The following is a 142541-nucleotide window of genomic DNA, read 5'->3' as shown; positions in this document are numbered from 1 at the left end:
GATGGCCGAACTAACGAAGACCCTGGTAGGGGAGCTACGCCTAGGGCCGGGTAGGAAAGAAGAAGGGCCCGCCCCCCGGGAACGAATGTACTCCGATCGAGGCCGAGGTAGGATGGGGCAACCCTGGCAGACTAGTCGGCCTAGGTTCGAGTGGGACGAGCAAGGGAGACCCATTTGCAATCGGTGTGGGACCGCAGGGCATGTGAGTAGGCAGTGCGGACCACGAAGAGCCTCCGAGGGGGGTTTTTAAGGCGACCGGCCACAGTGGGTCATGTGGTCGGCGCCCCCCAAAGTGACCCCTATAGAAGAATGGAGCCCAGGGACGAGATGATCGGGCTTAGCCCAACAGTGGAGGCCCAGGTATGTGGCACCATGGTACGCTGTCTCGTCGACACTGGTTCCCAGGTCACCTTATTTTCAGAAAGCCTGTCCCAGGAACTATTTGGAGCCTACCCCGCGCACAAGGCTGAAGCGCCCTGGCTGACCTTGAAGGGAGCCAATGGTTTGGAGATCCCCTATATCGGCTACCGACTCACAGATTTCGAATTGTATGGGGTACGAGTCCCGCAGAAGGGGGTCATCATCGTCCAGGACCACTGCCTTGGCCGTCATCGAGCCCTTTTAGGTATGAATGTTCTCTCGGAGTGCTGGGAGGAGCTATTTCGGGCTAGGCCCGTTCAGACAATACCGAGGGCCGAACGGCCAGGCTGGGAGCGAGTAGTGGCCGACTGCAGGCTCGCTGACAAGTCTGACCAAGTCTGCATGGTATTCCACCTTAGATTTGGCCAGCGGGTACTGGCAGGTACCGGTGGAGGAACGAGATCGGGAAAAGACCGCCTTTACCACGCCCTTTGGTCTTTTTGAATGGGACCGGATGCCCTTCGGTCTCTGCAATGCTCCCGCCACCTTCCAGAGACTGATGCAACGATGTTTAGGAGGTCAGTTAATGGAATCCGTACTAGTATACCTTGACGATGTGATTGTGTATTCTCCAGACTTCGAGACTCATCTGCAACACCTGGAAAAGGTGTTCCAAGAGATGGAAAGGTACGGGCTGAAGTTACAGCCAGAGAAGTTCCACCTGCTGCGCCGTAAGGTGCAGTTCCTGGGACACGTGGTGAGTGCAGCTGGCGTGGCCGTTGATCCCGGGAAAGTATCGGCAGTTCGGGACTGGGAGGCCCCCAGGACTGTAAGGCAAGTGAGGTCCTTTCTAGGCTTTGTGGGTTACTACCGACGATTCATCAAAGGGTTCTCTAAGATCGCCAGACCCTTGAACCAGCTGCTGGTCGGGACTGGGCGACCACGGGGACGGGGATCCCCCATGGTGGAGTGGACCCCAGAGTGTGAGACAGCCTTTAGGGTCTTGAAACAGGAACTTTTACAAGCCCCGATTCTAGCGTATGCTGATTTTTCCCAACCTTTCTTACTCTATACCGATGCCAGCAACCTGGGCCTAGGAGCGGTGCTCGCACAGAAACAAGATGGAGTGGAACGGGTGATCGCCTATGCCAGCCGGAGCCTCCACCCCGCTGAAAGAAACGACGCGAACTACAGTTCTTTCAAGCTCGAACTACTGGCGTTAAAGTGGGCCCTGAGCGAGAAATTTAAGGATTATCTCTGGGGAGCCAAGGTAACTGTGATCACTGATAATAACCCTCTGGTACACTTGCAGACGGCCCGGTTGGGAGCAGTGGAGCAGCGATGGGTGGCCCAGCTTGCCAATTACGACTATCAGCTGCAGTACCGTCCGGGGCGGGAGCACACCAACGCAGATGCCCTTTCCCGGCTGCCAGCAAGGGCAGACTCGAAGAGCCCGGCCCCACTCAGAGAAGGACACGAAGAGGAAGGACTGATGATTGGAATAGTGGAGGCGCCTGGGAGCCGACAGGAGGCAGCGCCCGCGAGCTGGGGATGGGACCCCCAGCGTTGGAAGGCTAGGCAGCAGGAGGACCAGGAGCTGCGGAATCTGGGCGAGTGGCTTCAGCAGGCCCGGCGACCGACCCCCGCCGAGAGACAAGCACAGACAGAGGTGGGTCGTAAAATACTGGGACAGTGGGAGAGATTGACATTGCGAGAAGGTGTGTTGTGCAGGACTATCCGGGACCCGGGGACGGATGAAGAGGTCAGACAGCAGTGTTGCCAATTCCGCTTATTATAAGCGACTTTGGGCTTGCTTTTCTGTAAAGTCGCTTACAAATATTGGTAGTCGCCGGGTCGCGTTATTTTGGGCTTGTTTCTAAAGTGTAGTTGCTTATTTGGGCTTGATCCCAGCTCCATAATAAGTTGTCAATCAGATATTTTCTATATGTTATTTAAACGTAGGACTTTGTCTAGCCTGTTCTCTCCGTCTCTCCCATTTCCCCATACACACAGGAGACACCAGTTTTTCCCACCCACACCTGTTTCTAATTGGCTCTGACCCAGATGGCAACGAGTACTAGCCAATCAGAGGCAGAGCAGGGCAACCTGTTTTTAGGATAACGTAGTCAGTATGAGTGATGTAAACTTTAAATGAATGCGCGCGAGATGCGACTGATGTTGACTGACTGGACTGTAGGAGAGTTTTTTGGAGGAACAAATGCCTGGGACAAAGTGGGAAAAGACTGGGAGAAAGAGAAAGGAGTAAAAGAATGGATTCAACCTCTGCTGGACGACTCAAAGCACTGTGCAGAATATCAGTTAAGTGTGAAATACGTGCACACCATGCGGACCTCGTACAACATGATGATAGCACATAGAAACATAAAAAATGCAGCCCCGTTTTCCTCAATGGTCTCGAACACACTGCAAACTTTCGAGAATGACAACCGCATTTAAATGCAGGAGTGAATCCCCTAAATGTTCATTTCATGTCTGTATGGAACAAGACTCACTCCCGAAAATGTGATGATTGACACAGAAATTACCATAGCAACGTTCTGCCGTCTCGCGTGCTTATCACTCACAGCTTTAACCAAATATATCAGCTTTGTGTTTTTTTAGGCTTACGGACGGGGGGGGGGTGTTGGTGTAGAAAAGTCGCTTGTTTTGGGCTTGTTTTCACAGGCCTGGTTGCTTATTTGTCTCGCGAGATCTGGCAACACTGTCAGACAGATTGTGGTGCCGACCAGCCTAGTCCGGACACTCCTGGAGGCCTACCATGACCAGATGGGGCATCAGGGGCAGGAGCGTACCACGTCACTACTACGCCGACACTTTTATTGGCCAGGGATGGAGGATTCGGTGAGTACGTTCATTAAAGCATGTCCCCGATGTACTCTGTTTAAATCTCGGCAGGAACCACGAGCACCGATAGTACCCATCCACGCAAAGGCCCCCCTCCATATTGTAGCGATGGATTATCTGACCCTGAGTCGTCCGAAGGACCGATATCAGAACATCTTGGTCGTGACGGACTTGTTCACCAAGTACGCCTGGGCCATCCCTACCCTCGACCAGACCGCAAGTACTACGGCCACCGCACTGTGGAGGGCGGTCTTTCAGCCGTTTGGGTGCCCTGAGTTCCTGCACTCAGACCAGGGCCCAAACTTCGAGTCCCGTATAATACGAGAACTGTGCCAGTTATATGGGTGTGTGAAGACCCACACGACCTCGTACCATCCCCAAGGGAATGGGAGATGTGAGCGGTTTAACCAGACGTTGTTGAACCTGTTGGGAACGCTGGATCAGAGACGCCAGGACGATTGGGTGAGTGCCTTACCGAACTTATTACAAGCTTACAACAATAGCATCCACAGCACGACGGGGTATGCCCCCACGTATTTAATGTTCGGTAGACACATTCGCCTGCCCACAGATCTCCTATTGGGTACATCGGGAGAAGAGCAAGAAGGGAACGTGACCGAGTGGGTAGGACGACACCACCACCGTCTCCACTTCGCATATGAACAGGTCAATAAGAAGATCCAGGCGGCGGGGGACAAGAACAAGAGGTTATACGACAGGACGGCACGGGACGCCCCCTTGCTTCCTGGGGAAAGGGTACTGGTCCGAGATAATCGGCGGCTAGGCGGAGGCAAGCTGAGTGATCGGTGGGAGGCGAGACCATATATTGTGCAACAGCAGCAGAGACCGAGGCAGCCGGTATATACGATCCGACCAGAAGGGAAGCCCGGACCAGATCGGGTGGTCCATCGGAACATGATTCGCCCCTGTCCAAACTATCCCCCGCTAGTCACAGAGGTGGCTCCTAAGGAGCCAGAGACTGCTGCCCCCTGGTACGGAGGGTGGGTCATCTTTCCAAGAGGCCCGGCGGAGGGGCCGGCCCGAGTGGCCCCAAGGGAGCCTGAGAACTTACCTGTCGTAGTGGATCCAGCGAACGACGTAGCCCCAGAGGCTCCAGGAGAGCCGGACAACTTACCTGCCGAAGGAGCCCCAGAGGCTCCAGGAGAGCCGGATGATTTACCTGCGGAAGAAGCCCCAGAGCCCCTACCACAGCGCCCCCAGCGGGAAACCCGGGGGCGGCCGCCCATCAGATATGGAGAGTGGGTCACAGGAAGCGGTTCTAGGGACTAGAACCATTTCGGCGGGGGAGGATGTCACAGGTGACGTTTTGAATGAACGACGGGCGGAACCCGGCTTCCACATTTTGAATGAACGACGGGCGGAACCCGGCTTCCACATTTCATTTCCGGGGTTTCCCCGAAGTCAAATTAAGCCTGATTGCGCGCAGGTGGGGATAATTTGCACAGCGGTCGCTGGTAGGCTGACGAGGAGAAGAGTCAGCGTATAAAAAGACCTTTGTAGACATCAAACGGGGTGCTTGTGGTGTACTTGTCTACGCTGTGTTGCTGCTTTGCAGACGGACCAGGCTGGTTGGATCGTGCTATTGGGGAAGAGAGAAGAAAAGGGACAGTCAGTTGACGAAGGAATATTGAGGAGTTTCATCAGAGAAGGAGTGAACACAGAGCCACCAAGAGTGTAGCGAATAACAGTTGTGGACAACTAAGCGTGAGTAACAGTTGCGGTACTTATCTGAGCCATACTTGTACGAAGAGTTGTTTTGGTGTGTTCCTTTGTGTTTTTGAGGTCCCTGGCCCCACTGGAGAGGACAGCGTGGGTGAGCCGCGGGTTGACCGGAAGTACGGACGAAGGACCTGATGGGAAGCACCGTTCGCTAGTAGAACAGTGGCCCTGTGGGGAAACAGAAACACAGGTGAGCCAGGGGAGAGAAATCAACACGCCGGGCCTGTGAATACACACATCTTACTCTCATTGGCGGTCCAGTTACTGCCCAACCATCCTCTCGAGGTCGTCGTAGCCAGGTGGCAAGGGCGATTTAAAAACCACGTGAAGTTTATAAGAGTGCTGTGGGTGAGTTTCACTGATTGATGGTGTTTATGCTTTACTTGCTGTGTTTGTAGCGTTCAAACTGCCTAGCCTCAGACGAGTCGCGAGACGACGACATCCGTTGTGGCCTGGGTCCTAAAGAGAGCGAGAATATTTAGCCCTGTGCCCGGGGTGTGTCCACGAGAGCTTCATTTATCCCTAGAGCAGACAGTGGTGAAGCCCAGTGAGTATTACCAAGAGTGTACTGTGCGGACTGTGGGTTGTAGCAGTGTATGTACTGACCTTTCTACCAGAAGCTCGTGGTGAGCGGAGCCCCGACGAAAGTTCGCCCCAACTCGTGACCCCGGTTGGTGAAGAAGGAGGGGGAGTTCGGGAAGCGTTCGGCTCCGTGTCATCAGCCCCACTAGTCCCTACGACGCCCGGACAGTTTGAGTGGATGGGCGAAGGAATACGGTGTACCAGCACTGTAGCGAAAGCCCACTGTTTGCAAGGAAAGCTCTGTGTACGAAGATCCCCAGTCCTGTGAGTAACGTGACCTGTAAAGTAAACTTGTTTTGTGCTTATAGCAAATACCTACCCGTACAAGTGAAGCTCTGTGTGTGTACGAAGATCCCCAGTGCTGTGAGTAACGTGACCTGTAAAGTAAACCTGTTCTGTGCTTATAGCAAATATCTACCTGTACAAGTGAAGCTCTGTGTGTGTACGAAGATCCCCAGTGCTGTGAGTAACGTGACCTGTGAAGTAAACCTGTTCTGTGCTTATAGCAAATACCTACCTGTACAAGTGAAGCTCTGTGTGTACGAAGATCCCCAGTGCTGTGAGTAACGTGACCTGTAAAGTAAACCTGTTCTGTGCTTATAGCAAATATCTACCTGTACAAGTGAATCTCTGTGTGTGTACGAAGATCCCCAGTGCTGTGAGTAACGTGACCTGTGAAGTAAACCTGTTCTGTGCTTATAGCAAATACCTACCTGTACAAGTGAAGCTCTGTGTGTACGAAGATCCCCAGTGCTGTGAGTAATGTGACCTGTAAAGTAAACCTGCTCTGTGCTTATAGCAAATACCTACCTGTACAAGTGAAGCTCTGTGTGTGTACGAAGATCCCCAGTGCTGTGAGTAACGTGACCTGTAAAGTAAACCTGTTCTGTGCTTATAGCAAATACCTACCTGTACAAGTGAAGCTCTGTGTGTGTACGAAGATCCCCAGTGCTGTGAGTAACGTGACCTGTGAAGTCAGCCTGTTCTGTGCTTATAGCAAATACCTACCTGTACAAGTGAAGCTCTGTGTGTGTACGAAGATCCCCAGTGCTGTGAGTAACGTGACCTGTAAAGTAAACCTGCTCTGTGCTTATAGCAAATACCTACCTGTACAAGTGAAGCTCTGTGTGTGTACGAAGATCCCCAGTGCTGTGAGTAGCGTAACCTGTGGAGTAAACTTGACCTGTGTACAAACTCTTACTTACCTGTTCTGCCGAAGGTCCCGGGTGGACGAACAGCGTTTGACCTCGAAGTACTCTACCTTGTTTGACTTTTGTTTGATTCTGCCTCCAGGAGAAGCGGAGCGCGCCACGGATTGTTGGGCCAGAGCCCCTACGGAGCCCCTGTCCCCAGTCTTTCCCTCAAGTGGCCCTGGAGGCGAAGAAGAGACACATTAGTTTTAAATTGCCCTTCCCCCTTTCCCCCCTTTTCCTTTTAAATATTTAATAAAGTTTATTTTAATTATAGTATACTCGTCTGTCTGGTCATTGGGGTGGTCTTGGGAAACTCCTCGAGGTGGAAGAGTTGAGAGGGGTGTGACCCTTAGCATAGTTGGGTCTGCCCTCGGGGTGTGACACAACTTTTTACTTTTTACAGTCTTGTTTGTTAGAAGTAAGCGTTATCATGTCAACTTTAAGCATTTGAATTTACTGTAACAATTTTTATCAACACAAATAAACAGAAGGTTATTCAACAAGTGCGGTTCACTAACACATTGCAACAGTGCAAAAACTATTAGGCATATCCACCACAACACCACATTATATCTAAATAGTATAATTCTAAATATCATGAGGATCTAAGCATTGATAACCTTTAGCATAAAGACATCAAGACATATCCTTTTCTCTTTCTCCACCTGCTTTTTCTCTCTTTCCTCACATAAAGTCCTTTGAATCAGCGGCCAGCAAAAGCAAAGCCCCAGCCAGCATTTCTGAGATGATGTCGACGGTTGCTATTCCCATTCACTGGCCCTGTAAAATTTAATCCACAGCAGAATGAATAGAAAGAATGATGTATTTGATTATTGTTACTTTTGAGATTCCCCAGACATCAGGGTCAGGTTCCCAAAGTCTGCATCGGTAATTTATTTGTCTGAGGATAAATAACATTCCAGCTCGTCATTTCCATATGGATGTCTTTATCATTTTTCTTTCTGTTTCCCTCTAGATAAACATTTAATATTCGAACATTTCTGTAGACATTTCCTTTCCTTCAAATTTCTACTCTTCGAGTCTTGAGTGCCTGTGGGTGTGCTTGTGTGTTAAACAATGTTATGTAGTCAACTAGTTTACTAAGGTTTAAGTTATTGTTTAAGGTAACGACCATTCAACCGTGTTCACTGACCAACAGAGTCAGGTACAGTTAGCCGTCCATCTCCATAACCTAGCACGGACTGCTTTATTTCATCATGAAATTTTTATGTGCGGAAAAATAACAAGACAGTTGAAACACGAGTGCTGCACTTTTTTCTTTTTTCTTTGTTTTAAGGGAGGTATTTAAACAAAAGGCTTCTGTTGTTACTTAATCAATGTTAATTTGCGACTTGGCAAAGGTTTGGTCAGAGGAAGCTTGTGGTTAAAGAATATGTCTTTCACATAGGTATCTTATGACATTTTGTAGCCCAAATTCTACACTTACACTTAATATGACCTTGCAGATATGAGAGGAACCTGGAAAGACTGTTTGAAATGTGTGTCATGGCATGCACATCTTAAGTGGTGGGTTTTACTATATCATGTTTCAAAGCTAACAATGAAGTACAGCTACACCTTTGTCAAGAAATTATAACATCTTACCATCCTATCTGACCCTAGGTCTTGAGAAACTGCTAAAGATTACACAAGCCCTGCTGTGGAAATAGAGGGCATTCACTTATCCTAAAGACAACACAGTTTAAAGGGGCCATGACATGAAAATCTGACTTTTTCCATGTTTAAGTGCTATGATTGGGTCCCCAGTGCTTCTATCAACCTAGAAAATGTGAAAAAGATCAACCCAGTAACTTAGTTTTGGTAAACCATTCTCTACAAGCACATGAAAAAAATAGGTCGTTGAAATTTGGCTCTCCTTATGATGTCATAAGGAGCTCTTATTATAATAATAACAGACCTTAATCTGCACTATCCAACCACAGCACTGCCATTTAGTGCAGAGAAAAGCACAATTGAGTTTTAATTGCAACAAACCACCATCATTATGATCAGTGTTTGAATTTCATCAGCTCATTTGCATTTTAAAGGACACACCCAAAACGGCACTTTTTTGCACACACCTACAAAGTGGCAATTTTAACATGCTATAATAAATGATTTATATGGTATTTTGAGCTAAAACTTCACATATGTGCTCTGGGGACACCAAAGATTTATTTGACATCTTAAAAAAGTCTTGTGCCATGGCCCCTTTAACTTCAGCGCAGTCTAAAGTCAAAAAAGTATGATAAATGAAATAATTACTTTAAAAATCCTGACCACAGGCAGTTGTTGTAAGGCTTATTCATAGGCAACTTCTTATGCATTGTTAACTTGCCCGGTTTATATCAAAGTAAGACATCTCAACAAAATCAAGGGGATTTACCATGGAATTTGATCTCTAGGCTAACAGTAAGTATGAGGCATAACATGCATTTATCAGCTGGTATTGCTGGAATGGAGTAGCCTATGGTTAAATAGCTCAAAATTTGATAGTTTACTTTAGACCATGAAAGGGACATTAAAGTTTCACTTCAATTTGGTGGTCTACTTTGTCATTCTGTTGACTATAATGAATGTTGCACCTACATATCTACTAAATCTGATTGCAGCTTTAGTAGACTGTCTGCTTATCTTCATTAACAGACATATTGAGTATAAGTAACTTTGCAAGTACATGGCAACTGGTTGTTCCCTAACCCCTAAAACCCACTTTACGTTAAGTCAACCCTGCTGGAAAAACCAGCATACCAGCAAGACCAGCATATGTTGTGTTTTGGTGCTGGTATGCTGGTGACCACCAGCTAAACCAGCATAGAACAGCATAATTCCCATGCTGGTTTGATGCTGGTTTTTCAGCAGGGAACTAAAAATAGGGGACCATCAAAATAGGGAAATCAAAAACAACAAATAAATAAGCATAAATCACTTTGAAAAAAATTGTAATCTATAGATTATGTACAATATGCTTTAAAAGCTAAACATTGTGATGTTTAGCTTTGAGTTTAGGCAAAAAGACGTTTATGACTGCTTTACTAGCGTTAGCTAGCGAAGTTTTGCTATGTCCTTTCATTAACTGATGAGAAATGGATGACGTTAACTCCACTGCTTCATTCCCATTGGAATTCGCTTGGGAAAGTCACTCATCATTTGCATAAATGAGAACTTTTCTCAACTTTGTTGCGTAGCTGGAACGTACACTTCCAGTTGGCAATGCTCAATGTCGCTGATGTCGCCTGAAGTTGCCAAGCTTCCATGAAATGTGCATTGCTTTGCCATTGCTAGTTGCTGGCGGTGTGCACATGTAACGTTATTACTTGCACACGCATGAGCAGGACTTGAAATGGCGATTGGTCCCGCATGGGAGTCGGGCAATCTAGGTTAAAGGCCATGACCCTTAGCATCTGTAGCTAAGGCCTCTTGGGGTCGGGGTAGGTAATTTTTAATATTTTCTAGGTTGATAGAAGCACTGGGGACTCAATTATTGGAATGAAATGTGTTAAAAATGGAAAAGTCAGATTTTCATGATATGTCCCCTTTTAAATTTTTAAGCCATCTATGCATATCCATTAGGAGTTGTACATATAATCCGACCTGAATTCAATATACTACATTATACAATATACAATAAATGGTATACTTCACTTTTTATGCGTACGCGAGGGTCAGCGTACAGTTCCCTTGACGCAAATTTCATCAACAGAATGTGACACGCTTACTGTACGTAATCTGATGGTGAACATACAGTAAGCGTGTCCTATTCTGATGATGAGTACAAGAGCAGTGTTGGGTAAAGTTACTTTTAAAAGTAATGCATTACAATATTAAGTTACTCCCCAAAAAAGTAACTAATTGCATTACTTAGTTACTTTTTATGGAAAGTAATACTTGCGTTACTTTTAAGGTACTTTTGTGATACTTTTTCTTACTTGGCCGAAGCTTGATCTCTTCAAGTGCAAATGTTTTTATGACTGAAAAGGTCTGCATTCAGAAATTGCATATTTCCATCACAAAAATGTCAAGCTCCATTTTTGACTCAGGCAGGCACGCATATAGTGCGTTATTCTGCATGACTACATTCAGTTTATTCAGTTTTAAAAATTTTAAATTGAATTATTTAAACTGAAATGTAACTCGCATTACTTTTTTAAAAAGCAACACAAATATTAATGTGTACATTTATAAAGTAATGCGCTACTTTACTCGTTACTTCAGAAAAGTAATATTATTACGTAATGCAATGTTACTTGTTTGTCATCCAACACCTGTGTATGCATACAAGTCGCACAAAGTAAACTTTGCAAGGCTTTGCATTTGATGCTGGCGTTTGAAGCTCATAAGCATAAAAAACAAAGTATACTTGGGTTTGGGCCTCCGAAAGGTCACAAGTCATGATACTTTCCCCCAAATTTAGATTTTAGTGTTTGACACAAAATGATACAGGCACAGACCATTTTTCCAGTGATCACAATCTATTTAAAAACAGGTCATTGGCAATGGCTGCCTCACATCTGTCTCTGTCCTTATTCATGGGATTTTTCTGAGTCGTAATGTTGACGGCTGCTGATCCCATACAAATGAGTCTACTGTTTCATCACAGCAGCAAAAATCAATCATTCTTGTCAAATATAGACTCCTCAAAGCACTAGGCTTTGTGGTGTGAGAAAGAATCCTTCTTATAAATGAATGAAATAAATGATTTCACCTAGTTGATTGATGGCAGGAGCTGTATTACAGAACGCTCTGTGTTTTGAATTGGTTTAGAAGTGGTCGAGCAGTCTGTGAACATCTGGCAACACACAAGAGTTTTTCAACAGCCCTGCAACAATTACTGGTAGTAAATAATGGTGTGAGATTTTATGACGTGTCTCAGGCTGATATCCATGCTTGAGACATAAAACAGCTCCAGAAATTTCGCCATGCAAAAAGTTGATAGGCAAGCTTGTAATCAAATTGGCATAATTAAGAGCACATGAAACTGTTTGCCATCTTAAACAATAAACATCACATGATTTTGATTCGGCTTTTCAATGAATGAGTTTTATGAGTGACCACCGCTCAAACAAATGATTCTTTGTTTGCAAGAAACGTCGACCGTACAGACTATTCTCTGGCATTGTAAAACTGAAATGATTAAATGAATTTTGGCAACCTGTTGTACAGGGTTATTTCTGCAAGCGTTTAGCACAGTATGACTGCGGGCGTCTAATGAGGTAAAGGTCGCAGGAGTGTTGGATGGATATGAGCTTTTAGTATTGCTGAGGTTTTGTAAACATTTACAATGGCAAACCACCTAGCTGCTAATATGTAAGTAATATGGGATTACTTTATGGACTATTGCATTACATGGGATAAGCTGCATGTGTTAACACTTATGAAGTATAAAATGCCACTGTGTGTGTATTTATAAATTTGAGAGAACTTTGAAAAACTGAATTTATAATATGTTTATAATTTCTCTTTAATATAAGTGACATTAATATTAGCATTATTAAAAATAATGTAACAGCAGAATAATTTAAATGTGGGTCCCACACAAGTATAATATCAAGAAACAAAATTAAGTGATTAATGTATGGTATGGATGGATGTGATCTGTTTGCTTCATTGAGAGGGAATTATTATACACTGTAAAAAATTAGCTGTAATTATGTAGCTGATTGCCAGTAACTTAATGTAGAAGGTAAAGACTAAAAATATTTCATGTTCATTTAACTTTGAACAAACTATTGCCAGTAAATAGCATAAATTTAAAATCTAAGTTACTGGCAGCTAGTTGCCAGTAATACCCAGTAATACTGTAATTTCTACAGAATTTTATACAGTGTATCTAAACACTGGGTTGTTGTTTTGCACCCAGAATGGAGGGACGTGAGGGTCTCTTCTGTTAGCTAGTAACCACAGACAGAGCGAAATTCCTGTCCCTCCTATGAATGTTTTATTAGCCAAGCAAACGGGTGTTTGTCAGTTCACCCTTTACCACAAGCCACTTAACCACAGCAACTTATACGTGTATACGTGTTAGTATGCAAGCTAACATAGTTGGTGGTCTATCCTTCCATCATCCATAATGATCATGTTAGGTTTTCTCACAGAAAAAGATGTCAGAACATCAGAAAACGATGACAATTTTAAGCTTTATAAGTTTCTTGGATCAGGGCCAGGGCCTCGGTTTGTGGGGCCCAGGCAAATTCATGGGGCCCCACAAATGTTAAAACTTTCATAACATCAAAGCATGCATAGGATCCTCTAAAATAGTAACAGTAGTGTGTGGACTGTAGTACTGTAGAAACATGGCGGCGACTTCCATGTAAGGAGACCTGCAGTATATATAGATAAAACCGTTTATATAAATGCCATTACAGTTCATTATATAAGGTATTTATACACCACTAATTGTATAGGTATTTATATTATATTATGCAAAAAATATATGCTAATAATTTCAGAAAAGAAATGCCGATACCCCAAGTAAATGCAAATGGTGGGGCAGTCATAGCCTAGTGGTTAGAGTGTTGTTACCTTGCAACCTGAGAGTTGCTGGTTCGAGGCTCATGGCTGGCAGGTTGTGACTCTGGTGCCCTTGAGCGATGGCCAACATGTAGCTCTGTCCCACATTCTAAAAATCATGGTAGATGTTAGAAGGTTTACGTACTGTGTATTACAGCCACTGCACTAGCCATTATTTTTAATTGAAGGAGACGTAGACGTGTTATCCAAACATTAATGGCAAGTGTAGGCCATTATTTGGGAGCATCCACATACAAGTTGCTTTTGGGAGGTTATAGTACACGGAATAACATATCGTAGGCATGGCAAAACTTCCCTTATAATAAAACAAAGATCAATTTATCATGTTTGGTGGTGGTGACATCATTACGCAGACCAGGGAGATGACTGCACCTCCAGGCATATTGGTTGCAGTTTTAGCTGTAGATGCGAATACCATATGCGAACGCTTGGCACAATGAGAGGCTGCTCTGACGTCAGGGAGAGGAAGCTGTCTAGAAGTTCAATCCTCAGTATATTTAGCCGGCTGAAGAGGTGATGCCACAGCTGGAGTAGCATTAGAAGGGACCTCTCAACCAACTTGCGGAAAAACAACAAGCAATTTCTCAAGTTTTGAGAACCAGAAAATCTGCTGTTAATAATGGCACACTGATGTGGTTTGGCTCCTTCATGCCAATATGTCACTGTCTGGATGAGGGTTTAATGAGCATTTCGGGGCGACATGAGTGGTGAAAACCAAGATCACTACTGAATCTCTTGGTGCGGATTGGCTTACATGCCAGAACTAAAGCTGTTTAGGCTTAGACCACCAGGCAAAGAAACGATAATAAGAGCCAAATGTAAGATGTTACGACAAGAAAACTTACAGAAAGTTTTTACCTTGACTCCTAGTTCACACCTACTCTGTATCATTTTTCACATTACAGTACCTTATTTGTCATATCTTATAGTTTCCTACACACGTTTTAGTCTTTTCTCTGCTCCTTATTCTTGTTTTTAATTTCTGTTTCAACACGTCTGCTCTTTATTTTTGGTCATCTGTTAAAGAATAACACATGATGCCAATAAAAATATTAATATTAGGCATTTAAGAATTAACATCAAGCTGTTATAAGCTGTTCAGTGACATAAGGCAATTTTGTCCTAAAGTCCTTCATCTGATGATTTATTCATCATTTATTTCTTTTGGTTTGCTGACTTTACAGGAGAATGTACTTTATTGCATGTTTAACTGACTATTGAATAACTATTGAATATTAATAACACATAGTTTACACTCTTATTTTCAACCTATCATTGGGTTAGAAAGGGACAAGCTCAGCCCCTTGGGTTATAATTTAACCTATGCTGGGTCATTTCAACACAAAAACATTTTCTGTGTTAACTTACCCCATCGGCTGGGCCCGTCCCTTTCTGGCCAAATTATGGGTTGAAAATAACTCAAAATTTTTTAGAGTGTAGATCCCTTGCAACAAATAATTCTTAATTTTCAAATGAACTCTATTTTCCTTCTCACAGACATTGGTTCTGGGATGGTCCAGAAAGCATGAACCATCATCTCAGTAAGAACTATCCATCAAAGACAAAGCAGACGTTGCCATGCTGAGAAGTTGTCTAGGCAGGAGCAGGAATTTGTTCCCAATCACTCTGTCATGTTGTCACTTCCCTTTCTGGGAATCAGAAGTTAAACAATATGGCAACTGTGCTTAGCGAAGCTTCAGCAAGTGCCACTTCATGCCATAGCATACTGATCTCCATCATTGTTTTATGAGCCAAAATTAGTCATTTTAATATGCAATGTGTTGTTGGTGATGCTTGACTCATGGACACCAAACAACAGCATGGAGGCATAAGTTAATGAAAAACCCACAGGAATTAACATTACAAATGAGATGGTTTTAATATATTAACCCTCTAATACCCGTGTTTTGGTTTGTCTTTTTTTTCTAATTTCTACCAGCTATTTTGGGGTTAGGAAGAACCAATAAATATAACTACCAAATTGTTTTCTAAGAACATGAAGCAGTGTAATTGTCCATGTTTGTTCCAGTAACACAGAATTAAATGTTATGGTGCAAACATAAAAAAATCCAGGTCCACATATGTGGACATCCAGGCAGGGCTAAACATAAAGGACTGCCCGGTTGCCCGGGGCAAGCGTGAGAGACGTTCGGGCCAGTAAAAAGTATTGTCCCGATCGGGCCAGTGCTTCACCATCAGTCACTAAAATATATTTTCATCAATGTGTATTATTTAACATCTTGGAAGCAGACATTTACTTGGGTAATATACGACGAAAGAAACGATGCAATATTTTGCAGAAAAGTTGGGAATCTTTTTTCTTTGTAACATGTCTGTTGTATATGTATACATTTATACTTGACTTTTATCATTATTATTTTATTAAAAATATTATTTTTACATGTTACACTGACAGTTTTTTATTGGGGCCAGTGAAAATTTTGGCAGAGCAAGTGAAAACCTGACTTGACTTGACTTGACTCTTTGACAATCGGTCATCAGAACAAGGGCTCAAGACACAGGACAATACAAAACGATTCAGCACAGGACAAGACACACTGGGGCCTTAAATAGGAAAAACTGAACAAAATAACAAGGAAGCTCAGGTGCAGGGAGTTAACTAATAATGAATATTTAACGAGGAGACAAGGGGTGGGGACAGAGACAAGACACGGCAGCACACTACCCAAACAAAAGGCCATGTGCTGTCACACAAAACATGGGTACTGCCACGATCCTGCCACATGACCATGAACTACTATGAATAACTATAACAGACTGGCAGGATCATGACACCTAGCCTTATAATGGCATTGTGCTTCAGTCCATAAGATCCCTAAGATATAGGCCCTACATGTGAATAGTAGTCTCATTTGTGGCTTTTTTATTTGTGAAGAATCAAAGAAAAATAACTACCATTTTATGAAAGAGCAACTTGTGAGCAATAAACATTTTTTGGAAGGAAATGTGACCAGTAGCTGGGTTTCAGTCGAAACGTGAAGCAAATTTTTTCAAAGTTCGCAAAAAAAAACTCAGTTAAAAATACATTTTTGATGCAGGGGCTAGTAGCAAGGGCACTGCGATGATATCGAGCCCAATATATATGAGAAAGACAACATCAGCTGATACAGCTAGACGATCAGTCACGTGGCTTTAATGGTCTCTACATCAGAATTTATTTGGCAAGTGTGTTTCCATCTCCCATTATTTGCATCAATAAAAAACACCTCAAGTGAGGAAAAAATATTTTTTGCGAATTAAAGACATAATTTGTTGAATCCACAACTAGTGGGCACACAATCAAAACAATAACAATGATGTAGATTTATGACACTCTAAAGCGGCATGCAATTATGGGATTTGTTGTCTTTAACTTAACCTTTGATGGCCATCAATCAGATGGGAATGAAATCATGTTATGTCATCCGTCATATTAACGGATGAGATAAAGTGATCAAGTTTTATAAGTGTTACGTTTGATGACATTGTTTTTTTTTATTATGTAAGGTTTCATGTAATGTCCAATCTAAATTGTCCAATTTAATGGTGTGTTAAAACAGAATTAAGTGTTCAAATTACCAAACTTAACACAAACAAGCAGTAGCCTGATAGACGCATACTTCCACATTTTTTACGACACTGTTGTCGTGTGGTTTCTACGTTAGTAAAGGCAGTAACAAAGGGTAACGTGGATATTAACCCTCATGTGTTGTTGGGGATGTTTTCATCCACTACACAGTTTTTTTTTACTCTTAATTTGGCCGTAACTTTCTCTCTGTTTTAGCAAATTGAATGATTTTTGGTGACAAATCTTATATTTACATATATTTTAAGAAAATGCTTTGAATTTTTTTTAAAACTCAACGATATACCGTGGGCAAATTTACTACCCTTTCGTGTTGTTAGTGGATGAAAACATCCACTAAATTCAACGGCTGTAAAAATTTATCAGATTAATATTTTTTCCAATTTTTTTTTCATAAATCTGTTAATCAACCTCAGTACTGATCAAAACTACCAAATCTTCACAAAAATTCCATGATTTTAACCCTTTAATTGCCAAGTTTATAAGGTGTGTCACTGATTTGGGGAAAAAACACACACAAAATGACAGATTTTCAATATAAAAAGTGATTGTAAACTGGATTTTTGTTTACCTTTTTCAGAGTCTTGAACATGTCTAAGATTGGTAAAAACATTGGCTTTGAAACATTTTTAGTTTTTGTGTAGCATCAGTTTTAATTTTTTTCTCCCTCATTTATTGTTAGTGGCTGTTTTTGCCCCATTGACTTCCATTATAACCACATTTTTTGATTGCAGAGCTATGACACCTTTTTATCATGCATTTTTGAATGTTGGATTTTTTTCCTTTTGCTAAGAGGTCAAATTTGTAATTTTTACAGTTTATCACCATGTGGCACTATTAACCCTTTAGTAGCCCTGTGCAAAAACAAAGCTTAATTTCTGACTTGTACATTGAGTTATATGGAGTATAACTCCATAATAAAAGCATATTATTGTGTGTGTGCGTGTGTGTGTGTGTGTGTGTGTGTGTGTGTGTGTGTGTGTGTACCTGGTAATTATCACGTTGTGGGGACCAATTGTCCCCACAAAGATAGGAATACCAGTGTCTTTGTGACCTTGTGGGGACATTTTGATGTCCCCATGAGGAAACAAGTTTATAAATCAAACAAAATGATGTTTCCTGAAAATGTGAAGTAGGAGAAGGGTTTTTGTGATGGTTAGGGAAATTTTCTGTAAAAATCTTCTCTGCATCGTATTTATGAACATCATTTATTATGAACACAAAAACAACTTCAAATAAATTGAACAATGAAGCAAGAGTAGAGGATGGATGGAGAACTAAACAATCAAACTAACTTTTAGTGTGTATGTGTGCAGGTGTGTGTGTTCAGTATTTCCAGCAGGACTTGCAGCATATCACTTGGTGCTCTCTGAAAGTGTGTCCACCACAACAGATGCAAGTGCTGACATGTTTGTTCTTTGCACCAATTGCATGTTCCCCTCTTCACTCCTGACCTGCTGGTGCCTGCTGGTGTCTGTGGATTTGTGTCTGAAGAGACAGCTGCAGGAGACTGAATCTCTCTCACCAGTGCAGAAGCAACTGGTGTGCGAGGGTGATGCTCTCTCCTCAATATTGCTGCAGAGATTTTCCCAGGTCTTCTAGCAAAGACTTCTCCTAAACAGCTTTTCACCTCCCTCGTGCATGAGTTGCTGTCCCTCCAGACAAACTTGCAGAGAGCACCAAGTGATATGCTGCAAGTCCTGTTGGAATGACTAAACACTTATGTGTTCATAATAATGATGTTCATAAATCTAATGTCTAATGCAGAGAAGATTTTTACAGAATATCTTTTTTTCATGCACATACACACACATACGCACACATACGCACGCACACACACACACACACACACACACACACACACACACACACACACACACACACACACACACACACACACACACACACACACACACACACACACACACACACATGCACACACACATGCACACATACGCGCACACACACACACACACACACACACACACACACACACACACACACACACACACACACACACACACACACACACAAATATGCTTTTATTATGGAGTTATACTCCATAAAACACAATGTACAAGCCAGAAATTAAGCTTTGTTTTTGCACAGGGCTACTAAAGGGTTAATAGTGCCACATGGTGATCAACAGTAAAAATGACTAATTTGACCTCTTAGCAAAAGGAAAAAACAACAACATTCAAAAATGCATGATAAAAAGGTGTCATAGCTCTGCAATCAAAAAATGTGGTTATAATGGAAGTCAATGTGGCAAAAACAGCCAATAACAATAAATGAGGGAGAAATTTTTTTTAACTGATGCTGCACAAAAACTAAAAATGCTTCAAAGCCAATGTTTTTACCAATCTTTGGCATGCCCAAGACTGTGAAAAAGGTTTTAAAAAATCCAGTTTACAATCACATTTTATATTGAAAATCGGTCATTTTGTGTGTGTTTTTTCCCCAAATCAGTGACACCACTTATAAACTTGGCAATTAAAGAGTTAAATTCATTGAATTTTTGTGAAGATTTGGTAGTTTTGATCAGTACTGAGGTTGATTAACAGATTTATGTAAAAAAATTTGGAAAAAATATTCATCCGATACATTTTTATAGCCGTTGAATTTAGTGGATGTTTTCATCCACTAACAACACGAAAGGGTAGTAAATTTGAACAATGCACAAGGGTTAACATCACTGACAGGCGACTGCACCGCCCCATGTCACTGTTTATAATGGCAATTTTCACATTATTTATAAGTAGCTGAAAACTTTAGAGATATTGTAAGTAATCAGCTGGACAAAATATATAACACTGGCCTAGTGTTTTTTGGATATTTAACTCCAAATATTTTAGAATTTGTACCTTTAGGGGATTTTTATTGTAAATTTGGCGTTTTCATCACTCGTTTCTTATATGATACTTCAAAATGCGCATAAAATCAGTGTGATGGAAACCTAGCTAGTGATTATCAAAGATCATTCAGTATTTTGAACTGTAAAACTTTAGTCAATGGACATAAAGATAAACAGAGAAAAGACTTGTCTAATTAACATTCACCCAAAAGCAGCATGGCAGACATGTGAAAGTTGCTTTCGTTCTATGTTTTGTCTTGTAAGTCGAAGAACTGAAGTCATAAAGTTTTTCTCTTTTTGCTTTACGAGTTGCTCGTACCTCATCCGTTAAATCCAGCTCTTCTGTTTGAACTGTTCTGCTTGATCGGGCATGAACACAACAGAGCTACGGTTCCTGTGAAAGGTAGAGGTGGCTTTAGAGTCTTATCAAAGTTATAGTTTACAGACACAGTTTGCTGCCGTTCAGCCGTTAAGAGCAGATTCGGGAAATGAATGTGGTCAACCCAAAATTGTGGTGATGTTTTCCAGACTGTTTTCTGTGTGGCACCTTCGACACATTACAGTGAAAGCGTATTTTCTTTAAAAAAGTTTTTGCATTTAATTTAGTCTGATTCGGGTTCAGTTTCATAACTGCAAATCTAAGTTAAACTGTGACGTGCACTGATTTAATATAATAGAATCTCCATTGTATTATCATTGGTATCTTGTGTCCGAAGACTTCATCAAATTATTTGAATAAACCATGAGAACAATATGAAATTTTGGTATATAAGTTTGGGGATGAGAGCATTTTGGGGATAAATTATTCAATATATTGAACTGGAAAACAGGTCTGAAGTAATGCATAACAGCAATAACATGTTGTGAAACAAGATTCCGTTTCAATTCCTTCCAGCTTAGTTTGGAAAACATCCAATGCCATAACATCTGTGGAAATGTTAGAAACAAACAATAAGCTTTACTTATTTAGAAGTCCAATAATGAATAACATCTACAGTGAGCAAATGCTGGTTTTGTGCTGCTGGGTAGTTCATTCACTGTGTGAAAAACATTGCCTGAGTTTTCACAATCTGTCTGTTTGGTTGATTCAGAGCCACAAACTTCTTGAAATTAATCCAGAAATCACCACATGCCGATTATTCTTGAAAACAAGCATTTGCTTTGCCTGTTAACTTCTGCAAAATCGCAAACCAAAATGACTGTAATTGTCGAAATAGCAATGGTGATTAAATATTTTGTACGCCGGATGAAGATCATCTCAAATGATGCAATGTGTTTACAATTTTCAGAATTAATATAATGTTTTGTTACCAAGCCACCAGAGCACAGCTTTGTGGAATGAAAGTGTGTAATTGAAAGACAAAGGGTGTTTAAGAGATGTTTGTTTTTGAGGAGCAGCAGGAGTGTGTGTACAGTATGTGGGCTGGGACTTTTGCCAGAGTGGAGGCCTGTGGTTGTCCTCTTGACCACCCATACCGGGTGCCTGAAGGCCACAAAAATGTTCCCCTGATAACGCAGGCCCACCACAGAGCCTGTGTCCGAATGATGGCCCTGTGAGAAGCTGTACGTCATATTTTAATATAACTGTAAATAAGTAATCTCATATAGTATAGAAGACATTGAGGAATACTAACCGTGCTTTCACATTGCCACCGACGAAAGCGTCAAAGTGGACGGAAATCATTAATTTTCAATGAGAGCCGACGATGAGCTCCGGCGCGTCATGTACAGTGTGAGCGTCGAGGAGAGTTGAAATCAGTTTAACTTAATAAGCTATGACGCGGAAACTATCGCTTGAGGGGAGTTCAAAGAATTCATTTGAGCGTCAGAGCATCCACTACACCTTTTCTATAGCGTCGTTGGCAGGGCATCCAGAGCTTTCATTGACGCTCTTGTCGGTGGTGGTGTGAAAGCACAGTAAGAAGGTGGAAGTCTTACCTTAAAAAATGAATTACTCGAGGTATGCATTTAGTGGTTAAATGAGTCACTTATAAAGAGCAATATCATAAATGCCAGAGTGTTTATGTTTAATTTAAAGATGGCTATTATTCCCTAATTCATAAAAGACCTAAAGTAAACCTAATATTGGATTCGGACATGCCTTGATGCCTTTCTGCCTTGGAATGCTTCCGCAGAAGGCAGCAATTTAGAGTTTTCGTACGCAGCCTTTATTTGACCAAAACAGGAAAATAAAAGATGTTGAGATGTTATGGACAGCAGACTTTCTTTTGTGTCCCAGCAACTTATTTTAATGACCACAAAACAATAAATTGTAATACATTATGATATTGTTTTACCAGATCCTTGCATATGAGACAGCAGGTGCGCCAAGCAGGTTTCATCACGAGGACTTTTCATGTGTGTATTTTAATGCATTATAACTTTACTTTTAGGTAAAAGAGACGAGACAAGGATTTTCAGGAAGGAAGACATTAAAATTTTAGCAATTACAGTAAAATGAAAATGTTATACCGTCACCTGCCTATTGAGGACACCACAGTGGGTAGCATTGTTGCCTCACATCAAGAAGGTCCCCGGTTTGAGCTCTGGGACGGTCGGGTGGCCTTTCTGTATGGAAATGTTCTCCCTGTGTCAGCGTAGGTTTCCTCCAGGCAGTGTTGTGCCTGAACGAGTTCATTGAACGAAAGTTCATGAACTAGTTCATATTTTGGGCGAACGTGAACTGAACGTACTGTATTACTGCCTGATGAACGCAAGGTGAACTCGTTCATTCTGGGGCTTGTGAACGGCACGTTCTCTCATTTTACCGTCATTCAGTAGGGTGCCAGATTTCTATAGAGTCTTCCAGGCGAAAACCCGTCTAAAACACACTGTAAACAGGCCTTAATGTGTAGCGGAAAAAACACCCAATCTGGCAACACTGCCACCAGGCTGCATACGTCATCAAAACAAAACACTGACTGGACGCTGCTATCCAAATCCCTGCCGCGCCACTCGCATAGTTTAACATTAAATAACATCATATTTGTCCTAAATCGTTAATGATTAACAAAGGCTGCTTACGCATATTCTGGATCTTGAAATAGACTTTGACTAAGCTCACGCTATTTAACGTGCACGTGCGGTGTGCAATACCTGCAAGTTGTCATACACGCAACGCCTCGCAGCGTTTCTCGCCCGGAAAACCCCCTTGAAGCACCCGGCTAGCCTTTCAAGGTATGTGCAAGCAAATACAAAAATTAAAAGACAGTCAATGCTCGTAAACCCTGTTTGGATAAGGATTTAAAGTTGGATATGAAGATGAAATCTGATGCATTTAGCTTCAGTGTTAAAACTGATAAAATAATTCCTGTCTGTGGTTCTATTTGGGGTATAATGGCAATGTTTTAAAAAAAAATAATATGGGGAAAAAGAACTATAAATTCGTTCATTTTTGGAACTGTGAACTAGTTCAAAATTTGGAAATATGAACTATGAACTGAACTAGTTCATTTTAAAATTTGTGAACTGTGAACTGAACTAGTTCATGTAGAAAGTGAACTTTCCCAACACTGCCTCCAGGTACTTTGGTTCCTCCCACAAGCCAAAAACATGCAGGTTAGGTTCTTGCCGTTAATATAGCCATAGATGCTAGAATGGAATTAAGAATAAACAAACCTGCCTATCGACAGGTCGCCGTGATTTCACCAAGTAAGATGTGATCCTGGATCAACACTTTTTGTTGATCCTGGATCAACGTTTTAGTTAAAGATACCCCAACCTACCCTTAACTCAAACCCTTACCATTTTTAAACCCTCAAATTAGTGTGAAATAATAGTTTGAGGAGTATTTCTTAAAAGCCCCTAACCCAATCCTAAACCTAAATCTAACATACAGACTAATCCTGATCCTGCAATCTGATTGATTAATGAAAATGTTGATCCAGGACCAGCACTATCGGTCAGTGTTATACAATCACAACATTATTATTTTAGGATATTAATTAAGAAATCAAATCTATAGACTATCAGTTTTCCTTATTCTGAGCATAATATTTGATATAAGCACAGTTTGAGACGTGTAACAATTTTCATTGCTGTCCTCAGAGAAAAATGTAAGTGTTAAGATAATAGTTACTTCACGGCTCATTGTCATGCAAGTGAGGCATAGCCATAGGAATGCCGACAGGGAAGTGTTTTGGGATAAACAATAACTCTGGTGGGTACGCTTAGCAAAACAAGAGATGAGACCTGTCAGTATTATTAATGATCTTTGACATTCTTATTAAAAGGCCCTTAAAAAGTCATCTGCTATATTTGGATGATATTCCGTAAGACTCCTTAAGATTGCGAAATACCCGAATAAAACCATAACTTTCATCCAGAAGATACTGTTTATGGAGCAAAGGCTTCACCCAAACTGCTCAGCAGAGTAGAGGCGTGTGTGTGATTGCATTCAATAATAGCAGTTGTTATTTCAATGAGGTAATGGCAGATGCGGTTCTTGCCAGAAGAATATGTTGCGATATCCATGGCCCGCTGTTGTCATTCGGCAAGTAATGGAGAGTTTTATTAGACCAGTGACAAGACTTTCAAAGGCGAAACTTCACACAATGTTCTGAAGACAGTGAAGAGCAAGGAAATTGAATTGAATATAAGCCAAACATATTGCTATGGTTGCCATATTTGACGTTTGAAATAGTAGTAAGGATTAAAAGAAAAATGAATTTACTCGTCCTCAAAGCGTTCAAGTTTTTTTCTGCGCTGAACACAATAGGAGTAATCTGACCACGGCTGTTCATAGTTCCCATCTACTATGGTAAAGAGCAACTTGGATAACATCGCAACAAAGTCTTATGGGTTTGGACTAACTTTAATGGTGATAAATTGATGCGTGAATTGTTTTGGATGAACTATCCATTTATGATTGAAAAAAAGAAGGCGGCTGTGGTTTGTTAAGCGCCTCTCTTTCTCCAGCACGCCTTCATTCATGCTTTTATTACTGTTGTTCTTGGAACACTGGCCTCTTGAGAGAGATTAAGGCAAATCATGGTGCCAGGACAAGAATGTAATGATTTACAATGTCACTGTGCTAATTAATGTTAACTACAGCATAAATAATCTTTAATAATATACTATTTACTACAATAAATCCTGCACATCTTCTTTATGTTAGAATAATATGTCAAGCAATTACTTAAAGAGATCAGTGATTTAATATTTGTGACGGTACAGTAATTGCCATGATGTTTTCCTGGAAAACATGTAACAGCCATACTGTCTTTTCTTACATTAAGTATTCTGGCCTATCAGAGGAGCTGTTTTGCCAATTTGGGTATTACATATAACAGGATTGACTTGAGCACTCCTATTACCATGAATACAGGATAATGCACGCTCAATATGGCCGCTCTGGTGCCTTCCAGTTAAAATAACCAATCGTTAGTTAATAAAGACTGGCGATTATCTGGAGGACGGGCTCTATACAGAGTTACATGAGGCGCTTGCTAACCTGTGTGTTTGGGTAGTAGCTGAAACAACTTCGAATTAAGGTGTCTTGTGCAATTTGAACAATTATGGTATAGTTGATGTCAAGTTTAAAGGCGTTCTAAGCGAATCGGTTTGTTGATTTTTGAAATGTGTTTTCAAACAAACTGAGCGTAGTTAACTCTTCCCCCTCCCCCTCCCTTCCGTGCTTTCATGAACGCGCCCAAACCCAACCCCCAAATCCTTCTTGGCGTTTATTGGCTGGAACACTTTGTTTTGTTTTGTGGTGCAGGTTTGGCCACTGTGTTTATATTGAAGTTTGTAGAGCCTGGGCTGTCTACAGAGATCGCGTTTTTTTTACAGTTTGATCAGCGGACAGGCAGCAAGCAGATAGTGAGGAGATGTTTGCTGTCAGGAAACGGACTCAGAGTCAAGTGCAAGTTAAATAGTTTATTTAGAAAAAATAGAGAACAGGAGAGCAAAGTCACTGGTAGATCCACACACGGCGTACACCCGTTGACTCACTCTGGTGGAAACACTACTGTGGGGATGGAGCACTCCCACAGTAGGAGAGAGTGAGTCGGCGCTACACAATAATCCACTGTGTAATCCAAATGTAGAAGGACCACCCGGAAACCACTGGTCACCGCCTAAAAACGAAGCGAACCAGCGGTTCCGAGAAACAACAGTCGTTAGAGTCAATATAATCCACAAAGGTGAAATGGGTGTACTCCACTCACGGGTGATAATGCAAACCAGAGAGAGAGAGAGACAGCTGGTATACCGCCTAGAAACGAAGCGAACCAGCAGCATCGAGAGACAAACAAAGTCAATATAATCCAACACTCCACAAGCGAGCGGTCCGGGTGAAGACGTGTCCCCGAACGCCGAAACCAAACCTGGGGTAACAGAGGAGAAGACAGAGAGCGACTGACAAGACAAGGCAGGGCAGCAGGACTGTGATAAAACAATGAGCGCGCAACGAAGGACAGGACTACGTGCAATATAAAGGGAAAGGTAAACGAGACACCACCGGTGAACAATCTACTGAAACAAGGGGGCGGAGTTAGTGAACACACGAGGAACCGGCACCACAGGTAAACAACACACACACACAGATCACACAGCCATCGATCACCCAGCAGTCATGACAGTAGCCCCCCCTCCACGACCGGCACCAGACGGACCGGGAGACTCACCCTGTCGCCGACGGAGGTCCTCGATCAGCCCAGGATCCAGCAAATCCCGACCCGGAACCCAGCTCCTCTCATCAGGACCGTCTCCTTCCCAATCCACTAAATACTGAAATCCTCTGCCCCTGCGGCGGGAGTCTAGTAACCTCTTAACAGTGTAGACAGGGGCACCATCCACTAGACGAGGGGCGGGGGGATTGGGGGCAGAGACAGGGGGGTTATAGCGAGCAAACATCACAGGTTTAACCTTGGATACATGAAAAACAGGGTGAACCCGACCAAGAGAAAGGGGTAACTTAAGCTTAATCGTCACCGGATTAATGACCTTAGAAATACTGTATGGCCCAATGAATCTCGGAGCCAGCTTACGAGAAGGCTCACGGAGAGACAGATCCTTGGTAGAAAGCCATACCCTTTGACCACAAACGTAACGGGGTGGAGGTCGCCGATGACGATCAGCTGCAGCTTTGGTTCGTCTGGAATTAGATAATAACAGTGTCTTAGCTCTCCTCCAGGTGCGTCTGCACCTGCGTACGAAAGCTAACGCAGACGGAACCGCTGCCTCGGGCTCCTGTGATGGAAACAGGGGAGGTTGATAACCGATGGAAAGTTCAAACGGGGACAAATTGGTAGACGTAACGGGAAGAGAATTATGAGAATACTCAACCCACGGGAGCTGATCGCACCAGGAATTCGGATATTGTGACGACAGACAGCGGAGCGTTCTACCGAGATCCTGATTAGCCCGTTCGCATTGCCCATTGGTCTGCGGGTGATAACCAGAAGACAAGCTGGCCGTGGCGCCAATTTGTCTACAAAACTCCTGCCAAAAACGAGAGATGAACTGAGGACCCCTATCTGACACTACGTCAGTCGGAATACCATGTAACCGAAAAACGTGATTAATCAAAACCTGAGCCATCTCTTTTGCAGAAGGTAGCTTGGGCAGGGGAATGAAATGAACCGCCTTCGAAAAACGATCCACCACAGTTAGAACAACAGTGTTACCATTAGATGCCGGTAAGCCGGTGACAAAATCAAGGGCTATATGAGACCAGGGGCGGGAGGGCACGGGCAAAGATTTAAGCAGACCAGCGGGTGGTAAATTAGATGCTTTATTACGAGCACAAACCGAACAGGCTAATACAAACTGTCTGACGTCAGTGGACATAGAAGGCCACCAAAAACGCTGACGGACGGCAGCCAACGTTCTCCGAATACCTGGATGGCCGACAAATTTGGACTCGTGACCCCACCGGATGACATCGGAACGTAACCGCTCAGGAACCCATAGGCGACCCGCTGGACACCCCTCCGGAACTTCCCCCTCCCGGCCGGCCTCTCTCACCCGCTGTTCGATTCCCCATACGAGGGCGCCGACCACCCTCCCCTCCGGGAGAATGGTCTCCGTCCTCTCCGAATCTGACTTTTCAAACAGACGGGAGAGAGCATCAGGTTTGGTATTTTTCGAGCCAGGCCGGTACGAGAGGGTGAAGTTGAAACGATCAAAGAAGAGTGCCCAACGAGCCTGCCTAGATGTTAGTCTTCTGGCCGAACGGATATATTCAAGATTCTTATGATCCGTCCAGACCAGAAAGGGCTCCGAGGTTCCCTCCAACCAGTGACGCCATTCACCCAAAGCGAGTCTAACCGCCAACAGCTCCCGATTCCCTATGTCGTAATTACGTTCTGCTGGGTTTAACCGGTGAGAGAAAAAAGCACACGGATGTACTTTCCCATCAATAGACGATCGCTGTGATAAAACGGCGCCTACCCCGACATCAGATGCATCCACTTCCACTATAAATTGTTTAGCCGGATCGGGAATAGAGAGGACAGGCGCAGAGATGAACCAGGATTTTAACACATCAAAGGCTTCCTGAGCCTCTCTACTCCAACGGAAACATACATTAGGTGAAGTGAGAGCGGTGAGAGGCTTAGCGATCTGACCAAAATTTCTGATGAAACGCCGATAAAAATTGGCGAACCCCAGAAATCGCTGAAGCTCCTTCCGAGTGTCGGGTACTGGCCAATCGGCAACAGTCTTAACCTTAGCGGGATCGGGACGAATTTCTCCCTCGGCAATGACAAAACCCAGAAACGAAACCGACTTCTTGTGGAACTCGCACTTCTCCGCCTTAACGAATAGCTGATTCTCTAATAGCCGTTGTAAAACCATGCGAACGTGCTGAGTGTGTATCTGCATGGAGGGAGAAAAGATGAGAATGTCATCGAGATACACAAAGACAAATCTGTTAATCATGTCACCCAGCACTTCATTGACCATGGTCTGGAAGACAGCTGGAGCGTTACAAAGACCGAACGGCAGAACGGAATATTCCCAGTGTCCAGAAGGTGTATTAAAGGCTGTCTTCCACTCATCGCCCTCTCTAATACGTACCAAGTGATAAGCGTTGCGCAGATCTAACTTGGTAAATACGCGCGCTCCCTGTAATAACTCGAATGCTGATGACATTAAAGGCAAGGGGTACTTATTCTTAACAGTAATGTCATTCAGCCCTCGATAATCAATGCACGGACGAAGAGACCCGTCTTTCTTTTTTACAAAGAAAAATCCAGCACCAGCTGGAGACGAGGAGCGGCGAATGAGACCGGCTTTAAGAGCGTCATTAATGTATTTATCCATAGCCTCTCTTTCTGGTTTAGCTAGGGAAAATATACGACCCTTAGGCGGAGAAGTGTTGGGAAGTAGTTTGATCTCGCAATCATACGACCGATGAGGAGGCAGAGAAGTGGCCCGGGACTTACTGAAAACCTGATTCAGATCCGAGTACTCCGCCGGGACCCCTGAGAGATCGATAGCCGGGACCTGCGAGACAGAACAAGAGACAAGAGAGGGAGCAGGACCAAGACAAGAAACATAACACGAAGACTTCCACAATAACACAACATTGTTCTGCCAATCAACGTGAGGATTATGTTTGGATAGCCAGTCATGACCTAAAATGACTGGCGATTGTGAATCCTCTAAGATGAAAAATTCAATCTCCTCACGATGATTGCCAGAAACAAACAAACTCACAGGGGGTGTGCGGTGCGTGATCACAGCCATATGCTGGCCCTTCAATGTCCAGGCAGACAAAGGAGAGGAGAGAGGGATGAATGGAATACCCCAGGACTTGGCCAACCCAGCATCCAAAAGACACGCCTCCGCACCGGAATCCAGCAACGCCTGTGACGAGAAAGAGTTAATCATGACAGGTAGTGTGGTGCTGCTTACGGGAGATTTAAATGACGATGCGCCCACCGAGACTCCCAGGTTCATCGGCGGGCGTGAGCTTTTACCGGAACAGGTGGCCGCCAGATGCCCCGGTTTGCCACAATACAAACAGAGGCCATTAGACAGCCGACGATTTCTCTCTCCAGCAGAAATCCGGAACTTGCCCAGCTGCATAGGCTCCTCGGAGTGCGTCTCTGAAGCGATCTCCACTGGTTCCGACATCAGCTGGCGAAATGAGTGACGCAGATCTCTCTGCCGATGGCGAGACTCGACCCTCAGAGCCAGATCGATGGCAGCTTCCAGGGACGTGGGTGGCTCTCTCAGTGTAATCTCGTTTTGAATACCTGGCGTGAGACCCTCGAGGAACTGTGCTCTTAATGCCGCGTCATTCCAGTTGCAGCCAATAGCGAGCGTCTTAAATCGTATGGCAAAATCTGTCACAGAGTCATTACGTTGCCGTAATCTCACCAACTCAGCCGCTGCCATGGCTCCCTTGAGTGAGCGGTCAAACAATTTTAACATCTCCTCCTCGAGAGCCTCAAATGAAAAAGTAAAAGGAGCTTTAGCCCCCCAGGCAGCCATACCCCAGTCTCTTGCCCTTCCAGTGAGTAATGTCAGGACATAGACCACCTTGGAAGTGGATGAAGAAAATCGACGGGGCTGGAGCGCGAAGACGAGAGAGCACTGCTGTAAAAAGGATCTGCAGGTGTTGGGATCGCCATTGTAGGTGGGGGGTGTAGCCGTGTGTGGCTCCCGTTCGAATGAAGCGGCTCCTCCGGATGAGGTTGGGGCTTCATGGTGAGGAGTCACTTGGTCCAAGCGATTGCTGAGCTCTTTCAGTTGCTCAGACAGGATGCTGAAATCTCTGGCAGCAGCAGACAATAACGACGAATGTTGGTCAATGGCCGCCCCCTGCTGGTGAAGGGCGGTCTGCACCTCCAGACCTTCTAAACTTGCTGACTCCATTTTTGGCGCGCTCATCTGTCAGGAAACGGACTCAGAGTCAAGTGCAAGTTAAATAGTTTATTTAGAAAAAATAGAGAACAGGAGAGCAAAGTCACTGGTAGATCCACACACGGCGTACACCCGTTGACTCACTCTGGTGGAAACACTACTGTGGGGATGGAGCACTCCCACAGTAGGAGAGAGTGAGTCGGCGCTACACAATAATCCACTGTGTAATCCAAATGTAGAAGGACCACCCGGAAACCACTGGTCACCGCCTAAAAACGAAGCGAACCAGCGGTTCCGAGAAACAACAGTCGTTAGAGTCAATATAATCCACAAAGGTGAAATGGGTGTACTCCACTCACGGGTGATAATGCAAACCAGAGAGAGAGAGAGACAGCTGGTATACCGCCTAGAAACGAAGCGAACCAGCAGCATCGAGAGACAAACAAAGTCAATATAATCCAACACTCCACAAGCGAGCGGTCCGGGTGAAGACGTGTCCCCGAACGCCGAAACCAAACCTGGGGTAACAGAGGAGAAGACAGAGAGCGACTGACAAGACAAGGCAGGGCAGCAGGACTGTGATAAAACAATGAGCGCGCAACGAAGGACAGGACTACGTGCAATATAAAGGGAAAGGTAAACGAGACACCACCGGTGAACAATCTACTGAAACAAGGGGGCGGAGTTAGTGAACACACGAGGAACCGGCACCACAGGTAAACAACACACACACACAGATCACACAGCCATCGATCACCCAGCAGTCATGACAGTTTGCTGTATGTAACAAAAAATGTTTTATGGTCTAAAACGTGTCAATTCGCTTAGAGAGCCTTTAATTGTCAATTAGAAATATGGTGTTTAATTGTGTTTGATTTTAGCATGTGATTTTAGAGATATTTGCCTTTTCCTATTTAAGTACATAAGATTTGAGATTTATTTATTTATCCTTTTGGAAATTTGTTCTGCACCATAAATCACGCCTGATACATCTATACATAATGACAATTATACAAATAACAAAACAAACACAAAACAAAATATACAAAAGAGTTTCCCTCGCCCGAACAACCTTTCACTCATGTAAGGACATCAGGACAGTCTTGCATGACCAAAATTACTGCGCGTAAAGGCATTAAAGAGAATGCCTTAAAAAAAAGCATTAAAGAGAAATGCATTAAAGAGAATGCCACGTAAGGGCATTAAAGGAATATTCCATTTTCTTAAAAGAAAAATCCAGATAATTTACTCACCACAATGTCATCCAAAATGTTGATGTCTTTCTTTGTTCAGTCGAGATGAAATTATGTTTTTTGAGGAAAACATTGCAGGATTTTTCTCATTTTAATGGACTTTAATAGACACCAACAATTAACACTTAATTCAACACTTAACGGTTTTTTTCAACAGAGTTTCAAAGGACTATAAACGATCCCAAACGAGGCATAAGGGTCTTAACTAGCAAAACGATTGTCATTTTTGACAAGAAAATAACAAATATACACTTTTAAAGCACAACTTTTCGTTTAGGTCCGGTCCAGCGCGACCTAACGTAAATGCGTAGTGACGTAGGGAGGTCACGTGTTACATATATAAAACGCACATTTGCGGACCATTTTAAACAATAAACTGACACAAATACATTAATTAGTATCAGTTGACAGACAACAACGTAGGAACGGTCCTCTTTCACCACATTTGTAAACACTGGGGCGGAGTTTCGCGTTCGTCCTCTGTGACCTTTTGACGTGATGACGTATTGCGTCGGGTCACGCTAGCTCATGACGACCGGATCTAAACGAGAAGTTGTGCTTTAAAGGTGGATATTTGTTATTCTTATTTGTTATTTGTTATTGTCAAAAATGACAATCGTTTTGCTAGATAAGACCCTTATGCCTCGTTTGGGATCGTTTAGAGTCCTTTGAAACTCCGTTGAAAAAAACTGTTAAGTGTTGAGTTAAGTGTTAGGTGGTGGTGTCCATTAAAGTCCATTAAAATGAGAAAAATCCTGCAATGTTTTCCTCAAAAAACATAATTTCTCCTCGACTGATCAAAGAAAGACATCAACATTTTGGATGACATGGTGGTGAGTAAATTATCTGGATTTTTCTTTTAAGAAAATGGAATATTCCTTTAAAGAGAATTCTGTTTGAGTTAATAACAATATGGAATGTCACATGGCCCTGTATCATCCAAACTTTTCATTACATTTATGCTTTTGTTTTGACATTTTTATCCAAAGGGACATAGAGTATATATAGTGAATTCAAGGTATACATTTTTATGTATACAAGTTCAATGTGTTTCCCTGGGTATCAATGCTACAAACTTTTGCATTGCTAAATCGGTGCTCTACCAGTTGAGCTACATGAATCACAAGTTTGTAAAAGTTGACTTAACCACTATTGACTGATGAAAACTCTGTACTTCCACTTATAAACCTCCTAGTTGTTATTGTTCTCAAAATAACTCTTCATGGCCCATTTGCACCATCTGCCCATAATTTACTTGGATAATAAACGCATTTGCATTGGTTAAGCAAATAGATTTTTTGTTTGTGTGTGGGCCAGCAAAGGCCACAAACAAACACAAATTTTGTAAGCCTATACTGTACTGTAGTGGTATTATTGGGGTTTTGGGTAAAATATGTTTTTTGAATGCAATATATTTATTTATAAAATTAGGCTTCAAACAAAAATGCATTCATAGGTTAATAAAAATAAATCAATCAATCTATTCAGTTAAATTATAATGTGATGTAGTATGCCAAAAAATATAATTTTAATCTTTGTAATGAAACCATCATAAAGTATTTATTGTTATACATAATAATAAATACAGTATTAATTTGATACATGTACTTGTGGTTCTTGTTCTTCCTGTCTATCCATTAAGGGGCCCTTGGCCTAAAAAAGGTGTACATATACACCATAAACACCATATGTAAAATGCATGTACATATGTTTAGAACTTCTAGTTAGAGTAATAGATGGTGTTGCCCTTACGAAAATTAACCATGGTTTTAATACAAGTAAAAAAAAACATGGTTACTGTAGTAAAACTATGGTTTTGCTTATAGTAATCAATACACCAAAAACATGGTTACTACATGTTTACCACAAAAAAACTGGTTAATTTTTGTAATGGTGTCACCATGTGATGATGTGATGAAGTATGATCTGAATTTAATATGTGAGCTGAATTTGTGTGAGCATTTGGGAAAATATTTGTGCTTTCGCTTGTGTGTTTATAAACTGCATTTTGAATTCACAAATTGTAATTGTGAATTATGCTGTGCACTTATGAATTGTTTTGTATATGCATAATTGTTTTTTTTTTTTAAGATAATTCTGGCTCCATACTGACTTTGACACATACCAAGTTTAGTTACAGCTTAGATGCATCATTAGAGAACCATTGATCTGTCAGACGGATCATATTTAACCAATATTCATCAGCTTTGTTAACACTAGGTTCAGTCTTTAAGTGAAACACTGATCTCAAATCAGCCGCACATAGCAACTCAAGTCTGTAGTGTGACTGTATGGTTACTGACTGATAGCAGACATGTGTTCAGTCCACAGATGGTTAAGGTCAGCAACCTATTCCAGGTTAACTCTAATTAGGTTTACTTCCTCTCTATAGCCATGTCTTCCACAGACTGCTAAGGGTTTGTATTTCAGCCTCACATTACATGAAAGTATCACACAGTTTCCACACAATAAAAAGGAACATCCATATTATACGCAAGCACTGGTAGGCCACCCAAAACCCTCCCAGTGTGAAAATAATGTGAAATTTTATTGGGAGCAATAGCTGTTTTATGAAGAGCAATTGACAGATACTGCATAATGATTGATTGCTTTGGCCCACTGTCATCTCCTGTGGGAAGCATTAGAGAATATTGAGGTTTGAGGATGTAAAACATACCCGCACTGTGTCATCAACTAACTCCTATAAAACTGCATGGAACATGGCGCCTTGGTACTGTTAAACTTTATTTTTCTTATTTCGTGGCTGCTCACGTTGCTGGAAACTAACAGAATCTGTAATCTGTAGATGATGGTTGTTGGAGGTCTCAAGACTTAGAGCAAAGAATAGGGGGAGTTTGGGGACTTGTAAAGTTGTCAGTTGTATTGCAGAACCGGTTTAAACTAACAAAAATCAGACTGGAGCCTCAGATATCTGCTGTGGTTAGACAACATTAGTTAAAAAAGCTAAAACTAATTCATTCTCTTTATATGAGGACATTTTTTGTAATTCTGAAAGCTCTTCGGTTATTCTGTAATTCTTATATTATATACATAATTACATAAAGGGGTCATTACAGTAATGTGAACCATATAACGTATGCTATCTAATAAATTACAATTACAATAAAATACTAACTTCTTAACGCCACATCAGCATATATGTCTATATTCATGGCAAGAACTTCTTAATCCATACACAATTTAACCCATACACAAATTGGGGGAGGGCCTCTCCAATTTACCTAACCTGCATGTTTTTGGCCTGTGGAAGGAAACCGGAGTTGACACAGAGAGAACATTCAAACTCCACCTGACCTAGTCGGGGGTCAAAACAGGGACCATAATTGCAGTGAGGCAACATTGCAGTGAGCCACTTTGCCTCTCCAATACTGTATGTACCATTTAAATAAAGGTGTGCTTGTGAGGTACCTACATTTTAGGTACAAAGATGTTTGTTTTGAAAGAGTACTACCCTGCAGATGAAATTAGTCAACTAACATTCTATGACTCATGTCTTGTTAAGATAAATAATAAATTCTTCTGCTGGGTTATTTTTAACCCAATGCTGGGTAAATATTGGACAGATCACATGTTGGTTAAATAGATAAACCTACGCAGGGCTGTTTTAATCCAATGCTGGGTTTCAATTTATGGTTGGGTTAACAACAACAAAGCATAGGTTTACTTATTAACCCAACATGTATTCTGTACAATATTTACCCAGCATTGGGTTAAAAATAACCCACCAAAATTAGTGTAGTAAGTAAAAATTTATTATAAAACCGAGTTGATAAAACAAAAACAAAATATTTACAGTGCAGGTTTTGTATCTTTTTTTCTGAGAGAGACAGCTATACTGCTACAATTTCTGCCTATTTGTAAGAGTTGATCCTTAGCACCCTCTAGTGCATATGACAGCAACACACAAACCTGTCACAGGCATTCATGTGGATAACAACATGTGGATTACATGCTAAGGTCATATGGTGTTAATAATCCCAGGAAAAATATTTTGTCTGTTAAATCAAAATGCCTCCGTGGTCATAATACATCATGACTTACTCATCACTGAACACTAACATTCACTAAATATTTTTCAGAAATGTGTTAGGGGAAGGATGTTCAAGGAAGGGATTTACATCCAGTTATGTTATCCTACATGTGACGATATGTAGACTCAGCAGTTATTTTGGCTGTTTGCCCATTGAGCATCGAGACAGAATATAAGCAGAAAAGTTCTCCACGAGAACCCTGTAATTTCTTGGGTCCTTGGATGTATAGATAACCTAGATGCCTTATTAATCCACCAGTAGTGGACCGTCAGTACCAGCAAAACCTTATCTGCTGTCTTAAACAGTATCTGAATCACTAATTTATATTTGAATATATTTTTCCATGAATGTGTATTAAATGAATCCCATAATAGTATATTTTTTTATTTCTGTGATGAACAAGGCGCCTGCCTCGTCCTCCGATCACCACCAGAGGGAGCCATCCCCCGAGTTTTAATGCTCATTTCGGACTACACTTCCCATGATTCCACATACAGGGACTGATTACACTGCACCTGCATCCTATCATGAACCCTTTAAATACTCCACTTGAACTTAGACTTACTGCAAAGTCTTGATTTGCCACGGCAGTTTTCTCTGAGCGTTTGCCTGTCTGTTTATATTCACGGTTTGTTACTTTGATCTGTGTATTGACTATTACGATTGTTTGCTGCCTGCCCTGATTTACTGCCTGTTATACGACTATGAGTTTGCCTGTCCCTTGCATTGTGTTTGTTGGTGTATAACCTGTTCTGTTTACATTGAGAGACAATAAAGACTGTAAACGGATCCTCAGCCTCACGGTACATCATTACAGAAGACTTCGCCACAAAGCGATCCAGCGGCTGTCTCTCAACTTTCCATGGAGCTCTCTTTACAAGCTTAACAGTTAACAGGCCATCAACAACAACTAGCATGACTCACCAATCTCACAGAGGATTTAGTTGCTGCTCTTCAGGGTCTAAGAGGTATTTCTCCCACGGAAAATCCTACTGCCGCCGTTCAAGCCTCGACTCCTCTCACTTCAGTTGCCATGACCACTAGTCCCGCCTACTTCTCCCGGACAAGTTCAATGGCGATCCCGGAAAATGTAAGGGTTTTCTGATGCAACGCTCTCTCTTTGTAACCCAACAACAATCTCTCTATCCCACTGATGCCAACGATAGGATAGATTTTGTTTGCTCATTACTCACCAGAAAAGCATTAGACTGGGCTACAGCGGTTTGGAAGGAAGATGGATCTGCATTTCTCTCATTTAACCATTTCCTTGCTCAGTTTCGCAGCGTATTCTAAACCGCAGCCAGAAGGAGAGAGCGCAGAGGAGCGATTATTGAAAATATCTCAAGGAAATCGTTCTGCAGTTGACTACGCACTGGCTTTCCGCACACTTGCTGCCCAAACAGGCTGGGATGAGAAACCACTCAAACTTATTTATCGCAAAGGGACTTAATCTTGAGTCAGGGGCGAAAATCTCATCTAAATGTTGGGGGGGACAATAAACATAAAATTTTTCAAGAACAATTTTTGAAGGGGACACCAATAATACAGGCAAAATTGTACTTGCAAGGAAATGGGTACAGATAGAAAACGTTTCTCTTTCTCTATGAACGGACGCAAATTTAATTTTAATACATATGAATGCAGAGGTGAAAAGAGTAATACAATTTTCTACTTAAGTAATAGTAAAGTTACTTTAATAATATTTTACTTAAGTAAAAGTAAAGTTACTGGTCTAAAAATCTACTCAAGTAAAAAGTCATTTTAATTTTAAGAGTTACTTTTTTTACAGCGGGGAGAGGTTTCTAGTATAGTTCACAAAGGAAGGATATATACATCTCAAACTATGTTTTTAATTGTAAACATCTCTACAATTAAAGTGCAATAACAAATGTTAATAAAATAAAAAGCTTTTTATAACTAAGAAACATTTATGGAATTATTTAATGATTTTTACAGGTGAGTTATGCACTTTTGAAGCAAAAATAATATGAGGTCAGCAGCTAGTAAATACAATCATTATATGAAGGTTGTAATTGATGTATTGCTGGTAACATACATTGTTATTAAACTATATACATAAATGAACATATAATGAGATGAGTGCCATGGCTATACACTATACATCCTTTACACGTTTATTAGCTCCCAGACCTGTGTACCTGATGTCTTTCAATCTATCTCTCTCGCGCTCTCTCTCTCTCTGCAATGTCTAATGATCTGCGCATTCTCGAGGACGTTCTCAAGTTGTTTGACTTGACGCGAAGCTGCTAGACCTCGGAAGATAATGCGCATGTATTAAAAATGCATCGTGCAAATTAGCGGTTAAACACGGTCGGCAATTCTCAAACTCCGTACTCAAGAGCATGAACCCTACCTGAATGAAACAATCGCTTTGCGTCAATGGCCAGGGGTTTCTTTCGTAAGAATTGAATTGAGGGTCTGCATTAGCCTGCGCCTGTCTCGTCCCTCTCCATGGTTCTTTTTGCGCGTTCCCCCGCCCATCAATCAATCATCCGACCGTGGCGCGTCTTTATCACCTTACTTTTTTATTTATTTTTACTCAGTAACGGATATGATTTAACATGTAGCGAAGTAACCAACAATACTTTAAACATACTTAAGTAAAAGTAAAGTACAGATTTTAAAAACTACTCAAAGTAAAAGTACACAAAAAACTCAGTTACAGCAAGGTGAGTAAATGTAATTTGTTACTTTCAGCTCTGCCTCACCTCTGCATGAATGCATAAAAATGTTTTCTTGATCGTTTATCTGCTTCTGTTCTCAGAAAACGAAATATGTTCATGTTTATATGTCAAAATAGTCCAGTTTTAAAACATATGAGGATAAACTGATAAGTGATGGGAAACGTTGTATTGTATATAGCTTATTAACGCGTCGGCTCCGTACACTTCTCTACCACCGGAATGTGTGGTGGTGAGGTAAAAGGGGCGTGGGCAGTGGACCAAACCACTGTGAGGCAAGGGAGGGGGAATCCAAATATTTAAAACGTTTTTTTGTTGTTGCTCCGTTTGCATTTGTATTGTTTCACTTCTTACACAACTAGTTTAAGTATTATAAATCATTAAATTATTTTCAATACACATATTCTAATGATAATTTAGGGGGGACAACCCTCAGATAGGGGGGGTCCTGTCCCCCCCGACCCCCCCGGGATTTCCGCCCATGTCTTGAGTTAATATAAGTTGGCTTGTCGTGATGAGGGGAGAGACTTATCTGAATTGGAGTTGTCCATCCAGATGAAAATCTGCTAAGAACCTTTAATACATCAGTAAATCCTCCATTGACAGAAACCACCGAACCCATGCAAATGGGATATACCCATCTCACCCCAGAAGAGAGAACACCAATTTCACAACCAACTCTGTCTGTACTGCGGTAAACCCGGACATCTGTTATCTACCTGTCCTACCCGTCCATCCAACAAACGAAACACTATGGTGAGTTCCAACATTTTCACATCCCGATCTCAAAATAATGCAAATTAATGTACAGCTTATGACACAGGGGAGAACTATCGATGCTCTGGCACTTATTGACTCCGGTGCAGCAGGAAATTATTGTCTGAGAATAATTCGCTAAGCTCAATGATATCCCGTTAACTGAATGTCTCTCTCATTTGGCAGTGGAGGCGATAGACGGTCACCCCTTAGGAAAGGGCAGAATTCAATTCACCACAGACGATATCAGTGTAGAGACAGGTTCTGATCACCAGGAAATTTTACAATTCCACATTATCACGTCTCCTCATCATTCTATCATTTTGGGGCTGCCCTGGCTACAGCTTCACAACCCTATCATTTCTTGGAAGGATCATCAGATTATTCACTGAGATAACTCTTGCTCTCTACGCTGCCAACCCACTGAGGTATCACTCCAAATTTACTTTTTACTGAAAGCTAAAGCCACCAGTCTACCACCACACCGCCCTAGCAACTGTACAATCGAGCTCCTGCCCAACACTACACAGGCGTATTTTCCCCTTGTCACAACCCGAATCTGAGGCTATGAAGAAGTACATAGAGGAGGAACTGGAGAAGGGATTAATTCGTCACTCAGTTTCACCTGCTTCATCTGGCTTCTTCTTCGTGAAGAAAAAGGACGGAGGACTACGTATTCCAACATTGATTACCGTGCTTTGAACGAGATTACAGTTAAATTTCGTTATCCATTATCTCTTGTACCAACTGCCCTAGAACAACTCAGAAAAGCGAAGTACTGCACCAAGTTAGATCTCCGGAACGCCTACAACCTCATTCGTATCAAAGAGGGGGATGAATGGAAGGCCGCTTTCTCTACTCAGTCTGGACACTATGAATATTTGGTGATGCCCTTCGGACTATCTAACAGACCGTCAGTGTTCCAATCATTCATAAATGATGTTTTCCAGGACATGCTAGATCGGTGGGTCATTGTCTACAATGACGACATCCTCATTCATTCAGAGACCATGGAAGAACACATTCAACCTGTGAGAGCTGTTCTTAAACGTCTAATTCAATACCAACTCTACGCCAAGGCTGAAAAATGTGAATTCCATCAAACATCCACTTTGTTCCTAGGGTATATCATCTCATCAGAAGGTGTTGCCATGGACAACACAAAGGTACGAGCATTTCTTACCTGGCCACAACCTAAAACCATCAAAGAACTTCAACGCTTCCTTGGATTTGCTACCTTTTACCACCGATTCCTTAGTAACTTCAGCACCATTGTGACACCGCTAACCTCCATGGCCTGACTTGGTTTCCCACAGCCCAGATGGCTTTCCAACAACTCAAAGAATGTTTCACCTCAGCACCCATTCTCCATCATCCTGATCCTACTCAGCCTTTTACTGTGGAAGTGGACGCATCTAACACAGGAATCGGAGCAGTCCTATCTCAACGTCAAGGTCCAAGTAATAAGATGTTTCCTTGTGCCTATTTCTCAAGTAAATTGTCTCCAACAGAATGTAACTACAATGTAGGGGATCGAGAATTACTAGCTATGAAAGCAGCCTTCGAAGAATGGTGACACTGGTTAGAGGGCGCACAACACCCCTTCACAGTACTCACAGATCACAAGAATCTCGAATGTCTACATTCCGCCAAACGTATGAACACACACCAGGCAAGGTGGGCTATGTTCTTTACCCGATTCCAGTTCACCGTCACTTACAGACCAGGTTCCAAAAATATCAAAGCTGATGCTCTATATCGCCTCTACAATGAACCCAATGAACACATGGATACAGAACCCATCATCCCAGAAACCCATATCATTGCTCCAATCCAGTGGGATATCATCACAGAAATTAACCAAGCCAACACTCTTTCTCCTCCGCCTGAAAAGTGTCCACCAACCAAGACCGATGTCACCAGGTGACTATGGTAGGGCGGGAACCAAAAGTGGCGGAGAAAGGTTCCGTGAAGGTGGTTTCCGCCCAGACCCGATTTTAAAAACACCATTTCGCTTCCTGGTCTCCCAGGCAACACAGATTGGGAGAAAATGAGCAACAGGTGTGGCGAATGTAGTCGACAGACACGATTGGAGGAGGGAGTAAAGCCAAGCGAGATAAAAAGGTCCAAGGAGGCACAAAGGGGAGAGCTGTTTTCGGGCGTGAGTCCCTTTATGCCTTGGGCAAACTGAACCACACGCCCCGTCCCTGGAGGAGCCGAAAGGGCGCCGTTGATCCGCGATTCACCTATGGTGTAAGGAAAGAGTGCGGCTGCCAGAAGAGGCGAAAAAGGACGGGGCTATGAAAAATTAAAGGGACACCACACCAAGTGTGCTTGTTATGTACTTTGTGTGCGTTGTGTTGCTGCTTTGCAGACGCTTGTGCTGACTTGATCGTTCCTTCGGGGAAGTAAAGGAAGGAGAGACAACTAGCGAAGGAAGATTGGGAGAGTTTTTCACTCGTGAGTGAGCAAGATACAGAGCCAACGGGATTATAGATACAGGAGGCTATTGACAACAAAGAGTGAGTAACGGCCATTGGGTTCATCGTGTGATATTTCGAAGAGGAGTTGCTTGGTGTGTGTCTTTCTTGTGTTTGAGGTCCCTGGCCCCACCGGAGAGGGAAGAGTGGGCGAGCCGTGGGTTGACCGGAAACACGGACGAAACATTTGTATAGGAAGCGCCGTCTACGCATCGATCAGTGGCCCTGCGGGACAAGAAAGCGTGGGTGAGCCAGATAAGTAACAAACAACACATCGGGGCTGTGAGCAATATAAAGCCTACTCTCAAACGGTGACCAAAACATCGCCCAGCCATCCTCCCGAGGGAATCGAAGCCTGGTGGCTAAGTCCATATTTAATATCACGTGAAGTGTGTACAAGAGTGTCGTGGGTGAGTTTCACTTATTACTTGGTGTTGTGCCGTGCGTGCTGTGTGTATGCTGTGCTTGTAGCGACCAAACCGCCCGGCCTCGGACGAATCATGAGAGGATTACATCTGTTGTGGCCTGAGTCATACGGAGAGAGTGAAATTCAGCCTTGGCCCCGGGTGTGTTAGAGAGAGCTTCACTCTTCGATAGAGCGGGCAGTGGTGAAACCCAGTGGCGGATAGGAGTGAGTATTTGTGGAAGTGCACTGTGCGGATTGAGGGTCATAGTTGTGTGTGTGTTCGACCTATCCAACAGCAGCTCGTGGTGGCGGAGCCTCAACGAAAGTTCGCCCCAACTCGGGACCCCGGTCGTGGAAACCAGAGGGGGAGTTCGGGAAGCGTTCGACCCCCGTGCCACTGGACCCATCAGTCCCTACGACGCCCGAGAAGTTTGAGTGGACGGGTGAAGGAACACGGTGCACCGACGCTGTAGTGAAAGCCCACTGTCTGTGACAACCACTTACCTGTGTCTCAAGGAAAGCTCTGTGTGAACGAAGACCCCCAGTGTTGTGAGTAACTTACCTTTGTGAAGTATTATTGACCTGTGCTTACAGCAACCACTTACCTGTGTCTCAAGGAAAGCTCTGTGTGAACGAAGATCCCCAATGTTGTGAGTGACTTACCTCTGTGAAGTGTTATTGACCTGTGCTTACAGCAACCACTTACCTGTGTCTCAAGGAAAGCTCTGTGTGAACGAAGATCTCCAATGTTGTGAGTGACTTACCTCTGTGAAGTGTTATTGACCTGTGCTTATAGCAACCACTTACCTGTGTCACAAGGAATGCTCTGTGTGAACGAAGACCCCCAGTGTCGTGAGTAACTTACCTCTGTGAAGTGTTATTGACCTGTGCTTACAGCAACCACTTACCTGTGTCTCAAGGAATGCTCTGTGTGGACGAAGATCCCCAGTGTTGGGAGTTGTTTCCCGGCATGGTCCACTAACGATCTCTGTTTCCAGTAGCGGCTGCAGAACGACGAACCTAAGGCATAGGAGAGAGAGAGAGGACGGAGAATTAGAGCAGCAGTAAAATCGCATCAAAGCACATTGTGATAACCTTTCTGTTCTTGATTCTGCCTCCAGGAAGAAGCGGAGCGCGCCACGGGTTTTAGGACCAGCGCCTTAAGGAGCCCCTGTCCCCGGTCCTTGTCACGAGTGGCCCTGGAGGGCAGAAGAAGCCCCATTAGTTTTTAACCTTGCCCCTTTCCCTTTTTCCTTTTTAAATATTTAAATAAAGTTTATTTTAAACGTAGTATACTCGTCTGTCTGGTCATTGGGGTGGTCTTGGGAAACTCCTCGAGGTGGAAGAGTTGAGAGGGGTGTGACCTTTGGTATATTTGGATCCGCCCCTGGCCGTGACACCTATGTCCCAGAGGGTCTTCCAGCCACGTTAATGGAACAAATCCACTCTTCACCCAGCACTGGTCACCCTGGCATCACAGGTACCATCCATCTCACACAAAATACATTCTGGTGGCCTACGTTAACCAATGATGTTAGTAACTTTGTAAAGAACTGCAATGTCTGCAATATTTCCAAATCCTCCCATCAAACTCCAGCAGGACTTTTACAACCTCTTCCAATTCCGCAATGACCCTGGTCTCACATTGCCATAGACTTCATCACAGATCTTCCCAAATCCAGCAATAATACAGTAATTCTCACTGCTGTTGATCGATTCTCTTAAGCATGCAGATTAATACCTCTTCCCAAACTACATACAGCCTTCGAAACAGCCAAAACACTATGTAATCAAGTATTCCGATTCTATGGTCTACCTGAAGATATCGTGTCTGATCGAGGTCCCCAATTCACCTCTAGAGTATGGTCAGCCTTTTTCAAACAACTTAACATCAATATCAGTTTAACTTCCGGGTATCATCCACAAGCCAACGGCCAGACAGAAAGACTAAATTTAGAAATCACACGCTTCCTTTGATTAAGTACCTTATGTGGGCAGAATACGCTTAAAACTCCCTCGTCAAACCAGCCACAGGAATCTCCCCATTCATGTGCATCCTAGGTTATTTACCTCCTCTCTTTCAATGGTCCGGGAATCCTTCTGAACTACCTGCCGTTAATGACTGGGTCCAGAGATGTGAAGAAACTGGAATGAGGCTTACCATCATCTACAGAGGGCCATCCGTAAGCAAAAACTTCAAACAGATTGACGTTGTAGAGCTCATCCTGATTTCCAACCCGGTCATTGGGTCTGGCTGTCCACCCGAGATCTGTCTCCGTCTATCCTGCAAAAAACTCGGTATGTGGGTCCTTTCAAAATCATTAGACAAATTAACCCTGTTTCTTATCGATTGGATTTACCATCTACTTACCGCATTTGTCCCACTTTTCATGTTTCTCTTTTTATTTATTTTATTTATTTATTTAGTATGTTTATTTGTCCGGGACAATGTAGAAAGAACATTAATCTTTTGAACAGATGTTTTGTACCAGAGTTAGCAAAAGCTAAGTTAATTCTCGCTTGTGGTGGTAGAGAAATGGCGAGATCAGCAAGGTAACTGTACTGTTAATCCAATAAGCATATGTAATGTAGGGTGTAGTCCAAGATGATCAGCAATTTGGAGAACATTCCTCGCTAACCAGAACCTCTCCGGTGACACATAGCAATTACTTGATGAGTTCATTTAGCAGGTTGGCATCAATGCTTTTGCATAAGTACCCTGAAACACAAAAATTTTAGTCCATACATTCATCCATTCCAAACCCACTTATCCAAGGTCCGGGGAGGGTTGAACTTTGAGCGTTTCCCAGCATCTTGGGCCACAGGCAGGGTACACTCTGAAAAAATGATAGGTCCATTGTTGGGTACTTACACTTTGAGACCGCAGTGCCAACCACTGAACTACTGTGTTGCCAATCATTTTAGTCGCCATAACAAAAGGAAGAAAAATTGTTTCATTACTTTATTTTTCATTTACTACATAACCATAATGTAAACAAATACAACCGTATTATAGAGTGTTACTTCTAACTTACAATAAGCATTTTAAATAGGCATACAGACAAGGGTATGATGGCTTTGTAAAACCAAGGCACAAAAAAAATCATTCACTTTCTAATTACGACAAAGAATGTTGCAATTAAAGTAAATTGTAAAAAAAAACACATAGACAAAACAAGTCACACAATGGGTTTGCTATATTTTAAGTCTGAGTGACTTGTTTATGAGGTTGCAATGCCACCTTATGGACAACTTGCAGTGGGAAAGCTGTCTTTGCAGTAACACGAGGGTAAATAAATGATGACAGAATTTTCATTTTTGGACAACTATCCCTTTAAAAGAAGACAGCCCAGGATTAGGCATGAATTTAACAAATTTATTTTAGATTCACCTTTTGGGAATTTCTTAGCATTATTGGCATAATAAGACTCTGACATAACAGCTTCCTAAAAAAATACTCCTTTTGGGGAAATAGGGAAATCCAGCTTTACGCTGTTTTGAAATTTCCTCTGCAAAATTCATCATTCCCCATAATGCACCACAATTCCTCTTCCATAGAATAGACCTTCATTAAACACCCAGATGATATCCTTTATGGTTCAGCTACAGGTCAGTTGGCCGATTTTCTCAGATATAAGTGGTAGCGTCCCTTAAGAACAAAAACACAAGCCATCACCATTTTTCAGTAAAGATCAAAATCCAGCTTGTTAAAATCTTCAAATCAATACATATTGTATGTTTGTGTGTCAACATTTTGAATTATCTTCATACTGTACCTTTAGCAGGGCGGCAAAGCACAAGCTCTACATCTGATGGAGAGTTTTTCAATAACTGCAGCACTTGCTGTATAATCAGATTTCACCAGACAAATAATATAGTATATACGATCACATTTTACATCTGAACTAATATTGCATGTTATGATTCAAATAGATCATTACCTGATAAGACAACCCCTTTAGTGGCTCTCCATTAATGGACAGAATGACATCCCCTTGCTGAATTTTGCCACTTTCCTCTGCAGCCTGACCTGGGAACAGTGTCCTTATTCGGACAATAGTGCCACAGTCAAGGGAAGTGTTCAGTTCTGAGATGAATAAACTAAAGCCCAGACCATTCAGTCTCTTCTTTAGTGTCACCTTAAAGATGTTGTCTGGGGTTAGAAGTACAGATTGAGACATACAGTAAATGGGCAGTTTCCCGGACAGGGTTAAGATTAATCCAGGACAAGGCCTTACTCATATTAGGATATTTAAGCATTTTTCACAAACATAGCTTACAAAAAAACATTGCTGGTGTGCATATTGAGAAGGGTGCTGATATACATTAAGATATTTGTAAGGTTTTTTTATGAACTGTCTTGGACTAGGATAAGCCCTCTTCCTAAAAGCTTTTGCAATAACCTGTGTTTGCTAGCACAGCACAATGACAAAACAATTCACTGGTTCCATTGTTGTCCAACTTTCTGGAAAGTTATGCAAATTATATAAAATGGCGTACATTTAATATAATAAATCCTGATAAAATAAATGATCATTTGTAGTGATAATAAAGTATGACAGAGAGAAGCAATATGCCAGCTTTATAATGTTGTTTAACATTCAAATGTCTCATTGACATACAATAACACACTGAGAGTGATATATCACTGTCAGAAAGAAATGGTCACCGGGGCGGTACACTGTACCCTTTCAAAAACCTGTACCTAAATGGTAATAGGACCTTTATAAAGGGTACTGCCCCAGTGACAGTTTTTCATGACATTTCTGATCTGGTCATTTAAATACTATTGGTATCCGCTAAAATCTGTACAGTTCCTTTCACCACAAAAAAATTAAATTAAATAAAACATAAGAATGCCCAGCTTCATTTTTTCTGTTCATTACCGTCAGACACAAAGCTGTAGTCTTTAGGCTTGATGGTGAAGGGTGTTGTCATAGTAAAGGCAGGGCAAGTGTTTTTCATCTGTGTTGTTACAGAAGCTGGAGTGTTAACAGTAAGTCTGTTCTGTAACATCGGTCCTAAAGGCACTTCAGAGTCTCTGTTCCTTTCCAACACAAGGTTCACCACCTGTTAAGAGATGCTTTTATCTTTTGGAATGTTATTTTGGAATTTAAAACATTAATACTGCAACAGTTTTATAAAAAGCTGCTTTGAAACAACATTTATGCATTTGGCAAGATGATTTTATCCAAAGCTAATTTACAGTGCATTCACCATTCAAGGTAGGCTATACATTTTACCTATATTATACACACATACAGCATGTCATAATGGCACAATGATCTACCTCGGTATACAATTACATAATGACCATAACATTACCACGCCACAACATATTTGTTACATACAGTATTTATATTCATTTTAAATTAATCTCGTACATCTTGAAAATTCTAAATATGGCAAGAATTAAAATCCAGTTTTGTCACTAAATGGCGCTTTTCCATTGCATAGTACCCCAGAGGTCAGGTCGTGTCAGCTCACTTTACTTTGGCTTGGTTAGCTTTTTTATTGAGCAAACTTTCGATCTCTCTGATGAAGCCAATACTGAATTGACTTAAACTGCAATTCATCGACGAGCCGCTAGTGGGAGTCAATTCCTAACTTGAACTTTACAGCAGAAAGTATAGCCTGGTACAAAAAGTGTTTTTGGTCTTTATAAATAATTTTGCCCTTCATGACAACTGTGAGGGGGTTAAATTTTTTTGTAACTCATTAGTTTAAATGATATTAAGCCTTATTTTATTAAAGTTCTCCATAATTAAGGGTGTGGCCACTTGAGTGAGAGGTGAACTGCTGTCAATAGAGTTGAGCTAGGTGAGTGTTGTTTCAGCTACCAGCCACCTTAGCTTCACCCACATCCCGCCTATTTACCCATTTTTGGTTATCTGAGAGTGATGTGCGGTGCAAACTGCCAAGATGGCAGGCTGCACCAACTATTGGCTTCAAAAAAGCTCTTCACAATCTATTTTTACAGTCTATGGTTGGAATTCAGTGTTTCCAAAACATTAATTTATTTCTTAGTCTGCTACAAAATCAAAATGGCCCACCACAAATAAATGTTTGCACATCGCGTTTATCACTACCTCTGTCTCACATGACAGCTGCTGTACAAACACTCGTTGCATGATGAGGATGTGCAGCCACAGACTGCAGGCCTGAAAAACACTGATAAGGTGTTCCTGTTTCCAAGCCTTTGGATTTTTTTCACTGCTTAAAGGGAGTTTGGGAACTTACAACAAAGCACAGATGACAACAGATTTGCACACGCACAAAGGTAAAGCTAATCTTGCATTTAGCATGTAGCTAGTAGTGACGATTCTCTCAGACCAATCAATGATCTACTGTGTTTTCACCTCAGCTTGCTTGGAACCTCAACCGAGGTGGTCCTAAAAAAAAGTATTGGGTACTACATAATGTACCCAGTGGAAAAGCCCTCAAAAGTGAGCTGACCCGACCCGACACATGGGGTACCATGCAATGGAAAAGAGCCATAAGCTGCTCAGGGAAAGCAGTGAATATAGGGCTGGTTAATAAAGATGGTTTGTAGTTTGTGGCTGTTATCCATGATGTAATGGAGAGTCAGCTTACCTCCCCTGTTCTTGCCAAGCATTCGACAGCCTGCTGATCAGTAAATCCCTGCAGTCTGGTGCCATCTACTTCCAACAGCCTGTCCCCTACCCACACAAATACAAACATGCACTTACAACCATCATTTTACATCAATCTTGTCACAGTTGATTTAAATTAACCAACATTTTTTATATTTACTTTATACTTTATTACTTTTATATTTACTAATTATTTAAGGTGATGAGAACATGATGACTGAATCTCATTTCAGATTTGAGATATTTCCAGTGTTATCTGTGATAATTACGGAACTGTAACGTGTACCTGGCTGGATACGTCCATCTTGTTCTGCTACTCCACCTGGTACCAGGCTCTTGATATAAATACTTCCATAGTAATGTGTATTCACACCTCCCTGTATGTTTAAATATAATGCTTTATAGTTCATTTTATACAATTCTGTTGTCCTAATAGTAGGTTTTGTGTCATTGTTTAACTCTTTCCCTGCCATTGACGAGTAATCTCATAAAATTGCATAAAAACATGTTCCAACATGTTATGTTATGTTAATCGACAATACCGCGAGTATCCACTAGATGGCACACTTAACCAATTTAGGAAAAAACTAAAGCAAAATGTTATTTACTAATTTTAAACTCGGTGTATGTTATGATAATTGTTCTGAATCTGATCTCTAACAAAATTCCTTCACAAAAATGCAATTTTCCTGGAAGGCATTTTGTGAAACTTGGCGGGCAACTCTTAAAAAAATTAGTCATGCAGTTACTTAAAAAAATGCTGCCTTAAAATTTCAAGTTTATTTAGACTATAGTTTTGTATTAATTTTACACTACACCTATGTTTATTACACTTATGTTAACTCCTAAAAATAATATAACACAGTGCACTTACAGTAATACTGATGCCCAGACTGCCCCTAGCTTTCCGAAGCTTCAGAAAAAACTCTTCAGGTCTCAGGCATGTCAGAGATCCTGACCTAGAATAATCATCCTTTTACACCAAAAGAATACAATTATTATTATCATAGGCCTACTGAAATGGACAAAACTTCAGAAAAAACCAATATACATCACATTTGCAGTAAAAACTGTACCTGTGCATTAATAATGCGAACTTCAGGTACATGAAGCCTATTTATGGATTTAGGTGTCATCATAACACTGACCAGCTCATCTAAACAGTCATCCCCAGCCCGACTGTCAACCAGTATGGTACTCTGAGATTCATAGTTTCTCTCTGTCAGACAACCACTGACACCATTATTATTATTAAGAGCTGAAATAAATAAGTCTTTATGGATATCTCAAATGGAGCAGAATATGAAAAAGAAACTGATGGATGTATCTTGATATACCTTGTGGCTGTGATACAATAAGTTCCACCTCATTCGAGCTGTTCTGTATGATGTCAGCGGCCTCAGTAAAGGAGACACCCTCCAGACTGATCTGGTTAAGAGAGATCAGTCGACCACCTGGAGCAAATATAAGACAATAAGAATTTGTGCTCACAAGTGGATTCTAAAATGATTTGGTGGACCAAAAAATGTGTTATTCATGCTTGTGACGCCACAAGATGACTAGAAATACAGCATGGATGGTTTCAAATGCAGATAACTGATCTTAAAGGGATATTTTGGCCAAAAATGATATTAAACCCATGATTTACTCACCCTCAAGCCGTCCGAGATGCATATGTCCATCACTCTTCAGACGAAGACATTTTCAATAAATTAGAAAATGTCCTTGATCTTTCAGTTTATAAAATTTAAAGATATGGGGGTCAAGTCTAAAAAATGTGCATCCATCCTTCACAAAAGTATTCCAGGGGGATAAATAAAGGCCTTCTGAGAGTAATCCATGCGATTTTGTCGTAGAAATATCTATATTTAAAACTATAAACAAAAATCTGAAAGTTGTGTCCGCAAAGATGTTAGTTACAACCAAGATGGCGGCGTTACCATAAACTAGTTATTTTTGTTTTAAATATTGATATTTCTATGACAAAACTGCATGGATTACCCCGATAAGGCATTTGTTTTTCCCCCTGGAGCCGTTTGGATGCACATTTGTTGGACTTGAAGAAGGTGGACCCAATATCTTTATATTTTATAGACTAAAAGATCTAAAATTTTCTAAAATAACTGAAAATGTGTTTGTCAAAAAAATTATGGACACATGCATCTCGGATGGCTCAAGGGTGAGTAAATCATGGGTTTAATATCATTTTTGGCCAAACTATCCCTTTAAGGATTTACCTGGTTTGATGCGTCCATCCTGATCAGCTGGACCACCAGGCACGATGGATGCAATGAATATTCCAAAATCAAGTCTCCCAGCACCATCTTCTCCAACAATGACAATACCTAGAGCCAAAAAAGAAGTGGAGACCTATTGTGATGTAATGCAACATGTATTTATGTTATGCTAGGTATTGGTTAGTACTGCAGAAGCCACTTACCAAGGCCAATTTTGGGATCCTTTTTGAGGGAAGCATAGACTATTTCCCTCTCTGTGGATCGGGAACATGTTGGAGTATCTTTGAGAAGAGGACATTTTACAAAGTCTATGTAGCACTTTATGTTACATGATAATGTTGTATTTGCTAAATGCATTAGCTAACATGAACTAACAATGACATTGTGTTAGTTCAAATTAGCTAATGTTGACAAATACAACCTTACACTGTAAAACTTACTTAACTTTAACCAACAATTTTTTTTCCAGTGTGACCATCAGGGGTTAAATTGGGATTTGTTATGTGGGGGGGCTCTGCGGGGAGGGGTACTTCAAGGGGTAACATGTTTAATACTGATGATAGCAAAGCCACTGGTGTGTTTCAATGACATTCTGGACCTCTGATAGGATTTGATAAGTTTCAGCTTTAAAGCTGTGCCAGAGGTTGACCCAAAATATTTTAAAAAGAGCGTCTGAATTTTAAATGATGCAAATCTATGAGTTTGACACCCTATATCCATTTGTTGCACATGTCATTATGCACAACTGATCAAACTTTAAAGGAAGTTAAAAGAATCAACCTCCTTGAATAATTCTAGGCATAAGATGCCCCAAAAGACTCAATTAACAAGAAAAGGTACAACACACAGTACTGTATCATCAACATGTCTTATAAATTAGCCATAGAGATTCCCTATGCTGGTCAGCAGCTAAAACAATCATATAGTTAGGTTTGATTTGTGTAATCAAAATACATTATTTTATTAAACTATACAATAGTTATATCCAGTGTTATCCTTAACATAATGTATTTAGATGAGTGGCATACATACTTTAATCCTTTACACGTTTCTAGTCTTCTATGAAGTTTTCTCGACGTGGGCACCTCTCTCTCTCTCTCTCTCTCCCTCTCTCCCTCTCTCCCTCTCTCTCTCTCTCTCTCTCTCCAAATGATCCTGCGTGAGAGCGCGTTCTTGAAGTTCTGAGTTTATTCGCTTGAGTTGCATAACTTGCGCGAAGACGCATTTAAAGGGAAAAGCGCGTGTTTTCGCGGCAATTGCGGCGCCCAATTCGCGTCATTTTCATCGCCCGTGCGAGGACGCGTCTGATTGTTGCAACCTGATTGCGTCTTTGCATTGACTTTGTATCTAATCTGCTCGCGCAAATCGTTGAACTTGCGTTGGTGAATATGCCCCATAATGAATGAAAACGCATTATTCCCTTCGCGTCAGTGCACACACACCAGCGCAGCGAGTACACACACAAGCGCAGCGGATACACTGGCAAGAGCAGAGCGAGACCTTCAGCATATGTGCCGGGGCTTAGCCCCGGACGGCCCCGGCCCAATTTAAACCCTGGTGACCATCATATGCAATAGTAAATCATAAAATGATTTAACCCTTTACAAAAGTCTCCAGCACAGGGTTTTGTGGTACTGTATCTACCCTTTATCTTTTTAAGATATTGACTTTATAATGGGACAAGTATCAATTCATACCTTTTAGGAGGGAGCACATAGAAGGGACTTCAGAACATAGCTTCTGAGAGCTACAATAACTTGGACTGTTGATGCTAAAGGTAAAAAACAAATGTTAAAACAAGGACAGACAAACTAAAAAAGGATTGTAATGTGCCTAATGCAGTTCTGCTCACCCTGTGTGGTTTAGTAAGCGTCTCTGTTCTTTGATCTTTGCCTGGATTCGGATGGCTGTGTCCTCACAGAGCTTGCTCATGGAGTCACCAGTAGTGGCATTGATGCGACTCTCTTTGAGTTTTACCTCAGACATTCTTCTGATCGTGTTGTTTTGGGCCCTGCACATGGCGGCATACTGCACAATGTTCTCCTCTGAAAAAAAATGTGTCCGTCCTGATTAGATTTACTAACCTTTCCTCCTCCACCATGACCAAAATAAAGCCCCAAATAATGGATATCATATTGTGTTGCCAACTCCACCACATACTGTACACTCTCAGAAGAAAGGTACAAAAGCTGTCACTCAGGTCAATACCTGCAGAGTGCATCATTTAAAATGAATTTGTTTTTGCTGAACGGACACAAGAAAACCTGACCTATCTCTCGTGTGTACATCATATGTTTGCCAAGAGCGCATGCAACATCGTGGGGTTAGCGGTAGGTTAATTTTCATTGAGACAGACCTGCCAATCAATTTTAAATGCACATTTTAGCGTTTACCTTGATGTTGTCGTCAGATAACAAAGGAAAATAAATGGGGCAGCAGGCCAAATTAGATGCAAGGCCATCAGGGTTTCTTTCTGTCTGACTGGTGACGTTTATATCGGGTCCAGTCGGGTTAAAAAAAGGCGCCTTTCCACTGTACACAACATTCGGACACGACTGTCAGCATTCACTCCTAGTGGCAGTCATCAAGAAATGTCAGTTTAATTGTAAATCTGTGCATGGGAGACGTTCATTTATGTGCAAGACTGTTCAATCTACAAAAAAAATCACTATAGTGGAATAAATAAATGAATACAAATAAAAGAAATAATAAACAGCTATGCATATATTGTCACGGTAGGAAATCCACTGTTTCCTCCGTGTCATGTTTTGTGTTTGTGTTTGTACTCACGTAGTCTCCATGTGCTCGTTTAGTTGATTGTTGTCACCTGTGTGTTGATTGTCTCGCTCCAGCTGATCCTCATCATCACTCAGCTACAAATACTCACCCGTTTCTCTCCCTGTGGTCAGATCCTCATTTCATGTTGCTGCAGTCACTGGTTGGATTATTGTCTCCCGTGTTCGTGTTTTGGATTAGTGTTTCGTGTCGTCGTCTTCGTGTGAATGTTCCGGTCTGTTCCTGGTTTCACCCACTGACCGTCTTCACATTCACCACCGACTTCACCATACAACACTTCTTACGCCACCGTAGACCATCGATCACCATTGCCAACATCCTGGACTCAGTTATCATTTCTGTGTTTCATTGTATTTACCATCATCCTTAATAAACCATTTCTGATTGCCTGCACTTGCTTCCTCCTCTCTCACGAGTCGTTACAGTAGGATCTGAACCATCATGGAAGCAGCAGGCGATCGCTCCCCATCTCATCTGGAGGACTTCCTGCAGAGAGCCATTGGTCGTATGGATCGCCAAGACAAAGCGATAGATGAGATGGGTCGAGCTTTCCAAGCAATGGTGACGAAGGTGTCTGAGCTCGCCCTCCAGGCACAACAACAACAACCACCGCCACCCGCTGCGCCTCCCACGCCACCCGCACCGCCGATCGTCCCCGGGGGGATTTCCCAGTCCGAACCACGCCTCCCTATCCCTGAGAAGTATGCGGGTGAGCCTAAGTTTTGTCGATCATTTTTGTCTCATTGTTCTCTGCATTTCGCTCTGCAGCCCCGCACGTTCACCACTGAAGAGATGAAAGTGGCATTCGTATTGTCTCTGCTCACGGGGAAGGCTGCCCTCTGGGGGACGGCGGTGTGGGAGAACCAAGACAGCTGCTGTGCTTCGTTCCACACCCTTTCGGAGGAGATGAGACGGGTCTTCGATCGCTCCGTCGCCGGGAGGGAGGTGGCTAGAATGCTCACGGACCTGCGTCAGGAGGACAGGTCCGTATCCGACTACTCGATCGAGTTCCGCACCCTGGCGGCGGAGTGTAAGTGGAACGAAGAGGCGCAGTGGGATCACTTCCTGCATGGGTTGGCTGACCGCATTCAACAGGAGATCCGCGCTGTTGAACTCCCCACTTCTCTCAATGGTCTTATCGATCTCGCCATCAGAGTAGACAACCGACTCGACCAAGCCGCCAGACGGAGGGGAAGAGCCGTTCTCGCGACCAGACCGGAGGCTCAGCGTCAGCGCGCAGAGATTGCGGTCAGCCCACCTGGAGATCTTGAACCCATGCAGGTGGGGCGAGCTCGGCTCTCCCGGGAGGAGAGGATCAGGCGGAGATCCCTGGGACTATGTTTATACTGTGGCAGCCAAGAACATCACATCCAGCGCTGTCCAGTAAAAGACCAAGCCCGATAGTAAAACGGAGGCTACTATCGGGTGGGATCTCTGCCAAGAAGACCTCATCTACATCGACACTCCTTCCGGTGAGACTACGGTGGTCCACCCACGCACTTGATCTTCACGCTTTGGTGGATTCAGGGGCCGAGGGGTGCTTCATGGACTATAAGTTTGCTCGTAAGCTCAACATTCCTCTCACCTCCCTCAATCACCCCATTGCACCTTTTGCACTTAACGGACACAGACTGCCAGTCATCACACAGACCACCATACCCGTTTCCCTTGTCACATCCGGTAACCATACAGAGGAGATTTCATTTTTCATCACGGACTCACCTCAGACTCCCATTGTTCTCGGTCACACTTGGCTCCATAAACACAACCCCAGGATCGATTGGCGTCTCGGATCTGTGGTTAGCTGGAGCGAGGAGTGTCATTTGTCTTGTCTCCTGTCTGCTGTTGTTAATGTTTCTGAGTCTGTGTTTCAGGGAGAAGCAGTGGATTTGGCTAACGTGCCCGCGGAGTACCACGACCTGAAGGAGGTGTTCAGTAAGTCTCGGGCTGATTCTCTTCCTCCTCATCGTCTCTACGACTGTGCGATAGAGTTATTGCCAGGTACCTCTCCGCCTAAAGGCAAATTATATTCCTTGTCTATTCCAGAGACAGCGGCCATGGAGAAATATATATCCAGTTCTCTAGCAACGGGGTTCATCCGCCCTTCCTCTTCTCCAGCGGGGGCGGGGTTCTTTTTTGTGGGAAAGAAGGACGGATCTCTGCGACCTTGTATTGACTACCGAGGACTGAACAACATAACGGTAAAGAATACTTATCCTTTGCCGCTCATGTCTTCAGCCTTCGAGAGGTTGCAGGGAGCGTCCGTTTTCACCAAATTGGACTTACGTAACGCTTATCATTTGGTCCGCATCAGGGAGGGGGACGAATGGAAGACTGCTTTCAACACCCCTCGTGGCCATTTTGAGTACTGCGTGATGCCTTTCGGGCTCACGAACTCGCCAGCAGTCTTCCAAGCACTCGTTAATGACGTGTTGCGAGACATGGTCGATCTATTCATATATGTTTACCTGGATGACATATTGATTTTTTCTTCGTCTCTCCAGGAACACGTGCAACACGTACGACGAGTGCTTCTACGGTTGCTAGAGAATGGATTGTTTGTCAAGGCGGAGAAATGCGTTTTTCATGCACAGTCTGTTTCTTTTTTAGGACACATCATTTCGACTGAGGGTGTTCGCATGGATCCTGAGAAGGTTAAGGCTGTGGTAGATTGGCCATCCCCAGAGTCTCGCAAGGCCCTGCAGAGATTTCTGGGGTTCGCCAATTTTTACCGGCGTTTTATTCGCAATTTCAGCCAACTAGCCGCGCCTCTGACCGCTTTGACCTCCCCTAGTTTGACGTTCAGGTGGTCAGACGCAGCTGAGGCTGCGTTTGCCAAACTGAAAAGCTGCTTTGTTTCAGCTCCGATTCTCGTCACCCCTGATCGTTCACGTCAATTCATAGTGGAGGTCGACGCGTCAGAGGTGGGGGTAGGAGCAGTGTTGTCCCAGCGCACATCCTCAGACGGAAAGGTGCATCCGTGCGCGTATTATTCTCATCGTTTATCTCCTGCGGAAGTTAATTATGACATTGGCAATCGAGAGTTGTTGGCAGTCAAACTTGCACTGGAAGAATGGCGTCACTGGCTTGAAGGGTCGGGTGTACCCTTCATTGTATGGACGGACCATAAGAATCTCGAATACATTAGAACCGCCAAAAGACTTAACTCCAGGCAGGCTCGGTGGGCATTGTTTTTCGGTCGTTTCGATTTTGCACTTTCTTACCGGCCGGGTTCCAAAAACATCAAACCCGATGCTTTATCCCGTCTTTTTGAGCGTTCCGATCGTACTGCTACTCCCGAGCCCATTTTACCGGAGACCATCATTATCTCCGCGCTCAGATGGGAGGTCGAATCGAAGGTTTTGAATGCCTTAGAAGGGGTAACGCCCCCGGCTCGTTGCCCACCGAACCGATTGTTTGTGCCGGAAGAGTTACGGTCAGACGTCCTCCAGTGGGGTCATTGTTCCAGTGTTGCTTGTCACCCAGGGGTTAGTAGAACTAGGTTTCTAGTCAAGCAACGATTTTGGTGGCCTGGTATGGCTCGTGACGTCCACGACTTCGTCTAGGCTTGTTCGGTTTGTGCTGTTGGTAAGACTTCCAATCGACCTCCAGATGGGTTACTCTTACCGCTGTCTGTCCCTTCGAGACCCTGGTCCCACATTTCGCTAGATTTCATTACCGCCCTCCCACCCTCTAAGGGTAATACGGTTATTTTAACCGTAGTGGACCGGTTCTCAAAGGCGACTCATTTAATTCCCTTGCCCAAATTACCATCAGCCAAGGAAACAGCGGTAGCTGTCATTGACCACGTCTTCCGTATACATGGCCTCCCGACAGACGTGGTCTCTGACAGGGGTCCCCAATTTGTGTCCAAATTTTGGCGTGAGTTCTGTAAATTGTTAGGAGCGACTGTTAGTCTTTCATCCGGGTTCCATCCCCAGAGCAATGGTCAAACCGAACGAGCCAATCAGGATGTCAAGAGGGCATTGCGATGTTTGGCTTCCAATAATCCTTCGTCCTGGTGTCAGCAACTCTCAATTGTGGAGTACGCACACAATTCTCTGCCAGTGTCATCTACGGGCATGTCTCCATTTAAGTGTAGTTTAGGTTACCAACCACCTAATTTTGTCAGTACGGAATCTGAGGTGTCGGTCCCCTCCGCACACGCACTAGTCCAGAGGTGTCACCGCACCTGGACCAGAGCTCGCAGAGCTCTGCTCCAGGCTAGGTCGCGCACCAAGGCTAAGGCCGATCGCCACCGGTCGAAGCCTCCCCGTTACGTCGTCGGTCAAAGAGTGTGGCTTTCTACCCAGAATATTCCGATGCGTTCCGTTTCGAATAAGCTTGCTCCCAAATTTATTGGCCCGTTTTCTGTTACCAAAATTATTAACCCGGTAACAGTGCGTCTTAGCCTTCCACCGGCGTACAGGAGGATTCATCCCGTGTTCCATGTGTCCAAAATTAAACCGGTGATTTTTTCCCGTCTTAACCCGCCTGCCCCGGTTCCCCCCCCGCCTCGTATCGTTAATGGGGAAACCACATATTCGGTTAACCGTATTCTGGACTCTAGACGGAGGGGACGCGGATTTCGGTACTTGGTGGATTGGGAAGGTTACGGTCAGGAGGAGAGAAGGTGGGTTCCTGCTCGGGACATACTGGATCACCGCCTTATTGATGATTACAATCGACAGGTAAGGCAGGCTGGGAACGTCAGGTGACGTCCTAGAGGAGGGGGTACTGTCACGGTAGGAAATCCACTGTTTCCTCCGTGTCATGTTTTGTGTTTGTGTTTGTACTCACGTAGTCTCCATGTGCTCGTTTAGTTGATTGTTGTCACCTGTGTGTTGATTGTCTCGCTCCAGCTGATCCTCATCATCACTCAGCTACAAATACTCACCCGTTTCTCTCCCTGTGGTCAGATCCTCATTTCATGTTGCTGCAGTCACTGGTTGGATTATTGTCTCCCGTGTTCGTGTTTTGGATTAGTGTTTCGTGTCGTCGTCTTCGTGTGAATGTTCTGGTCTGTTCCTGGTTTCACCCACTGACCGTCTTCACATTCACCACCGACTTCACCATCCAACACTTCTCACGCCACCGTAGACCATCGATCACCATTGCCAACATCCTGGACTCAGTTATCATTTCTGTGTTTCATTGTATTTACCATCATCCTTAATAAACCATTTCTGATTGCCTGCACTTGCTTCCTCCTCTCTCACGAGTCGTTACATATATGACAAAGACCTGCAATATTTTTGGAGAGAACATGTTGAGACTGAAAATAAAAACAATAACGTGTATTAATAATTCATTACCAGTAATAAATTGTTTTTAAAAGAATTCAAATTTTACTGATGAAGTAAAAAAAAATGATGAATAATTTTCACCTCACACACAAATTTTGATTGTAATACACTGAAATGCATCACTTCCTGTCGACATATCGCATGCGGTGTATTGGTTAAAAATGGATCCAACACTTACAACGGGTCCATAAATTACGCATCCACTGATGGATGTCACCACACACAGCCCCTTTACGACTCTCCATAGAGAATGTATGATTTCCGGTTTATCTGCCATCATTTGTCATGTACAGCGGAAAGGAGACTTAATCTTCTTGTGTTTGTCTCAGGGTCTTTCTTTAAAAAGAAAAAATATTTACCCATATATGGTTCGGGTCATTTTTGGTCAGGTCCATTTCTTTAGACCCAAGAAGGTGTGTGCCCAAAGCATTCCCATAGCATTAACACAATGGAGCAGGAACCCTAATCACTTTAAAGTCAGTGCAAACTGTATGTACCAGGTTGGATATGAACTAACCTGAGGCAAGTCTGTGGGTGAGCAGGCGAGAGCTCATCTCCTTGTGAAACTTGTGCTGCGCAGAGCAGAGGTCACAGAGGTATTTGGCAACTTTTGACCTTTCAGTCAGAAAAGTGAGCTTCTTTTTACAAGTCCCGCTCTCAATAACAAATTTGCATCGCTGTGATAATGAGAAGAATGGGATTAGTAGTCATTATGCTGACTGAGATCATTAATTTAACCATAGACTTATTCTTGTTTACTTTTAATGTCTGGCTTGCATTTGTGTTGACTCACAGCTGAGGTGATACTGGTAATCTCTCTCCAGTGGAATCTGAGGCTTGCGGTAAGGGAGTTATTTATAACTTCATACACAATGACACCTTTGGCACACACTCCCAGAAGCAGCTCTCCATTGACATGCTTCTTTTCACAGGCCACACGGTGAAACAGCACTCCATACTCCGGAAGCTGTTGAATGGTCTGTGGGGAATTTAAGTCAGTGCTGTCAGGCTAACCTGACAGATTATATAATTTAAGACACCGACCCGGGGTGGGTTTCCCAAAAGCATTGTTAGTCTGGTCGCAACTTCCATGATTTCAGGATAGTTTAATGATTCTGGTGTTTCCAAAACCTTTTACAGTAGTTTCTTTTCATTTGTCAAGAGAATTAAAACTCTGCTTTGAAGAGTGTACATGTGCGTACGAAAATAAAGAGAAAGAACAGAGAACAAATATAGGAAATAAAGTAGTCATTAGATGTTTGTCATTTACAGCAATTATCTAACATTGATTCAGTCAATTAATAAGTATACATTATCACTTTACCATCTATGGGATGTCATTAACTGTGTTAATGCACAAACCTTGGATGCATTTCCCAAAAGCAACACTATGTGACCAATCAGTGATCTGCAGTGTACATAGCAATACCAAGCAGTCCTTATATAAGAACAAAGATGACAAACCTTAAGAAACTCAAGTTCTGACTCCTCAATAGCCATGTCTGCATTTTTTGCATGTAATTGTAGTAATTTCTCTTTAAGGCAAGGCATTGCCATTTTCTGTAACACACTCTTGGAAACATAATGCTCAGGCTGAAAGTATTTCTTCCCATAAACCTGCAAAAAAGAAAAAAAGAGCTTTTGATCATGTAAAAAAGCACTTACAAACAGTGTTTATCCAAACACACTCTAAAATGTTATTACATAACCATTGAGTGATTGCTCAATATAAAAATATGACATGATATGTTCTCAATGCCTTCTGCAGGTGTGACACCGTTATATTTAAGCATTTATTTATATCTTCCACTACGTCTTTATATTTTTGACACCATTTCATGTGATATCATGACACAGATGGAGACTTCAGCCTTGACAATAAACACAAACCAATGCAGAAATCAATCATATGAATCTAATACTGTATACCTCAGGTAAACTGTCCCCACACTCAGCCTGAAGAGCCAAGGCACCAAGAAACAAGCAAGTCTCTTTATTACAGGGCAACCTGTCCTCCAAAAGGTCCCGTCTCAGCTGAAGATAGTACTGGTGACGGGTCAGCTTGTGTCTGCCGCAGTGAACAAAGTTAGATCACGGTAACAAAAACACCACAATGTGAGCCAAGTGAGACTTACAGAAGAAGAGAGATGTCGTTCACAAAAAATTTGATTCGAAAATAAAGTGTAAATGTAGCAGTGGGTACTTTTTTCCAGCTGTCTGGGGCAACTTTTGAAATGTTGGTTTCATTGTTAATGAAGAGAAATTCATCACCTACAAATGAAAAATAAATAAATAAACATCAATTGTTTTTTCGTGCATTATAACAGTATAATGTGCATTAACTAACAAAATTTAAAGGGGCCATGGCACAAGACTTTTTTAAGATGTCAAATAAATCTTTGGTGTCCCCAGAGCACATATGTGAAGTTTTAGCTCAAAATACCATATAAATCATTTATTATAGCATGTTAAAATTGCCACTTTGTAGGTGTGTGCAAAAAAGTGCCGTTTTGGGTGTGTCCTTTAAAATGCAATTGAGCTGATGAAATTCAAACAGTGATCACAATGATGGTGTTTTTTTGCAATTAAAACTCAATTGTGCTTTTCTCTGCACTAAATGGCAGTGCTGTGGTTGTATACAAGGCCGCCTTAATGCACGGGCTTACCTGGGCTGAAGCCCAGGGGCCTCTCAAGTTCAGGGGCCTCCCAAGTTCACGTTCATATTGTTTTGTAACTCGTCAGGTTATCACTATGTCAATCACTCTTACTGCACGTTACATGGCTGCTGATTGGTCCGTGGCACTTACCGTGAAATAAAATATCAGACGTAACAGATTTTTCTATTCCGCGTAGTGTGCGCGTTTTCAACTTGGCATTCTTACATGTTAGACTGAGTGTGACAGAGAAACGGGAAATAATCCACCAACAAATGAAAGAGTAATTTCTGAAATTTCATAATAAGCACTAGTGAGGTGCAGGTCTCTCTCTCTTTCGCGCGCGCGCTCGCTCGCTCTCTCTGTGCTCGTGCCTTCTCTGGCATGCAGAAGTCTCTCCAACTTAATGCTGTTCGTTGTTATAAAGTAAGTTTACTCGCGTTTATATCAGTGACGCGTGCGCAGCTGTTGCGATGTAGTTTGACGCGATGTTAGCTCACAGTACACACATCTGTTGGTTTAGAAAGACGACGCAACGGTACATGTGCAAGTCAAAGCGCGACAAGACCATCTCTAATGATCATCCCCTGATCGCCCCATTCATATTTATAATGTCCTTATCTAAAGATCTTATATACGGTACATGTATGTTCCCTGTCTGTTTTGTTCATCTTCATATCGTTTTACATGCGTAGTATGCATAAATACTAAATACAATGCAGACTATATCTTCAATAGCCTACAAAATAAATAACTGATTAAAAGATTATGTCTATAAGACTTATCTTTTGTTAACATTAATGCATTTTCACTTTAAAACTAACTTCTTATATTTTTAAAACTGTGCTGAGCATTTAGTTAGATAGTGGCAATTTTATGCAAATTTGTATATTCCAAAAACTATATAGACATAAAGCTTATAAACATATATACTCTCATACATTTTGGTTTTATTTTCACCACAAGTTGCTGTGTGTGGTTGTTAAATAAACTGTCTTGTGTTAATGCTCAAGTGGGCTCAGTGATATGTTAATAATGATATTATGGTGTTTTCTGGGTCAAAGAGGGAAAACTCACTGTTGTATGTATTTTGAAAGAAACTAATGCATTTTGTGATGTAGATTACCTAGATATTACACTTTTTTTTAATGAGACTATAAATTGAGGGTTTGGGGGGCCTCCAAAACCTCTCAGCCCCAGGGCCTCACATTAGGTTAAGGCGGCCCTGGTTGTATAGTGCAGATTAAGGGCTGTTATTATTATAATAAGAGCTCCTTATGACATCATAAGGAGAGCCAAATTTCAACTACCTATTTTTTTATGTGCTTGTAGAGAATGGTTTACCAAAACTAAGTTACTGGGTTGATCTTTTTCAAATTTTCTAGGTTGAAAGAAGCACTGGGGACCCAATCAAAGCACTTAAACATGGAAAAAGTCAGATTTTCATGTCATGGCCCCTTTAATGAACTATGAATATTTTGTCAAAAATACCATAACAAACACAACAAAAATACAATACATGTAAGTTACCATCACTGTATGCGAGGCCAAAGTAAAAATGTTCCACAAGATTTGAATGAGCGATGATCATATCAAAGATGTCCCCTGCTCTCGACTTCACATCACACCTCACAAGAATGTTCAGTCCATTTGGCATTAAGACTCTTAAGTCCCTTTGGTTTGAAATGAACCTTCCTTTGTTTGACTACTCATATATATATATATATATATATATATATATATATATATATATATATATATATATATATACAGAGAGAGAGAGAGAGAGAGAGAGAGAGAGAGAGAGAGAGAGAGAGAGAGAGAGAGAGAGAGAGAGAGAGAGAGAGAGATTATGTAACAAATAATTTGCTACAGAGTCACTATATTTGCTTTTATAGAAAATAAGCTGACCACTAAAGAATTAGGCAGCTCTAAAATGACAAGAGGTTCCTCCAACATTCTGATGAATTCTGGGCCCAAATCCTGTAAGAAATTTGTAACAATTTGTCAAATGACAAAATAAGTTATAGGCTGTAAACAAAGATGACTTTTAAAAAGGAAGGTACTGTATATAAATATATATATTTACCTTTATTTTTGTTTCATTAAGTCGTCTTCTGAGATAAGGATTGTGAGTTAGCCATATGCTGTTTTTGCTTCTCTGATGTGAATTATGACAGCTTCTAGAAGAGAAAAGCTTTGAGTTTGGATGTGAAATAAAGCTTGGGTTGGGGTGTTTAAACCCATGGTTGGGTCAAATGTGGACAAGTAGAGTGCCACAGGGATGACGTATATTTGTAGGCAAAACCCAGAAGCAAGTTAGCATTTTAGCACTTACGGTTCCAACCTCCAGAGGTTTATGTGTTTTAAATGGGATTAAGTGGATTTTGCTTAAACGCTAAAAAAAGCCAACTAGAGTTTTTATTTTTTACTATAAACATTCTGTGAAGATTTTCTTGTAGGACAAATGTGTTTAACTTTGTTAAACACAGGTCTTATTTTTTGTGATAATTCCAAAGTCTATGGGGAAAATGAATGGGCTTTTTGTCGTGGGAAGCAGTGTCTCACTAACTTTGGGTTTGGCCTATAAAAAACGTCATCCATTCTGCACTTTATAAATAAACCTTTGCTTGTAATAATTATATTCACATTTAATAAATTGACACTAATACTCTGGGGGAAAAGAAGATTGAAAACAATGCAAAGCTGTAAAGAAGCCAAAGCCATAAATACACATTAAAATAAGCATGTGCCATTATATAAAAATAAAACATATGTGAAAAACCCAAATCTATCCAAGAATCCAATTGCACAATATAAGAAGATAAAAACCGTGACGCATCCAAGTATTATTGTATTATGACTCAGATATCAATATAATCAGAAAAGATACAAAAATCTTGTTTTTGTAGTACTTCAGTCACAGAAGAAAAATATATAGCAAATGTGATTAATTCAACGTTATACCTAATGTTTGCTTGTGGTGATGTTCTGCTCCCTTTAAATGGCCAAACATATTTCTGACATGAAGTACCTATAAGATAAGAAGATGGTTTGCAAATGTATTTAGTTAAACTTATATATATATTGTAAAAAAAAATGGGTTGTGGGAAACACACCTCGAAGTCTTTCTCTGACCATCTGTCTTTGGTCTGTGAGATGTGCAGCATGAACCTAGAAAATAAAAACCTTGACCAAAGAAGGCATGTGTGCTGGATGCTTGTTAAAAGACATGAAATAGCAGTTAGCTATAACCATTGGTTACAAAAAGTGAAATATTTGATATGCACAGCTCTAATAAACATTATTGCTGGAGTTTCTGTGCTATATGAGATACTAAAATTGACATGTTGACATTGTAACCAAACTGATCATGAGCCCCATTCACTTTCATAGTATTCTCTTTTCTTACTATAGAAGTGAATGGGGTTGTTTTGGTGGTTTTCAAGATCGGATTGGTTACAAACATTTCTCACAATATCTTCCTTTGTGTTAATCAGAAAAAAGAAATTGATTAAGGTTTGGAAAAACATGAAATGATGACAGAATTGTAATTTTTGGGTAAATTATCCCTATGTAATACATATTCCTATAACTCAATAGGCTTTATGCCCAACTGCACTACTTCCTGAACTTCAGCCAGCTCCTTGTTTCCTGTCTGCCATTATTGGACAAACTGATTAACCTAGGTGTGTCTGATTATTGTTGTTGTGACTACTGAGGTCAGGCACACCTGGATTAATCAATTTGTTTGTGACAACTGAGGGCAGGCACACCTGGATTAATCAGTTTGTCCAATAATGGCAGACAGGAAACAAGGAGCTGGCTGAAGTTCAGGAAGTAGTGCAGCTGGGCATAAAGCCTACTGGTAGAGCATTGTGTTAGCAGCACAAAGGTCATGGGTTCGACTTCCAAGGAACACACAAACTGATAAAAATATCCTTGTAGATAAAAGCATCTACAAAATGTTTGAATGCAGAACTCACATCTAACTGTAGTACATCTTCTGCCATCCGTTTGATGATGTTCTCTGGTCTGAATAGAAGAGCGCTCTTATGGTGTTCTTCACACATCTCTAAAACTGTCAGTAAGTTTACTCGCTTATGCGGCAAGTCTTCACACATGCTCAGTAAAAGGCTGTTCAAGTGGTCACTGAGCTGGACAGGCTAGAAATGAATTAAACGATAACATATGGTGATTGACAAGCTTTAAATGACTAGAATGCCTTATATAATATTGCGAAATGAACTAAAAATAAACGCACCTGAGTTTGTGGAAGTAGATAATCCACTGTCCAATACAACGTCATACCTAGCGAGTAAATCACCATCTAAATTTAGAGCAAACAAATGTGTTAGTAAAATCAAGTTTATTTTTATAGCGCTTTTCACAATTGTTGAATTATTTCAAAGCCGCTTTTCATTAATAAAAGCAGGAGAAATCACAGAAAAATCAATGGACAACATAAGAAGCAGAGTACAGCAGCTAAGATTATTAAATTTAAATCTAAACTTAAGACATTCTTCTTTAACAAAGCATTCACATAGAATGTCCAGTAAATGTACTTTTCCCGCAGTAGTTATTTTGTCTAGAACAAAGCACTCACATACCTCATACGGGTAATTTACTCTTGCCGCAATAGTTAGCCTGTCCGGAACCGAGCTGAATTAAACCACTATAATGTATGACACTTGCATTACATGCGAACGGCCCCTACGCTAATAGAATTCTGTTTTTGTCTCCCTGTCTCGTCCTCGACTCTGAGGACAATGAGACAAACAGACCCAGTTCCTGTTGCTGTGAAGGTCATCGCACCACTAATCAACTGGCTGTCCTTCAACGTGACGCCCAACCGATGCGCGACCAACGGCCACCGGCTGAACCAGTTTAATCCGCTTACACGCTTCCTATCCCTACCGTGTCTATATATTATAAATACTAATCTCTCCCTAGGGTTTTTTGTCCTTCTAGGATTTTTTCCCATTGGGTTTTCTCCTAGGGGGTTTTTTAGTCCCAGGGAGAGTCAGCCAACTTTGGCTTAACTTAGCACTTTACTGTATACGTTACATTATTAATATGCTCGCTTACACGGTTTTTTATCCTTAGCCGCTATATTCTACTTCTTATACTATGTATTGATTTTCAATGTTCTCCTCTACATCTACTCATGTAAAGCTGCTTTGCAACAATTAACAATTGTGAAAAGCGCTATATAAATAAAATTGAATTGAATTGAATTAAACAGTACTAGTGAGTGTAGTAGTAATGTAACATATAGAGAAAGTTCAAAGTTAAGCCAATGTCAGCTGACTCCCTAGGGGTTGAAAAAAACATCCTAGGAGAAAAAAATATTCTATATTATACAATTTTATGGGAATTAAAATGTTCACATCATCTTACTTTCTCTGTGGCCTGCATCTTGAGGTAAGCATTGTTCTGAGATATTTCCGGGGAGGTGAATGAGGCCAGATCCTCAGAACGGCTACAGGTCTTGAAGGCGATCCTGCCACTTGTAGAGAGAAGTGTGGAGCAGGGGCTGATGATACAGCACATGTTACCAGGATCTTTATAAAGGGGAAATCAACAAGATGGTAACATGATTAGGTCTTTTAAAGCTTTGGAGGGTACTAAAGAAAACATGTCAAAAGAGGAACTCTACTTTTGCTGGAGATGTCTATCAACGCTTTTGCTGAAACTTGGAGGAGAGCCCAGACTTCATCTTCCTCCAGAGATGCTCCCCGTGACTCCAGTACCTCAGCCAGGGTTACAAATATGCTCATTCTGCCAGCCGCAATACACACAAGCAGATCATACTGTAGGTAGAATGTCATGTATCTCTAAAAAAATGAAATAATGACATATTTACATTAAATGGGTCGTGGTGGGGGACACAGTGGCTCAGTGGGTAGTAAGAACAGCAAGAAGGTCTCTTGTTCGAGCCTCGACTGGGTCAATAGGCCTTTTTCTTTGGAGTTAGCATGTTCTCCCTGTATCAGCATAGGTTTGCTTTGGGTACTTTGGTTTCCTTCTACAGTCCAAAAACATGCAGGTAAGGTAAACATGAGATGCCAAAATGCCCCTCCCCCAACGTGTGGATTTACTTGTGAATATTAACCAGTTATTGACATGAATATGTAGCCATAGATGCTGGAATGTCATTAAGAATAAATAAATAAATAAAAAAGCGGTGTGCATACCGCCATCGACTAGCAATGGCAAAGCGACGTAATCTCGTTCATTGACTATCACAGGGATAATGTCTTTTTGTAGGCAAACCCCGTAAATAAGTTAACATTTTAGAACTTTCGGTTCTTTCGTCCAAAGTGAGTTTTTTAATGGGATTTTGGTTAAACTCCCTAAATTAGATGTTGGATTAACATTAGCCCATTCATTTTTTATTTTTATTTTTTTTTACGACTTTAAACACACAAGTAATACAGGGCGGTTTCTAACAAGTTGCTACATGGGACTACAGACTTTGTTAGGGACTTCAAACGTCATCATGCATGAACATCTCAAAAACAACACAAGATGGGCATGATTCCAAACAAAGATTCATCCACAGAGTATTTCCTTATCAGGGAACATGTTTTTAAATGTGTTTGATTAAGTTTTGATGAGTTGTCAGAAGCTTGGTGGTGATGACGTTGATGTTGAGAGGCCGAAGTGTAGTTCACTTGTAGCCTAAGGTTGGTTTTTCATTTTCATTCACAAACTTTGCACTCTCAGAAATAAAGGTACAAAACTGTACCTTTTCTGTCACTGGGGCTGTACCCTTTCAAAAAGTACAGCTTTGCACCTAAGGATTTCATTTTGGTACCTCAGAAGTACATTCTGGGACCAAAGAGAGCTTATTAGTACCTCAAAAATACATAATAGTATATCAAAGGTACATATTGGTACTAAATGTTTACATATCTGTACCTAATGGTCCATACAATTACCTTTTTAAAGAGTGCTGCCCCACTTACAGCTAGGGAACATATTTTGACTTTTTTCTAACAATGAACCATTTCCTAAAGGTATGGTAATCTACCCAAAATTGTATTCTGTTTTGTTTTCCTGTAAAGATATCAAACGGAAACTTAGGGTACAGCCCCAGTTACAGAAAAGGTACAGTTTTGTACCTTTATTTCTGACAGTGTAGTTAAACACAGACTTTATATTTTGTGATAATACAAAAGTCCAAAAAGTATGGGGAAATGAATGGGCTTGGTAACTTTGAACAAAACGAGTGACCATTGGAGACAGGAAGTGGGTGTGTCCAGCTACACATCAAAGTTGAGAACAGTTTAATTTCATGCAAATGACTTACTATAGCCTATATGATGTTTTTCAGTATTAGCAACGCTATTAGTGAAACAAAGACAATAGTACTAAATAATAAAATAAGCCAGTTCATGATCCTTTTAATGAGGTAGCAAACATTTGTCTATAAGACTTTGTGATTTTCATCCCTTGAAAATGTATTCAAATGAATGAAATGTATTACCGCTTATAAATTAATTATCACCATCGGACAGATATGGAAAATTATGCTGATATGATTTGCCATTTGTGCATGGCAGCTTGCATGTTTGTAAGGAATGCTATAGCCATGTCCGCTAGGGGTGTAGAGTACTAGATTGTAAGATACTGCTCGAACTGATTTTGCCAAGTGAGAGATGTTCTCAGGGCAACGTATTGTGTTGACCCAAAGACAACATTTTTCTAAATAAAACCTAAACCCACCCCAACTGTAACCATAACCAAACCCCAAAATCAGAGGGACATAATAAGTGAAAAACAATGGTCTAGAAACAGCTAATCCTGGTTGTAAGCTTAAACTTAAAACAAACTGTAAACTTATTTCTGAAATCTGATTGGTTGATTGAAATGTTGTCCCAGGGTCAACATAATGTTGCCCTGAGGACGTCAACCACTTGGCAAAATCAGGAGAGCCTATTAAAATGTATATACATCCAGCCTTTACAGAAAGATTATTACAATCATGTAAGTGTAACAGTGTGTATTATATTGCTGGATGTTTCTGGCTTAACAATGTGACAAACCTCATCTTCAACTTAACATTAATATATTGCATATATTTCTATCACAGTAAATTGTTTGTCATTACAGATGTTTATTATTTGCATGCGTTTTAGCTTAAACTCTAATGTGGACATCAGATATTTTGATGTTTGCTCCATAATACTGAATTCTGTGTAACAGGAACCTTAGAAAAATATTTGGTTAATGGTTATTATATTTATTGGTTCTTCCTAACCCCAAAATAGCTGGTAAAAATCTGAAAAAAAGACAAACCAAAGCTCGGGTGTCATAGAAGGTTAATAAATACAGACTGAGAATTGTTTAATAAATTCTGACCCTCAACCACAAAATAAGTTGGGCCATTTTTTTTTTAATGGAAATTTATAAATAAGCTTTCCATTGATGTATGGTTTGTTAGGACAGGACAATATTTGGCAGATTTACAACTGTTTGAATTTCTGGAATCTAAAAGTGCAAAAAAAAAAAAAAAACGCCTTTAAAGTTGTCCAAGTCCTTAGCAATGCATCCAATCACACAAATATTTTTTTATATTTTTACAACATATCTTCATGGAACATAATCTTTACTTAATATATTAATGAATTTGTCATAAAAGAAAAATCGATCATTTTGACCCATACAACATATTGTTGGCTGTTGTAAACCCTTGCGACTTATGACTTATGACTTATGTGTTCCATGGTCACAATTGATTTTTCTTAGTAAAAAAACCTCTGGAACTCTTATGGCTTATGCCGGTATTGGCATTGGCTAAAATTAGTTGCTAACATTATCTGCATATCGGATATTGGCAAAAATCCAATACATCTCTAATATATTACTTCTATTACATTTGCATACACAAACAAGTTATAGCCAGCAACAAAATTACAGAGTCTAGTTTACACCACTGTAATTATCACAGGAGTTAAATAGACACAGCACTTCAGACCAACAAAACACCCACTACACACATAGAGTTTTTCCTCGTGTCTTTGTCTTTCCAAGCACACTTACATACTCACACATCTGATTAATGAGGCAATAGGGTAAATTTCCTATCGTAAAAATATCACAAATTTATTATCACAGCAGCCACTTAGAGGTATGCCACTTAATATTGTAATTACCCTGAATATGGATTATAAATCACACTTTTCACATCAAAAATACCTGATCATTTACAACACAAAGTTTTTTGTCTTTACTTTTTGTATCTACTATTTGTAAAAGTTCTTAATGAAGATAAACTACCACTGAAGTCCTGTTTGGTAAAGGGTTTGTAAAGCATCTTTACCTTGCTATGTTTGATTTCCGGATATCTTCTGCTCAGTAGAAATCCTCCAAAACATTGTGCACTTTTTCCCTCACTTAAATTGACACCAACACTTCTATAGAACTGAGCTATTTTTTTTTCAAAGTTAGTGTTATTACATTTTCTCCACTTCCTGATATTGTAATGAAAAGTTGTCACCTCTGCGTTTTGGCTCAATTAGTCCTATACTTAGAATGGAGCCATAAGAATTAAATTGGATTAGAGCAAAGGTTAGACAGGTCAGTGAACGACCAATCAGTGTGGCCAAACTCCCACACTTCAAACCTTTACTAATCTGATTCAATAGAAGTAAAGTGTGTGACACTGTAGATTTCACTACTGTCTAATGACTAATATTCCTTTACCTATGTAGTTTTTTAATAGCAATCAACTGAAAAGCAAAATGATAATACAATATTCACAATCGATTTTACTATGATAATCTGACGTAACAGGTCTTTCAATGGGAAAAGAATCTAAGGTGATACTAGATTTTATCCAATTAAAAGTAGCTGTTACAGGCCAAAAGGACAGGTGGTTGGAAGGTAGGGTTTGAAAAGTAAGAGATTTAAAGAAAGTAAAAAAAAATGAAGAATGCATTTAAAAATTTTTTTATTTAAATGTACTGTCTGCTGTGTGTAAATGTAATCAGCATCTAGAAGTGAGATTGTGAATTGCAACCAACAGGGCACCCCTCAATTTCAAAAACGCATACAGGACAAACATGTCGTCTGAGACAATGTGATTGGTCAAGGCTGGTCGAGTTCTAAAAAATAAACACTGTGTAGAGCAGTTTGTCAGTTTGGGCTAGACAACATTTCCAAAAACATAAAAATACCCAGCCTTCTGATTCTATTGAAAACTCTACCAAAGGACTTTGTTTAGGGGAATGCTTAAAAATATAAGTTTATTTATCATGGTGTTTATTGAAACTTATTAAGATTTGCCAAAACGATTCCCCTTATAAAAAATTAACTTTACTATAGTTAAAAAACATGGTTATTATAGTTAAAACAACAAAATGACCATGGTTTTGCAACAAAAGCAATAGATAAACCATGGTTACTCTATGGTTTGGCCAATATAGTAATGAATACACCAAAATGGTTACTACAAAAAAAAAAAAAAAAAAAAAAACGACAGTGGCAGTACAAAAATAACTGTATAAGTGCTTTTTAAACACAATTATTTTTTCGAGAATATACAATATATTGCAGTTATGTATTATTTAATTTAATTTAATTTAATTTAATTTAATTTAATTTAATTTAATTTAATTTAATTTAATTTTATTTTATTTTATTTTATTTTATTTTATTTTATTTTATTTTATTTTATTTTATTTTATTTTATTTTATTTTAACAAGGCAAACGTAAAACCCAAACATTACAAAATAAAAAAGCGGAAATAAATGATTACTCTGTCATACTGTTTCATCTCATTTACTTAATAAGCATAAATTCTTTATTTAATTCGAAATAATATCCATTCAGTCATATCGAATTTGCAAAATAGCAGCAAACGACAACTTTACACCAAGCAACACAACGTCACCGTAAGTCAGACCTTGATGACGTTGCGTAAACAGCAGAAAACGTCCACGTCACCGCCACGCAAGGATTTCGTGACGTAGTACGCAAGTGTCCGCAGCTCGAGGCCTGCCAGTGGACGGAAGCGGAGGGAGCGCAGTGCTTGTATTTTCATTTGGAAAACAAGGCGAATGCAACATACTGCCGTGCGTTTATTAATCTACTTCTAAACCCGTCTGTCTTTTGAAGAGGGTATGTACATATTTACAGTTAGCGCCGATGTTTTGAAGGTGGCCTTTGGGGGAGGGTAATGCTGGTTTATCGTGGTTGTTCAATACATTAAATAACACCGATTAGCTGGTTAGCTAAACAATAAAAGTCTCTTTTAACGCGTTGTTAAGTTTCTACAGGCTTGTGTACCGTATTTTATATTAACTTACCCTTAATATTGCTGTGGTGCATGGGCTCATAACGTGGTTTTACCATGGTATATTGCTGCTATCATATAATATCCATAGTATGTTCATAAATGCCACGGCGCTGGATCTTACTATGTAGTTAAAGTAGTACAATAATAAGTACTGTACTGTTTCTATTGGACAAAATGCATTGTGATGGTTTAACTTAGTACTTTTTGTTATAAATCTGATAACTGACATTGGCTGTGTCTCAAATCTAGTGAGCAGCCCACCTTGACAGCATGATACCTGTAAGGTCCAAAGGTATTGTGAAAAGAGACCGTTTATGATGTTAAGATATAGAAGCTGTGTGTTCATTCCCATAGTTCTTTGAGCATGTATATTGTTTTTGGTTGGCTTTATAACAAGTTTAAATGTTTCTAACGCTAATGTGTTCAATGGAGGTGTGGGAAATAAGATCAGAGAAATTGAAGTCATTGGATATGGATGGTGGTGTGAGATGTTGAATTCAGATCATACCGTTCAGGGCTGTCAGAGGGGTATGACAGTTGCTGGCATTTGTTGGGGTGCGGTTCTCTCTCAATATTATTTTAGGAGATGATTGACGGTTTTCATTCGCAGTCATATAAAAGAATGCAGTGTTTGCTAAAGTGTCTGAATAGGAACGGAAATTAGGCAATTACAATGTCCTGATCCATTCATCTATTGATGTGCCATTAGAAGAGATTCTTTATATTTGGCTTTCACACAGGTGTTACCATGTAGTTTTGTTTATCTTTAACATTCTTATCTTTCAAAAACAGACTTTATTTGAAATGACTAAATGCGAGATCAAATACATTTTTTAGTTTAATGTATCAGTTATATTTTGAATACGTTTTTGTATGTATTACTCTTGTAATGTGATGTTTTTATTATCATTTATTATGTTATAATGGAATAATGTCTGTGTTTTAAAATCATGTAATTGGAGATGCACCAATTGCAATTTTCTTGACCGATTTATGATTTTTCTGTAGGTGTGTGACCTGCCGATAGTGATTTTTGCAGATTCTGATTTTCTTTCTAAGAACTAATTGACAGCTTAAAGGCTATAAACAAAAATCAAATTTTCTTTAAAGGGATAGTTTGCCCCAAAATGACAACTCTCTCATCATTTACTCACTCTCATGTTGTTACAAACATGTATAAATGTTTTTTTTTTTTTTTGATGAACACAAAGGAATATATATTTGAGGAATGTTTGCAGGGCTCGAAAATCCCTGGTAGGCCTTTGGTTTAGTTTTTGGTAAATCGAAATAAATGCCAGTAGACCCAAAAAAAACAAATACATTACTTTTAGTGTAAAGTATTGAGACAAAACATCTATCAAATCACAAATAACACATATAAAATAATCAAATTACAATCATCAATACAAATATTTGCTTCTAACTTAACTGAAATGTCTATAAACTTCAGATTCTGAAATATTAACTGAAGTCTGGATTTTCATTCAAGCCAACCGTTCCTGCTCATCTCACACTGGATATATGCACCATTTAATAGTGGTTCAATGGGTCACAAAACTCACAGATTGGATCATACAATGTTTTTCCAGTGAAAGATTGGATAATTTTTCCTGATCTGAAATATAGGGGCTACTTTTGTTTCTGCATGGAGTCACATACTGTAGCATTTTTAGCAATTATCTTAACTGCAAATGCAATCTATATCACTTTAAAACTTCAATCACTTTAAATCTGCAGATTTCATTTTTACATGAGGATAGTAATGAATGACTGACAGGATTACTCCATACTGCTTGCTTTCTGTACTTTCTGTAGAAAGTGAAAGTTAACGCGAGCGTGGCTTCAAACACGAATGCCTGGATTACATAGACCATAATTACCCAACCAAATCTGTGAGAGAATGCAAAAGCAATTAAATAATTTTTTTCTACCTATAAGTCAAGATAGCCTGATGGGCAGGGTAGAGATGCATTTTGGTAGCCCCGACTGTGAGGCACAATTGCCCCAGGACGTCGGGCAAGCGATTTTGCGAGGCCTGGTTTGTAACCAATCCGTTCATGAGCCCCATTCACTTCCATAGTATTCTTTTTTTTTACTATAGAAGGAAATGGGGCCCATGATCAGTTTGGATACAAACATTCTTCAAAATATCTTTCTTAGTATTTGTATTCTTTCATGTAACAACATGAGAGTGAGAATATAATGAACAGAATTTTCATTTTTGGGTGAACTATTCCTTTAGTTAAAACTTAATTTTTATCATAAAAGAAATTATTAAACATTGCACTTTCACCCAAACTGCATTAAATTACAGGATCTTCTTTCATTTGAACAGATCTCAAAATAAAGTGCTTGGGTGTTTTCCGACCTGTAGATCGATTGCTTTGTTCCGAAACTGTGTTGCAATTTCATCTTGGTTCAGTTCGCATTCCACCTCGTTCAGGTCAGATAGGTGAGGATCCGATGTGCATTGCCATTGTTCACATATGCTAAGGTGACCATTTGCTTCCCGTTTTTGGTGTTCTGTTTCCGGAAATGTACCGTTTTACAGGACATCCTAAACAACCAGCAAATATACTGAAAAAGCCCGGTCAACATTTATCCTGCAGAGTACCAGACTGGAGCAATCATCTGATTGTTATTTTCACCAGCAGAGGGCACTGCGAGCTACACTGATTACTTGGTCACGCATCACTGCTTTAGCGATTAAGAATTTACTACGAGACACATGAGAAAGTGTCATCAAGTTATAGAGGTGTCATGATTCTCCAAATCCTCGATTTGGTTACATTTTCGGTTCTAAGGCCACGATTTGATTTTGGATTTTTACTTTTTTTTAAGAACAGGTTTACTTTTTTTTTAAGAACAGGTTGCTATGCCATTTTTAGCATGGTGTCTCCTGCATCTGCCATTCTGTCTTTTAACTGGCTGTATCTAGCGAAGTCAGAGGAGGTTGACTCGTAGCACTCAACAACTGTGTTTTGTTTGGAGGTGAGTCGCGGCCTTTATGTCAAACAGATCACGTTTTTGTACGGAATTAAATTAATGCTGCTGTTGGATGGGTCGGATGCTGCTTACAAACTGTGAGTGTGCGTGTGGCTGTGACGTTATTGATGGACCACTGACAACAAAAGACCGGCTCGGAATGTTGTGAGACTGACCGGCTGGTTACCTGTCCGGCCAATCATGCATAAAATCTGCCAATTCCAGTCTCTGGCTGGTCGATCTGTGCATCTCTGCATATAATACTTGTAAAGCAATGCACGGAACGCCAAAGACATAGGTTCCATTCCCAGTAGTGCAATAGGTACATTTGCTGTGGTTCAAACTTGAGTGCGTTTTTGCCCGGCGCCCCTTGCAGCATTGATCTGTTTTCACACTCAATCGATTCCATAATACCCCATTATGTTCATCTTACATCATCATCACCAATGTACACATACAAAAGGATGGGAAACACAAAACAAAACTCACCATATATTTTGTATTATTATTTTTGTGTTGTGCCCAGCAGGGGAAGTGAAAGCTGCGCATAGATACAAGGTTCACATTACCAATTTTTCATGGGAACTGTGACCCGTCTGTGTAAAAGCCCTATTCGGATGGGATTAGGGTTAGATGCTATGTAATGCAACTTTAACACAGGACGTCAGTAATATTGCTGGCTCGTTTGCACAGGATTAGAAATCTCAGTAAAACTGACAAGAAAATAGAAGGGGTAGTTGTTAATATACACCGCCGTCACCTTCCTGTAGTCACGTACACATTGTTGTTTTCTGGCATCACATGTAACATAACATATGACTATTGTATGCATATATTCTCTATATGATTAATTCTTGGATTACTGTGATAGATAGCATATTTGGATAAGACTAAAATCACAATAAAATGTGAATGTGAGGAGCATACATGTCTGGTTCATTTAATCCAGGTAGAATAACTTGAATAACTTGGTACTCTAGAATCTAAAAAGTTATGAAACTAGAGACCCATCTCTTAATATCATGCAATGTATCCGAATATATTAGAATATATAGGTGCTCCCCACGTGCATAAAAAAACACACTGTAATGCAGATTCAATCACAAATTTATTAACAGTGACAGTCATGAACAGGACTGTCCGGATTACATTCTTATTTAATGTTTGAAACAGCAGGTTATCAACTTATGAATAACAACTTATATGAAAAAATATAGCCATGCCCAAACGGAATCCGCGCCTTTTCGGCGGAAAACTCAGCAGAATTTCGCGGATTTAATGCATGTCATTGACAAGCACACATATCCCGCACTTGAGCGTGTTTGTGAGAAAGAATCTCATTGACAACATAGCCTATCCCGCGCTTTTGTGAGCCATCATTCACAAGAACATTAACATTACATTGCGTTGTAAAAATTATTAAATTATCTTCATACATGCCAATTTCATAATGCAAACGTATTAACACAAGCTTTTTATTCTGCTATAATATTTAACACTATAAACAGTAATATATAATTTTATATACAAACTAAAATTCTTTCTTGACATGCACATGAGGTTCATGTTGGTCCAATTTGATTCCCTCTCTTGCGCACAGTTGTGGTCGTCGGTCTCATTCTCAGCCTCCTTCCAATTACGAGGTGTTACTGTAAAAAATGCGCTACCCATGGCATTTTCAAAACCGGATGGTTTATTTATTTATTTCACGTCATATTCGAATGCATATTCGAATATCGAATGTATATTCTAATATCGATAGTCGAATGCGTATTCGAATATCGAATAAAAAGTGACAGCCCTAGTTGCTTGTCACATCATCAAGCAATGCTTAGGTTACTTAACAACAGCAGACGCTTTGGAGCACTCAAGCATAGCCTATGTTTTTTTTCCCATTCACTTTGGGGTCTCACTTGGTGTTTTGAGTCTGTTTATGTGATGATATCGTACTTTGTCGTGTTTTGAGTCTGTTTATGTGATGATATCGTACTTTGTCAAGCCCTCAAACTTTAAACTTTGCTTGGGTTTGGAGTATAATATGTGGTATAATGTAATTTTTGTAAGATGGAACAGTACTGAATTTTTACTAACGTATCACTCTGCAAGGGCAAATAATACTGCTGGATTTAATCTTCATGATAACTTAAATCTAACGTATGATATGGAGTGAAATTAAATGTTTGTGGAATCTTATCGTTCTTGTACTTTCTTCAGTCACACTTGAATTCACAAGCTCACCATTTTGCAAATTACCCTTTGTCTCCAGGATGTGTGTGGGCATGGGTCAGAGTTAACTTACAGGTGCGCACAGTCTTCCATCAAGTTTTTTTTATAAATCTCAACCTTTGCGTGGGAATTGCCGTACGCATGTTTTCAGCCCAGTTTTGTGCATAATGCTTTATAAATGAGGACCCAGAACTTCAAAAATGTTTTGACTTACAAAAATGCACCATTCCTGCAGTGGCTTAAAATATTCTGGTTCAGTATTTTTCACAGGTGATCAGTGTACCAATTTCAGTGTATATTTAGGAATATCAGATTTGGCACGTATAAAGTTTTAGTTATTGTGATTAGCTGGGCTGGGATAAGAATGGGTTTTTCAAGCATTTCAAGCATTCTGACTTATTAACACAGTTATAGAGTTGTTTCCTCATGCTAAACGTAAGCAAAGTTTAAAAAAGCAGTCGGGCGTGTTACAGAGTATTTCTGTGCCGAATGCAGCTCGCCAGGGTTCCTACAAGTTTCGGCACGTTTTTTTTTTTTCGATTACAGGTCTAGCTGACGTTTCAAGGGTTTTCTATATGCATCACTTCTTCTTTATATGGGCACTTCCCCCGGAAAACCCCGCCCACCCGTCATTCAGCGGGAGACGCTTAAACTTGCAAACATCATATCACGCGACACAGCTTTGTTAAATTTTAAAACTCAACAATGGCACGAAAGAAGTAGTGTGTTTTTGGATGTAAGGAGAAGAAAGTCAACCTTATGGCAACAATGGATATAGTTTATTATCCAGGGTAGAAGCGGAGTTTTGCGTGTGTGTTTGATGCGCTGGATTTTACCTACCGGGTCATGAGTTGCATGCGGTAAGTAAGACTTCTGTCTTATGTTGGAAATAGTCGCGTGCATATTATATAAATGACACAAACATGTAGTGAATCATAAGTTAAACAGTGTTGTATAGTGTTGCATGACTCCCACTCGCTCCTCCCGCGGTAGTAACTCCTCCTTCTTCATTTTTTCGAAACGTTATTGGAAAGATTCAGTAAAGCTAATCTTTCTTTTATAAATCTGATTAAACTAAAGACTCTTTGGAGATATAAAGGATGTCATACTACTCTATAGGTACTCCAGATAAACATCAGAAATGCAGAAACAGCGTGTGTTATGGGAGCTTTAATATTATTTATACATGAATCTTTGCTTAGTTATACAATACTTTCATTAAAAAACATCCTTTAATCCTCTACAGTACAATATTTACTACCTGCACATATGGATGTTGATCTTCTGTGCTGCCAAATGATAAAAAAAGATTAAAAAGAGTAATTCATTCAGTAATTTGCCATCATTCAGTTCTTAACAACTGGTAGAAAATAAGGGACACATCAACACTGAAATATTGGTAGAAAGCACTGCATAAAAATAACAAAGCTCTGAATAACCTTCCAGTTGAGCAACACGATAAGTGTATCACATTGGGTAATTATATTCTACACACTGTGGTCTTTGTCCACTTGAACACTTGACCACTTGAACACTTTGCTTAATGCAGGAAATACAGCATGCAAGGAGACAGGTGGTCAAGTGTAATTAATCCACAAGTGTGGGTCTTTGACAAATGAATGCTGACTTGTGATTTATTTCTGTGGACTGTTATAAGCAAAGCATCGGAAGATTGTGTCAATGGTTTTTGGTGGCATATTCAAATTTCCATTTGAAACACTGTGTGTACAGCAAATGAGGCAGAATGGTCAAAACATCAAAAGCTTGTCTTTAAAAAAAAGATGTACATTTGACAGACACACTTATCCAAAGACATCATATATATTTGATCAGTTAATCTATAACCAAAGATTTGTACCTATGACCTTACTGATGCTTGTACCTAGGGATGGGACGATAAATGCACATTCACTCTTATATTCCTGGCCGATAACGATTGTGATACTATACATAGCTTTTTCATGTACTCTCATGGCTTTTGATCAGTAGTAAGTCCTTATCAATCTGAAATCACTGTTAGTTTGAGTCGTTTATAACATGCATTTGAAAAAGCAACACTTTATACATATTCTTTATTATCATGAAAATACCTGAAAAGGTTTGAAGAACAGCAATATAAATATATGCTTAAGCCATTTCCTAGAAAGGCATGTTTAAATGCATGTTCTTCTGCGACTTATATTTAGTTTCTGCACGAGCGCTCTCTGGCTTTTGGATGTAGCGGCATTTCCCCGTAATTCATTGAGAAGCATAGCAAGCATCATCGGACGATTTATCGGTCCATCCCTTCTTGAACCATGCTTATAAGCAAATGGTTTAGTATTATTCCTGTAGCTTGACTGTTATTTTGTTACAAACTAATAAGACAAAGTAATACATTTACTACATTCCTCTGCAAAACTGTGAGCTTTTAAAGACATGTAGCATGTTTTGATGAATAAGGTGATAAATAATGTGTCTTTTTCTTTTCAGATTTTTGAAGGTGAAGTTCCTCGTGAATGACCAAGACACAGTCAGCACCGTTTTCATCATGAACAAGAACAAGCGCGAGAAAGAATATTACAGCATAGATGTAGGGGATTCAACATTCACCGTTTTGAAGCGCTATCAAAATTTGAGACCAATCGGATCTGGAGCACAAGGGATTGTCTGGTAAATTTAATTGATTGAGTTTAATTTATCTAAACAAATTTTTGACAACCCAACAAATATGAACAGGACGTATTTGAACTTAATGAAAGAGAGCGAGGCAAAAAAGCTTTCATTTTGTTTTTCAGCTCTGCATACGACCACATCCTCGAACGAAATGTCGCAATTAAGAAACTCAGCCGACCCTTTCAGAACCAAACCCATGCCAAAAGGGCTTACCGAGAACTGGTCCTTATGAAATGTGTCAACCACAAAAATGTAAGATGTTTTGTTCTTGTGTCTTTATCTATGTGCTTGTATTTTATATATGTGTAGTCCTTATTTATATAGTAAAAAAGTTTTACTTAATATCCGAGTTTTAACCTTTAAACAAGATAGACAAACATAATCCTTATTGTTATAATAGATGAACAAACACAAACAGGTGGAAAGTACAGCACATGGCACATCCGTTACTCTTTATGCTTTTATTTTACAGATAATTGGCTTACTGAATGTGTTCACGCCACAAAAGACGCTTGAAGAATTCCAGGATGTGTAAGTTGTTTGTGTTGGGTTTTAAAAATTAAAGTAGAATAGAAGTAAAATGTGTTTATATTATTATAATATTACACACAAAATGAAATTACACATCAAGGTAACTGATCAGTTTACACAGTGTTGCAACAAATGTGACCGTTTTCTGTATAGATATAATTAAATTAGATGATCTGTTATTTAATATTTTTGAAAATCAAATGTAATGTTTCTACCTACCCTATGCATTTTCACTATTCTTATTATTTTCACACATGTTTAACATTAAATTGCACCTGCATCTCTTAACTGCAGTTATCTAGTGATGGAGCTGATGGATGCTAACCTGTGCCAGGTGATTCAGATGGAGCTGGACCATGAAAGACTCTCCTACCTACTTTATCAGATGCTGTGTGGTATCAAACATCTACACGCTGCTGGCATCATACACAGAGTACGTAAACATATACCCCTGTCAGCCCCTCAACTGCATCAACTACAGCTACGAATTCAGATTACTTTTTCAAATCATTTTTATATCTATTTTGTAAATAATTTATTTGCAAATTCATATTTTGCTTCACATAGTTGATTCCAAACATTGAGACATATTTACAGTTTCATATGCCTTTAGATCAAATGTTTTTTGAGACCATGAAACACATTTCAGTCAAATTTCCTTGAACTTTAAACGGTTGTTTTTACCAACACCATCATTTGAGGCAGCTCAAAACTGTTTGGAATGCAAACACACCTCAATGGTACCAAATTATACAGTATGGATAACTACTACCTCTACACCAGGGCTGGCTCTGGGTCGGCACCAAAGCTGGAGCAAATGCTCAGCCAGACCTCAGTACCGGCTCACGTTTTAACCAAAAAGTGAGCTGAATGCTACGTTACCAGTGACCATAATCACGCAGGGTTATGTTATTATACTACTGCGTGTTATATTGTATTACTTATGCGTAGGGCTGGGTATTGTTAGGAATTTCACAATTCGGTTCGATTTCGATTCTTGAGGCTTCGATTCAATTCAATTCAATATTGATTTACTTCCTTCGGTATCGATTCAATAATAAGTATACAAAAGCAATTAAGTACCCGAGTATATTTTAAAATAATGTGTGTAGTATTACTAATGTTCAGAGGTGGAAAAAGTACTAAAATATTGTACTCAAGTAAAAGTAAAGTTACTTTAATAATATTTTACTCAAGTAAAAGTAAAGTTACTGGTCTAAAAATCTACTCAAGTAAAAGTAAAAAGTAAATCATTTTAACTTTACTCAGAGTAAAAGTTACTTTTTTTACAGCGGGGAGAGGTGGAGAATTCTAGTATAGTTCAAAAACGACAAGGGAATATAAATCTCAAACTAGTTATTTTTAATTGTAGGAACATCTTTACAATTAAAGTGCAATAACAAAGAGTTAATAAAATAAAAAGCTTTTTTAAACTAAGAAACATTTATGGAATTATTTAATGATTTTACATGTGAGTTATGCACTTTTGAAGGAGGTCAGCAGCTTGTAAATACAATCACTATAGTAAGGCTGTAATTGATGTATTGCTTGTAACATACATTATTTTATTAAACTATATATCTAGTTTTAATGAGTATATAATGAGATGAGTGCCATGTCATACTTTTGACACGTTTATGGCGCTTTTCCATTGCATAGTACCCCACGGTTTAGTTTAGTTTGGGTCGGGTCAGCTTACTTTTGGGAGCTTTTCCATTGGGTGCAGTACGTAGTACCCGATACTTTTTTTCGTACCACCTCGGTTGGGGTTCCAAGTGACCCGAGCTGATACCAAACGTGACACAAAAACACTGTAGATCACTGATTGGTCTGAGAGAATCGTCACGTCATCGCTATAATGTAAATATTAGCTTTAGCTTACTGCTAGCTTGCGCTGTCTCAAGCAAACATGTTGTTATCTGTGTTCTGCTATAAGTTTCCAAACACCCTTTTAGCGATGAAAAACATCCGCAGGTTGAGAATCCGGGACACCATAACAGTTTTTTCCAGACTTTTGTGGCGGCACATTCGCGACGTGCACGTCCGCATTATATATGCTTAAATGCAACTTGAATGAGGCTCAACGGAGCGCCGTCAACGGAGCGCCATCGTCTGACGCCACAGGTCGGGTGTTTGAACAGAAACTGTCATGTGAGACAGAGGTAGTTATAAACGCGATGTGCAAACATCTATTTGTGGTGGCCAATTTTAATTTTGTGGCAGACTGAGAAATAAATGAATGTATGGGAATGTACAACAACGCTCTCACGTGTATGATGTCACAGCAGTAGGCAGCGTAAATATAACGACACGCCTATAATCCCTCCCACTCCGAAGTGATACTAAACTCGATGGAAAAGCTAACCACGCCAAAGTGAGGTGAGCTGACCCGACCCAAACTAAACTAAACCGTGGGGTACTATGCAATGGAAAAGCGCCATTATTGTCTTCTAGCTTCCCTGACCTGGGTACCTGATGTCAGACCTTTATTCTCTCTCTCTCTCTTTCTCTCTCTCTCTCTTTCTCTCTCTCTCTCTTTCTCTCTCTCTCTCTCTCTCGTCTAATGACCTGCGCATTCACGAGGACGTGAAGCTGCTAGACTGCGGAGGACAATGCGCATTGTATTAAAAAGCCGGTCTGCAATTTCGTAATCGAGAGCATGAATCCTACCTTTCATAGGAATGAAACACTCGCTTCGCGTCAGTTGAAAGTGGTCGCTTAAATATGACCAGGGGATTCTTTCATAAGATTTGAACTGAGGCGGGTCTGCATTAGCGCGCGCCTGTCTCGTCCGTCTCCATGGTTCTTTTTGCGTGTTCCCCCGCCCATCAATCATCCGTTGCACGTCTTTATCACCTTGCTTTTTTTATTTTACTCAGTAACGGATATGATTTAAAATGTAGCGAAGTACAATACTTCAAACAAAACATACTTAAGTAAAAGTAAAAGTACAGATTTTAAAAACTACTCAAAAAAGTAAAAGTACACAAAGAACTACTCATTTACAGTAACGTGAGTAAGTGTAATTTGTTACTTTCCATCTCTGCTAATGTTTTATCACGTTGATGGTACAGGCTTGAAAGAAGTGCTGCTGTTTGCCATCTTTGATCTTTCTGTTTTGATATAGCGCGTCTTGTACAATGCTGAACGCTCTCACTAGAGTGTTGCCCACAGCGCCACCACTCATTCATAGGATTTGATGAATCGATATTGAATTGAGACACAAATAATTGCAATGCATTGATGAATCGATATTTTTACCCAGCCCTACTTATGCGTTATAGACGGTCCTTCTAAAGTAGATTATTTTTAATAACAAGCAAAATAAATAACCAGTAAATTACCGTAGTTCAAATAAGGGATCTTTGATTAATTGTCGATAATAATTAAATCAATAAAACTTAACGATTGTCGAAAAAGCAAGCACGTGTGTGCGGCGCCTGCGCAAAGGACATACACAGCTGGTGAAAAAATTAAACAAGCGCAAAGAAGTTAAACTAGCCATGATCACAACGATGCTCAATGCCAAACACACACCTGGGCTTTTTAACCTCATTCGAGCATTCGAGACGAGGCTGGCTGCTAACGCAACAAAATGGCATCCGCAGTGGATCTAAGAGGTGTCCGATGCTGAAAAAGCAAACAAGGATACTGAAAGCAAAGACCCTCTTCAGGGAAGCCTACAAGATTAGCATAGCAACGCTGCTAACGGTGCTACACAGTGAAGGAGACCAGAAGCTGTTTTTAATAAACAAATTAAAATGTAAAACTTAAATTTTGGCAAGAAACTAAAATGTAAACTGTAACTGACTGTCGTTACACTCTGAATGCCCGCAACATGTATCATTGATCATCATTATTGACTGACTGAGGCGCTACATGTTAAACACTGTTGCGGGTTTTCTAATGGAAGGTTGAAGTCTTCATAATATAAGCATCTTTGCTGAAAGAACGCAGCAGGTCTAAAGCTGAAGGGATGACGGGAAAAGTGCCCTTCGTGTGGTTCTTGAATATAATTACAACAAGCGGTGTATCAACGACTCAGAAAGCTATGTGAACAACTAGAAAAATAGCACTTGATGATAATGAAACTTTTATTTTGTCATGGACGCACGGACTTTCATCCGACTGTGCGGAGTGCCCGTTTGAGGCGGAGTTTACTGTGTCTATTAGTCATTATATTTTATTACGAGATTAAATTGATGATTTTTATCAAAACACCAACTACATTGACTCATTTTACAATCCCACTAGCATGTTATTTACACAAAATAAAATCTTTTAATTCACATGAGGAAGCTGGCATTTTTATTCACACTTTTATGTAATTTACTAAATGCCACTGCTGTAATGGCTTATTGCACTATTACTGTTAACGATTATTCGATTGATTGATTGTTAATTTAAATGATCATCGAATATGGGAAATTGCTTAATTTGACCTTCCTAGTTCAAATCATAGCTAAAGTGTATCAATCTTTACGTTACTGTGTAAAATTTATGTATGCATTGTTTGCTACAGATCCTTAAATTCTTGTGTTAGCTGCCAAATCCGTACATTGATGGATGCTCATTGTCTCCCCCACATTATTTTCCATAACCATGGCAACACATGTGCGTCCAATGAAACTATCTATAAGGGAGCAGATTCTTTGGGAAATTCTTAGCATTTTCATTAAAACATAATACATTTGCCTAAAAACATAAAATTATAATTATGAACATTAATAAAGAGTCAGTTTGTGTCCGTTCTGTACTTGGCTTTTGTAAAATATATTTGTAATATCAACCTAGCATATATAAACATATACAAATAAAAATTTTCACACATTTTTTATTCTAAATTTCAACTAAATTTCAGCTGTTATTGACCATTTATTTTATGTACTGTTTGCTTGCAGTAGCTTTAAAAGGTTTTACTCGTTTAATCATCTTTTTACTGTGGTAAAGCTTCATCAGATGGCCATGCTTCATTGCTATTTTGATATTACTCTAAATGTTTTACTGTGTAAAAATGTACAAATTTTACTGTGTAAAAATGTCAGGTGTTTGTGACATAAAATTAGCAAAAACGTGTTTAAAGTACTTATTTGTATAACAATGTCAGGTGTTTGTGACATAAAATAAGCAATAGCGTGTCTAAAATAGTTATTTGTAAAACAGTGTCAGGTGTTTGTGACCAAAAATAAGCAAAAACATGTCTAAAGTACTTATTTTGTATAACAATGTCAGGAGTTTGTGACATAAAATAAGCAATAACGTGTCTAAAATAGTTATTTGTAAAACAGTTTCAGGTGTTTGTGACATAAAATAAGCAATAACGCGTCTAAAGTACTTATTTTGTGTCACAAACACCTGACAATGTGACACAAAATAAGCAATAACATGTCTAAAGTAGTTATTTGTTTAACAATGTCAGGTGTTTGTGACACAACACAAGCAATAATGCGTCTAGAGTAGCTTGTATGAACTCAGACTCTTTTCAAACTGTGCTCTGTAGTGGAAGCTCCGCCTACTGACATAACGCATTCTCTGGTTTAAGACCAGCAAGATTTTAGGGCTGATTCTGAACCAGCATCAGGGCTTTTTGTATGGAAAAGTGCACCATGGTTTAAGATTGAGTTCCATCACCGGAGCCCGCACCTGTGGAAAATGGTTATAGACAGTCTCTTTTTATTACTAGATTAAGTGTCACTTTAAACATGAAAGCATGGACCTTCCTTTGACCTTCAAACCTCTCTTTTCAGGATCTGAAACCAAGTAACATAGTAGTAAAATCTGACTGTACGCTGAAGATCCTCGACTTTGGCCTGGCCCGGACAGCTGCCACCGGACTCCTCATGACCCCATATGTTGTGACACGCTACTATCGTGCTCCCGAGGTCATTCTGGGCATGGGTTACCAAGCCAATGGTATGTTGTTTTATTACTGCTTTGCAGCATGCCCACAGAAAGGGTCGCCTTCAAGCACAAATCACACACACCATTTCGCAGGACGGAAGGGTACCTCGGTCACACCAAATAGTGGTGATGTTTTAGAATTTAGGCAATTTAAGAGCTTCTTTTTTCAACTGAGCTAGTTTTAATGTAATATCTGCATGCTTAAGCACACTGGATGTGGTTGCCTGTAGCACTGAGCATTTTCCTACTTTAGATATAAAGCGTATTAGTTATACAACAGCTTTCTTATTTGTTTAAACCATGGTGGAGAATAAACATGGTCCGCTGCTGTGCTAAACTAGCAAATCAATTTTATGGCAAAATATGCTGACATTTAGCTGAAGCACCCAAAACTTCTAAAACTCAATCGCTGCCCTGTTTGCTTCGCTTATGTGTTCTCTTTTTCCTTTATGCTACACTTGTGTAGTGGATATTTGGGCTGTTGGCTGCATTATGGCAGAGATGGTGCGGCACAAAATCCTTTTTCCAGGGAGGGACTGTATCCTTGTTCAGCCACTGCTTCTTTGAATTTAGTTTTGATTTTCTACAGTTTTTGAATCTGGTGAATAGGCACTTTGTGGTGCCACTTGGATGTCAGTGTCTCAGTCTTGCTTTGTAACTCTAATATTAAAATGGTCTTGTACGGGTTATTGAATGTTGTAGTAGGCAGCAGTACTTGCCCGATAAATTTCCTGACACATCAGCGGTTGCACATTGAGATGTTTGCATGCTACCTGTTATCTACCGTACTGTATGTTGCATCCACATCAGTGCATCCCGTTTTTTGTTTGTCTTATGATGTGTGTGATTTGATTTCTTGTGATATATGTATGTTTGTTTTGAATTGCATTTAGCTTATGTCATTTGTGAGATTTTTGGCATTTTAATTTGGTTCTCATTTCATTTTTCAGTTGATGTCTGGTCTATTGGCTGCATCATGGCTGAAATGGTCAGAGGTAGTGTGTTGTTTCCTGGCACAGACCGTATCCTTACCTGGCAGTCTTTACTCTCCCATTATATGTGTTTGTGTGTGTTTTTTTGTTGTTGTTGTTTCTTTTTCCTTTGTCCCGTGTTTTGAATTATATAGTTGACATCTCAAATCATTTTAAAACTGTGCATCTCAAATGGAAAGTCTTTTGGTTTATTCACAGAATACTCTCATTTACTATGTCATATATAGTAGAGATCAAGTTTTTCTGAAATAATGGTAACTTTCATCACTCAAAATGTGAAGGAATACACCACTGGATACACTAATATGTGACTCTGGTCCACAAAACCGCACAGGTATATTTGTAGCAATAGCCAACTATGCATTGTATGAATCAAAATTATAGATTTTTTATGGCAAAAATCATTAGGATATTATGTAATAATTATGTTCCATAAAGATTATTTTTAAATTTCCTACCATAAATATATCACAACTTTATTTTGTGAGTGGATGCATTTCCTCAAGACTTCATTTGGACAACTTTAAAGGCAATTTTCTTAATATTTTAATTTAATATTTTAATATTAATATTTTAACTGATGCACTTTATTTTGTGGAAAACACTGATGGAAATTTAAAGAACAGTAACCACTGTAGCACAAAATAAATTACAACATTTTTTTTTCATTTACCAAGAAATGTACTTAGTAGAGGTACTTTGTTTTGAAAACCTAAGCACATCTGCGGGCAGAGATCATCACTAGTTTCTCACACCACTCTGGTGTGATCTTTGTACATTTTTCCTACTCTCTCTTCCACATTTTAGTAACTCTTTCTTAGCCATAACTGTATCGCCAAGGGTTTTTCAGTTTAGTTTAGACCAGGACTGTGCTGGCCATTTCATTATATCAATGTCCTTGACTTTAAGGAACTGCTTTATCCTTTTTGCAGTGTGACAGTGGGCTTTGTCTTGCATGAAAATTGCAGGCCCATTTGGAGATTTTTGAAAGGAAGTAACTAAATGTTGTCAAGTGAGGTTTGCATGATGCAGAAACCATCCTGATTTTTTTTTGCTGTGAGGATTGTTCACTGCAGAGTGAGCTTTCAGTCTGAATTGCCTTAAACTGTGAGACACTGTGAGACAAAATTATGACTACGAAACTGACTACAGTTACTGAAATGTAGAAGAGACTGGAACGAGAGTGGACCAAGAACGCCCGAGTGGTGTGAGAAACTAGTGATGTACTGTTAGTCAAAGCACAGTCCTCTATACTTCCTACTCATTTTTGATGACTAACCCTCAAAAATGTAGTTGTAATCTTATTTTGTGGTTACTGTTTTCTATTTCTGATCACAGTGTTTTTCACAAAATAAAGGTTTTTGTTGAAGTGCCTTGGTTATAATGTAAAACACGGTTGTAGAACACTGGTATACCCAAAACTAAAATTCCTGTAAATTTTGAGTAATGATGATAAACATTATTTCTGAAAAATTGAATTTTTATCTAAACTTTATGTGACTTCCTTTTTTAGCTGAACACAAACAGAGATTTTTAAATAATATGGCATCTCTGTAGGTCCATATACTGTAACTCACAGGAAAAAAACACACATGGCCATCACAAAAGACATCCATGGCCTCGTACAACCTGCATTTAAATTTGGTTGTCACTTTAGTGTTTAATTCTGTTCTGTGTACATGCACACACACAAAATACAAGTAGAGTCAATTGCATTTACAGAAATGCTGTGTAGTGTGCACAGAACCAAGCTGAACAACTAGTTGTTGATGACGTATTTAAAAGTGCATCCTGGACATAATGGGTCTTTTTTCTAAAAAAATAAAATAAATGTGTATGCAATAAATCACAGAGGTATGAGCGTTTACTTGAATGTGTTGCCAGATTTTGCACATAAAAAACACAAACAATAATAATTCCACGATAAACCGAAATAAATCCAAATGCTTTACCTCAAAGACTATAATATTGAAACTGGCACCTTACCACTTTAATAACACCAAAAACTTGATCGCCTTATTAGCAAGGGTCAAAAAGCAGTGAGGCACCACAAGGATATGTAAGGCCAAAAAAAGATGTAGACATGGCAACACTGCAAGACAGCACTCTGTAAAGCAGAATGTGTACACATATGCGTACAACATACAACGCCAAGAGTTTAATAAAATTGCAGAACATAATGCTGTTATATTATTTTGGCCAAAGCAGTGAATGGTAACCATGGAAGATGGCAAAACGTTGCTATGGTTACCTCTTTGTCAATCATCACATTTTTTGGAGTGCGTCTTGTTTCATACAGAACATTTAGGGGATTCACTCCCGCATTTAATTGCGGTTGTCACTCTCGAAATTTAAAGTGTGTATGGGGCCCATATGACTCCAGTGGCTTATGGGTCAGATTTACTAAACAGGGCAAATTAGCATGAGAGCGCAATTCTGAGAAAGCACTGATAGGAGCGGTAATATCTGCCGGTTATTTACGAAAAAAGTGCAAATTAAATAACACAGGCGTAACAGCTACGTATTATATTAAGAGCAGCGCAAATAAGCAGAGCTGATCTTGAGTTCATTACCACAGACATTGCAGTGATGATATGGGGTGTGTAATTCCAGCTAACGAAGCCAAAGTACACTGAAAAGAACTGGAGGACAAAAAATGAAACGTCTGGTTTTGTGTGACGACTTCTAGTGACTCATATTTTATTTACTTAAGCAAATAAAAAACATGGCTTGGCAAACAATATTTTTGAGTAATATGTTTCTCTGGCATTCCGGATAAACTGTTTCATGTTAAAACAATCCTCTGCCTTGTACCACACACTCACTGATATCTGTGATGCCTCTTCTATCAGCTACAATTGCAGCCATTTCAAGCGCAAAGTAATTTTTTTCAGAGTGAAATAATGGCGCAAAAACTAGTAATATCATGCGCAAACATTAGTAAATCGCGTTGTGTAACACATAAATTAAAAGTCTAAAAGAGAAATTCTTAGAAATGTATATGCATAAGTAGGCCACACCTTTTCAGCGCTAATTATCCACTGCGCGTCTTCCCGACATTGAAATTTAAAGGCGGGGTGCATGATCTCTGAAAGCCGAGGTTTACATTTGAAATCACCTAAACAAACACGCCCCTACCCCAATAGAATCTGGACCTTTTTTTGATAGACACGCCCACACATACGCAATCAAGACAACAATGTTGGTTAGTAGATACGCCCCTTACTGCTGATTGGCTACAAGTGTGTTTTGTTAGTTGGCATGACTCCCTTTTCCAAAGTGTTTTTCAAAAATCATACACACCTCCTTTACAACAAAATTATGGGTTTTGCAGCCGCAAGCTGTTACTAAATCTGTCCCTTAATGTCTTCTGAAGCAAAACCAGAAAAAGATTCATGTTTTAAACTTATTTAGGGAAGTCTTTTAAACTTGAGACATGAAATGTGATTGGTTCCTGCATGTCTCCTGACAAAATGCAACAATTTTTAGTCTTAAATTACTCAAAATCTAAAATGATTTGTTGTTCTCCATGTCCTCGCATGTGTGTGACCGTTTGTGAAATCCAGGCTGAAGTCTCATAATCTGATTTTTAGATTCAGATTGTCAAAGATTGATTTCACTTTAATTTCATTACTTACTCAGTCCATATAAAAGATATCAAGGTTATTTTCCACAAAGTGTTTACATTACATATGATGATTTTATGTAGAAAACCGTAAATTGCATAAAAATGTCTAAAGCTGGGATTTCACAGGCAGAGTCATGTTTGATTTGAGCTGAAATGTGTGTTTTGATAAAAAATTTTTTTTTTTTTAGCATTTTCACTTTGAAAATAAGTTGTGTCATGCCTAGTTAGATTTACTCCTAAATTAATTATGGGATAGTGTATAGGCAGGCAGCTGTTGGTTATCGCAGAAACCGACAGTCTGATCAGGACCCGATGCGAAGTTGAGGGTCTTTAATAACACTGAAGGGGCTTATTTCACGATAACAAATGGCTGCTTATACATTGTCCCACTTATTAGACGGCTATTTACCTTATAAGTAAGGTAAGGAACATTTAATGATTGATTTGACAATCATTTTTAAGGAATGCAGAGGAAAACCTGTTTATTTTTTTTATTTTTTTCATTTTAAGATAAGGCAAGACGTTCGAATGTCAGGAACACACTATTTGCTTTAATATAAATATATAAATATAATGTTATATATGTTATTAAAAGATATATTTATATGTAATTTTTGTGTAATATTAAACTGTATCCTAGCATCTGGGTTATCGTGTGTTATTAGTTAAGCGGTTGTTATCTGAGAATAACAAACCTGCAAATGTTGCGACTGGCCAATCGGAATCAAGCATTCCAACGAGTCATTTAATAATAGATAATATTTGCTAAATTAATAATTGTTATACCTCAGAGTGAAAATGTGTTTGTGTGTATATGACATGAATGTCACCCAAATCTGCCATCTAAGGCAGTTAAGAGAGAGAGCATGGTGTTTTTCTCTGTGCAAGGTTTCTGTCAGTAGTTTTCCTTAGCTTGTAATCTGAAGATATTGACCAGTGGAACAAGGTTATCGAGCAGCTGGGCACGCCATCTCAGGAATTCATGATGAAACTGAACCAGTCTGTGAGGACTTATGTGGAAAACAGGCCACGCTATGCTGGCTACACCTTTGAGAAGCTTTTCCCAGATGTGCTTTTCCCTGCAGACAATGACCACAATAAACTTAAAGGTATGGGTTATGGATCTTACCTATATGGATATGCCTAAATAAATCTTATTAGTTTCACAAGTATTAGTTACTCCACAGATATTGTTTTAATGTATAATAGCTCAGTATGCCCCGCCCTACTGCCTGGTTCAAAAGCAAAAACAAAACCGCCATTGTTAAGCCATTTCATAGGAAATTACCATTATTGTTGTTTAAATAAAAATGCCTTGCAGTTATGCCCTGCAGGAGTCTGTTTCAATTTAGCTTCTCAAGATACAGCTCCCCTCCTTTATATCAAATCAACTAATTCAACCTCACCATGAGTACCCAGTGAATTTTCTCTCTGTTTCCTGATTTAAATGCATTTATCTTACAGCGAGCCAGGCGCGAGACTTGCTATCCAAAATGCTGGTAATAGATGCATCTAAACGAATCTCAGTGGACGAGGCCCTCCAGCACCCCTACATCAACGTGTGGTACGATCCATCAGAAGTGGAAGCGGTGAGTGGCTCGATGTTAATTATTTCGGGGCTGACTCGATGACTTCAGAGTCCAGATGGGATCTTGTTCTGCATGACACTAAACTCTCAGGAGAGCTTTTTTTCTTCTCTTTAAACATATCTGATTTAAATGTATCTTCCCCTTCAGCCCCCGCCAGTGATCATTGATAAACAACTAGATGAGAGAGAGCACACAGTGGAAGAGTGGAAAGGTATTTTTAAACGATTGACTACTTTTGTGGGTTAGCTGTTTTTGGAAATTGTTATTATGTGTCAGTCAAGTGTTTTCTATAGGTGGGTGGTAAGACATTTCACAAATACTTAACAGAACCACCTTAACATGAACCATAACTTGGCTGGTCTGCACAAAGCCAAATGCCTACGGAAAAGCTGACCTCTTTAATGCTCATTTGCCATGCTGAACATTTAAAGGGATAGTTCGGCCAAAAATGATATTAAACCCATGATTTACTCACCCCCAAGCTGTCCGAGTTGCATATGTCCATCGTATTTCAGACAAACACATTTTCGGATATTTTATAAAATGTTTTAGATCTTTCAGTTGATTAAATGTAATGTTACGGGGTCCACCCATAGTCCACGACCTTCAAGTCCAAAAAAAGTGCGTCCATCCTTCACAAATTAAATCCAAACGGCTCCAGGATGATAATCAAAGGTTTTCTGAGGGAAATCCGCGCGGTGTTGTTGTAGAAATATCCATATTTAAAACTTTATTAACAAAAATAAATACCTTCCGGTAGCGCCGCCATCTTAGACTCCTCTGTATTCAGGAGAGAGTATTAGCGTAGTGTACGCACTTTTCTTAGTGACGTATGACAAATTCGGAGGGCGGGGGCACAGATCAGCAGCAGAGTAACCTCCGTAGGCTGCATAAGCTCTCATCCTGAATGCGGACGCGACTAAGATGGCGGGGCTACCGGAAGGTATTTATTTTCGTTAATACAGTTTTAAATATGGACATTTCTACAACAACACCGCGCGGATTACCCTCAGAAGACCTTTGTTTATCATTCTGGAGCCGTTTGGATTTAATTTGTGAAGGATGGACGCACTTTTTTTGGACTTGAAGGTCGTGGACCCCGTAACATTACATTTAATCAACTGAAAGATCTAAAACATTTTATAAAATATCCGAAAATGTGTTTGTCTGAAAAACGATGGACATATGCAACTCGGACAGCTTGGGGGTGAGTAAATCATGGGTTTAATATCATTTTTGGCCGAACTATCCCTTTAAAGGGCACATATTATGCAAAATCAACTTTTACAAGGTTTTTGGACATAAATGTGTTTTGGCAGTATGTGAACACAAAAACCCTACAATGACCCCTTTTTTAAATCCTTGATTAAACCAAAGCACTGACATGCTGTTTTGATTCCCTTGTTAATGTGACGTCACATTGATGAAGCCACACCCACAGCCATTGACTGACTGGTTAATTTTACACAAAAGCTTTTCTAAATGTGTCTGTTAGCACGTTGTAGTGTTAATGTGGCTAAAGATACTAATGTCTCAGGCTGTATACACAGGAAGGACATTTTGGACATGCTAAAACTGTAATTTTGAGTGGAAACTTAATTTCATCTTGTAAAAATGGGCATAATATCATCTTTTAATTTTAAAATGAGTCCTTTTCTGCTATCGTAGCTTTTTTGGAAAGGCAACATCCAACTAGTTTTGAAAACTGAATGTAGGGGTTAGTTCTTTCAATAGTGTCAGACCCTGATGTCGAAATAGATTGAGTGTTTCCAAAGGTCTTTAGTTTTAGTGGGGTCTAGGTTTGGGTGATCTTGGTAATCTTTATATCTTGCCCGAATCCAGCAGCCTTGCATTAAGATTTTTGGTTAGCTGAGCACATGGTCTTATTGAGATTGTTTGTACCTCTTAAAGAGCAGTTGAGTTTTTCTATGGAAGTGTTTATTAGCTCTGTGCTGAAGTGTCAATGAAGTTGCCTGATCCAATCTTTGTAAAACTTTGTACCTGTTCCCTTATCAGAGCTGATATATAAGGAAGTCCTGGACTTGGAGGAAAGGACGAAAAACGGGGTGATCCGAGGACAGCCGGCCTCGCTAGGTTAGTTACCTCTTTGATTTATAAATCAACACTCCATCTTCACTTCACACTGTGTTAAGCATTTTAAAGTGCCAGAGGTACACAATGTGGTATACAGGCACATATATGAATATTATGTTGAGTTATTTTACTCTTTCCTCACCATTGAGGAGTTATCTCCTTAAAGGAGCGGTGAATCAAATACTCAATTTTAACTTGATAATTTGTTATATAAGAGGTCATCATACTTAAATGAACATCCTGCAAGTTTCAGAACTGAAAACGTCCGTGCTACTGAAATATAACAGTTTTTGGCACCAAGCCAGTAAAACAAGCCAGTGTGGAATTCGGAAATCTATGACGTCAAAGTAGAATTGAAGCACCGCCCCATAGCCAAATACAAGGACCACTTTTGAAGTCCCGCCCACAGCTTCGCGTGACACACGTGTGTCTCAACAAGTAAATATGTCTTTAAAGATTGACAAATGTAACCAAAATGACTTTTAAATACATTTTTTCTGAGAGACTTTTATTTTGACGCGGTGATCTGTTATGATAGACTGGGAACGCATTTTCGGTTGTGGAAGAACCGCGTGGGAACAACACAGAAGCTAAATACTTTAATTCGGAGGCTTGGAACATAACATTAAATGCCTGGAAAAAGTTTGCTTTTTAAGAAGTTCCAGCTCGTGTGGGGAGTGTTTGTTAACTTTGTGTACACGGATTTATTTGGAAAGAAGTCGATGCTGGATTTGCAGAGAGACTGTGATTAAAAGCACCACTTATATTGGATCTGACAACAATGACACAGCATTATACACAGTAAGACATTTTACTTTATTTAAGTTACTGCGTTTCACTATTGCTTTGTTAGAAGAGATCGCTTGATATGTCTGTTGTAACATCCGTGTCTAAACACGTATGTTTGACTGTTTTAATGTACTAAAAACATTAAACGATTAATAAAGATACACCACTTAACAACACGACTGTAATTTAACGGTAGAAATATACAGTGTTATTTATAAAGAAGGATTTATCAGCCGCAGTTTAGATTCTGATGCCCGTTTACTGTGTTGTATACGGTAATTTAGGCGAGTTACGTTTGAAAGGTCAAACACTCAACAAAGCTTATTTTTTATCATATAACTGTGGTATTTAACATTACGTGAATGTAAAAGCAACCTCACAAGCACAATCGAATTATACAAAGTTATTGATAAGGATTTATTAGCCGCAGTTTAGATTCTGATGCGCGCTTACTGTGTTGTATACGGTAATTTAGTCACGTCGAGTTTTGTTTCTACTTTAATATACGTATTGTCATTTATGTGTATCATATTTAGCACCCAGAATCTTTTGTGGCTCAAACATATTTGTGTTCGGCTGCTATTTTTATCACATTAATGTTTTTAAAACATTTGCCCACATGTAATGATGGGTAATGAAGCCGTCCAATCATAGCAGTGGGTGTTTACGTCCAGGTCTTCAATGCGGCCCGCCCCTTCAAACGAACCATTTCTCCAGACAGCCACTATTCTATGTTACAAAATAGCCTATTACTTATTGCTTTTGATGTTTTTGAATGTAAAAACCACGCGGACATCAGAAGTAGACATCAGGCAACAGTATAAAACAATAAAATCGACAAATTCACCGCCCCTTTAATTAATTCTGTCTTCCCATATTTCCGCTATAATGCAGTATTATGCTGTTACCCATCTTATAAAACAATCCAGCATCTATGGATCCAAAAGCAGTAAATACACTAACTTGTTACCATCACACTGATTTTATGCAAATTTTGAAGTAATAGAAATGCCAAATTTCAATTAAAAAATCCATTAAAATTCGCAAAAACGAGTTTATGCTCACTTGAGGTGGTTTTTACTTGTGGGAAAAAGAGTTAATGCGAATAATGGGAGATGGAAACATATTTGCTGAATAAATTCTGACTTAGTGAACATTAAACCCACATGACTAATCATTTAGCTTTATTAGCTGAAGTTGTCTTTACCATATATGGGAGTCGACATCAACGCATTGTCCTTGCTGCTGGCGCCTGCATGAAAAAAATCTGCATTTTTTTCTGTGCACAGCATTCAGTTGGGCAAATACAAGCTGCACTGCTAGTAAATGTATAATTTTATAACCGAATGCAGTCCGGTCTCCATTTCCTATGCATACCTTGTTTTATGTACTGTTGGTTACCAATACCACCAGCATTCGCTCAAACAACTTTATGGACACGCACCTAATTCACATTTATTTTTTTTTATTTATTTTTTGCAAATTTTAAAAAGATTCGCTTAAGTTAATGTTTGACTTTGTTTCCTTTGGATAGTATTTGTTTATCCATACAGATTGATATTTGGCCATACATAACAAGGCAACCTAAGATCTGTTTAAACCTACATTTTATTTTTGAAACATATCTCTGTTGTCTTTCACACTGCTTCAGCAGTACCTGTCTGATAAAAATCTGATTTGTTTCTCATAGCACAGGTGCAGCAGTGAGCAGTGACTCCCAGGAGCCCTCAACGTCCTCTTCTATAAATGACGTCTCATCCATGTCCACTGATCCCACCCTGACCTCTGATACAGACAGCACTCACGAGACATCTACTGGACCTCTGGGCTGCTGCAGATGACTATCCTCTCTCCTTAAGATCCTGCTAACACCCATCTTTACTGGCATAGTGTTTACACCACTTTCAAAATCCCAAATTTGCAATTTTTCTTAAACTGGCATCTTTTTTATTGAAAGTAGAAATAAAACGAGAACGGAGGTAAGAGTGTTTGACAGCATCTTAAATGCTTTTACACCAAACCAGCATTAGTTTAATTTCGACATTAGATATGTCATTTTTCCATTTGGATGTGGATCGGTTTGAGTTTTTGTAAAGAGAGATGGTGAATATATTTTTTGAGATGTTTTAATTTTTCGAGTCCTGTTGATCACTAATTAGTGGACGTTTATTAAGTGGCACATTTACTTCCTGGTTTAATGTCGGCATTGAGTATTTCCACACTGTAAACTACTGTTTTGGAGTCAGTGGTGCATACACCATTGTTTTAGCTAGACTTTCTTCGGGCCTAAAAGCAGAGATTGTTTTAAATTGAACTGTGTAACTATGAAACCGTTTATGAACACTTGGGTTGTCTTAAAGTATTTTAAAGTGCTTTTAGGATCGGTGCGCTACTCATTTTTTTTCCACTTATGATTTTAGTACACTAGATGTAATTCACATTCTGTCTAAAACAAACAACAACACTCAAGTTTTCAAGTGTACTGTATGCAATTTAGTCTGTAGATACAAGAAACAAAGACGACAGGAAACCAGAGCTTTCCATGATGCTTTCTTTCAGTGCTATATAGGTTAGGACAGGAGTCCAAAGCATGTTATTCTTTGTAAAGGTTTTGTTTGGACGGTTCAATCGATGATTTTAAACAGATTTGGCTCGGAACATGTCAAAAATCAATACTTTTGCAAATGGATCCTTACATCCATGTGGTCTTATTTATGGTTATGATCAATAAAATTCTGCTCCTAAAAGTAATTTGATGTTAGATAGATCATCATGTTAAACTTTGCTAAATCAAAGTGATCCATCAATAACTGATACATAGATAAATATTTCTAATCATGAATTTGACAGATTTAAATTCAGAATGTATTTTGTTTACAGTAATAAGTGTATGTAGTACATGATCCTACCCTACTCTACCGTACTCCCTTTCCATCAGTTCTACATTTAGAATCGTCACTCATTGTACACTGTCAGAAAGAAAGTGACAAAAGTTGTCACTGGGAGAGTACCCTTTAAAATGTCCTTATACATATCATTTAGATACAGATATGTACTTTTGAGGTCCCAGTACGTACCCTTGTGGTACTAATATGCACCCTTTAGATACAAATGGGTACTTTATGACAGCTTTACGCTTTCCCGGTGACAGCTTTGGTACCTATATTTCTGGGAGTGTAGGTTTAAAACTGTTTTCTTGATTTTGCTTGCGAAATGGATTAAGTGCCTGCATTCATTCCTGAATAATTAGAAAGATGGAGAAATTTGGGTGAGGCTTTCCATAGTAATACTGGTCATATCATGTGGAGTGTCTATTTTTCTATTGAAAGGCTAAGGCATGTTGAAAAGATGTATAATTTATGACACTTAAGATTTGATTTGTAAAGGGAAGTTTCTTTAAGGTTTAAGGTATTTCATCAAAGTAATAGAAAATCGGCTGTTCTTTCGTATGTGTATATGATTTGCAGCTTTATTTTGTTTATGGAAATATGCAAGATGTTGCATCAAATGCTGTAGGTGTCTGGGGCGATGGTATCGAATGTAATGCGTATTTGTGTTGATAGATCGAGGATGCAGGAAAAGTAAAGGTCGCAAATGTTTGTATAAGGATTGGCTTACATATTATCACAGTTGCATCCCAGGCATAACAATCTTGATTTGGGGGAAAAACATATTTGATTATCATTTTAAGTGCTCTTATTTTATTTTTTGCTTTGTTTAGGGTGATGAACTTTAGTTGCATTTTAGTTTTGGTTGCATTCGCTTTTATCTCATCTCTTAAAATGTTAAGATCAAAGTAGGCTTTGATGAACTACCTCACTCTAAATTTCTACAGATTTCTTTTTTTTTTAAACACAGCTGCCCGTCAGATAGATGTTAATACAGATTTCATTATTTATTTATTTTGAAAGTGAACTATTGTCAATAGTAGGCAACATATAGTTTTGTACATTATGTATACTTCACGTAGAAGTAAGAGAACTGAAATGTAAATTTGATCTTATGTTCATTTAATTTTCTTTGTATTCATTTTTTTACAGTTCATGTGCAATACCCACTGCTGTCATGCTAGTTGTAATCGATAGATCTAGACATGTTAGTTTTATGTACCCAGAGGTAGAGATGTTTGGTACTGTCAGTTAAATCAATGTCTTTTTGAATCCAGATGATTATTTTGTTTTATTTTTTGGCTCATTATAGTCAATGTTACATAACTTGTCTTACCAAAAATTCAGAAAAAAATTAATAAAATAAATCTGTGGCAGACGAAGATGTTTGGAAAGTGTTTAGCCATTGGATTTTGATCAACTTGGTAAGGCCATTTTAAAAGCATCATCTGTAAAATATCTTGAAACTTGTTAATATTTGGTGCTGGTATGTAATATTTGCTAGCGATGCCAGCTCAGTTAGTTATAAATTCCTAGCTCTGTGTGCACTGAACGGCATACAGACAATAAGTGCACTACTACAAAAAATGCACTGGGATCTTACGATACCAATGTGTACATGTACTGCAAATAAAAAGGTTTGAATCTGAACTTTTTTTGTCAAGTTGTCTTATTCTTAGGGACCCTGGAGCTTTAAAACTGTTGGGAAGAAAACCTTTTTGTATTGGTAAACATTACTAAATGCATTGACTAACATGAACAAACAACAACAATAGTTTTCAGCATGTATTAATTCTTGTTAATTTCAAAACAATTATTCATGTTACACTCTAAAACAAACGGTGCTAAATAGCACTAAAAGTGGTTCTTGGCTCGTAAAAATAGAGGAACCATTTTTAGTGCTATATAGCACCTATGAAGAACCATACAGGGGTCAAATGGCACCACATGTGGTTCTACATAGCACAATATGGTTCTACACCGGTGCTACACAGGTACTTCATCTGTGCTATATGGCACTTAAAATGGTTCCTCTATGATTACGAGCCAAGAACCATTTTTAGTGCTATTTAGCACCGTTTGTTTTTAAAGTGTAGTTCATAGGCCTGTTGAATGCTTTATTCTGATTGGTTGATAAATGTTCCACGGTTGTTCATGGCCGTAGCCAGGGTTTGAAAACTAATGAGGTTCAGGGGTGTTAAGAGTTAACAAATGCTATCCCAGGAGAAAAAAAGTGCACCAAAATATACTTTAAGTATATTAAAAAGTACGCTTACTTTTGTAGTTATATCAAAAATTTGTCTTTAGTACTTTAGATTCTTTAGACTTAAGAACATCTAACTGTGCCATTTTGTGACATCATCTATTTAAGTATTACTGGTATTTTATACTTTTTCAGGTGCATTGAAGTACTACTCGAGTAGAACTATATACTTTTTATTAGTAGCCTATAGTTGTAGTACATAACTTTTACAGAATACTTAAAATGTAGTTTTAGTACATTCAACTTTATTTTTACCTGGGATCTTATTTATGCTGTCTAAACCTTTTTGCCATTTTACACTTTGGATACACACTGTCATTTTTTTGAGGGGTGGGCATTGTTATATTATCCCCTATTCATTAGACCACGATTTGTTAATACTTTACTGGACATAGTGTGGATAATTTATTTTTATGCAACAATCAATGCTTATTATAGCATTATATTCTTCGTTATAATAAGCAATATTATATAAAACAAGAACTTTTTGCAGCATGACTTTGTTAAATGCTAACTCCTAAACTGAATGAAATAACAATGACTTCTTCATACCCGATGCTTACGTATTTGGCATATTTCATTTAAATACAATTGTTCTACACCTTTGTACCCGTGTTATATTTAAAAAAAATTTACATACACAATCATGATTATTATTGCATGCGTCTTACCGAATGCAGTATTATGTCACCAATAACCTGCCCCGGCTTAATGATGGTCAAATTTGATTACTGTTTAGGTGTTACCCCGTGTTGCCATATATTAGAAAGAAAACAAACTAGGCCATAAAGAAAAAAAAAACATTGCTAACAGTAACCTGCACATTCTCACGTTCTAAATTTCCCAAAGTGTCACATTAATTGCTAAAACATTAAACACTATGTCTAAAGAGGAATTTTTACAATGGGATCTGGCAACACTGTGAATGCTGCACTCGCGGCCCAGTGTCTCACAGCTGCTTGAGCCAATAGCTGTCATTTTACGCAAAGCTATACAGTAAACTGTCCAAACTTAATTAAATATGCGGACGCTAATGTGAGTCGTTTTAAATTACTAATTAGTCATTCAGTGAACTTCAATTTTACTTTTTTATATAAAATAATTACAGGGGTCTGGACCTCGGTGGCCTCATAGTTGGCTACAGCCATGTGGTGTTGATTATTTTTCTGTATAACAAACACCTAACCTGACAAATGTCTTAAAGGTCACATATGGTCAAAAGTGAAATTTTGTGGCTTTTTTCATGATAACTGAGGTCTAGGGGCTATGTAAGTACCATATAAGTTTCAAAACAGTCATTTAAGAGTCAAATTCACATAGCCTGCTTGAAGTAGCTGTGAGTTAAAACGGTTCGTTTGTACTTCCGTGAATTTGCTACGTCACCGAGAGACAGTCGCCGCCTTCAGTCTCCACCCCGAGCACTGTCCACCATCCACTGCCCCACCCCCTTGTTGCTAAACAAACTCCATCACACCACGTGAGAAAATGCTGTTCAATTGATGGATGTCAGGAAACTAAATCATTGCAAAGGCTTCTGAAAACATTAATATACGAGAACAATGGCTAATATTCATTTAATTAGAAATTCCTCAATAATTAGTTCAACTTTAGCCGTCTGATCTAAACATTTCACAAGTGACTGCTTCGGTGTGGCAGTTCAATGCTGGTTTGTCCAGGAATCTACTCATCAAAGATGTTGCAGTCCTATGTTGGATCCGACCTTAAATCCACAACCCGTAAGTAAACAAATATTAAGCAGGGCTGCACGATAACTTGCACGCGATTGTCACGCGAATCTCGTCGTTAGTAGTAAAGCGGCATCACCTGCTCTCAGAACCGGCTGCCGGTTGCCGCTTCTGAAAGCAGCTGATGGTGATTTACTACTAATCAATGAACCGGCTTTACTGAAGGGATGCACGAGACAATCGCATGCGAATTATCAGCAGTCCTAAATTTTAAATTAAAGTATGGAGCCAGAGAAAACTGAAATGATATATTGTAAACAATTATGCAACGCTAACGTGTTTGCTAACTAGATGCTAAAGTGTTGTTTTGTAACGTTAAAGTCTTTGGTAGCCACCGGTTTTGATAGAATATCTATTGGAAATCAGACGTTGTTTGTATTCTTAAGTTACAGACACAAGCCCTTTTGGTGTCTGTTTGTTTATTGAGTTAAACATGGTAAGGTTAAAATCTCTTAGTCTCTGTGTCTATTGGTTTACTAACCTAACATTTAGTGTCCAGAAACTAACACTTAGTGTAATTCCATGGGTAACTTTATTTCAACTGCGTATTTCACTCATAAGATAACAGGCCTATCAGAAGAGAGGCTCATGAATATTACTATTACATGCCAAAACGACCTGTTTTTAGCAGAGCTCCTGAAAGCTGTAAAAAATATATAGAGATTGTTTTTGGTACTTAAACAGCAAATATATATTCTTAAGGACATCATAACCTAAAATAAAACTCTAGAAAGCCTAAAAATATGTGACCTTTAAAAATAGGCACAAGACCAAAATGATACACACATGGTGTAACGGCATTACCTCCTTGGGTGAGCATTATTTCCGAAAAATTCGATGGCCCGTCGTCAGTTATTAGTACTTACTTCACACACCACTTAATTTTATAATGTATTAGTAAATGCCGCAATTAACATAAACAGAGATTAATAAATATTGTACAAATGTTGTAAATTGTAAGTTCATGACTAATTGTTAACGAATACAACCTTATTGTAAAGTGCAATTCCATGCAAACATCAACCTTATCATGAAAAAAGCTTTAAACCAAATTTTTTTAACCCTACTGATAAACTTGTCACATTTGTCTCATCTAAAAAAAAACATGCTTAGACTTAGCCTAGAAATCTAGACGCACCCTAGCGGCCGCAAAATATATTTGCTGCCAGGGTTTACATCTTGATGTAGGTCTGGCTAACCAGGCTAGCTTAGACTGATATATTTCTGATATCAAGACTTTATCATTAATGCAAATATAAACAAATGGTTCAATATATTGGTAATTAAACATTCTCTGATAAATGATTTTTAAATGTTTTACTCAAAATGTCATCCATAATGCTGGAATTGCTTATCCATTTCTTCCCTAAGTATACAATAAACCAGACATTCAAAACAATGATCAAGTCTGTACAAAAGGTACATTCTTGTCAGTTCTTCCTTTAATTTAAGTTTTTGTGAATAATAACATAGCACCACAGTGACACTTGGTAACACAGCACATACGTCTAATCATCATTTATGATCCGCTGTACAACAGTCCGATCATAATGATGTATAACATTTTCACATCCTCTAAATAGGCATAAAGTCTTTTGTAAAAGCAGTTATTCTACAAATAAACAATATTAATATCAAAAGTGGATTGTTAACTGAAAGAAACTTGAGCAGCGAAAAGGATTTAGCAAGAGGGCACAATGGTGATATCCAGTTTTTGGGTCGTTTCTTCTTGAGATTGAACCTGAAACTTTAGCAGCCTGGAAGGTTAACCATGAGTCTGCAACCATCATGCTATTATATCATTTGAGCTATAAGCAGTCAGAAGAGTTACTTAAAGAATGAGCCGAGGCTACAAAACCTATCACAGTTTTTGACAACAAACTTTTAAGAGACATCAACAGAGCATTTCTACACTTTCTATACACTTGTACCGCATGAAATAAATCAAATCAAATAGATCTGACAAGTCACATTTATCCATAAGTGACACTTACAGGTCACTTTGACAATCCTACAGTATATGTCACTCAATATGCAAGCATTTTAGCCACATTTGCAATATTACATTTTCTAAAATGAGATCTCAACAAATGTCCCACTGTTCATGGTCTAATCATTGTGCCAAAACAGACTTGATCTTATTGTCCCCAGAAAATGGTTTCGTAGGCCATGAACATACAAAAAATAGTGGACACAGACACTAATAAATGCTACACTTCTGGCGTGAGGAAAACAGCTTTGCACAATGCCCTCAAAAACATAATTGGTCATTATTAAATATCCAAAAAGAACAAATTTGGCAAGGAAAGCCAATTTTCATCATAATTTATCATGATGTCTGAGGGCCACTGATGCAACGAAAAAATAATAAATAAGTCCTTGTTATAAGTTTTATTTTTGCATTAAATGTCACTGGTACGGCTTCCAAGAGCCATGTCCCCTAGTGTGGAGAAGAAATCTTCCATTTCTTTTTCAAGGAGGTGATTACGATTCTCTGCATCCTCACGGGCCCGTTCAGAGTTTCTCAGTTTGATCTCGAGCATTTTTTTTCTTTTCCTCTCCTGCTCCATCTCTTGCTCAAGTCTCTCCATCTGAGCGCACATAGCTGCACTTGACTCTTCCAACCTGCAGAGGGCAGCAAACAGGTTTGTAAATATGCATTGCAAATAAGTTGCGCAGTTACTTGACACTCTTACTAGTGCTTGTAAATTGTTAAACCATTTAATAATTATTTTTTTGTTATAATTATTATAAAGCTATAATTATGTTTGAAAAAACAAACAAACAAAATATGGGTAGGTGCATGTTGAAAAAGTTTGAAAACCACTGCTTAAACTCTTTTTAATTATGATATTTTAATGATATTTCAGTTTTATTAATCTTATATTAATTAGTTTCTTGGCTCATTTGTACCTTTTTGGCCCATCTCAACCCTTGGGTCATATCCAGGTGCATATTAATAAATTAGAATGTCATAAAAAGTTTGTTTTATTTCAGTAATTCAATTCAAATTGTAAAAAAACTTGTGTATTAAATAAATTCAATGCACACAGACTGAAGCACTTTAAGTCTTTTTTCTTTTAATTGTGATGATTTTGGGTCACATTTAAAAATTGAACATCTCAACGAATTAGAATATTTTATAAGACAAATAAAAACATTTTTTTTTTGTGAATTATTGGCCTTCTGGAAAGTATGTTAATTTACTGTATATGTACTTAATATGGCAGGGGCTCATTTTGCTTTAATTACTGCCCCATTTCAGTGTGGCATGGAGGCAATGTGGCACTGCACTGAGGTGGTATGGAAACCCAGGTTTTTGGGCAGTGGCCTTTAGCTTATCTTGAGGAGCAATCTTCCAAACTCTTTGATGTAGCCAATTCTGAAGTGACTTAAACTGAAAATCATTAACTGGTCGGCTCCTAAAGGAAATCAATTCCCATAGTCCTCCATGTTAAAATGCCCAACTTTACAGCAGAAAATAATATGTGTACAGCCTGGTACAAAAAGTGTTTTTGGTCTTTATAGCTAATTTTTCCCTTCATGACAACTGTGAGGGGCTGTATTTTTGTAACTCATCCGTTTAAATTATATTAAGCCTTAAGTTCTGCATAATTAAGGTCGTGGCCACTAGAGTGACTGGTGAACTGCCACTGCCATCACTCGAGTTGTGCTAGGCGGTCGTGGTCTCAGCAACCAGCCACCTCAGCTTCGCCCACGCCCCGCCCTTTACCCATTTTCGGTTTCTGTGAGTAATGTGCGGTGAAGCGCGGCCAAGAATGGCAGGCTATGCCAACTTTTGGCTTCAAAAAAGCTTTTCACAAACCTATGGGTGACATCACAGACACTACGCATGGCCGTAGCTACCATTGAGGACACCGAGGTCATGTCCTCGGTAGTTTTTTCTTGAAGTTTCGTTTCATTTTAATGTGAATATAGCCGACGAGACAATGCTTGCATCTACGGACCATCACGTGCAGTGATGGAAATAACGGCGTTATATATAAACGTCGTTTCCTTACAGCGTTACTGACATTAAAATGCTGCGCATTAGTATAATTAATCTCACTGAAGCGAGTAAACTCTCATCATTAGACAGGCACTGTTTTTCTCTTGCGTGTGTTGAGGGGTGGGAAACACATAACTGATTGGCCTGTGTATGTTAGAGGGGGTGGGACAACCACATAATCAATGATGATTGGCTGAATTTCCATTGTTAGCCAACCAGAAGCAGGAATAGCTCATACACTATATACATGCAGTCCGAGCAGTGTCGTGTTGCCAACTTGTTGATGACTTTGTCGCTAGATTAAGCAACTTAAAAAAGTGAAAAGGGACAAATCTAGCGATCTTTTCTGTCGTGGTTGGAGACTGACGCGAGATCATGTATCATTCTCTACACTCAACGAGCAGCAGGTGCTGCTAGACAATCACAAGCAGCCCGGTCATCACGTGCAGTCCGCCAGAGTCCCTCACACCCGCAACGACAGAGCGATGGAAGTACAACAAGCTCAAAGGTAGCGGTCGCAAACACAAAGTAATAATAAGCACTGCTTCTATACAAGAATAGTATGCAAGAAAGGCAAGAATGTTTGTGTAACATGCAACGTAAGAAAGAGTCTCTCCACGTCTGTAATTCTAATCTAATAAAGCAAATGAAAATGAAAAGGCTGTAACAAACTTAACTATCATTTGGAAAGCCTGCAAAAGATGAGCAGAGAAGAAGGGGAGATGAGAAAGTTAAAGGTTATGCAGCAAATAGCCTACAATATGGGATGCAATACGGCTACCAATGAGATTAAAACCTACACTACTGCTCAAAAGTTTAAGGTCACTTAACTAAAATGTTAACTATGGTCTTAAAATCATTAAATCTGAAGGGTTATGGTTAAATGCTTGAAATTACTTTTGTAGACAAAATATAGCTGTGCCAAACAGATTAATTTTTGTTATTAGAAACCAAAAAATATATTTTTTGAAATGGATGACTTACACTGAATATTGAAGAAAAAGCAGCCACTAAGAGCCCTTATTACATATAAACTCCTTCTATACTCTTAAAAATTCATCCTAAATTGAAAATTTAAGAAGCTTCTTGAAAAAATGACACAGTTTTGCAGTTCTTAGGCAAAGGGTGACTTGCACTTCAGATGATGAAATGTAACCATCGATTTATTTTGGATGCTTTTAGTCACCAACAAAATTCTCACAGACACATTTGTGCTATGTCGTAGTTTGGACATGTTTATTATTATTCTGTAATATGGAAAAAATGTAAATAATAAAAAAATGTCCTCGGTATTTGAAAAATCCTGGCTACGGCCTTGACACTACGTCCATATTTTTTACAATTATGGCTCATCTGCATTTTTTGGTCTCTTGTTTATCATTTCCTCTTGACAATTCTCCATAGATTCTTTATGGGGAACAAGTCTGGTAAGTTTGCTGGCCAGTCAAGCACACCAAAACCATGGTTATTTAACCAACGTTTGGTGCTTTTGCCAGTGTGGAAATCATGCTGGAAAATGAAATCAACATCTTTAAAAAGCTGTTCAGCAGAAGGAAACATGAAGTGCTCTAAAATTTCTTGGTAAACAGGTGCAGTGTTTTTTTTTAAAAACTCAGTGGACCAACACCAGCGGATGACATTGCACCCCAAATCATCACAGACTGAAAACTTAACACTGGACTTTAAGCAACTTGGCCTATGAGCTTCTTCACCCTTCATCCAGACACTAGCACCTTGGTTTCCACATACAATAAAAAACTTGCTCTCATCTGAAAGGAGGAATTTGGACCACTGGGCAACAGTCCAGTTATTCATCTCATGGCATGTCACCAAATTCTAATTGGTTGAGATAGTGGATTAGTGGGTTGAATTGTTAAATGTGAGCCAAAATCATCACAATAAAAAAAAAAGTATTTTCAGTCTGTGTGTGTTTAATTTATCTAATACACAAGTTGCACAATTGATTGTGCTGAATTACTGAAATAAATTAACTTTTCCACAACCTTCTAATTTATTGAGATGCACCTGTATCTGCCAATCACTGCATTATGGTCATTTGGGGTACTGCATGATTCATATTAGTCATACAGATGGCCTAAAAAGTTTGGGTTAAATAGATTTTGTTTTAAATTGTGTGCTCATTCAAAACTAGCTTGACCAAATGGTTTTGCAGACCTTCATCCAAGTCTTCATTATTTGAACCCTTTTAAAGGGACACTTCACCCATTTGCATTAAGCTTTGTATAGTTAGAACCCCAGTCATATTTTTGAATGGTCAATCATAATTTTCTCAGTTGCCACTTAGACAGGAGAAATACAGATTTCAGTGTTGCACTTCCTTCTTTCAGTGATGTAAAAATCATAATTTTGCATCATTGAAAGAAGGAAGTCCAATATCTTTGTTGAGGGGTTGAGACTACAAACACCCCTTTTCTCTGTCAAATAGGCACCAAATTCTAAATGTATGTTACATTTTGACTACAAATATGACACACTTTCAATAAAGATGAATGTTTCTATGGGTGAAATGCTCATTTAAAGGGATAGGTTATCCAAAAATAAAAATAATTTTTGTTACATGCTTATAAAAAATTTCTTTATACTGATTTACACAATTACACATTACACATTTTGAGTAATGTTTGTAACCAAACCGATCAGAAGCCCAATTGACATCCATAGTAGGAAAAAAACGTGGAAGTCATTGGGGCTTCTGATCGGTTTAATTACATACATTCCTTAAAATATCTTCCTTTATGTTCATCAGAACATAAAAATGTATTCAGGTTTGTAACAACATAAGAGTGAGAAAATGATGACAAAATGTCCCTTGTTGGGTGAAATATTCATTTAAATGATTTAAACAGTCATTTGAGAAACAGTAACCTTACTTTTTAATTCTCGATTCATAAGCCTGTTTCTGCTTTCTCAGTTCTTCTTTCAGCTCCGCCACCTCGCTGGCCAAAGACGAGTGGCTTTCCTCAAAGTCTTCATCCACAACCCTAATAACTGGTGCCACGTTCCCATTTTCATTGCAGAGCAGACCCCCTGCGCAGTTTTCCACAGCAGCGCTATTGTCTTCTTGGTCATTGAACTTTACGTCTTTCTCAGACTGCGTTTCTTGAGTACTTAGTTCTGGCTGCACCCTGTCTTCCGCCCTGGAGTCCATTCCCAACGGGTCACTCGCTGAGTCTGGGACAGATATCTCACAAGATGAGCTCGACCACGGCGTGCTGTCTATACTCAAGACACTACCCAGACTCGATGAAGACGTGACATTGTCATAGGTAGACAATCTCTGAGAGGAACCCGAATCTCTGGAACGTTCTCCGGACGAGGTCCTTCTGTGTCCCCGAAGTGAGGAGAGCCCATTCATAAGCCAGTTCCCACTGGAGGCGGTAGACACGTCTACTGTGGAGCCACCAACTTTGGCGGACTGTGGACGTGGAGAGGGACCTTTGAAGGTGTACTTCCACCCAGGCAGTGTCTTGGCTTGCTTACTAGGACTTACAGCTGTGTCTCCTTTTCCCTGAGGAATGGATTTTGAGGCGACAGCCACCTGCGAGGCATCTGCAGATGAGGCACTACTGTTGGTTGGGTTGTCACTGGGACTAGCATTCTTCCCTGGGGGTGGGCAGGTATGGAGGTCCTCCTCTGAGATCCAGTCAACCAGGTTGGATTGCTGATGTTGCTGGACTTGTAATCTTCCTTCTGTCTGGCACTGAGATGTTTCTGAGTCTTCTTTTTCAATATATAGATGATCATGCTTACTAATAAGAACTGTCATAAGATGCTGCACGAGGGAAGTTCCTGTAAAATACATATACAAGGGTAATCTCTATTAAATTAGGCTTATTTATTAGTTAAATTCAAATTTATATCTGTGGTGCAATTAAATTAATATCTGTAGTGCAAATACATTATTTTTTCACAATTGTGCATTGTAGCAAAACAGCTTTGCAGTGATCGCTTACATATAAGTGACATTTCTACATTGATCTCCTGGTTTACAGTTTTGAAGCTAATGAGTTAAATTCAATAAATAAGTGCTTACCTTCCATGATAGTTACCGGGTCCTCAATTTTAGGACGAAGGATATTTGGTCCAAACACAGTGGCCAAGTTCTGCACACCCATTTTGTTTTCGTGGGAGTGAGACTGCACTTCATCCAGAAATCTATAAAGATTAAGTTTATTCTTGAACACTGAACTGACAAAAATGTGTCTCAAAATAAATATGTTACACCTACTTGCATATGTATTTTAGAAGGTTGTAATTGGCAGCTGGAAGAGTCCTTACCAGCTTCCCTAATTCTTGTATTCCCTGTGTAAACATGAAGTCATTGAATCAACCCCAAAGTCTTTTGGTTAAAAAGAAATAAACTATTTATCATTTTTATATAATTTGTTTCCCAGAATGAGAACAATTCAGACCGTGAACCGTATATATGAATACTAGATGAGTGTAATTCAATTCAAATGTTTTTCTATTGCACATTTAAAAAATTTGCAAAAAATGTACAAAGCGGCTGTACTTGGATGCACCAATAGAAAAAAATCTGTGCCAATGCGATTTTAAATTACTCAGAATATCTTCTGCCATTACCGAAAGTTTTGCTTTTTACAAGTTATTATGTTTTTCCTCTTTTAATTGCCAGGACATAATCTGCCCTGATCATCTGCTGTTTTTAAACCATTGGCCGATGTCCCATAGTGTGAAAATTTGCTTTTATCTGCCCATACAGATTATAAGCCTATATAGAAAAGTTCAAATGATGTAAAAAACACTGGTCCAGAAACACTTCCTGTTACAGTTTGTGATAGTTATTTTTTTATTTCACATATATTATTATCTTTAAGATGTTTGTTTAACTTCAGTTAATTCAGGTTTATATGTTCTGTTGGTTTATTTTATCCCAACGTTTATCTAGTGTGAAAAAACGGAAACAGGAAGTCCTTCTGGACCAGTGTTGTTTACATCTTTTGAAATGGTCTATTTTTGTGTATCCATTATAAATGCATTTGAGTACAGGCATTTATTCATATATAAACAGGATTTATTCATTTATTTATCGATGGCATTCCAGCATCTATATCTATATTCATGGCAAGAAGTGTTAAAGTTAATCTATACACTACACAGTTGGGGAAGGACAACGTGGCATCTCCAAAGGATCTAACATGAGTACCCAGAGTAAAAAAAGAGACTTATGAAAAACTAGAATACGGGTACATAGTATTATTGCAAAGTACATGCACATTTTACATGTAATGTAATGTGCAAGATCACAGGACTAAAATCCTCAAGCCCCATTTTTGACTTATAATGATAGTTCAGCAAAAAATGAAATTCCGGTCATCGTTTTCTCATCCTCATGTTGTTCTAAACCTGTGTGAATTTCTTTTTTATGATAAACACAAAAGTTGAAATGATGGTAAGCCCACATCTGATTGTAACCATTGATGTCCATAGTAGAATAAAAATGGAAGTATTATGATGAACACAGAAGAAGATATTTTAATAAATGATGCAAACAGTTGACCGAACCCATTGAATTCCATTGTTTTTGTTTTTCTAATATGGAAGTCAATAGTTACAACTGTGTGCTTACCATCATTTATCAAAATATCCTCTTTTGTGTTCATCAGTAAAGAGAAATTCATACAGGTTTAGAACAACATGTGGAAATGATGAAAGAAATTTGTATTTTTGGGTGAACTATACCTTTAAGCTTTAAGCCTCATCTGGGTTTCTGTCTCATCATGTCAGCTGCAAAATATGTGGGAGGAATATTGGCCAACAAACTACATACTGACAACAATCGCTCCATGTTTGAATGCAAAAATAATATTTTTCTCCTCTATCATTTAACAAATAAATTCAGAAAAGTCAAATCGGTGAAATACTACCAGGTCTTATTTATATGCATTTGCAAAATGTAATAATTCATTGAGCTCAGTCCAACATAGCAGCTGCGTTCTTTGGATTAGGTTTCATTGCCAAATGGATTTCAAATACAACAAATGTCCAAAAGTACAACCATTCGAAAATGCAGCATTTTACAGTACAACATTATTTTTCTTCTCCACGTTTACACACTGATAAACACACACCATAGATTACCGTATATCTATTAAGTCACTAACCTCCTCTTCATCTTTGGCCAGAAGCTCAGCACAAGTAAGGAAGTCCTCGTATTTAGAGAAGGGAATGACCGGTTCGGGCAGCTCTCTGAGGTACAGCTTTAGCAGGGAAGCCACGGTGTGGACATCAGTGTTGCTATAAATAATTATTATAGAGTTAGTACATGAACAGTTAAAGACTGTCTGACCCATGCTCATGCTTAAAGTTGCCCAGTACCTGTCAAACTGAGGTTTATCTCCACAATCAAAAGCCTCCTGAAGATCCTTCACTAGATTGGCTTGGCCTGGCATCCGGAAAAGGCCTTCTTCATCAAGTCCCTGTTCCCTGATGAAATCCACACACTGCTCGACTATAAGTGGGGCAAGGCGAGGACCAAATTTTCTTTCATACTGGACAGTGTCCTCCAATCGCTGCCCAAATATTCCTATAGTAACAGAGTTAGAGATTAACTGAAAAATATTTAATTTCAATTGTTAAACTGAGAATTAGCTTTTAAAACCAGACTGATCTCACGGAAAGACGCGTTATAGTCACGTTAAATTTGATCAATTTGTGTCCATGGCATGAAATTCAGCTTTTTTCCGTATTTTTCGTCACATTCACACACATTTCTATAAATAGTTTTTCGTGTCATTTTATGTATTGTTTTCTCTTTGTTTTTGTTTTTTTCTTGCCATTGTCGCTTGGGGTTAGAATCACTTTCTGTTACATTTTTTGACATCCTAACCCAAACCCCAAATCTTAATCAGGACTTTCCGTGAGATCATGTTGCTCAAAACACATGAACAGCAAGCAACAGTATATGTAATAACTCATCAAACTTTTAAGGTTGATTCAAATATACGCTTTGTTAATAATAACATCCTCGTCCTGACGTTATTGTTATATGAGACACAAGAATTGCTTTACATTACTTTTTGAATTTTCTATTACTTACAAAGTAATACAGTGATCTCTTTCCAGCTTAGTGATATGTATATGTCTGGCACCACTGAATTGCATCTTGTAGGTATCGAATTAAGTCCGACATCATTTTTAATGTAATAGCATTGTTAAGGTTCCACCTGGTTTTTACCTCCTCCAAACGGAGCCCATATGACCCTTCTGATGGCCTTCACCCAGTCATCCATATCACTCTGGGAGTTTGCCATAAGTAGAAAGGACTCATGGCTTATCGCAGCCTTGTCTTTCTCACCACCTTAGAGAATAAATGAAAGAAGCAACCCGTTGACATCACTTATTGATTTTATGTCAGTACATCACAAAAAGAGGAACGGCACTGTTTACTGCTGTGTGTTCATGAAAAAATAAATGCTAAGTAGCGTAACTGCTATAAATAATTTTACAATAAAAAATTGTAATACATAATTATTCCTAAACATCTATTGTTTATAATATACTGTAGATTGATTATGTTTTTTAATAGCAAATATAATGTGTTTTTTTATTTCTCTAACCAATACTTATTAAAATACATTATAAGAAATGGTCAAAAAAAGCTGTCACTGGGGCGGTACAATTTTAAAAGGTCCTTACATGTATACAGTAGGTACAGATATGTATAGGCCTACATTTGGTGCCAAAATGTCTTTAGGAGTAAAGGGTACCGCCCCAGTGACAGCTATATGTGTTAGGATTGTCTCCTTTTCAGTCCATTTACTAGAGCTATTTTATGACATAACATGTTTATAAATGTCACATTTTAGCAGATACATTTGAAAACTGTGTTTCTAGCATTAAACTCACTCATTTTGTTCTGTACTGCATAAGCACCTCACAAATCAACTTAGTCTAAAGCAGTACCACAACTAGCCAAAGAGCCATACACATATTTACATGTATAAACAATACAGATTTGTGTTTTAAACTGCTTTCGGTTAGCTATACACTTTACAATTATAAATGATCAAAACCAGATTGTCTGAAGTCCTGCACTTGGTAGTTTTTTTCCACAGCTTTGAAGTTAACTAATTTTTCATGATTTCTCTCTCGAGCCACAGCCATGCATTTTTGTTTATGACAAGATCATAAGGAGTGCATGATGCGCTGTCATGCTGGTGAATGATCGCAGCTTCGGAGCAGATATGGTCCTCTTTAGACATTTATGGGACGTGTTCGTGTTCACACAGAATCCTCTCTGTTAATTTAACAAATATTTTCTGGGACCAAAGTGCTGTGTGCATAGGTCAGAGACTAAACACATAATGAAGACCATGGTCCTCATTTCTCACCATGGTGTGGCATTTTGTTAGCTTGTCTTTTTAGAAACTACCAGTATGTTTGCTGACCTTGTAAGGAGAATAAAGAAATATGAACTTGTAGAGGGTGTAGATTTGGTTTGTTTACCCCCCTCATCATTTCCTAAACCTACGCCCCGCTTGTGGCAAAATTATTCAGCAGTTATCTGATTCATTAATTCTGAGGGTCTTTCTTATTCCAAACAATCAAGGCTTGTTTGTTGAAGTTTGCAGTGTGAGCACAAGCACACAAGTACAAGCACCTGTGGATACACAAATGGTGTGCTGAGTGTTGATTACATGCCATGTAATTACTGTATGCAGGATGGGAGAAGATAATCTGCAGTTGACCTTTAAAGACATTATGAGAAGAAGTGATTATGCTCATAAAGAACGTCAACTGACAGATGCTGCATACAGCAGACAAACACTACAACAAATCAAACAGCTTGGAAGGTAAGAACACTTCATCCAAACCTTTAAACATGCACTCTCAAAATGATGGGTTGTTTCAACCTAAAAAAGGCTGGGTTATTTTCAACCAATCATTGGGTCAAAAAGCAATGCGCTCAGCCTGCTGGGTTGTATTTTAACCCATGCTGGGTTGTTTTAACCCAAAATGCTGGGTTGATTAAACCCATTGTTGGGTCAAATATAAACATTTTCTGGGTTAATTTCAACCCAGCTGCTGGGCTCGTCCCTTTTTGACCCAATGCTGAAATGTTGAAAATAACCCAGCATTTTATAGTTTTGTAAAATATGAACGCACCCAAATGTTTAGATAACTTAACCTAGAACACGTCTATATTTTACCCAACAATGGGTTTAAAAAACATAGGTTTATTTAAACACAGTGGTTGCAACTTAAAAAGTAAGTTAATTGGTTGCCTTAAATTTAATTTTGAGGTATATCAACATAAAAATATTAGTTGACACAACCATTTTAACACTTTTTTTGAGTTAACAATTTTTTTTTTTTTTTTAAGTTGAATTAACCCTCCAAAAATTTTAAGGCAAACAGATAATTAGTTTTTTAAGTTGAACCAACAAATCTATTTTAAAAAAAAAGGGTGGGTTTGTCCATATTTTGCCATATACATGTAGGTTGAGACCAACACATTTTTAAAGTGTGGGATGCAGAATCAGTGAGTATTTTTATTGCTTCACTGAACATTGTGCACTTTAAAAATTGCTGGGCTATTTTCAATCAACGTTGGGTCAAAAAGGGACAAACCCAATTGGATTTGGGTTAAATTAACCCAGATAATGTTTATATTTAACCCAACAATGAGTTGAAACAACCCAGCATAGGTTTAATTACACTGTAAAAAAATTCAGTAGAAATTGCAGCTGGGTTGCCGGTAATTTACCGTAGATTTACATTTATGTTTTTTACTGGCAAGAGTTTGTTCAAAGTTAAATGAACATTAAACATTTACAAGTCTTTGTCTTTACAGAGTAAAACTAAAAAACAGCATCAAGCAAAACATTCTGGAAAACAAAATCTGAAGCAAAAACAGAAAAAGGTTGATGATGATTTCTGGTTCCCAGAATGCTTTGCATGAGGCTGTTGTTGTATAGTTCTATTCTGTAAAGATAAAGACTTGTTAATATTTAAAATGTATTCAACTTTGAACAAACTCTTGCTAGTAAATAACATAAATGTAAATCTACGGTAAATTACCGGCAACCCAGCTGCAATAACATTGTAATTTCTACAGAATTTTTTTACAGTGTACAACCCTACAATTGTTGGGTTCATCCCTTTATAACCCAACACTGGAAATAACCCAGCATTTTTAGAGTGTGTTTAATCAAAGCAATCGGTATTGCTTAAATTTTTTATTAGTATTCATCAAAAAAACGTAAAAACACACAATTTGTTCTATGTAGGTTACATTATCTTAAGTACTAATCTTAGTTAACTTTAACATATTACATTATCATCATACACTGTCAGAAAAAAATGGACCCAATTTGTCACTGGTGAAGTGCCTTTAGGTACAGATATGTGTACAATTGGTACTCAAATGCATATTCATGGTACTAATATGCACTCTTTGGTACCAATATGTACCTATGAGGTACTAATATGAACTCATTAGATGCAAAGGTGTATTTTTGGAAAGTGTGCTGCCCCAGTGACAGCTAGGGATAATTTTAAAAGTAATTTTGAGGTAAAATGTTTCATCTTTGCATGAATAACTAAACATTTTTGTACAACAAACAAAAAATTATAGATTTGCAAATTATAATACAACAGTTCTTTTCTGTAAGTATAAAAATGTCATTTTCAGTCCATTTCTAAAGCAACCTTGATTCAAAAACTATAACCAAGCATTACCACAAAGCAAGAAAGCACAGCATACCTTGTGTAGATATTTAAATGGAATCTACATTATAATAATGTCGTAACAGTTTTATATGCATGTACAGTGGTATTACCTTGAGAAAGTGGTGTTTTTTGCCTCCCTTGTTTACAGCAGCCCTGCCCCATGATGCCCTTGCCAACTACTAATGTTGTGTCATGTCTCCTTCACCAACAGGTAGGCTGAGAGCCAAAACACAGTACGGGATGTTCTCACATCACCCAAGACTTCATAACAGGTATTAGTTCCAAAACCTCCACCACTTTCAAAAACTTGGAAACGTTTTCCTCTTCGTTGAAACATTATTATTTACATCTTTTCACAAAGAGAAGAATAAAACGACGCAGAATCGTGCCAGCTCAAAGTCCTGGAAAAGTTTGTTAAATGTGCTTTCAGCGTCTCGGTTCACCTCGAGCCCAAGCACTTCACTTCTGTTTCTCTCATTCCCTCTGACTTCTCACGGTAGACTGACAGAAGGAGACGGCCCTCTCTGTTAGCCCTTTCTAAACACCTCAGTGCACTTAAGAAAAACAAACAGTATGCCAGATGCATCCATCTCACAGAGCCTGATACAAGGGGATGTCCACACTATCTCACCACATTTTGGTATTCTGCTTTGGTGAAGAACTTTATTGAAAACCACACTAATCGCAAGGGGTTTTGTAGATCCAGAGACTGCCAGCACTGGGGTCACAGTCATGCATAATACACGTTTAACCTGTTTCAGAGTGCCTAACAAGCATATATAAATAATTGCAGTAGTAATACCAGCTGACCAGCAAGATTTTTCCACTGCTTTTAAATCACTGCACTTGTTATTTATGATCCTGTACTATTCCTTTTTAGATATATATATTTACAATTTAAAGCAAGGCAATTTCAATAAATGCTTTTTTGTGCGCAATTTAGTAAAGATAGTTTAAGTTGGAACTTCATACCATATTTTTTAATCATTCTAGTTTTTATAAATACAGTTTTGAAGAACATGTGTTGTTTTTAAATGATTTATGTTTTATTATTTGTGGAAAGTCACATATTATAGCCAACTTCTGAATTTGTGGGAGTTCTAGAGTGTTATTTTGTGTTATTGTTTATAGACCGTTTCATCGGACGCAAGTGTGTTGTCGTGGTTATGGTTCTTGGCGAAACTTAAAGTCGCCATAAAAATAAAATTGAAAAACTGTAATTTGTTTTGAAATATATATATATTTTTTTTTACAAATGTAAGCTTCATTATTTTCTTTTAATACATGTGCCCTCATAATCTTTAATCAAAAATGCTAATCTCCTCTCATCCTAAAAACGATCTCTATTTACTTCTGTTCATGTATAGCAGGTGGGTGGGGTCTGGGAGAAGATCACTGCGATTTGCAATTAGCAACATGACCCAACTTCAAACAATCTAATCAGATCTTGATGGACAATTTCTAATCCAGCCCTGTCTTATTTCATTTCAGAAGCTGTTTAACTCTGATATACATCACCATGGGTAAAAAAAGGCCTGCGAAACTTCTGTTTCATGGTGACTTTATCTTCTGGGCTCTTTTTATTTAATGTCTGGCTAGTGGCTAAACTGATTTCTGGAACAAATAACACATGTTTTGGTTTCCTAAATTTGTTTATATAGTACACATTTTACACAGTAACTTTAGCTCAGTGTAGTTTTTGATATGCTTTAGCTATAATTTGAACTAAAGTAATCTACTTTTGTTAATTTTGCTTGTTATCAGAAATAAACTACTCTAAAAAGACTTTGTTGTTATATATTCTTTGCGGAGTTTACCAGTTACGTTTGTTGCACGAAAGCCATTTTTTTATGTTGTTACTGCTGAAACGGTCTATGGACTTTGGGGGCTGTTTGACCCGTGTTGGTTAAGCAGAGACTATAGTTAAGGGCTCTTCTGTAAAAAAAAGATCCTGTGTTGGCTGATCTGTCATGAGAAAGTAATGTTGGGGGCTGGCAACTGCTGCTAATGTTCCATACTGTGTGTACAAGACTGTGTGTATAGTAAAGAGAGTGTTTGTACACTTGTGTAAAGCTGCTTCATGATGCCATTGAAGAACCACTCCATAAAGAACCTTTAACATCTCAAAAAAACTTTCAAAAATAACACAAGTTTTGTGTATTATGTATGGTTTATGATTAAAAAACACATAATTTTCCACATTCAGTACATTATTGTTGCTCCTCTATGCCCCGCCTTTCTGAAATTATGTTATGCCCCAATTGGCCAGCTCTCCAGTGTGTTGTGATTGGTTGAATAACTCAAGCGTGTAATGGAAATGTGACGCTCCTTACCATATTTGGAAGATCAGCTTCCAAAGGAGTTAATATTGTCTTTACTACCTTATCAATATGAGCCCTAATCTGATCCAGAAAATGCAGATGACCAAGCTGATTGATCAACTTTACTAGCACAGATTGGTAAGGTAAGGATACTAAAACATTAAAACCATGTCTGCATTTATGATCGTAGAAACAACAAAAAACAAGCGCTACTCTGCACTGCTCAAAACTTGTTTGAATCATGGTTTAGTCAGTAGTAAATTATTTTAATTGAAAACATACATACATTTGTAGTGAATAAAATGTTCCTAAAGCCCAATTCAGACGGTAACTGTTTCTCATGAAGATGTCTGTAAAAATATATTTCCATGCCTCCTCCGCGCTAAAACTCATGCATTCGGATGAAGATAAATTTGCGGTGGATGTGTAAGTTTCCTGGAAATGTGCCGCATGTGTGGTTAATTACATGATCATTCACATGACCCGTATACTGATTGCTGTAAAAAATTAGCTGTAGTTATGCAGCTGTTTGCCAGTAACTTACTGTAGATTGAAATTTATTTTCATTTTAGTTTTATTATGTAAAGATAAAGTCTTGTTAATGTTTAATGTTCTTTTAACGTTAAACAAACTGTTGCCAGTAAATAACACCAATTTAAATCTACAATAAGTTACTGGCAAACAGCTGCCAGTTATACTGTCATTTCTACAGAATTGTTTTATAGAATACCCTACTGTTTTAGTGATTTTCTTCTCTTTACAGCTGTAAATAGAAATCCTCAATCACACTGTAACTTCCACCAGTGAACCTCCTGCCATTGAGCCCTCCGTGTGTCATGCTGCTGCGTCTACTTATCATAAATAAATTCAGTAAATCTAAATGAGATCACACAAAATTGTCTTCTCTGTAGTCAGTAAATGCTTGAAGGGCTATGTACATGTGAAATATGGTTCAAAATGTACATTTTGACTATTTGAATGGTTCATTCTGGCTTCAGGATTGGGCATTAATGATATGAAGGTCCGCTCACCTGGCACAATCTCAAAAAGGTGTCGACCTGGCTCTTCTGGGTTGGCTGTCAGCTCATTGACTTGGCTTCCCTTCAATGAGATGCAGCCCTGCAGAAATGAATAGTTAGAAAATATGGGCCACTTAACCTTTGCTTACATACAAAATCAATTAAACCACAATACTGTGTACATACGAATGCACTACTTTAGGTGCATTCATGCTATATTGTAATTACAGTAATGATAAGAATTTAAGAGGTAAAAAACATTCATGTCCTTGTTGAGTTCGTAATGACAGCTTATACAGTAGAGTGTTTTTCTGTGACCACTGCAACCTCACGCAAACTACTTCCAGTGTGATATTATTGTTAACTGACACACTTTCTGTATTATTTAGTATTTAGCAGAAGCTTTAAAATGATATTTATTTTATGTTGTAATTACGTTTTTACAGTCATCAATAATAATATTTTTAATCAGATGTATTTTGTACTTGAAACTGCTGCTATAGAAATGCATAATTCCCAGTTTGAGGGCGTGAAAAGCTTTGAGTTGAGCATCACGGGTTGTCATCTCGAAATAACAGTAATTACGATACGGCATGAATGTAGCATTTAATCATCAGGAAATCTCCTAGCCTTGTGGTAATTCATAGTCTTAAGACATTTTGGGGTTTCGGGCCTATTATCAATATCTTGAATATGTTGGCTTAACATTGTAATTACCCTTTTTAAACTCCTCTTGTAAAATAAACCAACAATTAACTGAATGTGTGAATGATCAAACTAAATAAAGATTCAGGATAAAAAAAATCCTCATAAACCTTGGCTAAATCTAAATATACAAGCCTTTTTTTTCTTCTGAACACATGGTCATACACAGATAGTTTGCTAGAGTTGTTTGGCAAACATCCTCATTCATTATATGAGGTGTTTATTAATTGCATTATGTTCTCTGTGGATTCATTGTTGTAGCGTTGCCAAGTTTGTCACTGCATTTTATATCTAAAATTCTTTCTGAACCAGATTTGTAATCCCTATTTTTGAATATTGTGGTGGTTATGGAAACTATGTCCTTGTTATGAATGCCTATTAATAAACCCAAATAATGATGTATTGGGATATTAGCCGGGTGTGCCTCATACATCTTGAAAAGTGAAGCTGATCGCCCCCTGGTGGCTCAATGCAGTACAAGTAATAAACCCCGCCCTCTACATGCAAACAAACGGGACTCAGCTCTAAATTACCGAAAATATTCGTTTGGTCATTATTAAGCTGATTTATGTTCAATGCTATGTTTATGCTATAGAAACAAGGCGTGTCGTTATGAGTGGCGTGGTTAAATTGGGTGTGGAAGCATTTGGGCGGAAGTTTGATACCGTGGCTCCGCCTCTAGCTTCATGGATGATTTCTTTTAGCACGCCCTGGCAAACTGGTGTTTTTACGTAACATGGCAGCGCCCATGGTCGGACATTTTTGGCTTTAATTCATTTCAATGGAAGGAAGCGACGTCGCATCGTACCATCTTTTCTACAGTCTATGATATTAGAACACCGAATAGCACAGTCTTTGCTGTCTTCTTTTATCTCAGCGTGTGATTTGCTGTGAGATTTGCCTACACAGCCCTTCCACTTTGAATCTCATTGATTAAAGGCAGGAAAAGTGGGTGGGATTGACATTTTCACATCCCAGCACAGCAAGGGGACAGATTAATGGTGCTGGGATGAGTATTGACAATCTCCTCTGAGACACGCTGTCCATCAAACACCTCAGCCTGACTGATTGCATGATATTGATTGTCTAATACAAGACAGTATTAAACCTGTTAAAAGCAGCGTAGGCTTGGATTGTTGCGGCAAAGTGAAACGATTTGGTAAAATTAAAAGGGTTTGCAGTTATCGTCTAACAGCACTTCATGCCATATTATGCTTTACAGTACCATAAACTGCAGTAAAAACTATGTACGAAAAACATACTTGATATTACAGAAGTAGCACCCTTAGAACAACCATCTTAAAAATTGGTGCTAATATTAAATATGTTTACCCCCAAACTGCTTTTAAGAGCTATGTCCTTTATAACATAAACATAGCCTACTCTAAATTATAATTTTGGTCCAGACTGATTTGATGCTGGTGTAGCTGGTAAGCATCATTGCCATGTTGTGCGCCCATTGACAATTGCTGGGTGACCAAGGGAAGCTTGCTGTTTAAACTAGTTAAAATGCCTGAGACTCAGTGCCGGTCTTTCCTATACGCAAAGTACGCAATTTGCATAGGGCCCCGCACCACTAGAGGGCCCCCTTGATCTCAGAATTATTTAAAACCATTATATCAAAGAAAAATTATTATTATGTTTAATGAAAACAAGACGCTATAATTTAAATAATTTGCAAACTTCCGAATTTGTGCGGGTTTTTAAAAATACTTAATGATTTCTTAAATCACTGATATGTACTCGGACAACATGCAGGCAGTTTCTCAATCCGAAGGCTGCAGCCTTCAGAGGTCACATTTGTAGGCTGCATATTATGCGTCATAAAAACGTATTTTAGAATATTAACAATTATAATGTTGACTATTATTCTTAGTTAATGGTTAATTGTTATATTATGCTGATGACTTGCAAATGAAATGCTTATTTAACTTAAATAAATCAGGCTTGATGACGTATGCAGCGCGCATATGCAACATGATCCGGAGGTTGCAGCCTTCAAATTTAGAAACGGCCGCGTGCATGACGCAGAAGAGTGATTTGGTAACGATGCGCATATTATATGCCCACCATTGATTTAAAACAAAGACAAAGCTATCCGTCTGGAGCAGAATAAAGGGAAAAAAACGTGAAGCAAGGGAACAAGATAAAGGATTTGCGCGAGCAGATTAAGTCAATGTAAAGACACGCGTCTTAGCATGGGGCGATTCAAATGACGCGAATTGGGTGACACAATTGCCGCGAAAACACTCGCTTTTTCCTTTGAACTTCAAGAACGCGCTCTCGTGCAGGATAATTTGACGAGAGAGCGAGAGAGAGAGAGAGAGAGAGAGAGAGAGAGAGAGAGAGAGAGAGAGCGAGAGAGAGAGAGAGAGAGAGAGAGAGAGAGACAGAGAGAGGTAAGAATGGTGCCCACGTCGAGAAACATTAATAGAAGACTTGAAATCAGTGGCGGCGTTTCAAGAAAACCTAGGGTATGGCAAAAATTCTTCGTACAAGAAGGCCATTCAAATAACGAATCTATGAAACCATTATATCCATATGTGTACATACTCCACCAACCTGTATAAAATCATATTATAATTGCACGGATGTACACTTACTGACAACAATACGGAAGCAATACAAATGAAAAACAAAAATAGAAATCATGGTTGTTTAAAATGCTTTTCAAATGTTGTCATTCTTAACTAAGTGCAACTCCAGCAACAGATAAACTAAAACAAGATAATATCAAAACATACTGTAACATCCCCTCACAAATCTTGTCATGACAGCCGCCAATAAACACTTATAAAACACAATAAAGACTTTTAATGATGTGATAGAGCATACGTAGACGTAGTTAACCCAGCCAGCTAACCAAAGACTAAAACACTAAATAAAACTCTTAGTAAAACAGGGCTAAATGCAAAAACAAGTCTTACCTTTTGTTGTTGTGCAGTTTTTATTCCACAAGTCGCCATATTCAAAAACGCGCGCAAATAATTAATAAAATTCACTTATACTGCGCTACAATGTCCCAGTGGAAGAGAACATGTTTATTTATCCACAGAGAACAAATCATATTACTTCTGGAATAATGTATGCAATATGCATTGCGCGAATGTGGGGGAGAACCGTGAGTCTGTTTGAATGTTAAAACAAAAAAAGGAGTTTACTTGCGAAAATAAAGATTATAACAACAGCGGTCAATCATGAAACCTCCTGCACAATTCAAGCTGCGCTGCAAGAATGACAGGCTGATGACATCAAAGTACAGCGAGGGTGAGGTGAGAAATCATGGGAAGAGTTTGCTTTCAAACCGCTCTCGCGGCACGTTGATGTCATCCACATGTCGGTTCCTGTATTATAGCATGAAGTCGAGCACACGCGTAAATTATCCATATTAGTGATGTACCAATGTTCAGATATGTTCTACTGAAAATATTTAATATTATTTTTAATGAGCTTCATTATAGCCTGTTGATTTCTGGTGTTTTGTCTGACTGCTAGGGTATGGCAACTGCCATACCCTGCCATACGCAAACGCCGCCCCTGCTTGAAATTTGTAAAGGATTAAAGTATATGTCACTCGTTTAATTACAGTATGTTAACTGGATAACACTGGATATAACTCATTGTATAGATAATAAAATAATGTATTTTGATTACACAAATCAAACCTAACTATATGATTGTAGCTGCTGACCAGCATAGGGAATCTCTATGGCTAATTTATAAGACATGTTGCTGATACAGTACTGTGTGTTGTACCTTATCTTGTTAATTGAGTCTTTTTGGGCATCTTATGCCTAGAATTATTCAAGGAGATTGATTCTTTTAACTTCCTTTAAAGTTTGATCAGTTGTGCATAATGACATGTGCAACAAATGGATATAGGGTGTCAAACTCATAGATTTGCAATATTTAAAATCAGACACTATTTTTAAAATATTTGGGGTCAACCTCTGTGACAGCTTTAAAGGGACACTTCACCCATTTGCATTAAGCTTTGTATAGTTAGAACTCCAGTCATGTTTTTGAATGGTCATGCATCATTTCCTCAGTTGCCGCTGAGACTGGAGAAATACAGATTTCAGTGTTGCACATCCTTCTTTCAATGATGTAAAAATCATCATTTTGCATCATTGAAAGAAGGAAGTGCAATGTCTTTGTTGAGGGAATGAGACTACAAACACCCCTTTTCTCTGTCAAATAGGCACCAAATTCTAAATGTATGTTACATTTCGACTACAAATATAACACTTTCAATAAAGATTAATGTTTCTACGGGTGAAATGCTCTTTTAAAGCTGAAACTTATCAAATCCTATCAGAGGTCCAGAATGTCATTGAAACACACCAGTGGCTTTGCTGTCATCAGTATTAAACATGTTACCCCTCGAAGTACCCCTCCCCACAGAGCCCCCCCCCCCCCCACATAACAAATCCCAATTTAACCCCTGTGTATTAACAGTATGTATTTATATGTAATTTAATTTGATTCATTACATTCATTTAGATCAGGTTAATTTTTTAGTGCTTCTCACAACACATTTTAAATCAAAACAACTTATCAGCAAATACATGTTTCATGTTATAATCAGCAAGTTTATCAGTCAGGGTTTCAAAGTAATGTGCATATGGGAATATTATACAGCTATAAGATAATACACTATGTGGTTAGTTAACAACTAACTAACAGCAACATTGACTGGGTTTTACCCAGATAGCACAGGTACGTCTGTGAGATGTCTGGTAAAGATCTGGAGATCTGGAATACATCTGGTGTGTAAAAACATCTTATAAAGGAAAAGAGCTGCTTTACATACATTCTAAATCAAAAACGTCTTGCAGACATCTTCAATATGTCTATATGACATCTTTTAGGAGACGTCTCACAGACGTATTGCAGATGAGAAAACAATTTAAATAAGACATCTTGCAGATGTAAACGCAGACATCAAATAGACGTCTCCGAGATGTATTTGTGCTATGCTATAAGGGTCTGAATGCACTGACAGAGGGCCCCTCACAAAGCTTTGCTTAGGGCCCCCCAGCATCTAGGACCGGCACTGCTGAGACTTATACCAGCATCAAAAGCCCAGCACATGCACATACTGTATGTAAACTATTAAATGGCCCCACAGGAGCAGGAGTATTCACGTCTCATTGATTTAATGCTTTTAAGTCTCTATAGCTTAATATACCTGGGGTTTGGTTTCTTCCTCATCCTTGTAGAAGTAGAGGTGGTCAGCACGCAACACAAACCAGCGGAGTTGCCAGTTCTTCATAATGCTCCTTTGCTTTTTAAGCCAGCCAGCCTTTAGTGCCCCCTCTTGGAGGCCTGGTGAGGTGGGCCGACAAGGGCCACGGGTTGCTTCTCCCATCACCATACTCTTGGACCTGGCTGTACGTTACAGACAGAGACATAAGTATCATTAATATCAAGATATCAGGACTAACATGCTTTAACATGTAAGCATGAATACATACAGGTACTCATAAAACAAATACTCAAATGTTTACTGTACATCACACATTAAGCTCAAGGCTAAAGTTGTATGACCTCTCAAAGGCTATTCAAGGTCCTTCTTTAGGTTGTTCTTTGTTAATATATTTTTACCTTTGAGCAAAATGTGACAAATCTTTGTTTTTGGTCAATGGTCAGTGTTGGTAACCTTCTGCATAAATACATATGTGATCTTCTCCCCTGCATTATTTGTTAGTTTTGTCACGTCTGAAGGGAGGAGAGAGAGAGAGAGAGAGAGAGAGAGAGAGAGAGAGAGAGAGAGAGAGAGAGAGAGAGAGAGAGGGAGGAGAGAGAGAGAGAGAGAGAGAGAGAGAGAGAGAGAGAGAGAGAGAGAGAGAGAGCATGTCTCCAGATATCCAGAACTCTAATAGGATCTCCAGAGAGTATATAGAAACGTTTGCTCTGTCACATCATTTAGGCTGACGTGTTAAAAAATTAGTTTGTGATGTCTGATGATTTCCGTTAAATGTCTATCAAAATACATGAAAATGCAATGAAGGTGAGTATTAATATAAAATCATGAGTGAAATAAACTGTTTTAAATACTTCATATTTTACAATGTAGAGAGCCTCTCCAGCACAGGCAACTTACAACCTCCAGGCGCAAGGCTGAATTACAAACAAATCTGTGTCATAATGGATCATTTATAGGAATCAGTCCAGCACACACATAAATACTCATCTTATGCCTTTGAGCGGGCTTGAATCAATGCATGTGTAGGTTTCAGAGATTTCGACGTGTGTTGTTTTTTTTTCTTTCAGTTATTTGTTGTACAACTGAGTGCTCAATATTTCAATCTCATTTTCATTCTTATCATAAAGATCTTTGAATGCTTCATTCTGACTGGTCATTTGCAGAATACTAAGTCAAAGATTTCTTTGTAATGATGGCTAAATTGTAAAACTTACCACACTGTTTATCAAAATTGTCCCTAGCTGTCAATTTTAGTCAGAATTTGACTTCCCGTCCTAAAATGTTGTGGGCGGGGCTAAGTTCAGCTGGCACCCAGGCTATGAAAATGGTTTTCTATAATAAGTTAATTTTTGATAGTTATCCCCTGATTCTGTGCATGTACAAGCACTCATAGGCATACAAGTACTTTAAATTAGGGTTAGAAAAGTGATAGGCCAAAATCAAACTTTTTGCTTTAATTTTGTTGTTTTATAGTTATTTAAAGTGAACAAAATTTGTCAAAAAATCAAATCACTCACTTTCATCTTTTTACAAGTAGTTTCACAAGTGTTTATACTTTAACCTTAGTAGCAACAATAGAAATCTTTTTTGAACAAAGTTTGCTTTGCTCTGTTTAACTGATGTTTATTAATTATCAATATTGTTATTTGGGTAATGAATTGGGGGATCAAATTCACTTCAGATCATATGATATGAGGTCTTTCTTTTAAGTAACTGAAGTTATGGCATTCGTTGCCAAGCAATCGAATTGATTTCCGTCAATGTTTCTTTAATGTCAAGCAGAAATTTAAAGTTTCAGCTATGATGTGATTAACACAATACAAACATGCATGTGTCCTTTGTGTTTTGAAACATTCTCTCAAAGCTGTATATTTTTTTACAAATCTCATACTCTCAGACTTTTTTGGTTTACATTGTTCCACTCAATTTCTTAAAAAAGATCGAGTAACTATTTAGCTGTTTTAAAGTCAAATAGAACCAAATGCAAAGACCCAGTTTGCAAATCTCTCTACACGATGATTCATATCTTCCCACTTTGTAAAGGGCGTTTCTAGGATGTGGTGACTAAAACTGCCTGTTTTGGCAAGAAAAGGATCAACTCTGAGAATAGTTGCCCTAAAGTTGCAATATGGCGAAAAGAATGTTTTCAAATTTTACATAATGATAGCAAACCTTTACTTTGCTGGCACAAACATTACTTCTTAAATAAACTCTAGACCAGTGGTCTCCAACATGGTACCCGTGGGGAGTCTGTGGGTTGCCTGCCAAAGCACATCCTAGCCTCAATTTTAAAATGTATTTATTACATATTTTTATATTAGCTTGGCTTCTTTTATGTCTGTTAACATTGTAAGCAATGATAAAACATATCAATAAGTAAAATAAAATAAAACAAGTAGAACAAAAAAGTTTTTAGTAGACCATATAAAAAATGTATCCCTTCAGCCCTTTTTTATCCACTGTGGTAGCCCTTGCTCGCAAAAAGGTTGGAGACCCATGCTCTTGACTATAATATGTTTTATTTAACTACAAGGTGGCTACAAGTGCCACAAATGCTACAAATTTAAAAGATGATTACTATGATAATAAATAAGGAAACTGTACATGTAACCATATTCAAGTCTATAAGTGGGTTACTCATAGCCTTACTAAACCAAGTCTATAGTTAACCTAGACGGTGAAATGACGGACATTGTTTGCTGGGTAATGTGATACAGAGTGGTCTTGTATCACCCTGAAGGGATGTGTTTTGCGATAATAACTGGCTGACTGTACACTATTCTGCTTAGGGTACTACCAAATAAATAAGTAATGGACATAAATATTAATATGAATAACTATAAAATATTAAATAGATTTTTGTACATGAGAGTACGAGAAACATTGAAAGAGCGCAGCCATTTAAAAAAAAATCAGTTGCCTACAACAATAATAATTTTTTTACTCCAATTGACCAATCAGAATAAACCTGAATTGTAACAGCAGAACAAATAGTGATAAATTGTGTTCATGGTCCTCTCCCAGCAGATGCTTAGATGTTCAGCAGGTAGCATAATATGCATGTTGGGGGATGGGGGGATGCAAAGAGCTACAGGCAGTGTTGAGATAGTAACAGTAAAAGGATAAATTACTCATCTCCTTTATACGCATTGAGCTTTGGTTATTGCTTTAGTGTCATCCATCAAATTGATGCATGATGAATGAAGGCGTGTGCTTGAGATCTTCTCCTGCCTTCTTCTTCACGTCTCATCCAAGACTGTGGTGTGGGCCTTTGATAAATGACGATCAGCCCATTGTGGGTGTGTGTGAGTGATCTATACAGCATGCTGCGGATGATAGTGGAATGTGCGCTTTGGTGTTCAGCTGTTGTGAGGTGTAACAGGCATCGCCGAATGGTCACGGTTTGTCGTATGTTCGGCCATGAAGCAATGAGAGCAAAGGAAAAGGATTTTATTATACAACCACTGTGGGTTTTCCTGATATGTAAAGTGCAATTAAAGATGTGTTTTCCCTATATATATATATATATATATATATATATATATATATATACATACACATACATACATACATACATATATATATACACAGACAGACAGATAGACAGATAGACAGATAGATAGATAGATAGATAGATAGATAGATAGATAGATAGATAGATAGATAGATAGAAAGATAGATAGAAAGATAGATAGACACATTTTGATTTTGCTTTAGATATATTGTATTGATTTAGATGATGTCATATGTGATGACATTTTACAGGAAATGAACTAAAACAGCTAATTTGTAAATGTATCTGTTTGAAATAATTTAAGAATTTTGTATTGTATTCTAATAATGTCTTAAGTCTTATAATTATCTCATAATTTTCCAGTTTTCCATGTTTTTTCCATGTAAAGCTGCTTTGTAATAATAAAACACTGTGAAGAGCGCTATATAAATAATTTAACTTGAATACCGGTATGAGCATCAAAATAATTAGGTTGAAGAATCAGAAATAAAATCTATTGCATAAATCAAATACAGATGTTGAAATAGTTTCATATGTAAATCAGCTCTGCGTTATGACATAATTCCAGAATTCCTGCCAGGATATCAGAAGCCGAGCTCCAATGTGTTGAATGAACCAATTGTAGCAGAGATGCTGAGAGATGAAGGCACGTACGGTGTGTGACACACTGCCTGAGAGGAGGCAGTGATGATGGATGAAATACAAATGAAGTGTACCGTACCTCTCCTGGTCTGTCTGATCTTAGGACTCAGCATGGCTGCCATCGATGGGCTGCGCTTCCTCTGCTCGGCATATTCCTCCTCCTGAGATCCTCTCTCAGCGCATTCCCTCTCCCGTTCCTCTTCAGTCTCTCCTCTTCCAGCACTAGCTCGCTGACCTCATGTTGCAGGCACCGGCTGGTTGGGGGTTGGGGGGAGGGATTCCTCACACATATTGACGTGTGCACATGCTCGCTCGCCGGCTCTTACTCACACACCCACAAGCCAGAGCTTACGCATGGTCCACACCCACCATACGTTGCATTATTCATGATCTGCTCTTCTGTATTGACCAGCCCTTCTGCGTTTGATCACAAAACAGCCTTCTCAGAAACCTCCTCCCCACCCCGCCTCCTAATTGGCCATAGGCATGTGTACTAGCGCTCCCTTGATCTCTAGGGATATCTCAACCTGCTTGCCTATATCTTCGCACCCTTTCTTTCTGCCCTTGATTTTCCTGTTTTTTCCCTAAAACATGCCCTGAACCACCCCTAGGATGGCAGATAATAGCTGCAGCAGTGCAATTGAATAAACTCAGTATTGTAGACCACAGCTGGTCCTCTCTAAAAAAGGTGGGGGCTCTAGGGAGGCTCATGGCACCGTGATGGAGGCTAAAATGAGACAGCACTAGAAACCTCATTCGACGCCTGTACTGCCTCCAAGACTGAGATCTGTGCCAATTTCCAAATATAGGCTAAACATTCTCAAATAAACAATGTTTGTCACACCAAGGTTCAATATATCCACATACATCGTCTGTTATAAGACGATGAATCTGCATTTTATATACAGATTTTCTAATGTGAGATTTGTAAGCATTTCCCTACAGCATCTTTTTTCTGAAATGATTTTATGCATTTTGGAAATGTACATGTCCGAGACTGCTGCGATGGGAAGCTTTTGATTTTCTTGTCATTTTATACCCAGACAAGCAATTTTGTTGATGATTTAGCTGTTTGTTCAAAATGCCCTTTGTCAGTTTGAAAGTGCATTGCAAGCGGTCAGAATGTTTAGTCTCCAAAGGATCTATTTAGCTTTCCTCTGCTGCTGGATTCTTTGATCTTGTGATGTGATCTTGAAATGGACAGTTTCTGTTGTACATCATACCTTTCAAATAATAGACCTTTTTGTTAAACAAGCTGTTTTGTCCATGCCTTAATAATACATTGCTTGAAAAATAGAAATGGTTGGGTGATGTATGACTTTGGTCGGTCTCTCTCTCTCGCTCTCTCTCTCTCTCTGTTATGATAATTTGGCTCCAGTGTTTAATAAAGATTCGATAGTTAAGACGAATACTGATTTGGGCTGCTGTTGTTCTGTTGACCAGCATAACTCACTGAGATGCAGCGTCGGATGACTTATTGATTTCGCAATCTATCAATAATTCAGGGGATACCTCCAGAGACAGAAACATGCAGGGATGGAGCAACAGGAGATTTTTCATTTACTAAAGGATAACAATGATAATGCAGACCTCTTGTTTAGACCACCAAAGTCCAGGAACAGTTTCTGTTTGTCCATATCTATTCCAGTGCTCCCTTTGATCCACTTTAGCCCTGACTATAACCATGATAGGTTTTGTTTACTTTGTCTTCTTTGGGGAATAATCGGATTACAGACATCTATTCTTATTTATAATGAGTCATATTAAGATGTGTATCAGAAAATCAAAATGCTGCTCGGTTTGTTGTGCATGTGTAGCTGGCTTACAGTTTTTCTAAATATACAGAACCCCTGTCTGTTCTAGCAACATCCAACAATACCTTCAAAACACATGAGTTATTAAAATATAAAACACTACAGAGGACCCATTAGACACTACATAAAAAAAATGAAAACACATAACCCAGGGCATCTTGTTACTGAAAAATACATATTTAATGTATAAAACAACACACTTAACAAATACTGTTATACATTTCTATAACTATAATCACAAGTTCAGTGAATATAGTGAATACATTATACTGTAGGTACTGCAAGTAATATTAACCTTCAATATGCAGCACTTGTATTTTGTAAAAATTGAGCAGTGCAAAGGCAAAATTTGGCAAATTGCATCGTCTCTGGTGTCCTGCTTTTTCTCGTACCCTTCATCTGCCTCTCAGACTGTTTCCAACCCATAAAATTGGTAAAAATACCATTAGAAAAAAGTGTGTACAATTTTGAGTTGTTGTGTTTACTCAATGATAACTGTGTTGTAGTTGTGATCAACTTTTGCCTGCCTGTGTTTAACATTTTGCAAAACAAATGCATTGCAGTGTGTTTAAGTGAGAAGTTTGTGTTTAGAGTTTTGGGAAAAAACGTGTATAACTTTAGAAAACACTGTCAAAACTTGTTTAAGGTTTTTTCCAAAAGGGTGAATGATTTGACTACTTCGTTTAGGCCACTGGGAATTTGGTTCAGAGAACATGGTTTTATGATAAATGGACTGCATTTATATACTGTAGCGCTTTCACAGACCATGGCCATCCAAAGCGCTTTACATGTTGCCTCACATTCACCCATTCATTCACTCATTCACTTATTCAGACGGCGGTGTCAGCCATACAAGGCACCATCCAGCTCGTTGGGAGCAGGTGGGGTAGTGTCTTGCTCAAGGAGACCTCTACACTTGGGCTGCGTCCAAAACCGCATACTGTAGTAGGTACTGAATAAGGTGAAGTACCTACTTACTTCCGTTAGTATGAAGTAGGGGGTTTCGGACGCAGCATTGGTCAGGTGGAACCCAGGATGGAACCATCAACCATCCAGTTTGTAGACAACATAAATGAACCACTAAGCCACTGTTTAGTGTTTCACCAATTCAGAAAAACTGTAACAATAGCAAATGTTCAGATTACAATATGTGTTTATTACAGTAAACAATGCCACTGATCTACTGTATTCAATTTGGATTTTGGAAACTTTTTGTTTATACAGTGGATATAAAAAGTCTACACACCCCTGTTTAAATTGTAGGTTTTTGTGAATTATAAAATGAAACCAAGATGAATCATTTTGGAACTTGTTCCAACTTAATTCCGTACTTCCAACCTATATATTCAAGTGAATAACAATAAGAATAATTTTGTGGTGAAAAAATGGCAAGTAAAGTTGTACAATAACCAGGTTGCATAAGTGTGCACACCCTTTTACAGTAGTGATTGTGGCAGTGTTCAGAAGCAACCAATCACATTTAGACTTAAGTTAAATATGAAGAAGTACATACCTCTTATCAATTAAAATGACTTTTTAACTATTAATGAAGTGTGCCTGGTCCTAAAGGATTTTTTCTGAGTATCATCCAACTGAAAAAGCCATTGGCTGTATTGAGCTTACTCAGCAGGTACATGATCCCATTTTTGAAAAATATCAATCAACAGAGGGTTAAAAACATTTCCAAGACACTGAATATACCATGGAGTACTGTAAAAACAATAATCAACAAGTGGAGAAAATATGGCACAACATTGGCATTACTAAGACCAGGGCATCCACCTAAAATTGATGAGACAACCAGATAAAAAATGGTAAGGGAGGCTGCCAAGAGGCCTACAGCAACATTTAAAGAATTGTAACAATATCTGACAAGTACTGGTTGCTCCTTACATGGGACAAAAATCTCCTGAATTCTTCATGTTTGGGCTATTAGCATTTTTTTTACCAAAAATATCATCAAGTCCATCTAAAGTTTGTAAAAACAAATATTTGTATATCCCAAATCCATGTGGAATAATGTATTATAGTCCATTGAGAACAAAGTTGAACTTGGGCCGTTATACCAAAATATATATTTGGTGCAATAAAACCCACAGCACATCACCAAATGAACACCATACCCACTGTAAGGCATGAAGGTGACAGCATCATACTTTGTGGCTGCTTTTCTTTAGCTGGAACTGGGGTTTTTAATCAGGGTGGATAGAATAATGAGTAGCTCCAAATACCCATCAATTTTGGCCCAAAACCTTAAGGCTTCTGCCAAAACACTTAAGATGAAGAGAAATTTCACCTTACAGCATGACAATGACACAAAGCACACATCTAATCAACAAAGGAATTACTTCACCAAAACAAGATCAAGGTTTTGGAATGGCCCAGCCAGAGTCCGGTTCTAAATCCCATTTAAAATCTATAGGGTAATCTGAAGAGGGCTGTGCACAGGAGACACCCAACCAATTTGACAGAGTTAGAATGCTTTTGCAAGTATAAATGGCAAAATATTGCAAATTCAAGATGTTTGAAATTGATTGACACATACCCATTAAGATTGAATGCTGTGATAAATTCTAAAGTTGCTTAAACTAGGTTTTAGTTGAAGGGTGTGCACACTTATGCAACCTGGTTATTGTACAACTTAACTTGCCATTTTTTCACCACTAAATTATTCTTATTTTTATTTACTTTAATACATAGGTTGGAAGTACGGAATTAAGTTGGAACCGGTTTCAAAATGATTCATCTTGTTTTCATTTTTTAAATCACAAAAACCTGCAATTTTAACAGGGGTGTGTAGACTTTTTATATCCACTGTATTTTGGTTGTTATTTGTATATAACATAGGTAATGTATAACACAAATAATTATGTCTTCAGCTTTATAAACAAACCATGGTTTGTGATGTCACTAGACTAACCGTGATGTCACTGAACTGAAATTAGATCTTCAAAATTGAGCGAATAAAGGGGAATCAATAAAACCGCGTCAAGTGTTAATTGAGATACTGTTCTTGAAAAGAAATGAAACGAGTAAAAATCAATAAGGACAAAATTATATTCGCCAGCACCTGCTCCTCTAAAAAAGACCTTAAGATGAAAGTCAATATTTGTTTTTGGACAGTCATTACTATTTGGTAATGTACTATGTCATATAAGGCATCATACTGTATAAGGCAAGGACATCATTTCATTATGTCCACATCTCTTCTCCATTTACCATTTTAATGGTCACCACGCTAATATGTGAATTACTTTCCTTACTTTATTATATTGTGCAGATGATTCGTATACGTTAAAAAAATAAAGAAATTGTAGAAGTAAACCCCTTTTGAAATCAATGTATTCTGCAGAAACCAACAGTATTGGCAAACACTGGCAAACAAATGAGAATTAAATTTTATTGGATCTCTCATAGATGGCAGCACGAAGAGCTGAGTCATTTTAAACATTGCTTCCCCCTAGTGAAACATAGATGCTATTGAATGGATAAACATACCATAATCTCACATTTTCCTTTGAGTCAAGTCTCTTTTCTTGTCTGCGTCAGTCAGTGTACTGAGTGTAGAAGAAACAGACTGAGAATCCTTGAGCAACCATCAGACCAAGTTATAGTTAGTAACCATAGTTAGTATCCATTAACTATGTTCACTACTTATAAAGGTAACCTTTAAACAGAGGTCAACTTTTAAACAACTTTAGTTTGTCAGTAAATTCTGTCTACTTGGTAGTTTGTGGTGGTTTGGTTTTTAAATGTGCTATTAATCATGCAACAGTGCAGCAGAAATATTGCAGAAGGACCACGAAGCATTGTAATTGTGTTTTATGTAAGCCGATGCCTTTGGCACTTGGCCTGTGTTTGCTGAGTGTTTTTGGCTGGCATTCTGTCAGCGGAGAGCCATTTGTCTTACAGAACATTAGCATCTCATCTGTTGTTTATTGTCTCAGTCTCCACAGAGTGTACATTTCTCATTTTTGCTGCAGGAGTCTGCGAGACAGTAATGGTTAAGATATACTGCATTAAGGACTGAATTCATCTGCTCTATCTCTCTCCCCCCCTTTTTTCTCTTTTACATTACTCTTTAGATTTGTAGGATCACTTGAGTAAAATTATGAAAATATTCTTATGCAAAAAGTGAGCAAGTGACCCAAAACTGTAAAAATTCCTTGTTGCACTTCAATGTTTAAGTTCAATCAATTTGACGAGTGAGGAGTTGCTATAAATTACGAAAATAAAAGTTGAATAAATTTTTTACATTGTAGATACCTCGACTGAGTCAGATTTTCATACAGTAAAGTGTTGTTTAAGGTTTTCTGGTTACTATGAAAGTGGATGGTGAGCGCCTCTTAAGGCTTCAGATGGACCCAGAAGGGTTGAATAAATGACGTGCGTCATATGTTTTAAGTCATTTACTCCTCTACTTTCTTGTTGTGGATATGATTGTTATTCCAGTTGTTACACATTATTTCATGTAAACATCCTAAAACTGCCAAAACAACAAAGAGACAGAGAATGTGCATTGAAAGAGAGGCACAGGTCCAGATTTTTATCATATGATGGATTTTATTTTAGCTTGATTTTCACCAAACCATTTTCTATGCCTTCAGAACACCTTAAATATACAGCAGGAATCAAGTGAAGTTATTTCTTTAACACTTTTGAAGATTGAAAAGAGGATCACCATCTACTCACATAACCAGAAAACAAGATTTAAAAAACAATCTGTGCTCTGAATGAAAAATGGGTTCTGACGTACAAAAGAAAGACATTTTTGTGGGATCAAACAACATGACGGGTCGAAAACAGATCATATTAAATTGTACAGTATTTACAGAATCAGCTTGTACAAATCCATTTGAAATAGCTACCTTATGAAAGAGTTAAGTATTGCCTTGCGTTTGTGTTGTGTATGTCTATAACAATTGTTGAAACATGATATCATAGCACTTATTGCATCCTAGCATGAATCACTTTATTGTTTTCCTCACATTTGCAAGTCACTTAAAAGCGCATAGTACAGTAAATGCCCACATGTTTATTATGATTTCATGAAATAACAATCATCAATTCTAGTGCCAATATTAATACATCGTGTTACATTCAAAAGCACTGTTTTCACCTCCACACAGCCTCATTCTCTTGTGCTACAGAGTTGGGTGTAAGGAGCCCTGCGAAGATGGATCTCTTTTGCGTTGAAGCTGTGCTTATTCGACTCTCTAGCCTCTCCTGTGTCTCCTTGCACGCTTTCAAGCAGCCAGGACACAGACACTCCTCTCGCACCAGGTACAGACACTCAACTCTCTGGATGCGGTCCACTTCCACATGGTCTTCAGTAGGAATGGGGTTGGATTTAATGTTCACCTTTTGCAGTTTTGGGAGGTTCTGGAGAAACTTGGGACACTGTGTCAGGAGATTGTTGAAGAGCCCCAGCTCTCGAAGTTCTTTGAGAGCAACCATAGAAAGAGGGAGGGTATCTATCCGGTTCATTCCAAGGTTAAGGATGCGTAGGTTCTTTAGGTTCCCTAACTCGTGTGGTATGCCAGGGGTGGTCAGGTGGTTGTTGCACAAGTTGAGGTTGTAGAGATTATGCAGACGGCCGATAGCCGCAGGGATCTGCTCTAGGTGGTTGCTGTGCAGGTCCAGCCAACGAAGGTTCACAAACTTGTCAATGGTGTCTGGGATCTTCTTGAGCAGGTTGCGACTGAGATCTAGCTCATCTACGTCACACAGCTTCAGGATGCACTTGGGGAAGGTGGCTATCTCCATGTTGCTGAGGTCTAGACGACGTTTCCCATCCACAGTTACCTTCAGAGCATTTCTGGCCATCTTGAGTGTTATTTTTCTACCGGATGGTACATTACCAGATTTCTTCTTACTCTTCACCATAGCGTCTATTGACAAAATCAACACAGTGTGTATAAGAAAGTAGGCATACAGTGCATAAACTATTCTCAAATAGCTTTTCTATTAAAGACTTTTTGAAAATAAGGACATATGCTTGCCTTTAAATGGAACCTATTATGCCCATTTTCAGAAGATGTAATATAAGTTTTAGATGTGTTCAGAGTGAAGTTTCAGCTCAAAATACCTCATAGATAATTTATAAAAGCATGTCAAAAATGCCACTATTTGGGTTGGAGCAAAAACTCTGAGCTTTTCTATGTGTAATATAAATGCAAATGAGTTTCTGCTCCTCACTCCCTTACCAGCAGACAGTGAGTTCTTTTAGTTCAGATAGTTCTGATTTATGTGAATACAGTTTGAGAAAATAATTTTTAACACTACAACGTGCTAAAAACTAATTTAGAAAAGCTTTTGAGTAAAATTTACCAGTAAGTGAGTGGCCGTGGGAGGGGCTTTGTTTGTGTGACATCACATTAACAAGAGAATCAAAACAGCATGTCCAATGAGACTGCTTTGGTTTAATTGGGATTAAAAAAGAAGGACAGTGTGGATTGTTTTACTGTAGAGTTGTTGTGTTCACACACTGCCAAAAAACATTTATGATATGGCATTATATGTGCCCTTTAAGCATTGTACACAATGTTTTTGGATTTGTTGACCAAACCTAATTAGATGCATTATATAGGTTTTTTAGTTTTAATTGGACAAATTCTGAGGCAATAAACCATTAATTGAAGGAAGTGAATGTGACAGGGACTGTCACGCTTCAGTGTTATTGTGTTATAGGACATATAGCACACCATCAAAAGACAAGCTTTGACAAGTGCAAAGGACGTGGGCAATTTGGCAAATAGATGTAAGCTGTTTTAAACAACTTTGATGAAGAGAACTGGACATTTACTTCAGGTGTGCTGTGTATGTGATAAGAAACAGGACGTGTCATTTGACACGGGAGTCACTATCTGCGCTGAATCTGAACTGAAGGATCACTGGCCAGCATAATAAGACAGCACACCATGCGCTTTATAAACGAATCTGAAAGAAATGCAAACGTGTGGTTTTTGAGAGCGAAAATGTGGATAAGACACTGGGTAAAAAATCCATTGCGTGCATGATTACAATAACAATACATGACTTCACAGGATGTGTGTGAACGCACACACAGATTTCAGAAAATAATCTATCAATGCCCGGACAAAATTTTCAGTGTATTTTCTGTAATATGCGTGTGAAAGGGCTTAAGATGGTTTTTGGCTGGTAAGACTAGCAATGTTTTAAAACCCAGCTTTACCTGCTGTTTTACTGCAGGTAAATTATAAGAAAATAATGCACACCCAAGGCGGTAATGTGGCACGACCCGAAGCGGAGTGCTGTTATACAGCGGGTGTGCATTATTTTCGAATTATTCAAAGGACCGGAGGCAATTATTCCTCTTATACCACAGTTACCACAAACATTGCTCTGGTGCCTACTTTTATTTTACAAATTAGGTGTGCGGTTTACAGAAAAATAATCAACACTAATGGAACATTTCTCAGCCAATCAGAATCAAGCATTCAACAGACCCGTGGTATAAAGCTGGATTTTCCAGTAGGGTAAAGCGACATTAATTCAGCAATGTTTGCTTTTTCCCCAAATAATTTTAATAGTAAATTGGTTTTCTTACCTGCTGTGATTGGATCTCTGTCTCTCAAAGCAGCTTAGAGCCAAAGCCAGTAACGTCTAAACGTCTCTTGAGACTACTGTGTACTCATCATTACAGGCCGTCTTCTGTTAATGATCCTTCCATGTAAATAATGTACAAGCTTCTCTCTGAAACCCTGTAAATAAAAACCAGCAGACTTACTTCATTTCCTCTGAGTAGAAAGCACTGCTTGTTGCTGCTCATATGGGATTATTTTAACAGATGAGGACAGCTTTGTTTTCCTGTCTCCAGGCAACAGATAGGCGCTGTTCTGCCTGGTAGTTTTATTGCTTTGTTGTAGGTTTACTGAGTGTGGAGCTCAGTTTACAGTGGCTTGTGTTTTATTAGATATATGACAAATATATTTTTTATGATATTTACAGACAAATGGCAGCATTCATGCAACAGAAACATAATCAATGTTGAGTTAACTAGTTAGCTACAGGCAGCAATGCTGACAGCTTAATAGTAGATGTGTCCCAATTCGAAGGGTGCATTCTCCGAAGGCTGCATCCCAGGATTGTGTTACAGCGGCGCAAATGAAGGCTAGTAAGACCGTCTCAATTTGAAAGCTTCTTTAAATATATGGATCAAATATATAGATCCACCATAGGTTAGACTGTCTTATTTCAGTTCGTTTCATGGACATCAATGGCTGTATCCTCGAAGTCGAAAAAGATATGATTTATTTTTGGTTTATTTAGTGAAATTTATCCAGTTAAATTTTTTTTGGCATATCTATAAATTCAAATCTCACAGGTAAATGTGTGTCTTGTGATGAAAAATCAGAAGTCATGCAAAAAACAAACAAACAAAAAAACAATGAACCAATGAGACTTAAAGTTATTAATATGGGTGTAAAAATTATAATTTTTTATGCCAAAAATCATTATGCTATTAAGTAAAAATCATGATCCATGAAGATATTTTGTACATTTCTAACTGTAAAAATATAAAAAATGTATTTATCATTATGGACTTCATTTTGACAACTTAGACCCCTCTGACTGGTTTTGTAGTCCATGGTCACAAATGTGTTTGCTTTGCTTTCAGCTTCGCTAAACAAGATAGTAGCTTCAAAGTAGTGAGCTGCTTATTTATTTTAATTTTAAAAGTAGCTAACATTTTTTTATATATATAAATCAGTAGCTTGTCAAACTACAGTTTTACCCAAAATTAAGCATAATAGTGCAGAACTACTGTGAATAAATGTTTTGTGGTAAACCTTTACTTGCATCATTTGCACCATGGCTATACAGTATAGTTTAAGTATTTCTAAAAGAAATTCAAATATCACATTTTGTATGAAATAATCTTACCTTCCACATAATGGAAAGAGGAATGTGAATCCCAGACAGGCTTATCTTAAACCTGTGAAGTTTAACATTTAATTTACAGTCACACAATATCATTACATTCAGCACTGCATTTTACCCATCAAGAGAGGGCAGTAAATCGCTGTATTTACTGCAGGTATCTGACAGATGAAAACAGTTATTTAAAACAATGAATAGAACAAAAATGGAACTTTCCATTGTGACATCATAAACAGTGGTAAATAGAATTAATAAATCATATTTAACATACATAATCTTGATTTAGCTTAAGCCTTTGCACAACTGTCATCATC

At 39.0% G+C, this 142541-nt stretch overlaps 4 protein-coding genes across 6 annotated transcripts; 1 reads left to right on the top strand and 3 right to left on the bottom strand.

Moving 5' to 3' along the window:
- Positions 1-45269: 45269 nt before the first annotated feature.
- frmpd2 (FERM and PDZ domain containing 2) lies at positions 45270-67562 on the bottom strand. The gene is made up of 27 exons (XM_065253320.1): positions 67442-67562; positions 67183-67346; positions 66047-66112; positions 65760-65948; positions 64902-64956; positions 64750-64816; positions 63872-63965; positions 63694-63765; positions 63313-63487; positions 61264-61399; positions 61058-61196; positions 60593-60745; positions 59922-60107; positions 59646-59805; positions 52879-53071; positions 52724-52797; positions 51230-51307; positions 51027-51134; positions 50127-50243; positions 49866-50047; positions 49664-49762; positions 49076-49166; positions 48770-48855; positions 47062-47245; positions 46117-46328; positions 45952-46018; positions 45270-45824 (listed from the first exon to the last, which is right to left on the bottom strand). The coding sequence occupies exons 1-27, from the start codon at positions 67560-67562 to the stop codon at positions 45775-45777; spliced, it is 3318 nt and encodes a 1105-aa protein (XP_065109392.1). The 3' UTR covers positions 45270-45774.
- A 5190-nt stretch (positions 67563-72752) lies between these two features.
- mapk8b (mitogen-activated protein kinase 8b) lies at positions 72753-101016 on the top strand. 3 transcript variants are annotated; one of them, XM_065253469.1, is made up of 12 exons: positions 72753-72910; positions 80772-80951; positions 81077-81206; positions 81427-81485; positions 81780-81918; positions 87233-87398; positions 88337-88408; positions 92933-93115; positions 93471-93595; positions 93743-93806; positions 95612-95689; positions 98174-101016. In XM_065253469.1, exons 2-12 carry the CDS (start codon positions 80830-80832, stop codon positions 98317-98319), a joined length of 1284 nt encoding a protein of 427 aa, XP_065109541.1. In that variant the 5' UTR covers positions 72753-72910; positions 80772-80829; the 3' UTR covers positions 98320-101016. The 3 variants fall into 3 exon arrangements, with proteins under 3 accessions (XP_065109541.1, XP_065109543.1, XP_065109542.1); XM_065253471.1 differs by having other exon boundaries at positions 98169-101016; XM_065253470.1 differs by lacking the exon at positions 88337-88408 and adding an exon at positions 87853-87924.
- A 3793-nt stretch (positions 101017-104809) lies between these two features.
- On the bottom strand, positions 104810-131908 carry arhgap22b (Rho GTPase activating protein 22b). The gene is made up of 10 exons (XM_065253472.2): positions 131589-131908; positions 127336-127535; positions 121452-121539; positions 114603-114725; positions 113744-113951; positions 113530-113662; positions 111633-111706; positions 111438-111559; positions 110275-111193; positions 104810-105999 (listed from the first exon to the last, which is right to left on the bottom strand). Exons 1-10 carry the CDS (start codon positions 131629-131631, stop codon positions 105777-105779), a joined length of 2133 nt encoding a protein of 710 aa, XP_065109544.1. The 5' UTR covers positions 131632-131908; the 3' UTR covers positions 104810-105776.
- Positions 131909-137861: 5953 nt separating this feature from the next.
- Positions 137862-141147, bottom strand: lrrc18b (leucine rich repeat containing 18b). Its single transcript, XM_065257453.2, has 2 exons — positions 140894-141147; positions 137862-139214 (listed from the first exon to the last, which is right to left on the bottom strand). The coding sequence occupies exon 2, from the start codon at positions 139207-139209 to the stop codon at positions 138439-138441; it is 771 nt and encodes a 256-aa protein (XP_065113525.1). The 5' UTR covers positions 139210-139214; positions 140894-141147; the 3' UTR covers positions 137862-138438.
- Positions 141148-142541: the final 1394 nt, after the last annotated feature.

Source organism: Paramisgurnus dabryanus, chromosome 1 (genome assembly GCF_030506205.2).
Source record: "Paramisgurnus dabryanus chromosome 1, PD_genome_1.1, whole genome shotgun sequence".
NCBI classification, from domain to species: Eukaryota; Metazoa; Chordata; class Actinopteri; order Cypriniformes; family Cobitidae; genus Paramisgurnus; species Paramisgurnus dabryanus.
This window is presented reverse-complemented; position numbering and strand designations above follow the sequence as displayed.

Excerpts from the sequence above, each read along its gene's own strand:
- lrrc18b (XM_065257453.2), bottom strand. The coding sequence starts at position 139,209 with ATGGTGAAGAGTAAGAAGAAATCTGGTAATGTACCATCCGGTAGAAAA.
- mapk8b (XM_065253469.1), top strand. The coding sequence starts at position 80,830 with ATGAACAAGAACAAGCGCGAGAAAGAATATTACAGCATAGATGTAGGG. Across the intron at positions 93,116-93,470 it reads TGACCACAATAAACTTAAAG|CGAGCCAGGCGCGAGACTTG; the intron begins GTATGGGTTATG and ends TTTATCTTACAG. Across the intron at positions 93,807-95,611 it reads CACAGTGGAAGAGTGGAAAG|AGCTGATATATAAGGAAGTC; the intron begins GTATTTTTAAAC and ends TTCCCTTATCAG.
- arhgap22b (XM_065253472.2), bottom strand. The coding sequence starts at position 131,631 with ATGGCAGCCATGCTGAGTCCTAAGATCAGACAGACCAGGAGAG. Across the intron at positions 111,707-113,529 it reads TGGCCAAAGATGAAGAGGAG|GGAATACAAGAATTAGGGAA; the intron begins GTTAGTGACTTA and ends ATGTTTACACAG. Across the intron at positions 111,560-111,632 it reads CTTCTAAAATACATATGCAA|ATTTCTGGATGAAGTGCAGT; the intron begins GTAGGTGTAACA and ends TAATCTTTATAG.
- frmpd2 (XM_065253320.1), bottom strand. The coding sequence starts at position 67,562 with ATGAGCATATTTGTAACCCTGGCTGAGGTACTGGAGTCACGGGGAGCA. Across the intron at positions 60,108-60,592 it reads CAGAACTTGAGTTTCTTAAG|ACCATTCAACAGCTTCCGGA; the intron begins GTTTGTCATCTT and ends AATTCCCCACAG. Across the intron at positions 51,135-51,229 it reads GGATCCCAAAATTGGCCTTG|GTATTGTCATTGTTGGAGAA; the intron begins GTAAGTGGCTTC and ends TTTTGGCTCTAG.